This window comes from Rhinopithecus roxellana, chromosome 19 (assembly GCF_007565055.1).
Source record: "Rhinopithecus roxellana isolate Shanxi Qingling chromosome 19, ASM756505v1, whole genome shotgun sequence".
Lineage (NCBI taxonomy): Eukaryota > Metazoa > Chordata > Mammalia > Primates > Cercopithecidae > Rhinopithecus > Rhinopithecus roxellana.
Genome location: NC_044567.1, coordinates 9,757,732 through 9,901,910, shown reverse-complemented (window position 1 = coordinate 9,901,910; position 144,179 = coordinate 9,757,732).

The following is a 144,179-nucleotide window of genomic DNA, read 5'->3' as shown; positions in this document are numbered from 1 at the left end:
AAGGATAAAACTACCAGGTTTTCGAGGTTTACACATCCCACAGCTTTGTCGTTAAATGAAAAAAAAAAAAAATTTCCACACCCTGACTCCAAAGAAGTGGAAAAATTCTTAAGAAAAAACCCCATGTGTTTTGTCCTAGACCAATTGTGAAGACAATGTCAGAATGCTTACGTAACAGCCTAGAATGGATTGAGTAATTTAGAACAATTACCATAACCAGGGAAGTAGCACAGTTCCTTATACATTTTAAATACATTGTATCTATTAGACACACACACACACACACACACACACACACACACACACACACAATATGGTAGGCACTGGGAACCAAAGCAACGATCTTAATTGTTTTCAATTGTATTTATATTCTCAGAAGAACTATTTAAGCTACACGTAGAATTGTATTTTATAGAGAGGGGACTTTCCATTCACACAGTAGTAAATTGTAGGTCTGAGATCTGAATATACATTTGTCTACTCTTGTCAACAGAACCATCTTTAGAACAGGGCACACATGGCTTGCCTCAGTCCACTCTTATAGGAATCCCTACATTTCCTTTTGTACCACACCTTGGAATTCAGTATTCATACTGCCTTCCCTCAAAATATCAAAGTACCCCTTTGGGTCCGGGGATTAGCTGGTGGTTGATAGCGCCATCCTAGAGGGCTAAGTACCTCCAGCTCCTCTATAGATTTGATGCCATATGTTTGTCATTTCTTTGGGATGACCATGCCTTTCTTTTGAGGATTTTCTAGACTGTTGCTCCACAATACCAAGGGTATCTTCTGACATTTTCTACTGCTTTAGATCAATATGGTGACTATATGTTCTCATTCTTTATTGAGCTGTGCTAGACCAAGAATAGGAATTCCTTGTGCAAGTAGGACCAACTCTTCTCATTCTCCCATAGGCTCATAGTCTGTCCTATCTGCTGGTACAGGTATGTGGAAGGCAAGATGTTTTTTATATTGAAAGACATATTCTAAGAATGCTGTAAATACAGCCTAAGGAGTTTAAGACATATTTAGAAGATGTTCTATATTTACAGAGGGTCAAATTCACATGACAGAAATGAAATTATTGCTCACATGTTCCTGAATAGTCTGAGTAAGACGCACTTTTGTGGTCATCATGAACAAAATAGGATATCAAGTACTTTTCTGAGACAGGGTCTCACTCTGTCACCCAGGCTGGAGTGCAGTGGCACAATTATGGCTCACTGCAAACTCAGGCTCCTGGGATTATGTAATCCTCCCACCTTAGCCTTCCTAGTAGCACTTAGTAGCTACTTAGCTCCTTCCCAATGCACAGGTGTGCATTGCCTTGCCTGGCTAATTAAAAAAAAATTTTTTTTTGAGACAGAGTCTCTCTGTGTCTCCCAGGCTGGTATCAGACTCCTGAGCCTAAGTGATCCTCCTGTCTTGGCCTCCCACAGTGCTGAGATTACAGGCATGAGCCACCACACCTGGCCAGTAACAACTTTTGAGAGTCTGGAAACCTTCACAAGACTCCCAAAGAATGATGCAATGTCATGAGTAATATTGTGATTGACTTGAAATAAGTGGTATTAGGGAGCTGCAGAGGCAAGAAGGTCAATATTCTTTCAATATTAACACTTACAAAGAGCCATGGAATGATAAGTAATAAGAAAATTGCAACCTCTTTCTAGAGGTAGAAAATATGAAATTAGCCAAGAACAGCATATTTGGCAATAAAAATAAAACATGAAGAGTTGGTTCTTGAATTGAAATAGGAAGAGAGGGTACCTGGAGTCTAGGAAAAACCCCTACAACTCTTCATGGGACAATAAACAAATACATACCTACTTTTTCTCTGCCTATGATTCTAAATATGTACCAACAATCAGTACACTTCACATGGGTCCATTATTTTATAACATATTTTTAAATCAAATGTTTTATATAATCAAGCTCTCTGCAAAAAAAAATAACCTGCCTGGAGACAAGCATGCTTTACTGACCTGGTGGCAGCCCTGGTCTTTAACATACATCAAATGGATAAATGAAATAGCTATAATCCAATGTGTTAAGTGATATAGCCCTCCATAAGTATTGTAGAAAAAGTGCATAAATTGCTATGGAAAACTGAGAAATTTGGCTGTAGGGTCAGAGAGAGTGGGAAAAAAAGAGATGATGTTTGAGTGAATTTTCAAAATATTCATTGATATGATATAATTTCTTAAATAATATTTATTAATGGATTCTTGAAGTTTGAAAGAATGACAAAGGTGTGATGAAAAGGTGAAACTGGTATTTTCTTTGCAGAATATTGTCAAGGTATTCATTACATTGAAAATAAAAGAAATAACTGGGCTTAATATGGTTGGAATATTTTGATCCAAACTATACTGTGCATCAAAGGCAAAAATAAGTTGTGGTGGTCAAAACAAACTCAAAATAAGACAGTTCTGAATGTTTAAATGTATTTCCCTAAAGAAGATTAGTTGACCAAAAATAATTATCACTCTTTAAGAGGTGGCTTGGAATAAATAATCCATTGAGAGGGGAAAACAGTATCCTTTTGAGTTTATGACGTAAAAGGAAGATAAACCTTATTCGTGGCTCTAAATGGCATAGCATCAGCTTTTTAAAGCAAGGTTCCAAAGTAACCCATGGTAAAGAACAAAACTACTGCCTGGTAGCTAACAACTCTGAGTCTCAGTCCATATCATACAATCACATCTCAGTTTTCACACATATCAGATGTGAGACTATTGAAAATTACTTAATTACTTAATGCCTTATCTGTAAAATGGATATAGTAGTACCTATCTCCAATAATTGCTAAAAAATAAATTGATTAGTGTCTGTAAATTGTTTGGATCACTTTCTAACATATATACATGAATCATAAATGTCATTTATAATTTATCTTATTAACTCTGAAAACTGATCATCAAGCGAATTTGCTGGGTTGTAGAAGACCAGAAGTCATTAATACTATAGTTAATGTAAGCTGTTTAAGCCACATCCTTCATGTGGGGATGAATTCCAAGACTTCTATTATCTTCTGCAGCTGGGTCCCCAATGGGAGATGGTAGGTGGTAGAGTGGAGGGACTAAGCGTGCATGGGAAATTGTGTCATTACAATTTTGTCTTTTTATAGAGATTTCTCTTCTGTTAAAAATCCTCACACCATAAACAAAATCAAATTTAACTTCCAAAAATAAAATTCCACATGGATTTCAAGCTTAAATATAACAAGTTTAAAGAAGAAAATATGGTAAAGTACCTAAATGAAAACATTGACACAATGAAGAAAGTGAAAATGGAAGCCACAGTGTGGGAGCACATATGTCCATACATGGACAAGTGATTGATTCATATCCAGAATAAAAAATTCCTACTGATCAATAAGAAGAGGCAGAAAATCAATATGTATACACATACACACACATGCAATATGTATATATATATGTGCACACACATACATACATGTATATATATGTGAACAGGATCTTGTTCTGTCACCCAGGCTGTAGTGCTGTGCCTTGAACATGGCTTACTGCAGCCTTGACCTCCTGGGCTCCCACCTCAGCCTACTGAGTAGCTGGTACTACAGGCACATGCCACAACGCCCGACTAATGTTTTATAGAGATGGGGTTTCACCATGTCCAGGCTAGAAACAAATATTAATCAACAATATGACACTGAAAAATAATCCAGAAACAAAAGCATATGTTATGAGATTTTACTTATATAAACTTCAAAAAGGAAAAGAAAAAATAAAAGTGGAAAGCAAAGACAATCTAAGGTTTTTTGATGTAGGATAACGGTTACTGTTGTGGAAAGTATTCATCTGGCATGAGCATACCTGGAAAAGTCTCAGGTGTTGGTAATGGTCTATTATTTGGTTGATTACACAGCTTTGTCAACTCTGAACATTCATTTGACTTGATATATTTGATTTTTGTTTTTTTGTAGTAGGTTACAAATCAATAAAAGATTAATTTCTTCTTTTAGTTTTTGATGTTGAAAAGGGCTTTATTTGGTGGAACATCATGGATTGGATAGAGATAACAGGCAAAGATTGAAAATTACCAAATAGTGTTTTGCAAGGCAGGGCAAGCATTAGACATTTCAACAGATGAAGCCTCAGGAGCTAAATATGATGGTAGAAATGGTGAGCTCTGGGTGTAGCAGAGGTCCTGGAAAAAAGGGAGACTCAAGAAAAGTTTTGAACGAATTAATGAATGTCTAGAGGTGAGAAAAAGCATGATGTTTCCAAGAAGAACAAGTAGTTGTATGTACTGAGCTACTGAAAAGCGAATGATTGTTTAATTGTTACTTAAAACTAATTTATTCTAAAAATAACAAACAGATACTTTTTGTTACTGAAGAGCTGAAATGTAGAAATTCAATGGTTATAAAGGAATAAGCTATGATTTATAGTGTGATAACTTAAATTTTGAGCCAAAACTCAACCTTACCTTTGGAAGAGCCTAATCCAGAAAATTATTTTATATAAGAAAATCATATGTAAAAATTCAAAATTAAAATTTTTTTTTACAAACTTACTGTACCTAGGAAATCATCTCTGAAATATATTCTCAATTAACCCCAATAAAAATCTGTGGTGCCAGCTAATAGTTAATCCAACTTTAGAGGTCTCAGTTTATTTTGACAGTATGTTCAGGCTCACAGAGCTGGTTGGTAGCAGATACAGGAATGAAATTTAGATATAATATCCTAATATCCTATTTATGCTCTTCCCAATAAGTTCATGGTATAACATAAGAGGTCAAGTATTCATAAAATCAAGTTTTGTACATGAGTGGTTTTTCATAATCAAGGATTGAGGTGGCTTTAGTAACTATGACACAAAATTGAAAAGCCAAAAGAAAACAGAATACAATATATTAATTACTATGGTCATTATGTTATACTTGAAAAATGCTAAAACAGTGGATGTTAAGTGTTCCCACCAGAAAAACATTAACTATGTGTATTAACTAACTATATATTGTATATGCAAGTTAGCTAGATTTAGTCATTACACAATGTATATATATTTCAAAACATCATGTATGTGACAAATACATATAAATTTATTTATTAATTACAAAATAAAAAGAAAACAGCTATAGACATTTAATCGTATAAAAGCAAAAAAAGAAACTGCACAGCAGAAACATAGGAAGTAAGTTAAAACAGCAAACTGCTGAAAATACTTGTTGTATATATTACAAATAATATTTACAAAATTCTAATAGCTTTTAAAAATAGAAGGGAAAATTATCAACTACCTTAGAGAGAATGTGCTGGGAATCTTAACAAAACCTTCATAGAAGAAATGCAAATAGAACTTAAACATATAAAATATGCTAAACCTCACTTATAATAAGATAGATGCAAATTAATGCTTCACCGAGACAGATTTCTCCCATCTTAGATTAGCAAAAACTCAAAAGTTTGATAATTGACTTAGTTGACAAAGCTTAAGAAAATGAATTCTCTGATATTGCTGCTGGGAATGTAAGATGTTACTAGTCTTATGGAGGGGAATTGGCCATATATTAAAAAATTATATAGGCAAAATTATGCTAAGGCAATTTAATAAACCAATAGTTATAGTAACAAAATACTCAAAACATCCCAAATGCCCACCTATAGGGGACTCATTGAATAAACTATGAAATAATCATGAAATGCAATTACAAGAATATGAATCTAGAAAAATTAAATGAGATATCTCTGTGTACACTAAAGTAAATGATATTTACCATGTAAGGCTAAGTGAAAAAGTGAGATTGAGGTAAGTGTATGTAATATTTTGCCATTAAAAAATATAATGTAGACATATATATGTTTGTACTGTATGTTTGTGTGTGTGTAAAGAGATGATACAGAGATATTTATGTAAAACACTACAAAATAGTAAAGTTAAATGTAATACTAAAACAAACTTTTTATGTATAAGGAAAAAAACGCAATAGGGCAACCAGAACAGCTGTAGAAACCTAACTTCTTTCAATATGTATGTTGTTATATAGATCTTATTTGAAACTAGGTACATTTTACATAATTTCAAAACAGAATTAGCTTTTCACAAAATTCCTAAGAAGCAAAATCAAAAAGGTGAATGAATTGTGAATTAAGTTGATGTCATAATTATTATAGAGGAACAATTCCAAATGCTCATAAAACTCCATAATTTGACTGTATATATCAAATGAGGTATTTCACAAGTGATATATGCTGATAGGGACAAAAACAAGTGCAAGAAGTATTTTAAATTCTCAGGCATATTGTTGTGAGTGGTGTGATTTTTATTTTGAGACAATAGTGTGTACTTTATGGCTAAAAGAAATGAGTAATTCTGGCACTTTTAACAACTGTGATTTGGGGATGGAAGAAAGGAAATAAAGATGGAAGAGGTTAAGTAATAACCTTGGTATAGAATTTGAATGAGAAGTATCAATATAAATTTATGAAGCCTTTAAATGGAAATAAAAATGCATGTAACCTATCTTTATCCACTGAAAAGTCATAGGAATGATGACTGACCCAGTGACAATATTTAACCATATTTTTGTCTCCAACTTTCAATTAATGATAAAAGGAACCAGGAAAGCTTGGAAATATTTAACATTAGGTCTAAGGCAGAAAATGCAGGAGATGCACATGGAATATCTTTTGTCATATAGAAGGCAAGAAACCTTTCAAGTACTATTTTCTGTAAAGTTAAAAGTATATTGGCCGGGCGCGGTGGCTCAAGCCTGTAATCCCAGCACTTTGGGAGGCCGAGACGGGCGGATCACGAGGTCAGGAGATCGAGACCCTCCTGGCTAACACGGTGAAACCTCGTCTCTACTAAAAAATACAAAAAACTAGCCGGGCGAGGTGGCGGGCGCCTGTAGCCCCAGCTACTCGGGAGGCTGAGGCAGGAGAATGGCTTAAACCGGGAGGCGGAGCTTGCAGTGAGCTGAGATCCGGCCACTGCACTCCAGCCTGGGCGACAGAGCGAGACTCCGTCTCAAAAAAAAAAAAAAAAAAAAAAAAAAAAAAAAAAAAAGTATACAGGAGTAAATTACAGCTCCACTTGGCCAAAGCTGAGTCATTTCAATCACTGAAATTGATAACTGCACTAAACTGAAATATATAAACTGTGTTTAAATTATTGAGTAAACAATGATAGAAATAAAAGAAAAAATCTAAAAGGCACGTCTTTGGAGGATTCTAGGAAAGCGACTTATTTTGAAAATCAGTAAATAAAAGTAAAAAAACAAAATCAAAATGAAACTGTTTACCTTGATTTTCTATAAAATCCATAAGTGAAGTACCCATGATGTTGAAGAGTGGGGATTTTCTTAGAGAACTATTTGACTTAATAGATGATGAAAGCATGATTGTATCAGACAAGCACAGTTTTTCCTAGTGGAAAAGTAGAGCTAGGCAATGCTCACCAATGGCTGCTTGTATCATACAAAGAAGGGTCAGACATCATGTCCCTCCTAATGGAAGTATTTTTGAAAGAGAGAGAGAGAAAAAAGAGTTAACCCAGAGTCAACCCAAAATCCGATCAAGCCTTAAGTCTCAAGATCTAAATACCAACTTACAGGAAATGTAGAGAGCAAATAGAAATGTTAATCGACATCACAGTAATGCAATCAGCACAATCCAGTTTATGGAAAACTGTGGAACAAACTCTGTTTCATCAATAAATCAATTACAAATAAGATAAAAAGTTATGGAGGATGAACTCATAAATTAAAAGACACTTGAGAGATCTCAACTAATCATTATAAATAGATCTTCCTGAATTGTGTTTAAAATAAAGGGTGTGTGTGTGTGTGTGTGTGTGTGTGTGTGTGACAATTTAAAAATTTTGAATACTGACTGGGTCCTTGATGATATTAAGAAATTATGCTTATGTCAATGACAGTAAGTATGTTATCTACAGCAAGTTTTGTGATTATATTAATGAGAACCCTCACCTTGGAAAATATCTACAAATATATTTATGAGTGAAATTGATGTCTGCAAGTTGATGTTTCTGGATAAACATGATGTCTTGGGTTTGTCTAAAATATCTGGGATCAGAAGCGAATGGGAGTAGATACGAAACAAAATAGAGCATGAGTTAAAGTTACATAAGGGTTCACTGTACTAGTGCCTACCCTTTCATAAATATTTAAAATTTTCTACAATAAAAAGTTAAAATACATATATAGTTTTATTCTGGTAATATCTATAAATATTCAGTGGCATTTTCAGAGCACTGGTGTTTAAAGAGTCGTATCCCATAGAACATAAATCAAGCACTTGTCTATGAGATCTCTGGCAAAGTGACAGTGTACAGTTTCCAAGTTTCTTTCCATTTTTCCAAAATCATTTGCAGAAATGAAATAAGAGCTGTCTCAACCATTCTTCAACTTCATTTTACTATCATTGTCTTCCCAACTGTATTTTTGTTGATCTGACAAATTCTGTTTTATAAGGTAGGAGAATAATTTAATCTAAGGATCAAGCAGGAGCCAATGTGAGTGTCCATGATCTCAAATTAGAATGATGTACTTGTTTTTCCATCATGAAAAAAATAATAGATCAATACCAACATAAAAAATTTGTCTAAGTCGGTCCTGGCCTAGCCATGCCTTTTCTCTGTTAAGAAGTTTCTTTATGGATGATTCTTTAGGATAAAGCTGTGAGTTTGTAATAAGGATTAAATGAGTCAGCCACACATAAAAATTCACTCTATCAGATTATCTAGTAAACTCTAGCCTCAAATATGTCTTCTCTTACAAGAATTAAAGACTAGAGAGCTTGACATTTATTACTAGAATGATTGATTCTTTCGTGGAGATTTAAAAACACAATTCTTGCTCAGCTTTTTACTAATTTGGAAAGCTATATAGCTTCAGATATTGGGCCTTAAATCCAACATTTCAATACATAAGAAGTTACATTTAAAGAGACAGAACCATTGTGGAAAATAAATTTTTGCTGGGCTGGGTGTCTCACATGTGTAATTCCAACACTTTGGGAGGCCGAAGCAAGTGGATGACCTGAGGTCAGTAGTTCAAGACCAGTCTGGTCAACATGGTGAAACCCCATCTCTACTAAAAATACAAAAATTAGCTGGCGTGGTGGCACACACCTACAGTCCTAGCTACTCAGGAGGCTGAGGCAGGAGAATCGCTTGAACCCGGGAGGCAGAGGCTGCAGTGAGCTGAGATTGAGCCACTGCACTTCAGTCTGGGCAACAGAGTAAGACTCCGTCTCAAAAAAAAAAAAAAAAAAAAACACGAAACAAAAACAAAACACACACACACACACACACAACACACACACAAAAGAAAATAAGAAAGTAAATTTCTTCTTAAAAGTAGCCCTTTGATTTTTAACACATTTTGGCTTTAAGGGAAACAGAAAAGCATCTTGTGGGCCTTTCTTATTCATGCTGAGATTATCTGGAGGAATTACATATACAAGAAAATCTCCCTTCTTACAAAATTTGAGGGCTTTGGGGAAATCTCAAAAATCCCCTAAATTTTGAGAAGGACATATATGCAAAATAAGGAATGAAGCAACTTACCAAAGAACTAGTACTTTGTTAACTGGAAACAATAAGATCAAGTTTTGAGCTGCAATGTTTTCTTCACCATTTTACCCAATTTATTTCCCTATTTAGTTAAGGATTATATATATGTCAATCCTGTTTGTAATTTTCTTTAAAAATATCGAAGTTTTACTTTGACCATTCATTTAGAGCTAACTTGCTTTTCTTCTGTAAACATTTTCCAACATATTTGTACATGTATTAGGGTATATATAAAAATGAAAAAGAAATACAGTTATCTATCAGAATCCATAGGGGATTTGTTCCAGGATCACTCTCCACACCAAAATCTGAAGATTTGCAGGTCTCTTATATGAAATGGCATAGTATTTGCAGATAACCTACACATCTTCTTTAAGTCATGTTTAGATTAATTTGTAATACCTAATGCAATGCCTGCACATCACTTCATTCAGAAGGATTCAACAGCAAATTCAAGTTTTGTTTCTTGGAAATTGGACTTTCTTTCCTCCCAAATATTTATATCTCTGGTTGTTGAATCCAAGGATACAGAATCCACAGATATGGAGGGCAGACTGTATATCTCCACTGACATAACATAAGAAGCAGATAGAGTGATCTACCTCTATGAATTGAATAATGCAAACACGATTTTCAAAATGTAAGTACAGCTTATAACACTGGTGGTTACAAAGTTTAAAATCGAAATGGAAATAGCCTATCATGACTGTAGTCTTCAAAGTAAGAGTATATATGTGCGTGTAGAATTGCTTCTGCCTAATGTGAGTAAATTTGTCCTAATGTAGGTAGCAATCATGTGAATTACCAACTGATAATTCTCCAGAATTTGGGCATTCCATAAATTAGTTAAAAGTAATAAGATTATTAATTTTAATTTTAGTAGATCAAGGAAAAAAAAGGCCACGAAATTTTATTTTGTCATGTTTCTCAGCCTTTCAAAATTATCAGACCTAGGTTCTCAATAAAAGAATTTCACAGGCTGGGAGCAGTGGCTCATGCCTGTAATCCCAGCACTTTGAGAGTCCGAGGCGGGCAGATCAGGAGTTCGAGACCAGCCTGGCCAACATGGTGAAACTCCAACTCTACTAAAAATACAAAAATTGGCTGGGCGTGATGGCAGGTGCCTATAATCCCAGCCACTCAGGAAGCTGAGGCAGGAGAATCACTTGAACCCGGGAGGTGGAGGTTGTAGTGAGCCACGATCACGTCGTTGCACTCCAGCCTCCTGCACAAGAGCGGAAAGAAAAAAAAAAAAGAATTTCACAAGTGAAACTCAGTTGTGTAGTAAGAGATATTTCTATTTCAATTATTAGATATGTCACTTACAAAGTGAATGGGATTTTATATCATTAATCCCATTCATTACCACACTGCGTCTCAGCCTTTTTTTTTTTTTTTTTTTTTTTTTGAGGTGGAGTGTCAATCTGTTGCCCAGGCTAGAGTGCAATGGTGTGATCCAGGCTCACTGAAACCTTAGCCTCCCGGGTTCAAGCTTTCTCCTATCTCAGCCTCCCAAGTAGCTGGGATTACAGGCACATGCTACCATGCCCAGCTAATTTTTGTATTTTTAGTAGAGACAGGTTTCACCATGTTGGCCAGGCTGGTCTCGAACTCCTGACCTCAGGTGATCCTCCTACCTCTGCCTCCCAAAGTGCTGGAATTACAGGCGTGAGCCACTATGCCTGGCCCTGTCTCTGCCTTTTCTGATATGACTTTGCAGTTCCTCTCGCTAGAGGCAGAGATTACATCTCTGCTCACCAATGTTGAATCAATTGTGAGTAGGAGTGACAGTGGGCCAGCTTGGGTCCAAATTCCATAATTCATTGCAGGTCTGTACTCACCCCTTTTTCACTTCTTCTGTGCATGTAAGAACATGCACTGAATAATCTACAGGCCCCAAAGAAAGAGAGACACAAGAAGCTCCTGCAAAGCTATTCTTGGTTTGCAACTAAACTCAGCCAACTCCAACCAGTTCAGATGCAGTAAAGCCAAGTCTCAGTTGCATAAATAAAACAAAAACAAAATATAAGTATTATTTGAGATTTTTTTTGTTATGCAGCATTACAGTGGCAAATGCTGACTAATCCAGGCATTGGTTATAGAACTAAGACACTGTTATGAGATAAACCTGAAATATGTTACAGTGGCTGAGGACAGAGCAGGAGAGGAGAGAAACCACTATCTGATGCTGGGAAACACATTATCTATAAGTCTTGATTTCCCCTTTGGCAAAACTGAAAAAAAAAATAACTATTTCATAGATACAGTATAAATATTTAACGGGATAATGTATGTCAGCTGCTTAGCCAGTGCTTGGCACATACAAATTATACTCAGCAAATGCTAGTTTTAGACATTTTTATAATTGCTATGTGCAACATTCACAGACCTCTTTAGTTTGCATTCCAGGAATGACTTTAAACATCCTAAAAGCCGTTAAACAAAATGTAAAAAAGAAAGTAGCACTTTGCTCATCAACATATCTTATCAAATTATTCCAGCTCAGATCTCCTAATCTATTCATTTCCTTGACAACAATGCAAAAGGTTCTCTTAAGCTAACAACTTTGAAATTTTTAACTCAAACCAGTAAACATGCTGAAAGAGTATTAATATGAACCTACAGTAATCTTATCAAGTAGGTGTGATGTTTTATTTCTATTTTGATTATTCTTCCCAGTTGATGGGTGAGGAAACCAAGACGTAGAAAGCAAGGTAACTTCCTCCTAGTTAACGCTCCAGTAGGGGAAATGACCACAATTTGAAGCCAGGATCATCTGGTTACACAGCCCTTGCTCTTGCCCATTATGCTTTGCTGATGCTTCCTGGAGCACAGAGGTTCTATCTGATAGCACAACAGGTGATTACTGTCAGCAATAATTTAGTGTACATTTTTAAATAACTCAAAGAGTGGAATCAGAATGTTCCTAACACAAAAAAATATGAATAATGCTTGAGATGATGGATACCCCAATTCCTCTGATGTGATTTTCACACATCGTATGCCTGCATCACAACATCACATGCACCCCATGAATATATACACGTTATGTACCTCTAATAATTAAAAATGTTAAAAATAAATAATCTGGGGCAAGGCATGGTGGCTCACACCTGTAATCCCAGCGCTTTGGGAGGCTGAAGCAGGCGAATCACGAGGCCAGGAGTTCGAGATTAACCTGGCCAACAATTCACATGGTGAAACCCTGTCTCTACTAAAAATACAAAAAATTAACTGGGCATGCTGGCAGGCGCCTGTAATCCCAGCTACTTGGGAGGCTGAGGCAGGAGAATCACTTGAACCCGGGAGGCAGAGGTTGCAGTGAGCCGAGATCGTGCCACTGCAATCCAGCCCAGACGACAATGCGAGGCTCCATCACAAAAAAATAAATAAAAATAATAACTAAATAAGTAAATAAAATAATCTGGTTACATCTAGAAACTAACTGCAGAGCTTTGGAAATATGCCCATACCCTGGCCTATCCTCCATAGATTCTGACTTCATTGATCTGAATCAGGACCAGAGGTGTGTACTTTAAAAAAATAAAACAAAAAACCCAGGACACTCTGGAACATAGCTGTGATTGAAACATCCCACCTACAGGGATGAGACAGTGCCATATAGTGGGTAAGAGCTTGACTACAGCATTCACACTCCACCGATTTGAATCCCAGCTCTGCTACCTGGACATATTTTCTTCCTCATTTTCCACAACTGTAAAATGGAGATTATGACTGTATCTACCTCAGATAACTTAATATTTCTTAAGTGTTTGGAACAGAATCTGGATATAGTAACTGCTACATTGATGATTGTTAAATAAAAAGGCAGGCAATGGAAACAGAAATAACTCGACTTAAACGGACATAACTCCAGTTGTTGCTCTATGCCATATACTTCTCACCTCTAAAATGACACTCATTGAGGGTCTTCTTTATCACTCTCTTCCTCCTTTTTTATTTATTTTGTCTGAGTTTAATGTAATTTAATTTTAGCTACAGTTTTCTAACAAAAATGTGTAACACTAGTAGTAAGTCCTTTTCTAATATTTAAAATATACTGAGAAATTTGAATGCTGACCTTTGAAGGCTGAAAGAGCTCCTAGAAGTTTTAACTTGTAGAGTCATTCGTAAGTGGCTCACTTCATTCTCACCATTCAAAGACTAGAAATGCAGTCAAAATCAAACATTTTTTAGGGGGTTAGTTAACTCACACATGACTTTGTAAATACAAGAGACCAATATAGGGAGGATGTAGAACTTAGGATCCCTTGAATTTTAATCAACTCATTTCTAATCAACTCATTCAGAAAACAGCACAAAAACAGATTGTCACTGAAATACAATAATTCTGTTCTTCAGGGAAGGTTTGTATTGAGCTATATAGTTTTTTTTTTTTTCTTATAAAGGAAAATACAAGAACTGATATTATTCAGGTCTGGGAAACTTTCCAGCAAAAGTTGCTGAGACAGGATAATCGGTGATGGCTTTCATTTCTGTGGAGGTAGACAATTTCAGTTTTGAAAGTATCTGCAAATGTAAAGGGGAGCACATTATTTCCTAATTGGATTTGGAAGACTAAAAACTTTCTGACTCCATGCTCAGTGCTTTTCCCAGACAATCTATTTGGAAGGGTCCAATACAAATAAAGGTAATCAGTTAAGTCTTGTGTTTTACTGTATTTTTTTTTTTTTCAGGCATTATTTCCACAAGCTTTCAACATATTGTTTTGTTGTGGCCCAATTTCCTATTCTGCATCATATTGTTTTATAAATATTTATTCAGATTTTCTTTTCCCCAAGAAAGTACAACCTTCTTTAGGTTTATGTCTGTGTCTTTTTTAGATATAAATGAATGCATATGTAAGCTTCTGTGCTGTGTGGTGAGATAGCACATTTTTTTCTTCATAAAGATAAATTATTGTTAGGTAAAGCTTGAAGGTGGCTGAGAAGGGAATAGGCAAATGTCATGAGGAAATCAAGGGAAGAAGAATACAAACTCTTATCTGTTTTACCAGCAAGACTTTCTAAATGGACTCAGGTTTTTCTAACCAAGATCCATGCAAAGTCAGGGTAAACAACACTTCTGAGATAAATAATACTGCATGCCTGGAAGAGTTAGGGCTGTCAGGGCAGTCCCTACACTGAGATAAGTTGTTGATACAGAAGTAAATTTGAGAGAGCTACATTGAGGAGGAAGCAGACGCTGAACCCTCTGCTGCTCAACCAACTGGGATCCCTAGGGAACTGAGTGCGTATAAAGAAACATGATGCCTCCCAAGCCCCCCAGAAACCAAACTGGAATAAACCATTCTTAATCAAGTATAACACCAAGGAAGGTGTCATCCTGTCTTTCCCTTGAAGAACTACAGGGGAAAGATAATTATCTCCACTAACGGCAGTGAGAACAAGAGTATGACCAAGTTTGGCCACAATATATGATAGGAGGCTCTTACGTATTTGTGATCTGGTAAGTGCAGAAGATGTGAACAGTGACAATGCTTTGGTGTGCAGGGTTTAGCCCTGACACCAGGCTTTTGCACTACAGATTAGAAAGGGAAGAATTCTGGAGCAGCCATAATGTAGTAGCAAAAGTAGAGATCTCTTATATTCCCGTTTTCAAGGCACTGGTATTTTGTTTTTTTGTTATTTTTTATTTGTTTGTTTTTGTTTTTTGTTTCGTTTTGCTTTGAGATGGAGTCTTATTCTGTCGCCAGGCTGGAGTGCAGTGGCACGATCTGAGCTCGCTGCAACCTCCACCTCCTGGGTTCAAGCGATTTTCCTGCGTTAGCCTCCAGAGTAGCTGGTATTACAGGTGCCCACCACCATGCCTGGCTAATTTTTGTCTTTCTAGTAGAGACACCACGTTGGCCAGGCTGGTCTCGAACTCCTAACCTCAGGTGATCTGCCCAACTCGGCCTCCCAAAGTCTTGGGATTACAAGCATGAGCCACTGCGCCTGGCTGGCATTGTTATTTTGGACAAAATTAAGTATTTCAGTGTTACATTGCTGCAGATGCAAATAAAGAAGTGTTTTTGTTTTGTTTCTGTTGTCTTTTTTGCTTGTTTGTTTTTATTTCCAGACTTCCCTGGTGTCCCTGGCAGTACCAGGCTTCTTATCTTGGCAAAAACAGTATTCATGGATTCTGTAGAGAGCCCACTATAAGATGTAAGCTGCTAAGTCCATGGATATCAAGGGATATATCTGAGCTCCAGATGTATTGGCAATGAGACAGAATTCTAGAGCATCACAAAAAGATTCAATAGATATACTGACTCCCTACATACTCATATTTCTGGAGATACAAGTTGAATATTTTATGCAGAAAAAACTTGGCAATACCTTGCTTACTTTAAAATACTTAGTTGCTTAACGATCCTTTTAGTTCTGTGAATCAGATATTCATATAGAACATGGCAGGACCACTCAGGATCTTCTGCCTGGCCCAGTTAGCACCTCCATGCTAATCTTAGTTCTCTCCATTTTTCTAGCTAGTCCAAATTCCTGAATTTATTGTCTCGGACGTCTTTATCTTTCCAAATAATCCACCGATATCTAAACTCATTCCTCTTCTCTTTTTTTCCCTATTGTTTTTACTACTGTAAGACATCATTTTCAGATTAAATAACTAATTTTCCTAATATAACTAGGAAATTTGAGCTAATTATCTATTTTCAATCCAAAACATTACATGTGTTAATTCTATTTTTGAGTAAATCCTTCTCTAGCTCTTCCACAAAAATTCAGCACACTTTTTTGTTGTTTTATTAATGACTTTAGCTTTTAGAGCAGGTTTAGGTTCACAGAAAAATTGAGAGAAAGGTACAGAGATAGCCTACATATACTTTTCCTCTCACATGCATAGCCTCTCCCTTTATCAAATCTCCCACCAGAGTGGTACATTTGTTACAATCGATGAAGCTACACTGACATACCATTATTGCCCCAAGTCCATAGTTTACATTAGCATTCACTTTTAGTGCTGTACATTCTATGGGTTTGAAAAGTAGAAAATGACATACATCCATTATTGTAATATTACACAGAGTATTTTCACTCCCCTGGAAATTCTCAAGCATACATTTTTTTCTTTAATATTCTCATTACTCCTTGTATATGTTGTAATAATAGTACTTATGATATTATATTGTAATGCATATTTGTTTCCTATTAAATGTTTCTTAAAAGTACAAACTGTGTTTTTAATTTCAGTACTGACTGCATTTAACAAAAACAATCTATAGTGAAATTTTAATGAGTAGTCATTGAATAGTCATATTATTGAGAGTTTTTGGATACACTGTCATTCATCAATAATAGCTTCCCTTTCATATCATACTGACAATGTTAGCAGCCCAGAAGAGACGGCTAATGTTTTGAAGGCTAGTCAATAAAACTCTTCAAATTCCATAAACTGCCTTAGAGATTACCCAGATTACATGATATCTGATTCAAGGTACCTCCAGGTATTGGAGGATCACAAACATATATTTAATATAATCAAGGGGACCTTCCTTAAGAAAAAAAATTAATGCACATTTGGTGCAGAGTCTTCGAAGAAGCCCATGCCTATTCTTCATAGTCATTTTATTCTTTCTAGTATGTGTATAATTATCTTTAGTGAAAAAGACTGAAATGTATTTCCACAGATTTTACTGAGTTTCAGTATAAACATTAGTCATATAGGGAATAAAGGAGTATTTTGTTTTGAAAGGAAGGAGGAGTAAAACTACTACAAATATTATCCACTATTTTTATCTAAACTCCCTTATATGAAGACCTACTAGGAATTTTATTTTTCCTCAGAGCCCAGCCCAAGATACAGCCTGATTTTAATTTATAAACTCATCTGTCTCTTGCTAATCAAAACTGAGAACTTTATGACCCACTAAGTTTCTTCAGTTTTTAGCTATTAAGGAACTGGGACACACATAATAGATTTAACTGTCATAATTCTTAACAGCCTTGGTTTTCCGAATTTTATTTTTCTTCTCCTTCTTCCATTTTGATTACTTGGATTTTCATCTTTTATTCTTTTTTTACCAAAGTTTTTCCATCTTACTGCATCTATATTTATGTGTAAGATACCTCCGATCACCTGGTATAAATAAATAAGTAAACCCTGAATTATTCACCTAGGAACCTAGCAGTTGAAGAAGAGAACAGGTAGAGATGAAAAAGATAGGACTCTCTAGTGATGATAAATAAGGACAGAGCTATTGAACTTTCACACTTCCATTCCCTATCTGTATTCACTCAGCAAAAATCAGAAATACTTTTTTCTCCCTCTTGTAATGGGGAGACCTAGGGTCACTGTGTGAGGCAAGGGATAAGGTTAGCCTTCCTGGTGTGATTTTTGCAAGGTCAAGGCTAGCAGCAAAATGTATCTTAACAGGAGTTGCAAAGGAGCTGAAACTGGGTACACAGGAGGCTGAGAGTCCAAATGGGTTAGGAAGGGTTGGAGAGGTCACTTAGACAGAGAAGAATGTCCCAAGACAAAATAGAAGTCAGAAATGAGTATCTGAAACCAAAGATGTCAGAAGGAAAAAGTGAAAAGGAAAGTGTGAGGAACAGAGGAAGAGACGGTCTTGAACTGGCTGTAGTCATTGATACACACTCACTTTCTCATCTGTCTCCTGTGATACAGGGACAGCTTGACAATCTTTCCAGGACTAGTTTAAGGGCAGACTCAGGAGACAGTGTCCACATGGTTTTCAGAGTCCATAGTGGCATTGTGCCTAAGAGAAATTAATTTCAGTATTTACACAAACTCAGAAAAGCTTTGAGAATCAGTAATGGTTTAGGTTGTCAGAACATTATGTTGTTCAACTTCATCTGCTTCAGATGGCTTCTTTGATAAATTCAATTTACCTTCCTGGGCTGCATCAAGCTTACCTGGGCTTCTTGTGCATTAGGGAAATTATGTTTCCAGGAATTTCATACCTACCTTGTTGCTGCAATCATTTGGTCAGTATCCTCACCACAGAGACCGTGCCTAATCTTTAGTATCATGTTTAATTGTTAGGTAAAATTCCTATATGCCCAACATTTTATTTGTTGTATTTTATATAGTAGTTTAAGAGACCACACTGACATTTTCATTAATGACATGCAAGAATTCTGAAATAGAACTATCATATAGTACCCCCAATCCATTTTTTAAGATGAATAGTCTGAGACAGAGAGAGATTAAATGACTCATCTCTAGACATATAGCCTACAGATTCAGGACAAAGACTCTAGTTTTCTTATTATAAGTTGAAAGTTCTTTGTTTTATGTCACAGACATTTCAATAAAGTTGTTTTGACTGGAATACCTCGAAGTTCTGACCTTACCCACTGTGATGGTTAATAATGTCAACTTTCTTGGATTGAAGGATGCAAAGTATTGTTCCTGGGTGTGTCTGGGAGGGTGTTGCCAAAGAAGATTAGCATTTGAGTCAGTGGACTGGGAGAGGCAGACTCACCATCAATCTGGGTGGGCACAATCTAATCAGTTGCCAGCACCCCTAGAATAAAAGCAGGCAGAAGAACATGGAAGGATTAGACTGGCTGCATCTCCTGGTGTCCTCTTTGTCCTGAGCTGAATGCTTCCTGCCTCAAACACGCAACTCCAAGTTCTTCAGCTTTTGGACACTTGGACTCACACCAGTGATTTTCCAGAGGCTCTCAGCACTTCAGCCACAGACTGAACGCTGCACTGTTGGCTTCCCTACTTCTGAGGTTTTGGAACTCGGATTGACTTCCCTGCTCCTCAGCTTTCAGACAGCCTATTGTGGGACTTAACCTTGTGATTAGTGAGTCAATTCTTCTAATATACTCCCCTTCATATATTCATCTATCCTATTAGACCTGTCATGTTAGAGAACCCTGACTAATACACCCACTGCGAGCAAACAAAGCCCACTAGGGGATCCAGTGACATTACCCAATCATCTGTTCACTCAATCAGTCAAAATTAATTGAGCAATCTCTGTGTGCCGAGTACAGTATTAGATGCTAAAGGCTGGACTTACCTGCTAATTAGATGTCATGTCTGAAACAGGAGTGTAACTTATTGCCTTTAGGATAATGGCAGAAAAAGTCAAGTGGAAAAATCCAACCTTTGCATTCAAAATTCTACATAAAATCAAAGCATATGGTATGGTTGGTTCAGATATTAATGTCACTACGTTAACCCAGGCACCAAGTGAACAACACTTGAATGCACATGGCCAGGTCTGGAATCCCCCTGATGCCAGCAACATGGAAAAGAGAATTGGCTCAGAAGCCACAGGCATCTCCCCAACATCACTGTAGCTTCTGTCAGCCTTGGAGGTGGTGCCAATTCCGACTAGTCCCACAGCTGCCTCCGCCGGCTGTGCTTGTTTAAATGCTCACAGCTTTTGCTTTTGGAGAGGGTTTAGTAACAGGTGGAATTTAGGGATACCTAAAAGTTAAGTGGAGTATATCCAAATCCTTGACAGACTTAGTACATCTGATGCTAATCAGCAGACTGTTCATAAAACAATGATGAGAGTGGGTGACTTTGTCCTCTCTTCTCCTAGAGGGACTTCATGTTTTAGGGAAAAGGGAATGGGGTGTGAAACAAGGGGCAGTCAGATTCATGATCTGACTTTGCCACTACTCTGTGGCTTTGGGCATGATTTCTGAAATCTGATATTGATGTTCTTATTTGGGTAAATAATTATAAGCACACACACACAAGTTTGTGTTAAATGTTAAATTCATATGAATGTACATGATGTATAACTAAGTGGAATAAAAAAGTGAGTTGCTGATGAGTATGTATAAAATTTTTAAACTGGGGGGGATTGTGGGAATATGAGGAGATTGAGATAGAAAGTAATAGTGTGCTCTATATAATGGCATTAGGAAAAGTCTGGAAGCCTCCAGATCAAAGTAGGAGTGGTGTGGGATCGAAGGGACCATAGGCAGGGATTTTTGCTTTGTAATTTATAAGTATTTTGAATCATGATGGGATTGGAAGTGGAGTTTTATTTTACTCTGTGTGTATACATATGTGTGTGTTTTACGTAAAGAGAAGTAACAAATCCTACGCAGATAGCCTTTGTGAAGAGCCCAGATCACACTATATATTCTCTATGGATAACTTTATTTTTTCCTTTTCTTAAAGTTTTTTTTTTTTTTTTTTTTTTTAATGATGACATTGACATTTCTGCTTATTAACATCCTCTAAAAGAGATACCAAAAAACTATTGAGCAACCTTTGGAGTAGGCATTATGTAGGACCCAGGATTTTGAGGAACCAGAACACACTCCTAGGAAAGGTATTGGAGTTATTACCATTGTTTAAAATAATCCTTTCCTGGTTGTGTACTGAGGGAGCCTATTCACTTGTTCTCCCAGGAAGTCTCAGAGTAAAATGGAAAGAAGAAATAATTTGGAATCAAAATAGCTATGTTCTGGCCCTGGCTCTTCAACTGAACATTTGCAAATCATAGAACCTATGCATCCTAATATGCCTAATCAGAATAGTTGTTTGGTTTTTGTTTTTTCTATGTTGTTATGTAAAATTAATGAAATTCATAAAATTTAAATATTGCAAATGTAATTTGCTTTCTAACTTTATGTGGAAAGCTTTGCATATAGCAATAATATTGTTTTGTAATATTCTCTCTTCCACATCTATTTTTGTTAATTTGTAAGTTTCATATGTACAAGGTAGATAGATATGTTTATGAGGTACATGAGATACTTTGATGCAGGAATGCAATGTGTAATACATCAGGGTAAATGGAGTATCCATCACCTCAAGCATTTATCATTTCTTTGTACTACAAAGATTCCAATTATATTCTTGTAGTTATTTTTAAATGTACAATAAATTATTTTGACTGTAATTACCCTGTTGTGCTATCAAATATTAGATCTTATTCATTCTATCTAACCACATTTTTGAAACCATTAACCATTCCCACTTCCCCATACCCAACTAACCTTCCCAGACTCTGGTAACCATCATTCTACTCTTCATCTCCATGAATTAAACTGTTTTGAATTTTAGCTTTTACAAATGAGTAAGAACATGCAAAGTTTTTCTTCTGTGCCTAGCTTATTTCAGTTAATATAATGTCCTCCTGTTCTATGTGTGCTGTTGCAAATGACAGGATCTAATTATTTGAATGGCTGAATGGTACTCCATTGTGTACATGTGCCACATCTTCTTTATTTATTCATTTGTTGATGAACACACAAGTTGATTCTAAATCTTGGCTATTGTGAATAGTGCTGAAACAAGCATTGGAGCACAGATACCTCTTCAATACACTGATTTCCTCTTTTTTGGGTGTATGCCCAGCAGTGGGATTGTTAGATCATGTTGTAGTTCCATTGTTAATTTTCTGAGGAACATTCATACTGTTCTCCATAGTGGCTGTATTAACTCACATTCCCACCAACAGTGTATGAGGGCTTATGAGGGCTCTATTTTCTCCACATCCTTGCCAACATTTGTTATTGCCTGTCTTTTGTATAAAAGCCATTTTAACTTAAGTGAGATGACACCTCACTGTAGTTTTGATTTGCATTTCTCTGATGATCCATTATCTTGAGTACCTTTTCAAATATCTGTTTTCTATTTGTATATCTGTTGAACAATGTCTTTTCAGATATTCTGTGCATTTTTAATTGGATTTTTAGATTTTTTTCGTATTGAACTTGAGCCTTAATATATTCTTGTTATTAACCCTTTGTGAGAGAGAGAGTTTGCAAATATTTTCTCCTACTTTGTGGATTGTCACTTTACTCTGTCAATTGTTTTATTTGCTGAGTGGAAGCTTTTTAACTTGATGTAACACCATTTGTCTATTTTAGCTCTGATTGTCTGTGCTTATGGGGTATTACTATAAAAATATTCGCCCTGCCAAATGTCCTTGAGAGTATCCCCAATGTTTTCCTGTAGTAGTTTCATAATTTCTGGTCTTAGATTTAAGTTTTTAACTCATTTTGATTTGATTTTTGCATATGGTGAGAGATAGGGGTCTAGATTCATTCTTCTGCATGTGGATCTCCAGTTTTCTTAGCACCATTTATTGAAGAAACTGTCCTTTCCCAGAAGTTTGTTCCTGTCACTTTTGTCAAAAATAACTTTATTGTAGATGTATGAATTTATTTCTTGGTTCTCTATTCTGTTTCATTGGTGTATGTTCTTATGCCAGTACCATGCTGTTTTGTTTACTGTAGCTCTGAAGTATAACGTGAAAGTAACGGAATGTGATGCCTCCAGTTTTTTTTTTTTTTTTTTTTTTTCTCAGAATGGCTTTTGTTCTTCTGGGTCTTTTGTGATTTTATATAAATTTTGGAATTACTTTTTAAATTTCTTTAAGGAACATCATTGATATTTTGATAGGGATTGCACTGAATCTACCTATTGCTCTGGGTAGTATGGCCATTTTAACAATATTGATTATTCCAATCCATAAACATAAAATATCTTCCCATTATTTTGTATCATCTTCAATTTCTTGCATCAGTATTTCGTAGTTTTTATTGTAGAGATCTCTCACTTTTTGTAGTATGTTTTTTCCTAGGTATATTATTTGTAGCTATTGTAAATAGGATTATGTTCTTGATTTCTTTTTTGGATTATTCACTGTTGGTTACTGATTTTTGTATGTTAACATTTTATCTTATAATTTTACTGAATTTGTTTGTTATTTCTAATAGTTTTTGAGTAGAGTCCCTAGATTTTTCCAGATATAAGACCATATCATCCACAAACAAACATAATTTGACTTCTTCCTATCCAATTTGGAGTCCCTTTATTTCTTTCTCTTGTCTGACTGATCTAGGTAGAACCTCCAGTACTGTGTTCAGCAACAGTGGTGAAAGTAGGCATCCTTATCGTGTTCCAGATCTTAGAGGAAAGACTTTCAGTTTTTTTTTGTTTTTTTTTTTTTTTTGAGAGGGTGTCTTGCTCTGTTGCCCAGGCTGGAGTGCAGTGGCTTGACCTTGGCTCACTGCAAGCTCCGCCTCCCAGGTTCACACCATTCTCCTGCCTCAGCCTCCCAAGTAGCTGGGACTACAGGTGCCCATCACCACGCCCGGCTAATTTTTTTATATTTTTAGTAGACACAGGGTTTCACCGTGTTAGCCGGGATGGTCTCGATGTCCTGACCTCGTGATCTGCCCGTCTTGGCCTCCCAAAGTGCTGGGATTACAGGCGTGAGCCACCGCGCCCAGCCGGCTTTCAGTTTTTTTTACCACTTAATATAATACCAGCTGAGGGTCTGTTGTATATATGGCTTTTATTATGTTGAGGTATGTTTCCTATATAACCACTATTTTTAAGGTTTTTTTTTTTTTATCACAAAGGGATGTTGAATTTATCAAATGCTTTTTAGCATCAATTGAAATGATCATATAATTTTATACTTCATTCTACTGGTATGATGTATCACATTAATCAATTCGCATATGTTGACCTATACTTGCATTCCTGGGATAAATCTCACTTGGCCATGATAAATGATCTTTTAAATGTGTGGTTGAGTTCAGTTTGCCAGCATTTTGCTAAGGATTTTTGTATCAATGTCCATCAGGTTTAGTGACCTGTTTAATGTGCCTTTTTCTGGTTTTGGTACAGAGTAACACTGGCCTCGTACAATAAGTTCTAATGTATTTCCTCCTCCTCCATTTTTCAGAATAGTATGGGTAGGATTGGTATTCGTTACTCTTTCAATGTTTGGTAAAATTCTGCAGCAAAAAATCTGGCCCCTTGCTTTTCTTGGCTGGGAGACTTTTTGTTACAACTTTGATCTCATTAGTTGCTCTTGGTTTATTCAGGTTTTGTAGTTTTGTCATGGCTCAACCTTGGTAGTTTGTATGTGTCTAGAAACGTATCCATTTATTCTACATTTTCAAATTTATTTGCCTATAGTTGATCAGAACAGTTTCCAATGATCCTTTGAATTTCTGCTGTATCAGTTGTAATGTTTTCTTTTTCGTCTCTGATTTTATTAGTTTGAGTCTTCTATTTTACATAGTCTGGCTAAAGTTTTGTCAATTTTGTTTATCTTTTCAAAAAAAACAACTTTTCATTTTGTTGACGTTTTGTATTTTGTTAATTTAAATTTTATTTATTTATGCTCTGACTTTCATTATTTATTTTCTTTTACTAATTTTCAGTTTGGTTTGCTTTTGCATTTCCAGTTCTTTAAGATGTGTCATTAGGTTACACTAATTTGAACTTTTTCTACGTTTTGGATGTAGGTGCTTTTTGTCATACACTTTCCTCTTAGTACTGTTTTTGCTGTATTCCATAGGTTTTGGTATGTTGTGTTTCCAATATCATTTGTTTCAAAGATTTTAAAAAATTTCTTAATTTCCGTATTGACCCACTGGTCATTCAGGAGCATATCGTTTAATTTGTGTGGGTTTGTATAGTTTTCAAAATTCCTCTTGTTATTGATTTCTAGTTTTATCCCATTGTGGTCAGAGAAGATATTTGATATAATTTTAATGTTTTGAATTGCTTTAAGACTTGTTTTGTGGCCTAAAATAAGGATATCCTTGAGGATGGTCCATGTGCTGAAGAGAAGAATGTGCATTCTGCAGCCCTTGGTTGAAATGTTCTGTAAATATCTTCTAGGTCGATTTGGTATGTAGCGCAGACTAAGACAGATATGTCTTTTGATTTTCTCTCTGAATTATCTTTCCAATGATGAATGTAGGGTGCTGAAGGCTTCAGCTATCATTTTATCAAGGTCAAACACTCTCTTCATCTTTAATAATATTTGCTTTATATATCTGGGTAATCCAGTATTGGTTGCATATATAATTGTGATTGTTGTATCCTCTAGCTGAATTGATCCCTTTGTCATTATATAATGACCTTTTTATCTCTTTTAATATTTTTTCTTAAAATCTATTTTGTCTGATAGAAGTATATCTACCTCTGCCCTTTTCTGGTTTCCATTTGCTTGGAATATCTTCTTCCATCCTTTATTTTTAGTCTATATGTGTCTTTGTGTGTCTCTTAAAGGCAACAGATTATTGGACTTTATTGTTTTATCTACTGAGCCACTTTGTGTCTTTTAACTGGAGAGATTAATCCATTTACATTCAAACTTATTGCTCATAAAAAGGACTTACTCCTGCCATTTTTATGTGTTTTCTAGTAGTTTTGTGGTCTTCTCTTCCTTCCCTCTTTCCTTGCTTTCTTTTTTTTTTCCGAAAGCGATTTTCTCTGGTGGTATGTTTTAATATCTCACTTTTAGATTTTTGTGTCTCTGTTGTAGGTTTTTTTGTTTGAGGTTACTATAAGACTTGCAAACAATATCATATAACCCATTATTTTAAACTGATGACAACACTAATTGCAGAAAAAAACTAACAAAGAAGCAGAGAGAAAACTAATATCTCTATATTCTAACTTCATCCTCCCACTTTTTAACTCTTTGTTGTTTCTATTTATATCTTATTATAAAGTTTATGTCTTAAAAAGTTGGTGTAATTATAGTTTTTGATAGGTTCACAATTTAGTCTTTCTACTTAAGACATGAGTAGTTTACAAACTACAATTGCAGTTTTATAATATTCTGTTTTTCTGTGTACTTACTTTATCATTGAGCTTTGTTCCTTCACTTGATTTCTTATTGTTCGTTAATATATTTTTTTTTCTTTCTGATAAGAATTCCCTATAGCATTTCTTGTAGAACAGGTCTGGTGTTGATGAAATCCCTCAGCTTTTGTTTGTCTGGGAAAATGTTTATTTCTTTTTCATGTTTTAGGGGCATTTTCACAGGATATACTATCATCAGATAAAATGTTTTTTTTCTCTTTACATTTAAATATTTTACGCCACTCTCTTCAGGCCTGTAACATTTCCACTGAGAAGTCTGCTGCCAAATGTATTAAGCTCCTTTGTATGCTGTTTCTTTTCTGTTGCTGTTTTTAGTATTTTTATTGTTGTTGTTCTTGATCTTTGGAAGTTGATCACTATGTTTTTAGTCTTATTTATGTTAAATGTGCTTGTAGTTCTACAACCTTCTTGTACTTAATCATTAATATTTTTCTCCAGATTTGGAAAGTTCTTCAATATTATCCTTTGAATAAATTTTCAACCCAAATATCTCTCTCTACCTCCTCTGTAAGGTTAATAACTCTTAGATTAGCCCTTTTGAGTCACTCTGTAGATCTTGTAGGTGTGCTTCTTTGTTTTCCATTCTTTTTTCTTTTGTCTTTTCTACCTGTTTCAGAGCTTGTCTTCAATCTAACTTTTCTGCTTGAGTCATATCCTGAAGTCAGCAATCTTAGGAATCTACTTGGTGCTTTATTCTACTGTGGCTGAGCTGGCATCCAAGCCACAAGACAAAGTCTCTCCCACACTTTCCTCTTCTTTTTTCAAGCAGGAGGAATCTGCTTGTTTCCTCCTATTCATGGCCACCACCACCCAGGGCCCAGGGGACATATGGCCTGACTTCTGCTGATATTCATTCAAAGCCCAACGGCTCTAAAGTCAGCTTATGATGAATGCTGCCAGACTTGGAACATCCCCTTCAGGTAAGTTGGTTATCTTCTTTACTAACGTAAGTCCAGAAATTCTTTTTAGGGGCCAAATCCTATAAAGGGGACCAAATCTGAATCGAGGACCACAGGAGCTTGCTTAGTGCTCTATCTTACTGTGGCTGAGCTGGTACCCAAGCTGCAGCACAAAGTCCCCTTTACTTTTCTTTCTTCTTTTCTCAAGCAGAAGGAGGCTCTCTCCATGGCCACCATAGCTGGGAATGTGCTCTGCCATATCCCCAGTAATGAAACAGTGGTTGCCACCCATCGTAGACACGCAGTCCCGAAATATGTATGTATGGATGGAAAATTGTACATATCCAGGACATTTCTAGAAGGGAGATAGTCCTAAAAAAAACAGTAAGGGATTGGGCCTGGAGCTCCATATATCTATGTCTACTTTTCCTAAGTCTGGAGTCAGTGAAGGTAGAAGGACTTTATTATTTCGGCAACAGTTCCACAAATATTATACATCTGCTGTATTGTAGACATTGTCTGCCACTTTCCCACTATACTATGGTACTTTGTCAAACATGTTTAATCTTGGTGGTATTTATTTTAAGTACCATTATCAGATTCCCCCATGGAAGAATGTTGTTACTAATTTAGTAATTTACAGTACTAACCATTGCAATAAAGAGAATGCATTTAAACATGAGAAGTTTCTTATATAATTTGATGGGAAGAACTTTGAATTGTAGAATTTAATTTAGTCTCCTTAAGGTTTCCTTTCTTCCTAACCCTTAGAATGCGCAGACATTTTCCACATGTAGGCTAGGATGAGGTCCAAAGTTTTAAAGGAGTGATTTGTGCCAGAATAGAGGAAGCTCTGACTTAAGTCATTATATAACTGATAATCAGTCCTGGTTGATGCTTGCAATTCCTCAGTCACTAACTAAAACATGTGAGTAGTCAGACTCCTGGGAAACTCTTTATAATTTAGGGCATCTATTGTAATGGTTCTTCTGGTAGCTATTGAAGGCAGCAAAAGGCTTTCAACATCAGCCTGACATATAAAATTTGTGTTTAAGTTGATATTATAAAGAATGATATCATGTATGGCTTACCAGGTACAGTTAGGAGTTGATGTAAAATATGACACTAATGCCTTAAGTGACTATGGAGCTCCTTTGCAAAATTTTGTCTTCTTTCATCCATAGAAACAACTTAGTAGCCTGTATACATGTGTCAGAGCTCGCATTTCCTCAACCCTCACTTACAGGAAAGTTGAAACTCAGTGAAATGCAGCTTTTAGTCAAAGTGGCTATCCAAGGAATCATACAATTTCTTTTAAATTATCTCAGAGGAAATAAAATAGAGCTAGTTTAAATCCTGGCTCTGGGTTGCACAAATGTGCAACATGGGGTATGTGACTTCTACTCGCTACCTCAGTTTCCACATTTGTCATTAGAGTTTTATTGTGAAAGAATGAAGTGTATGTGCTCTGCTATGAGGATTCTAGTGTTTGAATCCTAGCTTTTCTGCATTCTGTGTAGCTATCAATATGCAACTCCTGTTCGGTCACCTATTGCATTTGCTTGCCAGGGCTGTTGTAACGAAATACCGGAGAGTGGGTGTGTAGTGAATTATTTTACATCCAGGGTCCAACTTACGATGGTTTGACTTATAATTTCTTTACCTTACAATGGTATAAAATGAAAACACATTCGGTAGAGTCCTGGACTTATGATGGGGTTATTTCCCAATAAATCCATCATATGTTGAAAATGTGACATAGCCCCATCCTAAATTGAGAAGCATCTATTATTTTATGTTACCTTGGAATCTATTTTAAACATGTTTCACGTTCTGATACCTGAGGCAGAGTTCAGTTGCCCTGCCCTTTACACTGTTTCTAATTCTACAGCTTCTCCCAGTTTCTTAATGTGCTGGGTCCAAAAAACCTACCTGTTTATGCCCAAATGAACACTTTGCATAGATTTCTAATCACCCTCTCCAATTGCTTTTTGTAAGTTTTACTACTGTAAAAGTTACCATTGTCTTATTATAATCATGTGATTACTTTTTAACTTCTCCCAGTAGGCTATGAGCTTCTGAAAGCAAGGGTCTGTTTCTCATTTATTTTTAAATCTATTTGCTAGTTAACAAATGTTTGGTTAGTGAGTGGACGAACAACAATTGAAACCAAGACTGTGCATTAAGGCCTCTTAATCATTATTTTGAATTTGAGAGATGGCTACATATGGGGTGATTAACAATTATGTAGAGCCTCACCTCTGCCTAATATTTCTAGTGATTCTATTTAAACTATGATGGCAATAACAGGTTTATGTGGAGTTTGATGTGCAGCAACAAAGAAAGTAGGAATGTTTTTCTTCATATTCAATCATTCTTCAATGTGAATCTGCCTAAATTACTGCATACTAGATATATCGTACTTTCTTTCAGATCAATTATAGTTTACTGTCTAAACCTCTGGCCAGAAACTCAGAGTTCATAGCAGGTTTGTCTTGTTTTTCTGAGTCTATAATAGCCATTGAGAAACAGAGAACTGGTATTATTTTCATGAATTCTGGGAAAGACAATACTATTGTGCAGTTTTCCACCTAAAATAATTTATTACAATATGAATTGGTAATATTCGTATTTGAAATATCCATTAAGGTGTCAGTCTATCCCCACTGGTAGTGGAGAGAGAATTACAATAAACACTTACAACAAATGGAAAACTGTCTTTAGTAAATGTATTCTATGTAGTTACCCAGACAGTTCTGAGAAAACAGAACATCAATTGTTCAAAACAAATATATGGTACCTAAAACGTTGGGAAATCTGTAAAGTTTTGGTCAGATGCAGCTAACAGTGTGGTAGCTGCTCTACAAGGAATGACCAAATTGGTCTATAGCATACTGGTAAATAATGTAGGAAGAATAATGACTTTAGTGAACTTGAATCACTCATTTGAACAACAGATCCTAGACTGCACAGATATAGATGATAAATATATCCTTGTAGTGGTTTTAACACTAACATCTCTTTAAGAAAATCTAAGGGCATTCCTCTCAGAAGATATTGTTAACTCAAAACCCTCAAGCTTTCATGTAATCAGAATTGAGTTATTATTGTGGTTGCCTCTCTCTGTCATTGGGTTTTTTTTGTTTTTGAAATTTCATAAATAGTGAAAGGGATTTCTCATCCTGCTATGGTTTCAATGTATATGCTCCCGTAAAATTTATATGTTGAAACTTAAGCCCTAAGGTGAGAGAAGGTAGACACTTTGGGAGGTTATTAGGTGATGAGGGCTCTGCTCTCATTAATGGGACTAATGCCCTTATAAAAGGGGACTTGGAGACTTGCCAAATCTTCCAGCTCCTTCTCCCAAGTGAGAATATCAGTATGGAACTATCTATGAACTATCTATGAGAAATGAACCTCACCAGACACCAAATTTGTCAGCACCTTAATCTGGGACTTCTGTTTCTAGAACTGTGAAAAATAAATTTTTATTGTTTATATATTACTCATTATAAGGCATTTTATTATAGCAGTATCCCAAAAAAAGTCCCCAAATCACAGGTATTAATAGTTCCCTGTGGAATTTTAGACCATTCTCTCCCTTGATCAATAATAGAATGATGTGACAAGCAAAAATGAGAATATAGTGCTGTTCATTTTGTAGTAAGACCTATATTGCCACTCCATGCTGGTTTTATAGGTTTTTTTTGCTATGTTTTTGGTAAGAAAAAAGTTATCTATTAGCTTTTGGAAGAAACAGTTTTAAAATCCTTATAAGCATCAATTTCTTCCTAGCTTGGAACTTTCCTTTAATTGTTAACAAAACTCATAGGTGCATTCTAATCAGGAGCTCAGCTATAAAGCTTTTATAACATCTCATCTTTACAACCTATTTAAAAAGATTAAATCAAATGATTTTTTTATTATTAAAAATACTTTTCATAGAAAAAAATAATTGACAAGAATATATATTGATGAGTACTGTGAAGAAGTTTAAAAATAGTTTCAGGTTTGAAAAGATTTAAATATCGGATCACTAAATATTGGTTACTATAGGCAAGTCCTCACGTAAACAGTAGGTGATCAAAGGAGAACTAGAGGCTACCCTTTGAGTTCGTTCCCCTCAATGCCCTCTCTCTCCCTCTCTTACCTCTATAACTAATATGGACAACAATCAAGACACTCCATGGGGGTTGAAATATCACCCCCATATATTTCTGTTAAAATATATACACAATACCTGTTAAGGTAAGGATATTGTTTACCTCATTTATTGCTAGTAATAGGAGTTATTTTGTTTTATTACTTACGTTTATAATTGAAAGCAATGGTAAGCAGTGGTAGAAAATAATCCTGATAGATCGAAAGCAATGTGGAAAAAAATGAAGCCTGAAACATTTTTAGAGAGCCAGATGGGAGAGGGTCCTCGGAGAAATCCAGCCAGCCTGTCCACTGTGGTGGAGCCTCAGGAAGTTCCTGCCATTTGCAGCATGGAGGAGCCTGGCCCCTCCTCTTCCTGTGTGGAACCTGGGATTCGATTAGCCTGGCGGGAAGCATTTGAGCCGAGGGACTCTGGCTTTGGATGAGTCCTTGTTTCCCCCCCTTTTTCCCTCTTTCCCCCCTTTTTTCCCTCTTTTCGCCCATTAAAACCCTTCTCTACTCACCCTTTAAACCATCTGTGAGTCTAAATTTTCGTGGCCGTGGGACGGACGAGAACCCGGTCTTTAGCTGAACTACGGAAAAGTCCTGAAACATTTTTGGCACGCAACTTGGGGGCTCCAGAAGTGGTGAGTGCGACGCAAACCAATTCTTTTTCATTCTTCCTTCTGAGCCTTTTCATCCTCATGGGCTTTTACTTCCTTTTTCAGGAGGGACTGGCAAGCAGCAGTTTCAGGCCGCTCTGGCTCCGCGTAGGGGCTGGGACGCACGGCCAAAGGGTTCTAGCCACCTAGTGCTGCTGCTGGAGCCTTCCCCGTTTCCAGCCGAGAGATTCAGTTCCGTAGGACAGCAATTAAACTTTCTCCCTGGTGGAGGAACCACTTACATAAGAATAAGAGGTTCGGCTGGGCGCGGTGGCTCAAGCCTGTAATCCCAGCACTTTGGGAGGCCGAGGCGGGTGGATCACGAGGTCAGGAGATCAAGACCATCCTGGCTAACATGGTGAAACCCTTTTCTTTCTAAAATACAAAAAACTAGCCAGGCGAGGTGGCGGGCGCCTGTAGTCCCAGCTACTCGGAGGCTGAGGCGGGAGAATGGCGTGAACCTGGGAGGCGGAGCTTGCAGTGAGCCGAGATCACGCCACTGCACTCCAGCCTGGGCGACACAGCAAGACTCCGTCTCAAAAAAAAAAAAAAAAAAAGAATAAGAGGTTCTTCCTCAGGCATTTTTAAACTGTAATTTTTTCCTTCCCCTTCACCTCTTCGGCAATTAATCTTTAAAGTTTTTTTTTTCTTTTATTTGAGACGGAGTCTTACTCTATCGCCGAGGCTGAAGTGCAGTGGCACCGTGTGGGTTCACTGCAACCTCCCTCTCCTGAGTCCAAGCAATTCTCCTGCCTCAGCCTCCGGAGTAGCTGGGATTACAGGTGTGCACCACCACACCCAGCTAATTTTTTTATATTTTTAGTAGACACGGGGTTTCACCATGTTGGCCAGGCTGATCTCGGACTCCTGACCTCAGGAGATGCACGTGCCTCGGCCTCCCAAAGTGCTGGGATTACAGGCATGAGCCACCATGCTCGGCGGTTTTTTTCCTTCTTTCATAAGAGTTTTACTAGGTTAGCCCCCGCCAGCCCCCCCCCCCCCCATATCACTATATTCTCTGCCAAGGTTTGGTTGTGAATTCAGGCTTCCATCTTGTTTTACATCCTTGGGACTTGGCCAGTAACTGCTTGGCAAGGCTTTGTTTAGCGACCCTACCTTAGGGGATGAGCCGTCTCAGGTTAGGTATCTGCAGGGGTTTCCTAACCCTGTCTCTTAAAGGGCCCCACGCAGCGACTGGGTTTTCTTCTGCCTGTCTGTGTGTGTTGTGCCTAATGTCTGTAAAAAGAGCTCTAATTAATTTGGTTTAAAGAAAGGCAATTGCTTGCCTCTAATATATTTCAAAGATAAAAGCTGTGGTACCTTTCAGTTCACATGACTTTAATCTTTGACAATATAAGCAGCCCTAAAGACTGTTGGTAAAATGCAGGTCAGATGCAGGGTTTGCTATGTGTTTTGAGGTTACAAACGGCTTTTTTGGGTTTTGAGAACTATTTGAGTTGCAAGCTTCACTCTCGGGAAGGCTAGGGGACCTATGGAACTAACCATGCCCTTGACTAAGAAGGCACTCCTTGGCTGCAGTTAGCAGACAATTAAAGCAATTTACCAAGTTTTACCTTAAAGTTAAAATTGCTAGGGGTTAATTGAAACTACTAGAAATATATTTACATGCAAGGAGTGTAAGAACAGTAAAGTGTGTGTGTGTGTGTGTGTATTTTGTAAAAAGTTATAAGAAGGCATGGAAATGTAAACTTTTGCCTAGTGTTAAAGGATTGTTTTGAGTTAAATTAGGAAAAAGATGAAGTTTTAGAGAAGTGGTGGAATAATTGTGGAAATTAATCTTGCAGAAGAGGTTCTCTATGTGAATATATTAACCAAATTCAAAAAGGAGTATTAGTTTTTCTTCTGTAAATTGAGCATTGAAATAAAAGCATAGCAAGGTGCTCTCTGGCAAAATTTGTAAAAGGTTATAGAAGGTTTTTACTTCTTTAGAATTTCTGAGTTATTGTTTTGGCAAAATAAATAACTGGAGGTAGTCTGGAATTCTATTTTGTAATACCAAGCGTTTTAAACCTTGAACATTTAAACAGCCTTCTCCAAATCAAAATTGTCTTCCCTGGCACCCGGCTTTTGGAATACTTCAGTGGGCCCCTGAAGTGTCCAGAAATAACAGGTAAACAGGATTAGTTGACATGTTTAGGTACATGGGATTGCCAAAATGATGCTCAATCTTATTTAGATTATATTTTGGTGAATAATGCTAATATATGTTCCAAAATTGTATGGGGCATCTAAAATTCTAATGTCTGAGTATGTGCTAGGAATCATAATTAAGGTTTTTATGTTAAGTTATTGTAAACCACAGAGATAACCAAACTTCTTTATCCGTTGTGTTTCTAACTGTAACTACGCTGGACATTTTGTTATTCACAGACAATTGTTGTCTTATTTAATCCTTTTCAAAGGATGGTTTATAATGAGCTATATAACTTTAACAGGTGCTCTCAAATACAGCCTTTTAACAACTTTAGAGATTGTAACATTGGAATAAAGGAAAATGTACAGGTCTCAGAGCTGAAATGTTCACGAATGTCAAGCAAAATGAGTCAACTAAATGGACTGAACACAGGAAGCTGAAGCAAATCTTTTTGGCTTTTGCTTGGAATATTGCTGATCCTTGTTTTGTTGTTCAGAGTCAAGGAAACTTATTTTGAACTATTTACGGCCTTTAATAATTGAGTAAGTTCTGCCCCCTATGATCAAAACTTGGAGCATGCTTGTTTCTCTCTGCCTGGTTCCCCTAAAATTTGGAAACTATCTGTGAGTATTCTCCTGGCAATATAGTTGTTTGCATCAGTACAATACGAATCCGTTTTTCTTTTTGCAACAGAACACAATTGGAGAAAGTGATTATTTTACCAAGGCTTTGACTAGAAGGGTATACTTCCCTTTAAGGAGTCAATCTTGACTTGCAGAGCCTATAAATGCCCCATGGGGGAAACTGGCCTCATACACTCATCTATGCAGTCCCTGTGCAGGGCTCCTGACCTGTGGTCTGTTAAAAAATGTCACTTTTTAACAAGTCTTGGAGCTCCCAGTTTTATCTTGGGACCTTAAGAGGAGAGAATCACCCAACTCACAGGTGTTTGAGGATACAAACCCATGGTTGGGCTCAGCTTTTAAAGGTCTTATCTGGCTGGGCAAGGTGGCTCTTGTCTGTAATCGCAGCACTTTCGCAGGCCGAGGCAGGTGGATCATGAGGTCAGGAGATATAGACGATCCTGGCCAACATGGTGAAACCTCATCTCTACTAAAAATACCAAAAAAAAAAAAAGAAAGAAAAAAAAAAAAAATTAGCTGGGCGTGGTGGCGCATGCCTATAATTCCAGTGACCTGGGAGGCTGAGGCAGGAGAATAGCTTAAACCAGGGAGCCGGAGGTTGCAGTGAGTCGAGATTGGGCCACTGGACTCCAGCCTGGCAATAGAGCGAGACTCCATCTCAAAAAGAAAAAAGGGTCTTATCTGAGATTCCTTGTGAAACAGCCTTCCATCAAAGCCAATCCAAAAGGCCTGTGTAGAAATAGTTATTCTTGCTTCACTTTATGCAGATAATCAGGCCGAGTATAAGACTGAAGTCTATTTTACAAACCACTCAGTCCTTATCATAATTTTTTTTTTTTTAGCAAAAATGGGGACTGGAGAGAGAGAAATTATGTTCCAAAACTTACCATACATTTGTCATTAAATCCTAAACTCATTAGTTGTTTTTAAGTTTTTGCCTACATTTTAAATTAACCTTACTTGCTCCTGTGAACCAACCATCAATCCCTGGCTGCAGCTTAGAAAGAACAAGAGGGATGGGTAATGTAGAAATCTGGATTAATATTCTAGTTCTGAGCAATCATCCTGCAAATCCTGCCAGGTGATGGAATAAATAGAGAATACATAGGGTGCCTGTTGTCCGGAGGTTTCCTTTTTGGGAAAGTAAGACCAAGGGAACTAACCAAAGCCAGCATCATGCAGCCAAATCCTAGCAACCATAACTGTTGCTACCAGTTATCTGGGTGTGTGACAATGACAGCCAGGTGGGAGGGCCTCCCTGGAAAAACCCCAAACGGCCTGTGCACTGGGGTGGAGCCACAGAAGTTCATGCCCATTGCAGTGGGGAAAAGTCGGGCCCCTCCTCTCCCTGTGTGGAACCTGGGATTCAAGCTGTGGGTGGGACACACTCTAGCAGAGACTTTGGCCTTGGGAGAGTCCCTGGTTCCCCCTTTTCTTCCTTTTCACCCAATAAAACCCTGTTTTACTATTCACATTGTTTGTGAGCCTGAATTTTCATGGCTGTGGGACAAAGAACCCCATCTTTAGCTGAACTAAGGAAAAGTCCTGCAACATTTTGTGTATGTAGGATGGCAGGGGATGATATTGCTGCTTGGGAGAGGGTCGTTGTCTGAAAGTGAGAGCTCAAACTTGATGGTAGGTTGGAAATAAATGTATTCTTTGTAAATGTATCTGCGGCTGTTTTGAAACCTCATAAGCTAGCATATTAGGTATTTTTATAGCAGAGAACTTAAAGATAGTATAATGTGCTCCCAGCTTAATAAGATTCTAACACTGTTGTTTGAATATATGATATCATCATGTTTAAAATGTAATATTCATTCCATTTATGCAATCTCTTTCCCCTGGTTGTTTGTGCTTTCCAAGATAATATAATAAGAAAATAAACAGCTCAAATGGTTTTTCCTTCACACTTTTATCAGTTTAGAGAAACAGGGTGACAATAAATTTTAAAAAAATCTAACATTTATAAAGGGCTAAACAGGGGCTAGGTAATTCAGATGTATATATATAATCTTGTTGCATTTCACAACTCTCCTTCAAGGTCAATATAATTATCTCCATCTTATAGATAAGAAAATGGAAACTTTGAGATGTTAAGTAAGTTTCTTGAAGTCATATAGCTTATAAGGGTAATATTAGATTGCCCAATTTCATAATCATGCTCTTTACCCTACACTGCATTTGGAGAACTTTAAAAATGTAGGGTCCTAAGAAGTCATTGACCTTATTTTCCCCAAGCAAATTTCTTAAATATCCAATGCCTGACAAATTACCCAAAGGATGTCTTTTTCACTCAGACAACAAAAGTGAAACAAAATGGTATCTCCTGACACCACCACCTTTATTAAAAGTTTTAGCATATGTCATTCCCGTAACATGACCTAGTTAATATGCTGTCTATGATGAATGCACAAGAACGTGAAACAAACAATTGGAATCAGTTTGTTAACTGCCCCCATGGGAGTGAAAGTTTGGAAGAGGAACTGCCATCTACACTAGGTAGAATAAAGGTCAGACCTACTTGGCAATCACCAAAACAGAATATTGGCAATAAGCCATTGCTTTTCAGAGACAGAAGCTGTCATTGTGAAAGATTTCTTTGCTTTATCGGTAAACTTGAGTCACTTCCTGTTCAAACAACTGTTCTATGTTGGTCTGGCCTGGATCCTCTGCAAGGGTATTATGAAAACTTGCAACTCTTGAAATATGATCTGAGAGTGCATTGTATAAATTATCCCATTATAACAGTGCTTCTGAAAGTCTACTGCATATAGGAATCACTTGGACATCTTGTTCAATTGATATTTTGCAGTCTTAAAAGGCTCCCAAGAGATGCCAATGATGCTAGATCCCATTTTGAGTGTGATGAATCAAGACTATTCTGCATACTTACCTGTGGTGGTTGCTTTAAAGTACTCGCAAAAATCTTCAAATAAAGCCAACTGATTTAGCATCAGTTTTTAAAAACAAAACTATTTTTCCAAAGCTATCTTAAAAGTACCCTTGCCCACTCGTGAGCCACCTGGTTTTTGTTCCTTATGACCTAATTCAACTTACCTTAGTTTAACCCAGCGTGCTTCCAATATTTTCATTTGTAGTCAATGTGTGCCTTTATTCTTTTTTGATAAGTTGCACTCTTGAGATATCACATACATATCACCTAACCATTAGTCTATAATCACTACTGCCATATCTTTCTCTAGAAAGAAGCCCATTCAGAAACTTACCGCTCTTATTTTTCTGGTCCATAGAAAGGATCTTTTCCCTGATTTCTCAGAGAACACAAAAAGAGTTAACAACAAAACAACAAAAACTTTATCTTTGTCTAAACACAAATTTAGCTGTGTCTAAAGCTCCAAAAATTGTATAAGAAGCTATTGAAAAATATGGGCAGCTGTCATAGTAGACTTAGAATGTAAGTAGGTTGCTATGCTTTAATATAAAACACACTGGATACAAAAAGTGAGTCTTGTCTACAATACCTGTCTATCTCTTCTGCTTAGACCATAAGCAGCCTGGAAGAAGAGACTGCATCATCTTCCTCTTAATCTCTAACACAGAGTCTGACAGATAGAAGAATGAAGGTAGTTAGTGTCCTCTTTCTTTTTGACTGAAAGATAAATAGACAGCATCCTAGTCTTAAATTTTGACTCACTGTCCTCATCTACAAAAGGAGCAATGTTAATCTGCACAAGCGCAATAGAGTTCTTACACAGTTTAGGAAAGATAATAGCTATTATAGTACTTCAAAAATTTAAAAGACTATACATATGCAAGTCAGTTTTAGTTAGATTTCTTACTGTCTTACTAGTTTCCTAAAAGATGAAGAGCTGAAGATAGAAAATAGATATATTGTTTTAGTTTAGGGAAGATCTCCCTTAGTGGGTAAAATCCTGTGAATTCAGCTTGTTATTTGAAATTAAAAATTTACAAATTATTGTTTTTTAAATTTAAGCCTTCACTCAGTGAAACTTTTGTTTTTCTTAGAGGAAATCCTCACATTGTGTTTTATCAGGAGAATGACCATATGCCACATTTTCATGGATAGTGTCACTTTATGCCTTTTGTCCTAGTATCCCATTTGGTTTATGTCACCACTTAATCTCAAAAGGGCTCTTATTTAGATGATAAGTTATATAATCATGCTAATCATTACAGGTATTTGTAACTTGGTGTGCAATAACTAGTGCTATCTTTTGCCTGGGCATGCAACTTCTGAATGAAGGGTTGGAAGCAAGGTAGAAAAGGATATTGCAATGGGGTACAGTGTAATGGGGTAGAAAGTGTGAGGTTTGTGTAAGCTAAAAAAAAAAAAATGAAGGAAATATAGGAATAGAAAGAAGAAAAAATGCTTTTAGCAAGGGACGTTTTGGATGAGTGAACAGTGTCGTGGCTTTCTTCAATTCTTAGCTAAGAGACCACTATGTTGTTAAGTGTTTAGGGCAGAAGGTGGCTATTTACTTGAGATTGGTGAATGGGGGTATTTATTTAGAAAGGTTGTGAAATCAATATGTCTTTGAGGTTTGTCATCAGAGTCGTTCAATTACTAACATACATAATTGCAGAATTAATCTGCTTCTGCAATTTGGAGAAGAGTCTAAACACAGAATGATTGATTTTAAAGAAATATAAAGTCAAAAGCATATGTCATTTTTTATTCCAGTAAATGAACCTCTAGTGTAAAAATCCAGGGCCCATTTATCCCAGCAAAGTGTAATGAAATACCTAAATGTACCCTTATGTATTTTTTTGAAGATGCTCTGCGTTTTGGAAGGAACAGAATACAAAATACTACATCATCACAAGTCTTCCACCTTAATGGAAATCAGACTTTTGTTGGTATTGGATAGATGGTGGGATCAGATTTTATATAGAAATTTGACAGCCTGCCTCATTTGTATTGCAGTCGGCTACAGGATATGTCACAAGAATTTATGAAAGTTTTCTGCCCTTTGAGAAAGTCTTTCTCTCTCTTTTTTCTTTTTTTTGAGACAGAGTTTCACTGTTGTCACCCAGGTTGGCATGCAATGGTACCATCTTGGCTCACTACAACCTCTGCCCCCCCCGGGTTCAAGTAATACTCCTGCCTTAGCCTCCCAAGTAGCTGGGAATACAGGCATGCGCCAGTAGGCCCAGCTATTTTTTTGTATTTTTATTAGAGATGGGGTTTCACCATGTTGGCCAGGCTGATCTAAAACTCCTGATCTCAGGTGATCTACCTGCCTTGGCCTCTCAAAGTGCTAGGATTACAAATGTGAGCCACCGTGCTCAGCTTCTTTCTCATATTTTAAATTTAATTTCAGTTTAATTTATCCAACCTAATATGCCATTGGTTGCCTAAATTCAAGTTCTGATTAAAACACTAGTCAGGTATGAGGTTCTTCCAGTAAGTGATGACTCTTGACAATTGAGTCAACTAAGGGTCGTTCCCTTCAGGAAAAAACATCCAGAATACAACAGATTCTCTTTGGGTTCAGAATATATCACTTTTTCTCCAAGGATATCGTGTCCTAGTTCTTGAAAGCAGGTCTAGCATAGCCTAGTGAGGATCTATTAATATGAGATTTTTGAATTAGAGAAGGAGCTTAATATTTTGTTTACAAAAATATATTTAAAATATTTTTAGGTTTAGAGGAGAGTTGTAAAGATAATTAGTAACATTCTGTTTCCCCTAATTTTTACATAATATAAAATCATGGTATATTTATTGATACTAAAAAATTAATGTAGATAGAATACCAATATCTACATGGAATTATTTATTTGAATTTTACCAGTTTTTTCACCATGCATTTTTTCTGTTCTATAATTTGATGTAGGATACCACACTGTATTTAGTTCCCATGGCTCCTCAGTCTCCTATAGTCTGTGATAGTTTCTTCGTCTTTCTTTTCTTGTCATGACCTTAATTCCTTTAAGAGTACTGGTCAGTTATTTTGCAAAGTGGCCCTCAATTTGGATTTGTTTAATGCTTTCTCATGTCTACACTGGGTTTACTGCTTTTGGGGAAGAATACCATGGAGGTCAAGAGCCCTTTCATCACATTATGAATCTGGTGTTAACAGGACTTTTTACTGATCATGTTAAATGTGACCAGTTGGCTAAGGTGATGTCTTCCAGGTTTCTTCACTTTAGAGTTGTGAGTTTTCTTCTCCTACTTCATTTGTTACAAATGAGTCACCAAATCCAGCTGACACCTTCATAAGTGGTTTTTGAACAAAAGATAAGAGTTATCATGTTGAGTTTGTGAGACAGTCACTGCCAAGGATGCCAAAGCTGTAGGACAGACTGGAATCTCTTTGAAAGAAAGATTAAAGACATTTTATTTATTTATTTTTTTGACCCAATCCCCATCTCACAAGTGTCTTGAGTCATATAAAGGTAAGGAAAACTACAAGCAAAAATTTAACAGTGTGTTCCTTCCTATGACTGTTATAAGACACTAGAGAATAAGCAGCTCTGCCTTGGTGGTAAGATTTTTAAGTATAATACAAAATAAAACACACACACACACACACAGACAAGAAAAAACTTTTTTTTTTCTATTTTACAGCAAATCTGTGCACAAACCAAAAAATCTAGCGCATCAATGCAGGCAGGAGGAACTTGCTGCATGTTAAGCACACTCCATGACCAGTGAGAGAGGCAGAAGTGCACGCTGGGTGCACAGCTTTCAAAGAAGGTCCGCTAGGTTGACATCATGATGGGAAGGAAAGTGAAAGGAATGAAAGAAAATAAACCCATAGGAATCATTACTTGGGAGGAAAAAGAAAGGAATGGAATAGAGGAAGTTAATTACTTAGGGGTTGGGGCTAAAACTTGCAGGCCCCTTAGGGTACCTAACTGTTTGAAACCTTTTAGATGGTTCCAACAGTACTGAGAAGAAACAAGTAAGGGAAGAGGGAGGTGGGTATGGCAGTAGCTGAAGTTCTGCATTATTAAGTAGGGACAAGAGACTCTAAATTAGTTATCCAATAAATGTGAGAAAAAATCATTTTTTGTATATTGTATTGTGTTCTTGTTAAAAACCAAGTTTATCACTTTGTCACACCTCTTTTTTTTTTTTTTTTTTTTATTAGGAAATCGTGACCTTCAAACTAGACATGTACTCGTAGGCTCAAGAAAGTTCAGAATTATCCTTGCAGTGAGCTTTTCTTTTTTTTTTTTTTCTTCCTGAGGGAATTTTAAAGCTCAAAACCTATTTTAAAACAAAAGCTGAAACTCTACCAGAATAATAATGCAAAACTATTTAATTAGAGACACATTTGGATGGGTTTTACTTTTCATTCAATAAGTCCAATGGCTCTTCAAATTTCACAATAGAAATGTAAAATGCCCTTCCTAGAAGCTTTGAATATTCATCCAAGATATTAGAATAATATCTCTGGATACCCAACACAAGAAGAGCAGAAAGAGTGTTTATATTGTATAATACATAAATAATAAGCCACTTAAAGCAAGGTGTATATTTTGGTTTGCTTACCTAGAAATAGAGAGAGATAGTTTTTCATCATCCACAGTTCTATACCTTATGCCCATTACTGCTTATAACTAAATTATTTCTACTTCAAACCAATGATTAGACTCAGGTGACATGGCCAACTCTGCTCACATAGTTAACTAAAAGCACACAAATGATGCTTGATAACATTTAAAATGCAGAACTGAGGCAGATGAAAGAAAGATAAATCCCTCAGGTACTTGAAATAAATAAAATCAGAATGATAGATAGGCTGATAAATTGAGGACTTATGAGATATTTAGACAAGGAAGAGATTCTAAGGATATAACTATGGATGAAATTTAGACAGGAAACTAGAACTTTTCTCCCTGCCTAAACCCGAAGCCCCACAATCTGTCTATCCTTATGAACTAAAAATCTCATCCAATCTCTCAGCAAAGGAAACAATTACAGAGCTTTTCTTTTGTGCGGACTTTGGGCAGGAAACTAAATATGAAAAGCCCAGGCATTCCATGTATGTAGGTATGGAGTCTTAATTTATACTACCTACAAGGTTTAAGAGCCCCAAACTAAGACATAAAATTTGGTAGTGCATTGAAATTCCTGAGATCCCTAACAAAAACCACTCTGTTTAAATGCTTTGGTAATTTAGGAAATAGGGAACTCATGGAGAATGAAAAGCCAAGTTGAACAAGGGTACACACACACAAATGGTTATAAACAAACTTGTGACAAGATGTCCACACATAAACCGAAAAAGCACGGAAACTGAGGGTAACTCAAAAAACTGAAAGTGGGACTTTCCGGCAAGATGGCCAAATAGGAACGAACAGCTCCCATCTGCAGCTCCCAGCGAGATCGACATAGAAGGCGGGTGATTTTCTGCATTTCCCACTGAGGTAACTGGTTTATCTCATTGGGATTGGACAGTGAGTTCAGCCCATGGAGGATGAGCTAAAGCAGAGTGGGGCGTTGCCTCACCCAGGAAGCACAAGGAGTGGGGGGATTTTCCTTTCCTAGCCAAGGGAAGCTGTGAGACACTGTACCAGGAGGAACGGTATACTCCTGCCCAGATATTGTGCTTTTCCCATGGTCTTTGCAATCAGCAGACCAGGAGATTCCCTCCGGTGCCTGGACTTGGTGGGTCCCACAACCACAGAGCCCAGCAAGCTAAGAGCCATTGGCTTGAAATTCTCGCTGCTATCAGCAGTCTCCGATCAACCTGGGATGCTCCAGTTTGGTTGGGGGAGGGGTGTCTGCTATTGCTGAGGCTTGAGTAGGTGGTTCTATGCTCACAGTGTAAACAGAGCAGCTGGGAAGTTCGAACTGGGTGGAACCCACCACAGCTCAACAAGGCTGACTGCCTCTCTAGGTTCCACCTCTGTGGGCAGGGCATCTCTGAACAAAAGGCAGCAGCCCCAGTCAGGGACTTTTAGATAAAACCCCCATCTCCCTGAGACAGAGCACCTGGGGGAAGGGACAGCTTTGGGAACAGCTTCAGCAGACTTAAATGTCCCTGCCTGACAGCTCTGAAGACAGCAGTGGTTGTTCCAGCATAGTGTTTGAGCTCTGATAATGGACAGACTGCATCCTGAAGTAGGTCCCTGATCCCCGTGTAGCCTGACTGGGAGACACCTCCCAGTAGGGGCTGACAGACACCATACTGGAGAGCTCTGGCTGGCATCTGATGGGAGCCCCTTTGGGACGAAGCTTCCAGAAGAAGGATCAGCAGCAATGTTTGCTGTTCTGCAGTGTCCGCTGGTGATACCCTGGCAAACAGGGTCTAGAGTGGACCTCCAGCAAACTCCAGCAGACCTGCAGCTGAGGGTCCTGACTGTTAGAAGAAAAACTAACAAACAGAAAGGAATAGCATCAACATCTACAAAAAGGATGTCCACACCAACACCCCATCCATAGGTCTCCAACATCAAAGACCAAAGGTGGATAAACACCACAAAGATGGGGAGAAATCAGTGCAGAAAGGCTGAAAATTCCAAATACCAGAATGCCTCTTCTTCTCCAAAGGATCACAACTCTTCACCAGCAAGGGAAAAAACTGGACGGAGAATGAGTTTGATGAATTGACAGAAGGAGGCTTCAGAAGGTGGGTAATAACAAACTCTTAGCTAAAGGAGCATATTCTAACCCATTGCAAGAAAGTTAAGAACCTTGAAAAAAGGTTAGACAAATTGCTATCTAGAATAACCAGTGTAGAGAAGAACATAAATGACCTGATGGAGCTGAAAAACACAGCATGAGAACTTCGTGAAGCATAAACAAGTTTCAGTAGCTGAATCATCAAGCGGAAGAAAGTATATCTGTGATTGGAGATCAACTTAATGAAATAAAGCAAGAAGACAAGGTTAGAGAAAAAAGAGTAAAAAGAAATGAACAAATCCTCCAAGAAACATGGGACTATGTGAAAAGACCAAATCTACATTTGATTAGTGTACCTGAACACGATGGGGAGAATGGAACCAAGTTGGAAAACACTCTTCAAGGTACTATCCAAGGGAACTTCCCCAACCTAGCAAGGCAGGCCAACATTCAAAATACAGAGAACACCACAAAGATATCCCTCAAGAAGAGCAACCCCAAGACACGTATTTATCAGATTCACAGAGGTTGAAATGAATGAAAATATGTTAAGGGCAGCCAGAGAGAAAGGTTGGGTTACCCACAAAGGGAAGCACATCAGACTAACAGCGGATCTCTTGGCAGAAACCCTACAAGCCCAAAGAGAGTGGGGACCAATATTCAACATTCTTGAAGAAAAGAATTTTCAATCCACAATTTCATATCCCGCCAAACTAAGCTTCATAAGTGAAAGATAAATAAAATCCTATACAGGCAAGCAAATACTAAAGATTTTGTTACCACCATGCCTGCCTGTTACAAGAGCTCCTGAAGGAAACACTAAACATTGAAAGGAACAACCAGTACCAATCACTGCAAAAATGCCAAACTGTAAAGACCATCAACACTATGAAGAAACCGCATCAACTGACAGGCAAAAAAAAAAAAAAAAAAACAGTTAGCATCATAATGACAGGATCAAATTCACACATTACAATATTAATCTTAAATGTAAATGGGCTGAATGCCCCAATTAAAAGACACCAACTGGCAAATTGGATAAAGCGTCAAGACCCATCAGTGTGCTGTATTCAGGAGACCCATCTCATGTGCAAAGACACACATAGCCTCAAAATAAAGGGATAGAGGAAGATTTACCAAGTAAATGGAAAGAAAAAAAAAAAAAGCAGGGTTGAAATCCCAGTCTCTGATAAAACAGACTTTAAACAAACAAAGATCAAAAGAGACAAAGGAAAGCATTACATAATGGTAACGGGATCAATGCAACAAGAAGAGCTAACTATCCTAAATATATATGCACCCAATACAGGAGCATCCAGATTCGTAAAGCAAGTTCTTAGAGACCTACAAAGAGACTCAGATTCACGCACTATAATAGTGGGAGACTTTAACACCCCACTGTCAGTATTAGACAAATCAACAAGACAGAAAATTAATAAGGGTATTCAGGACTTGAACTCAGATCTGGACCAAGCAGACCTAATAGACATCTACAGAACTCTCCACCCCAAATCAGTAGAATATACAGTCTTCTCAGCACCACATCACACTTACTCTAAAATTGACCACATAATTGGAAGTAAAACACTCCTCGGCAAATGTAAAAGAACAGAAATCACAACAAACTGTTTCTCAGACCACAGTGCAATCAAATTAGAACTCAGGATTAAGAAACTCACTCAAAACTGCACAACTACAAGGAAAGTGAACAACCTGCTCCTGAATAACTACTGGGTAAATAACAAAGTGAAGACAGAAATACAGATATTCTTTGAAACCAATGAGAACAAAGACACAATGTACCAGAATCTCTGGGACACATTTAAAGCAGTGTATAGAGGGAAATTTATTGCACTAAATGACCACAAGAGAAAGCTGGAAAGATCTAAAATTGACACCCTAACATCACAATTAAAAGAACTAGAGAAGCAAGAGCAAACAAATTCAAAAGCTACCAGAAGAAAATAAATAACTAAGATCAGAGCAGAACTGAACGAGATAGAAACAGAAAAACCCTTCAAAAAATCAATGAATCCAGGAGCTGGTTTTTTGAAAATATCAACAAAATAGACTGCTAGCAAGACTAATAAAGAAGAAAAGAAAGAAGAATCAAATAGATGCAATAAAAAATGATAAAGGGAATATCACCACCAATCCCACAGAAATACAAACTACCATCAGAGAATACTATAAACACATCTATGTAAATAAACTAGAAAATCCAGAAGAAATGGATAAATTCCTGGACACATACACCCTCCCAAGACTAAACCAGGAAGAAGTCAAATCTCTGAATACACCAATAACAGGTTCTGAAATTGAGGCAATAATTAATAACCTACCAACCAAAAAAAGTCCAGGACCAGACGAATTCACAGCCACATTCTACCAGAGGTACAAAGAGGAGCCGGTACCATTCCTTCTGAAACTATTCCAATAAATAGAAAAGGAGGGGATTCTCCCTGACTCATTTTATCAGGTTAGCATCATCCTGATACCAAAACCTGGCAGAGACACAAAAATACCCAGAAAATTTTAGGCCAATATCCCTGATGAACATTGATGCAAAAATCCTCAATAAAATAGTGGCAAACCGAATCCAGCAGCACATCAAAAAGCTTATCCACCACGATCAAATCGGCTTCATCCCTGGGATGCAAGGCTGGTTCAACATAAGTAAATCAATATATGTAATCCATCACATAAACAGAACCAATGACAAAAACCACGTGATTATCTCCGTAGATGCAGAAAAGGCCTTCGACAAAATTCAATAGCCCTTCATGCTAAAAACTCTCAATAAACTAGGTATTGATGGAACGTATCTCAAAATAATAAGAGCTATTTATGACAAAACCCACAGCCAATATCATACTGAATGGGCAAGAACTGGAAGCATTCCCTTTAAAAACCAGCACAAGAAAAGATGCCCTCTCTCACCACTCCTATTAAACGTTGTATTGGAAGTTCTGGCTAGGGCAATCAGGCAAGAGAAAGAAATAAAGGGTATTCAATTAGGAAAAGAGGAAGTCAAATTGTCTCTGTTTGAAGATGACATGATTGTATATTTAGAAAACTCCACTGTCTCAACCCAAAATCTTCTTAAGCTGATAAGCAAATTCAGCAGTCTCAGGATATAAAATCAATGTGCAAAAATCACAAGCATTCTTATACACCAATAACAGACAAACAGAGAGCCAAATCATGAGTGAACTCCTGTTCACAATTGCTATAAAGAGAATAAAATACCTAGGAATTCCACTTACAAGGGATGTGAAAGAACTACAAACCAGTACTCAAGGAAATAAAAGAGGAAACAAACAAATGGAAGCACATTCCATGCTCATGGATAGGAAGAATCAATATCATGAAAATGGCCATACTGCCCGAAGTAATTTATAGATTTAATGCTATCCCCATCAAGCTACTACTGGCTTCTTCACAGAATTGGAAAAAACTACTTTAAATTTCATATGGAACCAAAAAGGAGCCCACATAGCCAAGACAATCCAAAGCAAAAAGAACAAAGCCGGAGGCATCACGCTACCTGACCTCAAACTATACTACAAGGCTACAGTAACCAGAACAGCATGGTACTGGCACCAAAACAGATAGACCAAGGGACCAGAACACAGGCTTCAGAACTAACTAACTAACTAACTAACCACACATCTACAATCATCTGATCTTTGCCAAACCTGACACAAACATTCAATGGGGAAAGGATTCCCTATTTAATAAACAGTGCTGGGAAAACCAGCTAGTCATATGCAGAAACCTGAAACTGGATCCTTTTTTCACACTTTATGTAAAAATTAACTCCAGATGGATTAAAGACTTAAACGTAAGGCCTAAAACCATAAAAACCCTAGAAGAAAACCTAGGCAATACCATTCAGGACATAGGCATAGGCAAAGACTTCATGACTAAAATACCAAAAGCAACAGCAACAAAAGTCAAAATAGACAAATGGGATCTAATTAAACTAAAGAGCTTCTACACAGCAAAAGAAACTATCAGCAGAATGAACGAGCAACCTACAGAATGAGAGAAAATATTTGCAATCTATCCATCTGACAAAGGGCTAATATCCAGAATCTACAAAGAACTTAAACAAATTTACAAGAAAAAAACAACCCCATAAAAAATGGGCAAAGGATATGAACAGACACTTCTCAAAAGAAGACATTTATGCAGCCAACAAACATTTGAAAAGATGCTTATTATCACTGGTCGTTAGGGAAATGCAAATCAAAACCACAGTGAAATACCATCTCACACCAGTTAGAATGGCAATCATTAAAAGTCAGGAAAGAACAGATGCTGGAGAGGATGTGGAGAAATAGGAACGCTTTTATACTGTTGGTGGGAGTGTAAATTAGTTCAACCATTGTGGAAGACAGTGTGGTGACTACTCAAGGTTCTAGAACTAGAAACAGCATTTGACCCAGTGATCCCATTACTGGATATTTACCTGAAGGATTCTAAATCATTCTACTATAAAGACACGTGCAAACGTATGTTTATTGCAGCACTATTCTCAATAGCAAAGACTTGGAACCAACCCAGTTATCCATCAGTCATAGACTGGGTAAAGAAAATGTGGCACATATACACCATGTAATACTATATAGCCATAAAAAAAGGATGAGTTCACGTCCTTTGCAGGGACATGGATGAAACTGGAAACCATCATTCTCAGCAAAGAAACACAAGATGAGAAAACCAAACACCTCATGTTCTCACTCATAAGTGGGAGTTGAACAATGAGAACACATGGACACAGGGAGGAGAATATCTCACACTGGGGCCTGTCAGGAGTTGGAGGGCTGGGGCAGGGATAGCATTAGGAGAAATACCTAATGTAAATGACAAGTTGATGGGTGCAGCAAACCAACATGGCACGTGTATGCCTATGTAACAAACCTGCACGTTGTGCACATGTACCCCAGAATTTAAAGTATATTGATAATTTTTTTAAAAAGTCAAAAAACTACACAAAAAATGAAAGTGACTATACCACAAATATTCTTAAAATGTTGACACAGACATTTTGAAGGATTAGAAAGCAAATCAAAAGAATGGAGGGATATGTGTGCCCACATGTTTATTGCAACATTATTCATAATTGCTATCATATAGAATCAACCTATGTCTATTGATGGATGAATGAGTAAAGAAATTGTAATGTATATAATGGGACAGTATTAAGCCTTACAAAAGAAAATTCTGCCGTTCGAAACAACATGAATGATCCTGGGGGGTATGATGTTAGGTGAAATAAGCCAAACACAGAAATACTGCATGATCACAGTTATATGTGAAAGCTTGAAAAGCTAAACTCTGGATGTGGTGGCTCATGCTAAACTCCTCTGGGTGTGGTGGCTCATGCCTGTAATCCCAGTGCTTTGGGAAGTCTAAACTAGAGGATTACTTGTGGCCAGGAGTCCAAGACCAGCCTGGACCACATAATGAGACCCCTGTCTCTGAAAAAAATTAACTTGGTTGGGAGTGGTGGTGCATGCCTATAGACCCTGCTTCTCAGGGTCTGATGTGGGAGGACTGCTTGAGCCCAGGGGTTCAAGGCTGCAGTGAGCAATGGTTGTGCCACTGCTCTCCAGCCTGCAGCCTGGATGACAATGTGAGACCCTGACTCAAGAAAAAAAGAAGTTGAATTCAGAAGCAGAGAGTACAATGGTGGGTGCCAAAAGCTGGTGGGATGGGAGGGAGAAATGTAGAAATGTCGATGAAAGAGTACAAAATTTCAGTTAGACAGAATAATTTCTGGAGATCTGTGGTACTTGGTACCTAGAGTAAGTAAGTATGTTTACTTGAAAACTTATGAAAGTAGATACTGAATGTTCTCACGACAGAAAAAATAATAATTATGTGAGGTGTGAATATGTTAATTAGTTGGAGTTATTTTACAATGTATATGTATATCAAAACATCACACTCTACACTTCAAATATGTACAATTGTTGTCAATTATACCATAATTAAACTGAAGAAAAAAGAAAAGGATACTATGAAATAAGTGTACACAGATTTTAAACAGGAAAACACTGAATTTCTATACATAAGAACATAATCATTGAAATTTTTAAAAAATCGATAAGCAGATTAAACTGAACTGAACACCTACTTAGGGAATTATTGATTGAAATGAGAAAATTAGGAGAATAATACAAAAATAAATATATAATAGATATAAAAACATAAAAAAATTAAGGAACTTGGAAGATATTAAATAATGCAACATAATTTGAATTGAGTGTTATAAAAAATGTACATATTTTTGGCAGGAGATGTTATTTGAAGAGAAATTGTTTATGAATTTTCATCAAATGTAGAAAGACACCAAGTTCTAAGCAACATAAATTATACTAAACCCGCACCTGCAAACATTATGTAGTAATTGCACAGTGTCCCAGACCAAAAAAAAAAAAAAAAAAAAAAAACTCACTTAATTGATTATGAAAGCTCAAAGCAAAAATATTTTTAAACATAATATATCTTAAAATACCAGAAAAACATAAACAAGGTTCAAATATATCGTTAAAACACATGCTTGAGATTAAGAGTATCTGCTTTAATTTTACAACAAAATGAAATGAAATGTCCCTGTGACTCTTAGTTGATTAAAAGTTTGTCTCTGCCAGGCGCAGTGGCTCATGCCTATAATCCCAGCAGTTTGGGAGGCCGAGGTGGACGGATCACCTGCGGTCAGGAGTTCGAGACCAGCCTGAGCACTATGATGAAACCCCGTCTCTACTAAAAATACAAAAATTTGCCAGGCGTGGTGACATGTGCCTGTAATCCCAGCTACTCGGGAGGCTGAGACAGGAGAATTGGTTGAACCCCGGAGACAGAGGTTGCAGGGAACTGAGATCATACCATTGTGCTCCAGCCTGGGCAACAAAAATGAAACTCTGTCTCAAAAAAAAGAAAGAAAGAAAAAAAAAAAACGTTTATCTTCACCAAGGTAATGATTCAGAGCCTCTGTTGAAAGTGTGGAAGTCCTGCCTGCCCCATAGAGTTTCCTCAAACCAACAAGGTATGGAAAGGCCTAATTAGGCAGGACTCTGACCCTCTGTCATACCCATTTCAATTTAAGAAAGTGTTTAGTTATCAGTCTTACGTATTTTCTCTGCAAATTTTTCTTGGAAGAAAGTTTTAGGAAATTTTTAAAAAGTCTTTATAATGATGTTTTGTGCTGTTTCTCCATGTGAATGTTTTGTCCTCTTTCATTTAGTCAGACTTATATTTGCTTGATACGAGTAGGAAATGGTCAAAAATAACCATGGAAACAGCTACTAACTTTTACATTTCTTTCTGTTGAATCTTTATAATAATATAGGTAAGAATTGTGTGTGTGTAAATGGATTAGCAAAATTTGGGTCAGAGAGCTTGTGGAGTTCTCATCACTGGTAAGTGGTAGAGACAGATGGTGATACACTTTTGGACATCCGGCTGCATTAAATGGCAGTGTATAAATCTCATAGGCCAACTGTCCAGCAATGTTTTTCACTTTACAAACTGGTAAAATAGTTGAATTTCTACACTGAGAATACACTTGGCTAGATCAAGTCTTCCTCTTCAGTAAGTGGTGCTAACTTTCTATTTACTTATCCTATTGCCTACCCTAATAAGGAGCGGCTCATATATCTTTTAGCTATTTAGGTTTATTATGGATCTTTTCCTATAGATCCTCTATACACTTATGAGAAAGACCTTCTTATAAGGTAAAATGGTCTAGAGTCATGATTAATATGTCCTATTGAGGAACATTATTTTCTGAAGGGCTTGGAGAAGACTTTCCTTGAAATCTAATTTCAGAGAAATACATGTGCTGCCGCTGAAATATCTGGGCCTGAAGCAGACTGGCCAAAAATTTGTGGAAAAGGAGGTTTTCTGCAGGAGATGCTAGTGAAACCCTTCCAGTTTACAAGAGTATCATAACTATCATATGTTGAATGCCAGCCCTGGACCAAACACTCTTCTGAGCATTTTGAATACAGCATCACATTTAATGTTGTATCACTTTGATGTCTTATGAATTGTTAAGCCTGTTTTTCATCTCTGTGCATTCTTTTTTTTTTTAATTTTTTTTTTATTATACTTTAAGTTCTAGGGTACATGTGCATAACGTGCAGGTTTGTTACATATGTGTACTTGTGCCATGTTGGTGTGCTGCACCCATCAACTCGTCAGCACCCATCAATTCATCATTTATATCAGGTATAACTCCCAATGCAATCCCTCCCCCCTCCCCCCTCCCCATGATAGGCCCCGGTGTGTGATGTTCCCCTTCCCGAGTCCAAGTGATCTCATTGTTCAGTTCCCACCTATGAGTGAGAACATGCGGTGTTTGGTTTTCTCTTCTTGTGATAGTTTGCTAAGAATGATGGTTTCCAGCTGCATCCATGTCCCTACAAAGGATGCAAACTCATCCTTTTTTTATGGCTGCATAGTATTCCATGGTGTATATTTGCCACATTTTCTTAATCCAGTCTGTCACAGATGGACATTTGGGTTGATTCCAAGTCTTTGCTATTGTGAATAGTGCCGCAATAAACATACGTGTGCATGTGTCTTTATAGCAGCATGATTTATAATCCTTTGGGTATATACCCAGTAGTGGGATGGCTAGGTCATATGGTACATCTAGTTCTAGATCCTTGAGGAATTGCCATACTGTTTTCCATAATGGTTGAACTAGTTTACAATCCCACCAACAGTGTAAAAGTGTTCCTATTTCTCCACATCCTCTCCAACACCTGTTGTTTCCTGACTTTTTAATGATTGCCATTCTAACTGGTGTGAGATGGTATCTCATTGTGGTTTTGATTTGCATTTCTCTGATGGCGAGTGATGATGAGCATTTTTTCATGTGTCTGTTGGCTGTATGAATGTCTTCTTTTGAGAAATGTCTGTTCATATCCTTTCCCCACTTTTTGATGGGGTTGTTTGTTTTTTTTGTATATTAGTTTGAGTTCTTTGTAGATTCTGGATATTAGCCCTTTGTCAGATGAGTAGATTGCAAAAATTTTCTCCCATTCTGTAGGTTGCCTGTTCACTCTGATGGTAGTTTCTTTTGCTGTGCAGAAGCTCCTTAGTTTAATTAGATCCCATTTATCAATTTTTGCTTTTGCTGCTGTTGCTTTTGGTGTTTTAGACATGAAGTCCTTGCCCATGCCCATGTCCTGAATGGTATTACCTAGGTTTTCTTCTAGGGTTTTTATGGTATTAGGTCTAACATTTAAGTCTGTAATCCATCTTGAATTAGTCTTCATATAAGGAGTAAGGAAAGGATCCAGTTTCAGCTTTCTACTTATGGCTAGCCAATTTTCCCAGCACCATTTATTAAATAGGGTATCCTTTCCCCATTTCTTGTTTCTCTCAGGTTTGTCAAAGATCAGATGGCTGTAGATGTGCGGTATTATTTCTGAGGGCTCTGTTCTGTTCCATTGGTCTATAGCTCTGTTTTGGTACCAGTACCATGCTGTTTTGGTTACTGTAGCCTTGTAGTATAGTTTGAAGTCAGGTAGGGTGACGCCTCCAGCTTTGTCCTTTTGACTTAGGATTGTCTTGGCAATGCGGGCTCTTTTTTGGTTCCATATGAATTTTAAAGCAGTTTTTTCCAATTCTGTGAAGAAACTCATTGGTAGCTTGATGGGGATGGCATTGAATCTATAAATAACCTTGGGCAGTATGGCCATTTTCACGATATTGATTCTTCCTATCCCTGAGTATGGTATGTTCTTCCATTTGATTGTGTCCTCTTTTATTTCACTGAGCAGTGGTTTGTAGTTCTCCTTGAAGAGGTCCTTGACATCCCTTGTAAGTTGGATTCCTAGGTATTTTATTCTCTTTGAAGCAATTGTGAATGGAAGTTCATTCCTGATTTGGCTCTCTGTTTGTCTGTTACTGGTGTATAAGAATGCTTGTGATTTTTGCACATTAATTTTGTATCCTGAGACTTTGCTGAAGTTGCTTATCAGCTTAAGGAGATTTTGGGCTGAGACAATGGGGTTTTCTAAATATACAATCATGTCATCTGCAAACAGGGACAATTTGACTTCTTCTTTTCCTAACTGAATACCCTTGATTTCTTTCTGTTGCCTGATTGCCCTAGCCAGAACTTCCAACACTATGTTGAATAGGAGTGGTGAGAGAGGGCATCCCTGTCCTGTGGCAGTTTTCAAAGGGAATTTTTCCAGTTTTTGCCCATTCAGTATGATATTAGCTGTGGGTTTGTCATAAATAGCTCTTATTATTTTGAGGTACGTTCCATCAATACCGAATTTATTGAGCGTTTTTAGCATGAAGGGCTGTTGAATTTTGTCAAAAGCCTTTTCTGCATCTATTGAGATAATCATGTGGTTCTTGTCTTTGGGGCTGGCTTTAGCTCAGCGGTTACTTCGGAGTTCTTCAAACCACCTCTCTGTGCATTCTTTATCTAAGTGTTCCTGGCCTTCCCTTTATCTCAAGTGCTCATTCTTCTCCTACTTCTGGATTTTAAAAGCAGCATGCATGCTCCTCTTCTGGGGCACTTGTCACATTGTAGTATATTCAGTTGGGCAGAATGTGTTGCCTTTCTTCCTCCCTAGTCCGTATGTTCACTGGAGGACATCATCACATTTGGTTGATGATATTTTTGAATAATTAAAGGAGACCAAGTTGTAAGTGGCAATATGCGACATATCTTTTGTTTGTTTCATTTCTACAATATATTTCCAGGCACTATGCGTTCCCTCCTTTATTTCTGAGAATATAAGTAAAAAGACCCTCATGTTACTGATTAAGATGTTGAGGCTTAGAGAAATTAAACTGTTTGTCCCAGTTTACATAAATATACTCTCTTTGAATCAAAGTCTGTCTGAATCCTAAATCTTTTTTTATTCCACATTTCATGCTACTTAAATATTTCTTAATGAATTACATTTTGATTCACAAAGATATTAGGACTTTAATTCCAGTGTTTATTTTATTGTATCAGGTTTTCTTGTACTTGTGTGTTGATTATTTATAGCACAAGGTGGGATATACATATTAAGTAACCTTTGTAGACTGACGAGGTGCACTAAAATACAAGTTATTGCTCCAGAAATCTTGTTTGATAATTATGGCATCTATAGTAATGATCTGTTTTTTTCATATATTGCCCGATATTCCTTAGCTTCCTCTCATTACCTCTGGTCAATTGCTGTGAGTGGAAGTAAAGTATGTCCCATCTGTGTCAAACAATATTAAAGCAGTATGAGAATTCCACGTATGATCTCTCTTCCTTTGTCAGTCAACAACATTCCTCTTGGTGAAGCATCCATCAGCTCAGGTCCCTACACTATGTGGTGTAAACACTCTGCAGATTGAGTCACACATACAGCATGAATCAGAAATAAAGTTCACGTATGAAGTCACTGATATTTCAGGATTAATTGGTATGGCCAAACAAACTAGATTACTTATGGCTAAGACACTAGCAATTGTCAAATGGTAATTTGATACCTTTAAAAAGTGTAACAGTGTAAATATGTGTGAAAATATTTTGTGTCTCTTTCTAAAGAGTAAGACATTTTAGGCATCTACCTTTCTGCTTGTTTTATGCAATGAGTTTGGGCCATAACAGGTAACTGTGCCTTATTTTGCTTTCTGAACAGTTTAAACTAAAAGAATTGGTCAATGCATAGTGGCATTTGTTACTCAGATTAATGAAGAGAAGTTTTAATTATTAATGGTTTCAGGCCTCAAGCAAATTTTTCCCAGAGGAACATGGTTCAAAGATAATTTTGCCAAAGAGTTGCTGTTGATTCCGGAAGTCAGGGTCCAAGTTATGACTGCTGATGTCTATTAAGCAGTAGATATATGGACCTTGGTAGTATTTGGATATTTAATGGATTTGTACTGAATTTATCCAAATATAAATTTCAATAATATTTGTAACAGCCAATGGTATTTCTTTTCCTGTGACACATTATGTTTTTATTAGTTCAGTTTAACTCAATAAATAATATTAAATGAGCATCTGCTATATATTGGGAGTGTCACTATGGATTACATATAGTAAATTAATAATCCTCTGTTGCCATCTAAGAGTTTATAATCCAAAAGTACAGTGATATATATTAGAAAATAATTTCTAAACAATATGATATGCTTCACATGGAATATATATGAAAAACATTATTTAGACTATGTGAGGAGAGGGATAATATAAAGCTTTCTTAGAAAAATAGCACTTATGCTGTAAAAGATCAATAGGAATTAGAAAGTATGTCAGGAAGAAAAGGAATTTTAAATAGAACAGCACAAACAATAGCAGAGATATTCAGCATAATGTCCTATTCTGAATCTAAGAAACTCAATACTGTTGCAATATGACATTGAAGGCACAGATGTCAGAAGACAGGATTATAGAGGTCCCTTGTCATCCTGTAATCATAGGAAGCCCCTAAAAGATTTTATGAAGTAGTAACATGATCAAATTTATAGATTAGGTAGATCAAACTGGTGGCATGATGGAATAAAGTGTGCCTTCATTGGAGAAACTTTTTTCCTTTTCCACTTAAGAATGTTCTTAAGAATATAGTTTTGGGTGAAAAAAAACCTTCATGAAACACTAAAAAGTTATTTAATTCTCTTTCTTGAAATTCTCCCTTTGTATACACATTGCTCTCTTGACCTCAGTGAGCATCTTTATAAGAGTTATTTTTAATTCTCTGTCAGGTAAATCATATATCTTCACTTTATTAGTGTCAGTTTCTGGAGAGCTATTGTTTCCTTTGTTTGCAATATGTCTGCCTGAATCTTCATTTTCCTTGACTTTCTGTTCTAGTGTTTGCACATTAGACCAAGTAGGTACTTCTTTCAGTCTTCATAGACTGGATTTGTATAGGAGGAAACTCCCACTAATTATTCTAACCAGAGATTCTGGGGCTTCTCCCAATTCTTTTCCTCCCCAGGGAGAAGCAGGTACTTGTGTTTTTTTTGTTTTTTTGTTTTTTTTTTTGAGGCGGAGTCTCGCTCTGTCGCCTGTCGCCCAGGCTGGAGAGCAGTGGCGCGATCTCGGCTCACTGCAAGCTCCGCTTCCCGGGTTCCCGCCATTCTCCTGCCTCAGCCTCCTGAGTAGCTGGGACTACAGGCGCCCGCCACCTTGCCCGGCTAGTTTTTTGTATTTTTAGTAGAGATGGGGTTTCACCATGTTAGCCAGGATGGTCTCGATCTCCTGACCTTGTGATCCGCCCGTCTCGGCCTCCCAAAGTGCTGGGATTACAGGCTTGAGCCACCGCGCCCGGCCAGGTACTTGTGTTTTATGTTCATTTCCTCTGTACTAAGCAGGTGAGGGAGTGGGGTTTGGACTGTGGCATCTATCAGCCTATGTTCTCTATTCAGGTAGCTAGATTATGTGAGACTCATCAGAGCTTTAAAACTGATAAGCATAGTCTAGCTACTTTTGGGAAGCCCTGGAGAAGTTGTGATGCTGGATGCATGGGTCAAATTCTTCCCCACCTCAGGGGGAAGCTGAGAGCTATGATTATTTATCTGGTTACTCTATGTTGGCAGAGAAGAGGATGAGGGCATCTATCAAGCTGTTCTCCCCAGGATGTGTAGACCATACTGATTATATCAGAGCTCCAAGATTGGCAAGAAAAAAGTCAGTCCTCTGTGGAGGTCCCTTGGAAAAGTTGAATGCATTCCCCTTCCCCTCCCCTCACCTCTAGTGAAACTGGCCCGTTGGGACATCTCTTTCTAATCATATGGCACTGATCCAGGAGCAGGTCGTGAATCTTCCTACTAGCTTTGTTGAGTTTACTTTCACATTCTCCTCAGGTGAAGCAGTGTTTTGATTGATTTCTCATTTCTTTAATGTAAATTTTTGCATGAATTGTTGCTGATGGGATGTGTCTATAGGGATAAGAGGGGCATAGAGCTTCCTTCTCTGCCATCTTATTCATGGCCCATTTTATGACAAGATGATTTAAAAATTTATAGAAACCAAAATAGTTAAAGGTAGTTAAAATACATCTGAATAAAGAAGAAGGTGGAAAAATTTGCTTTACCAGGTATCAAGGCTATTATAAGATTGCAGCTATTAGGCAATAAGGCATTATTCAGAATTAAAGTACATAAATTTGCCAATATTATGTTAAGTGAAAATAAGATAATAAATGACCCAAAATTAAGACTTATGCACATATAGGCACTTGATATACAGCAAAAGTCATGGAGACAGTTGTGAAGGTCAGTCTTTAAAAAAAAATGCTACTGAACAATAAAGTATCTATATAAGAAAAAAATAAATTTGACCCATACCTCACACCACATCTAAAATTCAAACTATAGCAAATCAAATTGTGAAAGGATAAAAATTAAGCATCCAGAAGTTAATATAAAATAATATCTAATACCTTAGATTGAGAGGATACTATTAAATAGAATTAGAAAATACCCATATCAGAAGTAAAATATTGGTCAACTTGATTGTATTAAAAATGTTAAGTTTTAATTTTGAAAAAAAGTTGCCACTAGAAGACATAGCTGGTATTCCACAGAGTAATGGAAGCTATTTGTGCTAATATATCCACAAAAAATTGTTTCCAAGAATATGAAAGGATTCTCTGCTGATAATAAGGAAAAATACAACCTCATGGTTAAATAACTACATATTTGAAAAAGTCTTTCATAGAAGACGGTAAATGGCCAGTGAATATAACATTTCAAATTCCTCAGCAATGAGAATATTAGAAACAAAAGGCACAATGAAATATCACCATATACTTATCAGAAAAGCTAAAAGTAAGAAGAAAATAGCAGGTGTTGGTGAAGATATGGAGCAATGACAACCCCCTTACAATCCTGGAGGAAAGTATATATATATAGTTTTCTTTTTGAGACTGAGTTTCGCTCTATGGCCCAGGCTGGAGTGCAGTGGCACAATCTCCGCTCACTGCAACCTCCGCCTCCTGGGTTCAAGCAATTCTCTTGCCTCAGCCTCCCTAGTAGCTGGGATTATAGGTACCCACCACCACACCCAGCTAACTTTTGTATTTTTAGTAGAGACAAGGTTTTGCCATGTTGTCTAGGCTAGTCTCTAACTTCTGACCTCAGATGATCTGTCCACTTCAGCCTCCCAAAGTGCTGGGATTACAGGTGTGAGCCACCGTGCTTGGCAAGAGTATATTTATACCGTTTATTTGGAAAATCATTGTATACTATTTGCCAGTGTTGAATAAATACAAACTCACAGATCCAAAAGTCTCAATAAATTATTTAGTATCTACCTAATGAAAATGCATAACTAGGTGTACCACAAAACATGGATATAAGTATTTATGGGAGCTTTGTGCATAATATCTCCAAACTGGGATAACCCACATATTTTTCCACAATAGACTGTATATAAATTGTTCTATATTCATGTAACTGAATGCATATAGCAGTGCAAATGAACACAATGCAAGAATTTCACCAGAATTATGTAGGTAAAGAAGCCAGGCACAAAAGACTGTTGTAAAATTTAATGTACATAAAACATAAAAACAGGCATAATAATAGTGTTTAGAGAACCATACTTATGTGGTAAAACCAAATTAATGCAAGGAAACAATTAATGTAAAAATCAGGCCTGGGGCTGCCTTTGCAGGAAAGAAAAGGTTTAATGACAGGAGCATGAGAAAAGCTCCTGGGTCCTCGCACCATGCTGTATGATGGTAGACTTTGTGATAAATCACTGAACTGCACGTGTGTGTGTGTGTGTGTGTGTAATGAGGGGAAAAGTTTTAAAAAGACTGAGAGAATTACTGTAACTAAATATTAAATATTCTGTTCCCATGCTGTGTTATACTTTGTAAGAAAATTTGTTTCCAAAAGTTTTCATGTAATTTCTAATTATACTGACAAAGCTTAAAAATCAGTTATATGAGAAACCTGATTTATTTCTACCATGTAAGTTAGAGTACAAGGGTTAATGCATCAGGAAGTAGTTACTGATTTATATTCCAAGCTGTTGTCCCTGATTATTTTTATATCATTGAGCAAATTACCACCTTCCTGAGCCTCACTTTTCTCTTTGGTCAAATGAAGTTGTATGGCAGGATAACCACTTAAGTTCTTCTTGTCCCTAATAATCTATAAGTTGATTGGTATATATCAAGGGTCAGCAGACAGAGTTCCAAGAAAATCAGAATTTTAGGTTTTGCAGACCATATTGTCTCTGTGTCATCGACTCAACTCAGCCATTGTACAATGAAAGCTGCTATAGACAGTTCATCAACTAATGAGCATGGCTGTGCTCCAATAATATTTTATTACCAAACCAAGCTATGCTCTGGATTTGGCCCTTAGGCAGTAGTTGGCCTGTTCCTGGAATGTACTGACATTATTATTGGTCTTCTGTGAAGATTTGGGTCAAAATTGGGTATGGACATAAAGTTGAATACAGTGAACAATTAAAATGCACTCACAAACGATGCTAACTCTTGTGCTTATTAAGAACCTGGATTGGCCAGGTGTGGTGGCTCACACCTCTAATCCTAGTACTCTGGGAGACTGAGGCAGGCGTATCACTTGAGGTCAGGCGTTCAAAATTAGCCTGGTCAACATGATGAAACCCTGTCTCTACTAAAAATAAAAAAAATTAAAAAAAATAGCTGAGCGTGGTGGTGGGTGCCTGTAATCCCAGCTACTTGGGAGGCTGGGGAAGGAGATTTGTTTGAACCCAGGAAGTGGAGGTTGCAATGAACTGAGATCGGGTTGCTGCACTCAGCCTGGGTGACAGAGCGAGACTCCGTCTCAATAAAAAAAAAAAAAAAAAAAAAAAAAAAAAAAAAAAGAACGTGGATTGTCAGGCGCGGCAGCTCAAGGCTGTATGTAATCCCAGCACTTTGGGAGGCCAAAGCGGGTCACTTGAGCCCAGGAGTTTGAGACCAGCCTGGGCAACATGGTGAAACCCCATCTCTACAAAAAATATAAAAAGCTAGCCAGGCACGGAGATGCATGCCTGTAGTCCCAGCTACTTTGGAGGCTGAGGTGTGAGGGTCACCTGAGCCCATGAGTTTGAGGCTTTACTTACTTGTCATGCCACTGCACTTCAGCCTGGACAACAGAGTGACACTGTTACCCCCTCAAAAAGAAAAGAAAAGAAAAGAACCTGGATTTATTTTACTTGCCCATTTATGCCAAAATCTTTTGTCAATAGCCTTGCTGTTGAGGTTTTTGGGCTCTTATTTTGATTCATTTGATTGAGATTATGTTAACATATAGGGAAGTGATGGCATAGAGCATAGAGAAATTGGAAACACGGTCTTTATTTTATGCTATACATTCAGTTACATACATATAATGCCTACATTTAAGCATCCAAAGTCAAATAGAAGTTGAATAATCATCTGTAAAAATCAAATCAGTGCATGCAACCCACAGGGATGAATCAGATTTCCCAAATTAGTTTCCCTCAAAAACAAGTTTTATGTTTTGACAATTTAAAATTGATTATGGAAGGTACTTCAATTTAAGGACATTATGTCATTTTGGTTTTTATTTTCTTGTCTTTTCTACACCTGTTTCTTTCTGGCTTTTGCATTACAGACTGTCTAAGAAACTACCATAACTAAATGGTTTTAGAGTAGTCTGTGAGAATTTTCCACATAAGGAAACTGAACAGAGGTACTAACATTTCTGCTTAGAGTTTATAATTTCTCAGGACTCAATATTAAATATAGAGGAAACATAAACACATACTATATAGGCATAACTGAACACCAGTCTGTAGCATTACTTCCTATATTATTATTTAATTATAATGTTAATCTTTATATTTCTTTGGGTATTCAAACAAGCCACTGTACATCAAGGTTGTAGGAAACAATTAGTAATCTTTATTCAGTAATTTGGATCTAAGCATTAAAAGACAAATATAGTATAATCTCAATGGTAAAAGTCAGTACATATATTTCAAGTAGTGAATGAGATATAAATTCTCATTGAGACATCTACAGTTTATCCAATTGTTTTACACTTTACAAATCCAATTCTCATTAAGAGTATGTTACAGATTATGTACATAAGGATATTTAGATTATAATTACTAAACAATTTTCACACACATCACCACTGGCATTTGAAAAGTTTCTCCCAAAATCTAGGATGATTATTTTGAAAGACTTACTTGTTAGGTAATGCAGCCCTCCTTGTAAAGATTCAGGATGTTTAGTTTTATGGCATTCAGTAAGCAGGCCCATTAGTCTATGTGCTTCCCTGCAATACTCACTTATTCTGTCATACATAATTTATACTGTTGTTAAGTATTTATTGACTGATATTCCTTCTTGCTATTGAAGATTTATAGCACTAACACTCAGGAGTTGAGCATCCTCAGAGTAATAGTAAAGAATAAAGTTAATGCACTAGAAAATTTTACAAGAAATATACATCATTTCTGCACAATCAGTGTTTGGAGGATTCTTCTTTTATGAAGTCTCATCTTATAAGATTCTCTTTGAAGACAGTTTCACACAAAGACTCATTTTCAGAAGTTACATTTTTGATAAAAGATGAGATACTATACATGTTACTCACCTCCCTTATCTTTGCTTTCCTTTGATTAGATTTTTATTTCCTTGTGACCATTTTTATCCAGACTTTGTCAGTCCTCACTCCTCAGTCGTGGCCCAAAGGGCTTACAGTTAGCTTTGCTAAATATTTTGGTGGAGTCCTATCACAAAGGAAATTGGGAACAAGTGCAAACAAAGTGTGTGTATCACAAGGAGACATTGTTTTGCTACACTATGTATGGACCTGGAAACTATGACTTTAAGTTAAACAATGTGTGACAAAACCAAGTTTATAATAAGCTCATTGATATAAACAAGAGCTAAGGTCCTATGGCATATATTTAAGATGGACAAAAGATTAATAAAAACAAGTAAGATAATTATTTACCCAGTTATTTAAGTTAAAGACCACAAGTATCCAGAACATATTCCAGCAGCTCAGGGTTTAAGGTGGGAACTTATCCTGTGGAGTTCCAAGTGGAGTGAGAGGGATGACACAAATGTACGGGAAGAAAAAATAGAAATACATAAATATATACATATATATATACACACATATTATGAATATATATGTGTATATATAAGTATCTATATTTCATTCCATAATAGGTACTATTTGTATATTTTATAATGCACCTAGTTTGGTAGGTTAATATGCATCTATATCATTTATAAATATATGCGTATATATGTTAGAGATGCCTGCTGAAAAAAAATGTAATAGTATTAATGTATCCAAAAGTCTTTGAGATTGCTGCTATGGATGTTACTCTGTTCCACCCCCAAGTTGCCTCCATAGTCACAAATACACTGAACAATTTGGAATTTTGTCAGTCATTTTACAAAGACTTATTTCATAAACATTTGTAAAACGTTTTCTTACAAAGAATGTTTTACTGGCTCCACAGTATGGACGTCAGGATGTGTTCTCATGTGCACTCCAGTGGTTTTTCTCAAACTCCCTCTCCAATGTACTTCACGAAGCCTTAGTGGTACCCATGATAGCATCACATCATGAGGCATCAGCTTACTCTGGCAGGTCACTTTACTTTGATTCTCTCAGGAATTCCAGCTTATCTCTTTTTTTTTCTTTTTCTTTTTTTCTAGTTACATTTGAAATGTTATTCTTTTTTTTTTTTTTTTATACTTTAAGTTCTAGGGTACATGGGCATAACGTGCAGGTTTGTTACATATGTATACTTGTGCCATGTTGGTGTGCTGCACCCATCAACTCGTCAGCACCCATCAATTCATTATTTATATCATGTATAACTCCCAATGCAATCCCTGCCCCCACCCCCATGAGAGGCCCCAGTGTGTGATGTTCCCCTTCCCGAGTCCAAGTGATCTCATTGTTCAATTCCCACCTGTGAGTGAGAACATGTGGTGTTTGGTTTTCAGTTCTTGTGACAGTTTGCTAAGAATGATGGTTTCCAGCTGCATCCATGTCCCTACAAAGGACGCAAACTCCTCCTTTTTTATGGCTGCATAGTATTCCATGGTGTATATGTGCCACATTTTCTTAATCCAGTCTGTCACAGATGGACATTTGGGTTGATTCCAAGTCTTTGCTATTGTGAATAGTGCCGCAATAAACATACGTGTGCATGTGTCTTTGTAGTAGAATAATTTATAATCCTTTGGGTATATACCCAGTAGTGGGATGGCTGGGTCATATGGTACATCTAGTTCTAGATCCTTGAGGAATTGCCATACTGTTTTCCATAATGGTTGAACTAGTTTACAATCCCACCAACAGTGTAAAAGTGTTCCTATTTCTCCACATCCTCTCCAACACCTGTTGTTTCCTGACTTTTTAATGATTGCCGTTCTAACTGGTGTGAGATGGTATCTCATTGTGGTTTTGATTTGCATTTCTCTGATGGCGAGTGATGATGAGCATTTTTTCATGTGTCTGTTGGCTGTATGAATGTCTTCTTTTGAGAAATGTCTGTTCATATCCTTTGCCCACTTTTTGATGGGATTGTTTGTTTTTTTCTTGTATATTTGTTTGAGTTCTTTGTAGATTCTGGATATTAGCCCTTTGTCAGATGAGTAGATTGCAAAAATTTTCTCCCATTCTGTAGGTTGCCTGTTCACTCTGATGGTAGTTTCTTTTGCTGTGCAGAAGCTCTTCAGTTTAATTAGATCCCATTTGTCAATTTTGGCTTTTGCTGCCATTGCTTTTGGTGTTTTAGACATGAAGTCCTTGCCCATGCCTATGTCCTGAATGGTACTACCTAGGTTTTCTTCTAGGGTTTTTATGGTATTAGGTCTAATATTTAAGTCTCTAATCCATCTTGAATTAATCTTCATATAAGGAGTAAGGAAAGGATCCAGTTTCAGCTTTCTACTTATGGCTAGCCAATTTTCCCAGCACCATTTATTAAATAGGGAATCCTTTCCCCATTTCTTGTTTCTCTCAGGTTTGTCAAAGATCAGATGGCTGTAGATGTGTGGTATTATTTCTGAGGACTCTGTTCTGCTCCATTGGTCTATATCTCTGTTTTTGTACCAGTACCATGCTGTTTTGGTTACTGTAGCCTTGTAGTATAGTTTGAAGTCAGGTAGCGTGACGCCTCCAGCTTTGTCCTTTTGACTTAGGATTGTCTTGGCAATGCGGGCTCTTTTTTGGTTACATATGATCTTTAAAGCAGTTTTTTCCAATTCTGTGAAGAAACTCATTGGTAGCTTGATGGGGATGGCATTGAATCTATAAATAACCTTGGGCAGTATGGCCATTTTCACGATATTGATTCTTCCCATCCATGAGTATGGTATGTTCTTCCATTTGATTGTGTCCTCTTTTATTTCACTGAGCAGTGGTTTGTAGTTCTCCTTGAAGAGGTCCTTTACATCCCTTGTAAGTTGGATTCCTGGGTATTTTATTCTCTTTGAAGCAATTGTGAATGGAAGTTCATTCCTGATTTGGTTCTCTGTTTGTCTGTTACTGGTGTATACGAATGCTTGTGATTTTTGCACATTAATTTTGTATCCTGAGACTTTGCTGAAGTTGCTTATCAGTTTAAGGAGATTTTGGGCTGAGACAATGGGGTTTTCTAAATATACAATCATGTCATCTGCAAACAGGGACAATTTGACTTCTTCTTTTCCTAACTGAATACCCTTGATTTCTTTCTGTTGCCTGATTGCCCTAGCCAGAACTTCCAACACTATGTTGAATAGGAGTGGTGAGAGAGGGCATCCCTGTCTTGTGCCAGTTTTCAAAGGGAATTTTTCCAGTTTTTGCCCATTCAGTATGATATTAGCTATGGGTTTGTCATAAATAGCTCTTATTATTTTGAGGTACATTCCATCAATACCGAATTTATTGAGCGTTTTTAGCATGAAGGGCTGTTGAATTTTGTCAAAAGCCTTTTCTGCATCTATTGAGATAATCATGTGGTTCTTGTCTTTGGTTCTGTTTATATGCTGGATTATGTTTATTGATTTGCGAATGTTGAACCAGCCTTGCATCCCAGGGATGAAGCCCACTTGGTCATGGTGGATAAGCTTTTGGATGTGCTGCTGAATCCAGTTTGCCAGTATTTTAATTGAGGATTTTTGCATCGATGTTCATCAGGGATATTGGTCTAAAATTCTCTTTTTTTGTTGTGTCTCTGCCAGGCTTTGGTATCAGGATGATGTTGGCCTCATAAAATGAGTTAGGGAGGATTCCCTCTTTTTCTATTGATTGGAATAGTTTCAGAAGGAATGGTACCAGCTCCTCCTTGTACCTCTGGTAGAATTCAGCAGTGAATTCATCTGGTCCTGGCCTTTTTTTGGTGGGTAGGCTATTAATTATTGCCTCAATTTCAGAGCCTGCTATTGGTCTATTCAGGGATTCAACTTCTTCCTGGTTTAGTCTTGGGAGAGTGTAAGTGTCCAGGAAATTATCCATTTCTTCTAGATTTTCTAGTTTATTTGCGTAGACGTGTTTATAGTATTCTCTGATGGTAGTTTGTATTTCTGTGGGGTCGGTGGTGATATCCCCTTTATCATTTTTTATTGCATCTATTTGATTCCTCTCTCTTTTCTTCTTTATTAGTCTTGCTAGTGGTTTGTCAATTTTGTTGCTCTTTTCAAAAAACCAACTCCTGGATTCATTGATTTTTTGGAGGGTTTTTGTGTCTCTATCTCCTTCAGTTCTGCTCTGATCTTAGTTATTTCTTGCCTTCTGCTAGCTTTTGGATGTGTTTGCTCTTGCCTCTCCAGTTCTTTTAATTGTGATGTTAGAGTGTCGATTTTAGATCTTTCCTGCTTTCTCTTGTGGGCATTTAGTGCTATAAATTTCCCTCTACACACTGCTTTAAATGTGTCCCAGAGATTCTGGTATGTTGTATCTTTGTTCTCATTGGTTTCAAAGAACGTCTTTATTTCTGCCTTCATTTCGTTATGTACCCAGTATTCGTTCAGGATCAGGTTGTTCAGTTTCCATGTAGTTGAGCGGTTTTGATCGAGTTTCTTAGTCCTGAGTTCTAGTTTGATTGCACTGTGGTCTGAGAGACAGTTTGCTATAATTTCTGTTCTTTTACATTTGCTGAGGAGTGCTTTACTTCCAATTATGTGGTCAATTTTGGAATAAGTGCGATGTGGTGCTGAGAAGAATGTATATTCTGTTGATTTGGGGTGGAGAGTTCTATAGATGTCTATTAGGTCTGCTTGGTGCAGAGATGAGTTCAATTCCTGGCTATCCTTGTTAACTTTCTGTCTCGTTGATCTGTCTAATGTTGACAGTGGAGTGTTGAAGTCTCCCATTATTATTGTATGGGAGTCTAAGTCTCTTTGTAAGTCTCTAAGGACTTGCTTTATGAATCTGGGTGCTCCTGTATTGGGTGCATATATATTTAGGAGAGTTAGCTCTTCCTGTTGAATTGATCCCTTTACCATTATGTAATGGCCTTCTTTGTCTCTTTTGATCTTTGACGGTTTAAAGTCTGTTTTATCAGAGACTAGTATTGCAACCCCTGCTTTTTTTTGTTCTCCATTTGCTCGGTAGATCTTCCTCCATCCCTTTATTTTGAGCCTATGTATTTCTCTGCATGTGAGATGGGTCTCCTAAATACAGCAGACTGATGGGTCTTGACTCTTTATCCAGTTTGCCAGTCTGTGTCTTTTAATTGGAGCATTTAGTCCATTTACATTTAAGGTTAATATTGTTATGTGTGGACTTGATCCTGCCATTATGATATTAACTGGTTATTTTGCTCGTTAGTTGATGCAGTTTCTTCCTAGCCTCAATGGTCTTTACATTTTGGCATGTTTTTGCAATGGCTGGTACCGGTTGTTCCTTTCCATGTTTAGGGCTTCCTTCAGGGTCTCTTGTAAGGCAGGCCTGGTGGTGACAAAATCTCTAAGCATTTGCTTATCTGTAAAGGATTTTATTTCTCCTTCACTTATGAAACTTAGTTTGGCTGGATATGAAATTCTGGGTTTAAAATTCTTTTCTTTAAGAACGTTTAATATTGGCCCCCACTCTCTTCTGGCTTGTAGAGTTTCTGCCGAGAGATCTGCTGTTAGTCTGATGGGCTTCCCTTTGTGGGTAACCTGACCTTTCTCTCTGCCTGCCCTTAAGATTTTTTCCTTCATTTCAACTTTGGTGAATCTGGCAATTATGTGTCTTGGAGTTGCTCTTCTCGAGGATTATCTCTGTGGCGTTCTCTGTATTTCCTGAATTTGAATGTTGGCCTGCCCTACTAGGTTGGGGAAGTTCTCCTGTATGATATCCTGAAGAGTGTTTTCCAACTTGGTTCCATTTTCCCCCTCACTTTCAGGCACCCCAATCAGACGTAGATTTGGTCTTTTTACATAATCCCATACTTCTTGCAGGCTTTGTTCATTTCTTTTTCTTCTTTTTTCTTTTGGTTTCTCTTCTCGCTTCATTTCATTTATTTGATCCTCAATCGCTGATACTCTTTCTTCCAGTTGATCGAGTCGGTTACTGAAGCTTGTGCATTTGTCACGTATTTCTCGTGTCATGGTTTTCATCTCTGTCATTTTGTTTATGACCTTCTCTGCATTAATTAGTCTAGCAGTCAATTCTTCCACTCTTTTTTCAAGATTTTTAGTTTCTTTGCGCTGGGTATGTAATTCCTCCTTTAGCTCTGAGAAGTTTGATGGACTGAAGCCCTCTTCTCTCATCTCGTCAAAGTCATTCTCTGACCAGCTTTGATCCGTTGCTGGCGATGGGCTGCGCTCCTTTGCAGGGGGAGATGCGCTCTTATTTTTTAAATTTCCAGCTTTTCTGCCCTGCTTTTTCCCCATCTTTGTGGCTTTATCTGTCTCTGGTCTTTGATGATGGTGATGTACTGATGGGGTTTTGGTATAGGTGTCCTTCCGGTTTGATAGTTTTCCTTCTGACAGTCAGGTCCCTCGGCTATAGGTCTAGTGGAGATTGCTTGAGGTCCACTCCAGACCCTGTTTGCCTGGGTATCAGCAGCAGAGGTTGCGGAAGATAGAATATTGCTGAACAGCGAGTGTACCTGTCTGATTCTTACTTTGGAAGCTTCCTCTCAGGGGTGTACTCCACCCCGTGAGGTGTGGGGTGTCAGACTGCCCCTGGTGGGGGATGTCTCCCAGTTAGGCTACTCAGGGGTCAGGGACCCACTTGAGCAGGCAGTCTGTCCCTTCTCAGATCTCAGCCTCTGTGTTGGGAGATCCACTGCTCTCTTCAAAGCTGTCAGACAGAGTCGTTTGTGTCTGCAGAGGTTCTGCTGCTTTTTTGTTGTTGTTTTTTTATCTGTGCCCTGCCCCCAGAGGTGGAGTCTACAGAGACAGGCAGGTTTCCTTGAGCTGCTGTGAGCTCCACCCAGTTCGAGCTTCCCAGCGGCTTTGTTTACCTACTTAAGCCTCAGCAATGGCGGGCGCCCCTCCCCCAGCCTCGCTGCTGCAATTTCGGTTAGATCGCAGACTGCTGTGCTAGCAATGAGGGAGGCTCCGTGGGCGTGGGACCCTCCCGGCCAGGTGTGGGATACATTCTCCTGGTGTGCCCGTTTGCTTAAAGCGCAGTATTGGGGTGGGAGTTACCCGATTTTCCAGGTGTTGTGTGTCTCAGTTCCCCTGGCTAGGAAAAGGGATTCCCTTCCCCCTTGTGCTTCCCAGGTGAGGCGATGCCTCACCCTGCTTCAGCTCTCGCTGGTCGGGCTGCAGCAGCTGACCAGCACCCATTGTCTGGCACTCCCTAGTGAGATGACCCCAGTACCTCAGTTGAAAATGCAGAAATCACCGGTCTTCTGTGTCACTTGTGCTGGGAGTTGGAGACTGGAGCTGTTCCTCTTCGGCCATCTTGCTCCATCCCCTCTGAAATGTCGCTTATCTCTTATTTTCTCCCACACTCATTCAACCTAGTATGTTCTTCGTTACTGACTTAGGAACAGAGTTGTAAGACCTTTCTTCTGCCCAAACTTACATTACACACATACCACCATCCCTGTTATGTTTCTTTGCTTCCTAACACTGAGCATCCTCTTATTCTAATTGTTATCAGTACACTTAAAGTAATATTTATATGTGTCCATGGTTCAGAGGACACAGTTAATGTCCTATATTTTCCAGTGTTTCCCACAGAGCCTTATCACTGTCCAGCAGAGAAGACAATGAACCATGGATAGGATAGTTGCAAAAATTACTGAAAAAAAAAGGAAGCCAGGGAAGTGCAATAAGAAAAATCGTAGTACAGGCCCAAATAGAAAGCCCAGTGGAAAACACAGGCAGTAACGTAACTGATTTCTCAGCTTGTGTGTAATGGATGCTTCAGATAATAATTAAAAAAAAGATTTTAGAATCCCTCACTTCTACTTGACAGTTATCCTATTAACTGCTACAGGGAAGAAGGACATGGGTGGCATAGATATACAACAATATCAGAATGTCGCACAACCTGTGGTCTGTTAATGTGCCTGTGACTGAGAGGTCTTTGCTATGACAGCAGTGTTGCCATCACCCTTCCAAACAAAGACTGTCCCCTGGGAACTCCCATCAACTCCTAGTGCTCTGATGCTGAGGTCCTCCAAAGGGCTGACTTGCCTCAAATCAACTTGGCCACTGCTGACTTGGCGACAGCATGTACAGATTTCTGAGGAGAGGGGTTAAAATGGGGTTCCGTTCTATATTTTGTTGGGAATGGTAGCTGTTCCCAGCTGCTCTTCCTCTCAAAGAATAGGAAAGCACAATCCACTTGATAAAGAGAATAGTTTTCTGCTTTGCCTCTAAACAGACCAGATACGACTCAGGGCTCTTTGTCACGGGTTCTTCATTTGCCACCATTATTCATGAACAAATTCTAATTTAGAAGTATACAACCACCTAAGGTTATATTTAAATTTTAGTTACATCATAGGTGAGTGGTTTCCCATGAAATTTCTATCAACATATATTGGGTTTATGGTGATGGAAAGTTTTCCCAGCAGTAGAAACAAAAGTCACACAAAGCTAATGAGCTGTGTAAACACATGCAGGCACATACTCATTACACATACAATGTAGACAGCAACTATTTCAAAGGATAAGTCGCTAGGAATAAATACATATGTAGAATTGGTATCACTCACACTTTACCAACAAATTCATTCATGAAAGATTTTGAAAGTATTTGAATGGAAAAGAAAAGTGTGATTCCATTTTGCCTGGTAATATAGCAATTGCTGGTGGAGAAAGTAAGCACATCACCTGAGTAGAGAAAGGAAGCATTCAGCAATCTGTCAAGTTGAGCATAAAGTTTGTAAATCCTCTTTCTGTTGGAGCTAAATTTGGAAAATGAAATTCTGTAGCTATTCCCTCACACCCACTGATTTGAAAATAGACAATAAATGCAAGAATTTTTGACAAGTGAGTCTCTGCTGGTTATTTATTTTTGTGATTCCATTATAAAAACATGACTAGTTAAAATATTTAAAAATACAATATACAAATGTAGATAATCCATGATCCATTTTATAGGTAGTATTTAAAGAATGCTTAATTTGTTTTGGACAGTATTCTAAATGTCTTGTATGTGTTAATTCATTTATGAAAACAATAATCCTAAAATTGATATTACCCCCATTTTACAAAGTTGAGAAAGCTGAGGAAAAGTGACTTCATGTACCTTACTCAAGTATAAACACTATGAGTCAGAGATCAGATATATTGACTCATTTAGATTCCATTTCCCATTCCATAACTATTGTTTTGCTTCCTATCCTTCCATCTTCCTTCAAAGATGTATATTATTAATATGTTGACTTGGTAGATCTTTCTTATCAGCATTTTCTTATTATAAATTATAATTCACTATATATAATCCTTTTAAACTTTATTTTGTAAGTGTTCTGAAAGTTACTACATGGCTTTTGTAAATATTTCAATTATTGTATTATACTCAAATGACTGGACGAGTCAATGAATTCAACTATTGCCATTTCTTGGAAGAAGGAGTTGTCTTTGAGCTTTTACAATTAAAAAGTAATGTTGCTACAATAAGCATAATGTTTGGCATAAATATTTTTCTTCTTTTCCATTTATTTCATCAGGAAACATTCTCAGACTGAGAATTGCCAGATCAAAGTATGAATATTTGTTTCAATTACATGCTGCCAAAATGTTTATTTCAAAGTAGTTGTCCTAATGTATACTTTCACAATCTGTTGACATTTTCTTTTGTTACTGGTATTATTGGATATCAAGGAAAATATACACTGTTCCATACAATGTCTTTAATAATTATTGAGGGTAACACTGATTATTATTCAAAAGACTAGAGATGGCTAGGCTTTCTGTGAATGTCTTTTGAAATTTTTCATACTCCTGAATGATCAACATGGTGCTAAATAAAAAGTAGAGTTGCCTTTAAATGAAACACAGAACAAATAAATTATAATTCTACTATTTAACAATCTTGACTGTTTGTTAATTGTTTTTCCTAAAAGCAAGCGTTCGCAATTTTTACAGAAATGTGTTCTTATTTTTTAAATTGTCCTCAGTGTAGCTGGTTCCTTTTTGAGTATTACATCACATATATTATTGACCCACTGATATTTTTCCAATGTTTCCTCTTTCCAGATGTTCATTAGTCCTTATGGAATTTGATATGTGACTAGATGTTGTCTTTACCAAAGGAAAGTTTTGATCTCTAATATTAAATTACTTGAAACATGCATCACAGCAGAACATATATTAGAGAAGAAAAGGCTAAAAAGAGATGTTTACCTCCAGAGGAACCCTCCTAAGTATTTACTTGGGTACGGATCAGTGCATGCATCTGAGGAAACCTCTTAAGACGTGGGAAATAACTACTTGAAAGGATTAGAGCAAACAGTGTCTAAAGCTCACATAGAGCTCAGCGGGTGCCCATTTCCAATGAGCAGAGTATTAAGAAAGGCCTTTCTCCTGTTCTGGGATAAAATTAATCCTCCACTAAATAGGGCTCTGGCCCCATTTAGCAAAGCTTAAGAAGAAAGGAAAGGATTAAACTACTTTCAAGAATAGTTTTAGGAACATGCAAATATGCAACAGCTGATTATGTAAAATATACAGTGTCTGCCATAAGATTAAAAAAATGAACAAATGCATGCAATGAAGCAGTAAAACAGAACCTATAAGGAGAATTAGCCAATCACTACTGACAAATGACAGAATTAAAAGACATGAATATTTATAGTTGTTTTAGCAATATGTAATATGTCCAAAAAGCTAGAAGAAAGACTAAAAAAATTTAGTAGAAATATAGAAGATATGAAAAAGACCCCAAGCAAAATTATAGAGACAAAATCAAGAATCTCTGAGATAAAAAAATATTGTGTATGAGATCAATGACAGATCAGATATTGCAGAAGAAAAGATTAGTGAACTTGAAGACATACCAACAGACGCTATCTAAAATTGAACAGCAAGAGAAAAACATTTTGAAAACATAGAACATCTTTGAATGGTAAGCCAAATTCAAAAAGCCAAATGTATATGAAATTTCCATCTGGCATTATGTTTCTTTTCTTTGCAGAAGTTCATGAATATACTTTGCAGAGAATTTCTGTTGGTAACAGTTTACCTTTGTATATACAAAAGCATCACTATTTTGTCTTTTAAAATAAATATAGTTTTAAAAATGTTATATTTTCTTTTATCGTGCATTATTTCTTCTTTATTGAATTATGTGTCATCATACTTATTTTGTTACTCTGTAGGTAATGTGTCTTTTTCTTTCTGGCTACTTTTAAGATTTTCCCTTTTATCAGCTTTTAATCAATTTTAATATGATGTGAATTGGCATCATTTTTATCATGTTTATTTCTCTTGGTCTTTCTCTTGCTTCTTCAGTTTGGAGTTTCATAGTTTTATAAAATTTAAGATATTTTTAGATAACTTTATAAAACATATTACCAGATCTCCCTCTGATGCTTCTTTTTGGAAACTGCAATTAAACACATACTTGGCTTGTGGATGTTGGTCCATATCAACAATCATAGTAAATATAAATGATTTCAATTTTCCAGCTAAAAGAGATCATCAGATAGGATTTTACAAAAAAGCAAGACCCAACTATATAATGCTTAATAAACAGTTTATATGTGAAAACATTGGTTTGTTTTAAAAAATGAAAAAAATGAGCTGGTGCGGTGGCTCACATGTGTAATCCCAGAACTTTGGGAGGCCGAGGTGGGCGGATCACAAGGTCAGGAGATTGAGACCATCCTGGCTAACATGGTGAAACCCCGTCCCTACTAAAAATACAAGAAATTAGCCACGCGTGGTGGCGGACGCCTGTAATCCCAGCTACTTGGGAGGCCGAGGCAGGAGAATGGCGGGAACCCGGGAGGCTGAGCTTGCAGTGAGACGAGGTCGTGCCACTGCACTCCAGCCTGGGTGACAGAGTGAGACTCCATCTCAAAAAAAAAAAAAAAAAAAAAAAAAAGAAAAACATGTATGCTAAGATTAATCAATAAAAACTGAAGTAGCTATATTAATATTAGACACAGCATACTTCAGTACCAGAAATGTTATTAGAAATAAAAAGGTTAGTTAATAAAGAATAAAGTGCTCAATGCATCAGGAGGACACAATCATTGTAAACACTAATGCAGTTAATTATTGAACTTCAGACTATTTGAAGCAAAAAAATGAGAAAGTTGCAAGGGGAAATAAAATTCAAAATTATTATCAAATATTTTAGCATTGCTTTCTCAATAATTGATAAATAAGCAAGAGAAAATAGTAAGGGTAAGAAAGAATTGAACCACACTATCAACACCAAGTTGACTTCAGAGACTTAATGGACCACTCTATCCCAAACATAAAAATACACATTTAATTGTACCTGTAATATTTACCAAGGACAGATGTTAGCACACTTTTTCTGCAAAAAGCAATTAGTGTTTTAAGCTTTTCAGGCCTTTGTAGTTTCTGTCACATGTTCTTTGTTTGTTTTTGCAATCCTTTAAAAATGTAAAAATCACTCTTAGCTTATCAGCCACACAAAAAGAAGCCCAAGGCCATATTTGCCCTTCAGGTCATAGTTTGCCAACCTGTGTTCTGTGACATCAAATGCACCTTAAAAAATATAAAAAACATTCAGCTTACAAAGTATGATCTCTGACATGGTAGAATTTAATTTGAAATCACAAGCAAAAAGATATTTTGAAAACACCCAAATAATTGGAAACCAAAAAAAAAAAAAAAAAGAGAGAGAGAGGAAAAAAACTTTCACAAGACTTATGAGTCAAGAAACTAAACAAAGGGGAAATTAGAACATATTCTGAACTGAAGAAAAACGGAGGAAAAAGCCCATATTTTCAAAATCTGTGGGATGTAACTATAGCCATGTTTATTAGACAATTTATAAACATAAATGCCTAATAAAAAAAGGTCTGAAATTAATGACTTCAGTTTTTTCTCCTTAACAACTAGAAAGTGAGAATAAATACAAGACCAAAAGAAGCATAAGAATTTGGGGCAAAAGCTTGCCGTGGAAACAAATGAAACAGAAAAGAGAAAAAAGAAAAAAAAATCAGTGAATCAAAGTTAATTATTTGATGATATCAACAAAATTGGCAAAATTCTAGAGCCAGATCTATCAGAAAAAAATAAGAAAGAAAGTATAAGTTAGCTACTGTAGGAACTTGAAATGAGACTTTATAGATTTAAAGACGTTAATAGGATAACAATATGAATAATGTGCTAATAAAATTGACAATTTAGGCAAAACGAGCATGCATTGCAGTGCATAAACTACCAAAGTAAATGACACTTTGCTCGAATAGAATTAGATAGCTTTAATAACCCTATATCTGTTAAATAAGTTACTTTTGTAGTGAAAAAAATAAAAAAAAAATCTAATAACAAAATAAAACACCAGACCAAGATGATTCCAATGGTGAATTCTACCAGACATTTCAGGAAAATACTATACAAATTTTAAACAAACTCTTCCAGAAAATGTGTGATTAAGGAATATTTGCAAACTAATGTTATCAGGATAGTTTTACACTATTAGAAAAATTGGACAAAGACATGTTATGAAAAGAAAACTATAAATGACTATCTTCATGAACACATACAGAAATTCTTAAGAAAATTTTAGCAAAGTGAATCCAACAACATATGAAAGAATAGAATACCAGGACCAAGTGGAATTTATTGAAGGAGTGATGCATAACTTAGTTTATTATTTGAAAGTTAATCCATAATATTAACAAACTAAATGAAATAGACACATGATAATCTCAATAGATGCAGAAAATATATTTGACAAATTCTAATATCCATTCCTGACAAAAATTCATAGAAAACTAGAAATAGAATGATATTTCTCAACTTACAAAAACATTCAAAGAAAGCCTGTAGGTAACATCATGTTTAAAAATGAAAGCCTCTTTTAAATGATAATTGTTTTCCCCCTTAAATCAAGAACAAGGCAAGGATGTCCACTCTCACCAACTCTATTCAATAGTGTATTACAAGTGCTAGTCAGTGCAATCAAGCATGAAAACAAAATTAACTGCATCCATATTGAAAATAAATAATTAAAAGAATAAATAATTTGGTCTCTATTCACAAGTACATGATGATTTATACAGAAAATTCAGTGGAATCTACAGAAAAGCTGGTAATGAAAGTTTAGCAGAATTTCAGAATACAAGGTCAATATGTAAAATCAATTATGCTTCTATATACTAATGGTGGGCAATCAGACATTGATATGTAATTGATATTCATTAAAAGAATTAAAATATATGAAATATTTGAGTTAAATCTGGCAAAACAAAACTTTTAGATGGAAAAACGATAAAACATTGCTAAGGGAAATTTTTACAAAATATCTTAGTAAAGACGGACATATAATTTTCATCAGTCAGATAATTCGATATTATTCAGGTATCTTTGATACGACTCCAAAGCATGATCTATTAAATAAAGTATTGGTAAATCAGACTTCATCAAAATTAATAACTTTTGATATTTCAAAGACTCTTAAGATAATGGAAATAAATACAAGCCCTAGACTTGGAGAAAATATTTGTTAATCACATATTTGATAATGGATATGTATTATGAATATATAATACACTCTCAAAATTTACAATAATAAGAAAACAGACAACCAATACCCTGGAAGATATATGGATGGCAAATAAGCACATGAAAATATTCTTAACATTATTAATTATAAGTGACATGCAAATTAAAACTATGATGAGATATTACCACTGATCTATAAAAATAGCAATAATTTAAATATGTGACCATACCAACTATTAATGAAGATGTAGAGTAACTGGAACTCTTCATGCATTGGTGCTGAGAATGTGAAAAAATCAACAACTTTGGAAAATAATGTGGCAGTTTTCTAAAAAGTTAAATATAAACCTACCATAAGATCTAACTATTCTACTCCTTGGTGTTAGTACTAAGTAAAATGAAAGTATGTGCTTATATACAGACTCATACACAAATGTGTTCAGTAGTTTTACTTGTGATAGCAAAAATTGAAAACAACTCAACTTTTCATCAACAGATAAATTTGAAAACACATTATGATATATGCATACAATAAATTCCACTCTACAATAAAAAAGAATACATTTGGTACATTCTGCTACACGAATGAGTCTCAGAAGAATTATTCTGAGAAAATATTTCAGATTTAAAAAATAGTATCACACTACATGAACAATTTCATGTATTTAAATTCTACAAGGAGACACAAAGCAGTAGTGTGATTGTTGGGAGAAGAGGGAGGTATTACAAAGGGACACATGAAAACTTTTTGGAGTGGTGCATATATATAATGTATTGATTATGGTGATTATGATGAATATGTATGTACATTGAAACTTACCAAAGTATATATTTTCAGCGTGCAGTTTATTGTATGTCAGTTATACCTCAACAAAACTGTTAAAATTATTTTGTATTGTGACAACTATTAAACATTAATTATGGCATTCCCTTAACCTCTCGCTAAATTTTAATGGCTTTAGGTAATAATAGTACACACTTTTCAGTTTCATACATATCATTAAAGAAGAAAACAAATGAGTATAAAACAAATTAATGTATCTTTTGACCCAGAAAGTTTAGAAACCTGATGGAAATCAAGGCAAGTTTTTTTTTTTTTTTTTTCTAACTTTTATTTTAGGTTTGGGGGTACCTGTGAAGGTTTGTTACATAGGTAAACATGTGTCATGGGGTTTTTTTGTACATGTTATTTCATCACTCAGGTGTTAAGCCCAGTACCTGATAATTATCTTTTCTGCTCTTTTTCCTCCTCCCACCCTCCACACTCAAGTACACCCCAGTGTCTATTGTTTCATTCTTTGTGTTCATAAGTTCTTATTATTTAACTCCCACTTATAAGTGAGAACATGTGGTATTTGGTTTTCTGTCCTGTGTTTGTTTGCTAAGGATAACAGCTTCTAGCTCCATCCATGTTCTCACAAAAGATGTGATCTTGTTCTTATTTATGGCTGCCTGGTACTCCGTGGTGTATATTTACCACATTTTCTTTATCCAATCTGTCATTGACAGGCAACAAATGGATGTAGATTGAATTACTTTGGTGAATAAACTAGGAAATACCATAACAACTAGTCTTCTGCACATGCCAACGTCTTAACATCTCTATTTGAAAGGAAGAAGCAAAGATTAAACTGATTCCTTAACATCAATGTATAATCCTAATGAGAAAGACATGCGTATTTTGTACATCACATAGAAGGAGATGAGTGGGAGACTAAGAAATAGATTCAATAAAGATCATAGCCCAAACTACATTTAAGTCATCAGAAAATATGTTTACATATTTTTGCTAGTTTCATTTCTTCTTCATTTTTCACAGGTACAGACCAGTACATGTTCATAAACAGGAAGTGCAACTATCAGTTTCATTTATGTATATCTTATTTAATGTTCATGTCAAGAATAATCATGTCAGGAAGGACTCTTCATTTCATCAAACAATAAATATTTCAATATTATATGTTAATAAGTAAGGCCTTGAGCTAAGTATGTGGGGGATAAATAAAAGGGTATCACCTCTGCCTTCCTGGAACTTACAATCTAATTGAGAGGATGAGAATAATTATAGCGCAGTAAATTATTGGTGTTCAAGAGTGAAGAAAAGTTCTAGAAATGGGTAAAATGACAAAAGTTAATATGCCCTCTTTTAGAACTTAGGTAATCAGATACTGGAAGAAAGCATTGAGAGTTTCATTTTTACTTTATATACTTGTTCATAATTAACACAGAGCACACTTGTATATTTATAAGTTATCTTGGAAAAACAGAATCCGTTCCCTCTGATATTAGAATAAATATCAAAACCCTCAGCATTGCTTTCAGGCCCTTTGCAATCTGACCTCTGCCTTCCCTGAGGGTTCTTCCTTGTCTTATCACAGCACTCTGTTATTTCCTTTGCAGCAATTATTAAAACTTAGAGTGACTTTAAATCTATTTATCTATCAATGTATGAATATTCCCCATTATTCTTTGGTCATCATTTGTTTTGCAAGTACTTATCACAGTGCAGGGAATTGACAAATACTTGTTTAATGAATGAGTTGCTAGCCACAAAACTATTAAATTCCTATAGACAAACTTCACAGAAATGTCTGTTAATTCTGAAAATATCTATAAAATTGTATCAAGGGACATAAATAATATTTTCATCAATAAGCATTCTATAATATTGGATAGAAACATGCAGTATTTTAAAGATGGCATATCTCTTCAAATAAATGGACAATTCGAATAAAATCACAATCAACATCCCAAGTGGACCTTTAAACCTCAGATTTAGTTTTTATGTAGTTGATTTGGATGAACTAACTGGTGAAAATTATTAAATCCTTTGATACAGAGAAATTATAAGGTAGGGGGAGCAGTTGCTTCCTTTTTAAGATACTTGGTCATATTACAAAAAAAAAATCAAAAGTAAAATTTAGGTGTTAGAAAAATAGAGTGATGAATATACCAGAAAAAGAAAAAAAAAACTTCAAATTTTACCTAATAATAGTAACATTTCATAGCTACCATATGTATTATGCATTTTCTCAGTTACAAATATGGAAATATGTGAGATATAACAATTTCCATCTCACACACGTTATTTCTGACTGAATTTCAAAATAATTATTAATTATAAAATATTTATAAATTGAGCACTAACATATTTCAGTATTTTTCCACTTAATCTGAGTATCATTCATGTGTGTATGTGTATAATAGTAAAGAAGAGTTTTTAAAATTTGAAGCAAGGGAGAAAACGATATATTAGTACATAAAAAATTATGTCGTCAAAAGCCAAAAAAAAAAAAGGAAAAGAAAATAGATGGAAAAAATACTTGCGGTATAATGGTCATCAGGAAGCATTAATCCTATATGGCAGAGTTCCTGAAACCAACATAAACAATTAAACATACCTATTAAAAAAAAATATAAAAATGAACGGAAATTTTCAAAAAAGAAGTAAAAAATGGCCCACAAAATACATGAGTATACACAGAAATATATATACATATATATGAATCAAACTCAATGTCAAGTAAATATAAAGTGTTATAACATTAGGTAATATTTCTCAGCTGTTACCTTTTCAAAAGTGATATATTTTTAATGAAAATAACTAAGGCTGGTTAGGAAATTTCAGCTGACCAGGAAGGCATTATGAATCTGATAACATGAGTCATAATTTTACACTGTCAGTCCTCCATATCTGCCGGTTTGGCATCTTCTGATTCAACCAACTGCAGATCAAAATTTTCCTGAAAAACACACACACACACACACACACACACACACACACACACACACACACACACACAATAAGGAATAGCTATAGGAACAAAAAATACAAACAAAAATACAGTATAACATGACTTATGTAGTATTTACATTGTATTAAGTATTATAAGTAATCTAGAGATAGTTTAAAGTATACGGAGGATGTACATAAATTATATGCAAATGAGCCATTTTATATAAGGGACTAAAGCATCCATGGAATTTGGTATCCCAGGGTCACTCCTGGAGCTAATACTCTGCCTACGCCCAAGGATTGCACTTACACCGTTTTGAAGAATAATTACTCTTCTAACATTCTTATAGAAAGTTATTTATCACAGTATTAATTTAATACAACATTGAAAACCACCAAGTGACTAACAATAAAGAATTGGTTAAGTTGCATTACTCATATAATATATTCATAGTCAGATATTAGAAATAACTCTTTAGATGAATATGTAATAAAAGGAAAAATTCTCAATTGTTATTGATTTAACAAACTACAAAGTGGCATAGAATATACTCTCAGGTTTTTGAAAAGTTATTTGAAGACATTATAAAAATTCAAACAATGCCTATTTCCAGCTAGTGTTTTGGGTGAACTTCATGCAATTTTGTGTTTTTTCTTTATTATGCAAATTTATACAATAAACTTTTATTAATTTTATGAACATTATAGAACCTATAAAAGCTATTTTCTTAATAAAAATATTTGCATAGCATTTTTCTTGCTTGCTTTTTGTTTGTTACCCGGGGATTGTAGTAGATGGTGTGTTTTTAATTTTATGTAATAAAATTCACATGCCCTAGGGTATTTCATTTTATGATTTTCACCCATGGGGCCATTATTTCCTTGTTAAGTGTCTTCATGTAGAAAAACAGTCAGCATATATACTGAGAAATGCCTTCCCTAAATAAACAGAATAACATTGAAAGTAGCTACTGGGCAGAAAGTCTCTCTTCAGGAATTCTGCTGTTAGGTCTCTAGGTTCCCATTCAAAGATGTGGTGTAACAATTTCACAGTTGGAATCCAAATAGTATTAATAGGCATTCTGTGTTTCCCCAAAGGGGCCAGCATAACTTCTTTTCACGGTAAGGTCTGTATGGCATAGGAAGAAAAGTATGAAAAAAAAGAAGAATCCACGATTACTGTGCCTGGCTGCTGCTTGACTGCTGGCTATGCTAATGAGCAACCTGCTACTGCAGGCAAGCCGATGGAACTCTCTCAATCCGTTTTCTCCTCTGAAAATGTATGAGCATATTGATTCTTAATTTGCATAATTTTGTGATGATTAAAATTAAAATGTTGAAAGCACCAGGCTTCCTATTATGTTTTATCATAGTGGGGTCTTATGATATGGGGTCGTTCAGCAAGGCTGAAACTATAAAACTACGTATTGTTTCTAGCAATGGCACAGCAAAGTACTGTGGTCCAGCAACATACTAAATATGGGTATGTAAATTCACAAGACTGTTTTCCTCTTGTGCCATATGGATACAATCTCATGCCATTAAAGCCATTTGCAGATGACATTAAAGATGAGACTATGATTTTACTTTACAGTTTAATATATCTCCTGAGATTCTTCTCAATTAGCCATCACATTAGTAGTTTAGACATTTGTAAATATGTTTACTAAACAAATTAGAGAGTGGCATAAAATAGCATTACCCCAGGCAAAACCTCTGATTGATATTACCATCCTGCTGATTTTCTCTTATTTAACTCAATAGCTTTTGGTTTGTATAGTGTTAGTCTTTGTGATGGGAAATGAAATTTTAAAAACAGGGTGACAAACCTTTCAGGAAACAAATATCTGTATCTATCTATCTATCTATCTAGTTCTTTTTTTTTTTAGATGGAGTTTCACCCTTGTCACCTAGGCTGGAGTGCAATGGTGTGATCTCAGCTCACTGCAACCTCTGCCTCCCAGGTTTAAGCTATTCTCCTGTCTCAAGCCTCCCGAGTAGCTGCAATTATAGGCGTGTGCCACCATGCCTGGCTAATTTTTTTTTTATATCTTTAGTAGAGACGGGATTTCACCATGCTGGCCAGGCTGGTCTCAAACTCCTGACCTCATGATCTGCTTGCCTCAGCCTCCCAAAGTGTAGGGATTACAGGCATGAGCCACCGCGCCCAGCCCTATCTATCTACCTACCTACCTACCTACCTACCTACCTACCTACCTACCTATCTACCATCTATTTGCAAATGAATAGATTGGCATAAAATTTCAACAAAATATACATTAGTTTCTACATATTCCATCTACTGTCAGTTCTGAGCTTAGCAGTCTGCATAGTTGGCAAAAGTGTATTACCACTTGTAGACCATAAGCTATCAAACACACAGCTCTTCTTGAAGTTGGTGAGTGTGAGTTTGTTTGATATGGCCTTATAGAAATGTTCATACTGTTCTGCTTGCAGTTAGAATATGCGTAAGTGTGGCAGCCAACTAGTCCATGAATATTGACAGGGAGGGCTACGTATCAGTTCTCACCATCAGAATGGGAAACAAAATGTCCTTATATGTTTATGTATGCAAAGCAATCTATGACTCTGTGACAGACACCTGGATCCAATCATTCTTATGAACAGACACTTCTCAAAAGAAGACATTTATGCAGCCAACAGACACATGAAAAAATGCTCATCATCCCTCGTCATCAGAGAAATGCAAATCAAAACCACATTGAGATACCATCTCACACCAGTTAGAATGATGATCATTAAAAAGGCAGTAAACAACAGATGCTGGAGAGGATGTGGAGAAATAGAAACACTTTTACACTGTTGGTGGGACTGTAAACTAATTCAACCATTGTAGAAGACAGTGTGGCAATTCCTCAAGGATCTAGAACTAGAAATACCATTTGACCCAGCGATCCCCTTACAGGGTATATACCCAAAGGATTATAAATCATGCTACTATAAAGACACATGCACACGTATGTTTACTGCAGCACTATTCACAATAGCAAAGACTTGGAACCAACCCAAATGTCCATCAGTGATAGACTGGATTAAGAAAATGTGGCACATATATACCATGGAATACTATGCAGCCATCAAAATGGATGAGTTCATGTCCTTTGCGAGGACATGGATGAAGCTGGAAACCATCATTCTGAGCAAATTATCACAAGGACAGAAAACCAAACACTGCATGTTCTCATTCATAGGTGGGAATTGAACAATGAGAACACTTGGTCACAGGGTGGGGAACATCACACACTGCGGCCTATCGGGCAGTGGGGGACTGGAGGAGGGATAGCATTAGGAGAAATACCTAATGTAAACGACAAGTTAATGGGTTCAGTGAACCAACATGGCACATGTATACCTATGTAACAAACCTGCACATTGTGTACCTGTACCCTAGAACTTAAAGTATATATAAGAAAAAAGATCGCTTCCAGTCATTCGCTTATTTCATCCACTTATTCATTCCTTCACAATGATTATCCCCTATTAAATGCAAGACACTACACTGGTGCTTTCTTTGTAACATAGCATAAGGAATTAACTACCCTTTCTAAAACACAACTGTGTCTTTGTTTACTTAAGCTTGTGCCTAATGACCCCAGCATTTTGTGAAATGGATTTTTGTTTACCCTAATCACAACTGTATTTGCTTGGATGAGAAGAAAAAAGCAAGAAAGAGCATGTTTAAAAATATAAGAAACAATTTCCTGTAATTCTTCTACCCAAGGGTCGTGTGCATACAGACATGCACGCACACACACACACACATGCATATTTCTAATATCAGTAAACTTTTTAATACTTTTTATCAGCTATTTGGTACTAAACCTGAATAAAGATGCCATGAGAACAGTTTTCATAATCTTGGCTATAGTTACTCTTTCTAAGGAATCCTCTCAAACTCTCCATGCTCCCTCTGATCTGAAGGACAGCTGATTCAGACCTATCACACAAGCTACAACACTGTTAGGAGGTATTCAGAATGGCTAAGATTGAAAAAAATCTGGTGCGCGAATATGTGAACAAGGGTGACCTAACCTCGCATATCTTGCAAACCTGGAACTGGTCCTTGTGAATTTTTCAATCCTTTTTCCTTCTTTTCCTCAAGTTTATTTAGGGTAAAAACAAGAGACTATATTATGGATCCCAATACTGAGAAATGGAAGATAATGAAGGCAAGGAAAGAATCAATGATTATCGGGGCTGCCAGCTGACATCCTTGTCACCTGTAAGTGAATCTGATCCCATCCCTTGTGTCTTTTCAAAGCCTTGCATCATTTGAAGGATCACAGAGTCTCCGTTAAACTTGTAGCTGCCATTGTGTTTTTGGTATAGGTAAAACTGACTACTAAGTCACATGCTTTTCTTTTTCACCGTTATTCGCAATTTTAACAGCTAATATGAAATGCCAAACCTCCACTAATTGAAAATTGATTTTGGAATCAATTAAACAGCCAACTCAGTTAAGAAGAACACAGAGAAGTTTTATCAGTGGCTCTGTTCCCAGTGGAAGTCTCTGTTAAGTTTCTCTGGCTGAGGACTCAGTATTAATTCACAACTCTCTTGCAATCCAAAGAAGAACAATTTGCATGTTTAGCTATTGAGCATGGAGGGATAATTTTACTATGAGGACTCTAATTCTAGGGTTACCACAAAGTAAGATAAATGAGGACTCTAATTCCAGGGTTACCACAAGGTAAGATAAATTATACCTTTGGAAAGATAATGTAAATTGTATTTACTTAAGTTATGACCAAAGAAAAATACTTACGTGTGGCTTATTTTTTCCATCCCTAACCCTACGAATTTTAATGATTCTTGGATGTCAGACTAGATGCTTCAAATAACAGTTTTTTTTAAACTTTCATTCTAGGTTCTGGGGTATATGAGAGGGTTTGTTATATATGTAAATTTCACATTACAGGGGTTTGGTATACAGACTATTTTGTCAGCAAGGTAATAAGTATTGTACCTGATAGGTAGGTTTGTTTGTTTGCTTGTTTGTTTGTTTTTTGAGACAGAGTCTCACTCTATTGCCCAGGCTGGAGTACAATGTGATCTCGGCTCACAGCAACCTCCACCTCCCAGGTTCAAGTGATTCTCCTGCCTCAGCCTCCCAAGTAGCTGGTACTACAGGCGCATGCCACAATGCTCGGCTAATTCTCGTGTTTTTAGTAGAGACAGGGTTTCACCATTTTGGCCAGGCTGGTCTTGAACTCCTGACCTCAAATGATCTGCCTGCCTCAGTTTTTCAAAGTGCTGGGATTATAGGCGTGAGCCACTGTGCCTGGCCCAGATAAGTAGCTTTCGATCCTCACCTTCCTCCCTCCATCTACTCTCAAGTAAGCCCTAGTGTCTAGTATTGCCTTCTTTGTATTCATATGTACTCAGTGTTTAGCTCTTACTTATAAATAAGAACATGCGTTATTTGGTTTTCTGTTCCTATGTTAGTTTGCTTAGGATAATGGCCTCTAGCTCCAACCATGTTGCTGCAAATAACAAGGTCTCTATTTTTGTGACTGCATAGTATTCCATGGTGTATATGTACCACATTTTCTTAATCCAGTATACTGTTGATGGGCATTTAGGTTGATTCCATGTTTTTACTACTCTGAATAGCTCTATGATGAACATATGTGTGCATGTGCCTTTATGGTAGAATGTTTTATATTCCTTGGAATATACATGCAATTATGGGATTGCTAGGTTGAATGGTAATTCTGCTTTGAGTTCTTTGAGAAATTGCCAAACTGCTGCCCACAATGGCTGAACTAATTTGAATTCCCAGCAGCAGTGTATAAGCATTCCCTTTTCTCTGCAACCTCACCAGCATCTATTATTTTTTGACTTTGTAGTGATAGCCATTCTGACTGGTGTGAGATGGTGTTTCATTGTGGTTTTGATTTGCATTTATCTAGTGATTAGTGATGAGCATTTTTTTTCATGTGACTATCAGCCACGTGTGTGTTTTCTTTTAAAAAGTGGCTGTTCATGTCCTTTGCCCATTTTTTAACAGGGTTTGGTTTTTGCTTTTTTTTTTTTTTTGAGACGGAGTCTCGCTCTGTTGCCCAGGCTGGAGTGCAGTGGCGCCATCTCGGCTCACTGCAAGCTCCGCCTCCCTGCAAGCTCCGCTTCCCGGGTTTACGCCATTCTCCTGCCTCAGCCTCCCGAGTACCTGGGACTACAGGCGCCCGCCATCAGGCCCGGCTAGTGTTTTGTATTTTTAGTAAAGACCGGATTTCACCGTGGTCTCCATCTCCTGACCTCCTGATCTGCCCGCCTCGGCCTCCCAAAGTGCTGGGATTACAGGCGTGAGCCACTGCGCCCAGTCAGTTTTTGCTTCTTGATTTGTTTATGCTCCTTATAGATTCCGAGTATTGGACCTTTGTTGGATGCATAGTTTGCAAATATTTTCTCCCATTATGTAGGTTGTCTGTTTACTCTGTTCATAGATTCTTTTGCTGTATGGAAGCTCTTTAGTTTAATTAGGTCTCATTTGTCAATTTGTTTGTTGTGGCAATTGCTCTCAGCATCTTTGTTATGAAATCCTTGCCAGGTCCCTTGTCCAGAATAGTATTTCCTAGGTTATCTTCCGGGTTTTAATAGTTTTAGGTTTTACATTTAAGTCTTTAATCTAATTGCGGTTGCATTTTGTGTATGGTGTAAGAAGTGGGTCCAGTTTCAATCTTGTGCACATCACCTAACAATCTTAAGACGTGGGCTTGATCATGCTAATGTAATAGATGTGGAAGATGTAATAAAACATTTGACTAGGTCTCAAATCTGGAAGAGTTTATCTCCTTCTGGTACACTAGGCTGTAACTTCTAATTACACTACTTAACTCTTTGTTGAGAATTCACTGTTGCCATACTCTGAACTGTTTTATGTGCATTATCTCATTTAATGTTCTCATAAGCCCTATGGTGTAATTACAATTATTCCTCATTATTTTCTAGATGATAAACCTGAGCCTTAGGAAATAAAATTAATATACCTAAGGTCTCACAGCTAGTGAAAAAGAGAGCAAGATCTTTTAACCAGTCTTTGACTGCATCTTTTATTCTCATCTACTAGACTATGCCATTGTCACCATTGCCACTACTTGATCTGTACTTGCAAATAGAGTTTATATAGATTGTTATTAATAATAGAATGGGCATGTGGACACTGAGAAGCAATAAGGAGGTTAAGTGGATGATAGTGCATGAGTATTGAGATTCAGCCTTGAGAAAAGTGAATCAAATTCCCCAGAGTGCTGAGGCTCCTACCTGTCTGGTAGGGTGGAGAGACATGTGGTTAAAGGGGTAAGCTGAACAAGGGCCTGAATTTTCCAGCGAGTTCTATTCTGTAACAAGGGCCTGAATTTTCCAGCGAGTTCTATTCTGTTTCCTCATGTTGTTTATTTGGGGGCTGTCAAAGATGTACAGCACTTTATGCAGCAGAGAGGAATTAAAGCAGACCTTGCCTGTGCACATACTTGCAAAACAAAAAAACAAAATTTCTCCCTTTAGTCCAACCTTTTAAATATGTCAGTGAAGTCTTAGCAGAGCTTTTCCAATGACAGTATCCTAGATGCTTGGGGTCATGGCATTACTTTTACATTAGGGAGACAGAAGCTGCAATCTAAACAAACTAAACAAGTCTGCTAGTGCTTGCCTCTTCAACTAGCCAGGTAGTAGGGTATTTGAGAGTTTAGATAGCCATGCATGTTGTATAGGCAGGAAGCAGACAAATGTCAGTAGTACTACGGGTGGGCTGAAAATGTTGACTTAATAAATTCAGAAAATCTCCTTTGAAATTTTCTAATATCCTTAAATATGGATCATTCCTCTCCCAACCCCCAATGGCTGAATCACCATCTAACACAGAGTAGAAAAGTGATAAATAATGCCCCCAAAATATACGTTTCTCTTGATATACCTGATAGTTTGTGATGAAATAATATAAAGTAGTGAGGGAGAAGCCTCGTCTTTTTGGGGTTTCCTATTTAAGGAAATGAGGTTATGGCCTACAATGTTTGCTTAAGGGCTTACGAGGACCAAGAGCCTATTTGGAAAGAAAAGACAATGGTGGCAGGGTTTTTGGAAATATCATATATTAAATACATGTAACTCTGACAATACTAACTTCTTTAAAATTTTGTTTATTTCAGTACCTTTTGGAATACTGTTTTGTTGCATGGGTGAATTGTATAGTGGTGAAGTCTGAGATTTTAGTGCAACTATCACTGATGTAATAATGTACATTATAACCTAATATGCAGTTTCTTATCCCTTGTTCCTCATACTCACCCTCTCCCTTCTGGGTCTTCATAGTCTTTTGTTTTTGGTTTTGTTTTTGTTTTTTTTGAGATGGAGTTCCACTCTTGTTGCCCAGGCTGGAGTGCAATGGTGCAATCTTGGCTCCCTGCAACCTCTGCCTCCAGGGTTCAAGTGATTCTCCTGCCTCAGCCTCCTGAGTAGCTGGGATTACAGGTGCCAGCCACCACGCCCAGCTAAGTTTTTGTATTTTTAGTAGAGACAGTATTTCACCATGTTGGCCAGGCTGGTCTCGAACTCCTAGCCTCAAGTAATCTGCCTTCAAAAGTACTGGAAAATGGTTTGGAGATAGCTTACAGAACTAAAAGTAGATCTACCATTTGATTCAGTAATCCTGCTACTGAGTATCTACCCAGTAGTATCTACCCAGTAGATACTCAGTATCTACTGAGGGATCTCAGCCTCTAAAAGTACTGGGATTACAAGCATGAGCCACCACACACAACCTTCTGTAGTCTTTTATATCACTCTGTATGCCTTTGTGTACCCATAGCTTAGCTACCACTTATAAGTGAGAACATACGATATTTGGTTTTCCATTCGTGAGTTACTTCACTTAGAATTATAGCCTCCAGCTCTATCCAAGTTGCTGCAAAAGACATTATTTCATTGTAATTTACAGCTGAGTAGTACTCCATGTTGTATATGTACCTCATATTCTTTATCCACTCGTTGGTCGATGAGCACTTAGGTTGATTCTGAATCTTCCAGTGAGTTCTATTCTGCCATTGTGAATTGTGCTTTGCACCACCTTCATACATGCAGGTATGGTTTGATGTAATGACTTCTTTTCTTTTGGGTACTCAGTAGCGGGATTGCTGAATCAAATGGTAGATCTACTTTTAGTTCTGTAAGCTATCTCCAAACCATTTTCCAAAGAAGTTGCACTAATTTACATTCCCATCAGGAATGTGTAAGTGTCCTCTTTTCACCACATCCAGGCCACCATCTATTGTTTTTTGACTTGCTAATAATGGCCCTTCTTGCAGGAGTAAGATGGTGTCTCAATGCAGTTTTAATTTGCATTTCCCAGTGATGTTGAGCCATTGTTTCATACGTCTGTTTGCCATTTGGATATCTTCTTTTGAGAAATGTCTGTTCATGTCATTTGCCCACTTTTGAGTGGGATTATTTGTTTTCTTCTTGCTGATTTGTTTGAGTTCCTTGTGGATTCTGGATATCAGTCCTTGATTGGATGCATATTTTACAGATATTTTCTTCCGCCCTGTGGGTTGTCAGTTTACTGTGATGATTATTACTTTTGCTCTACAGAAGCTTTTTTGGTGTAATTATGTTTCATTTATTTATTTTCATTTTTGTTACATTTGATTTTGGGGCCTTAGTCATTAATTTTTGCATAGGCTAACGTTCGGAAGAGTTTTTCTAGGTTATCCTCTAGAATTTTTATGGTTTCAGGTTTTAGAATAAGTATTTGACCAATCTCCAGTTGATTTTTGTATAAGGTGAGAGATGGAGATCCAGTTTCATTCTTCTACATGTGGCTAGCTGGTTTTCCCGGCACCATTTATTAAATAGGGTGTTCTTTCCCCAGTTTGTGTTTTTGTATGCTTTGTCAAAGGTAGGTTAGTCTTAAGTATTTGGTTTTATTTCTGTGTTCTCTATTCTATTCCATTGGTCTTTGTGCCTACTTTATACCAGTGCCACGCTGTTTTGAAACTATAGCCTTATGGTATAATTTAAAGTCTGGTAATCCAGATTTGTTCTTTTGGCTTAGGATTGCTTTGGGTATTTGGGCTCTTTTTTTTGGTTCCCTATGAATTTTAGGATTTTTTTTTAATTCTGTAAAAAATGATGTTGGTATTTTGATAGTAATTGCATTGAATCTATAGATTGCTTTGGGCAACCTGGTCATTTTCATGATATTGATTCTTCTAGTCCATGAGCATGGGATGTGTTTCTGTTTATGTCACTTACGATTTCTTTTAGCAGTGTTTCGTAGTTCTTCTTGTTGAGATATTTCACTTCCTTGGTTAAGTATAATCTGAGGGTTTTTGTTGTTGTTGTTGTTGTTGTTGTTGTTGTTGTTGTTTTTGTAGCTATTGTAAAAGGGACTGAGTTCTTAATTTGATTATCAGCTTTGTGGTTGTTGGTGTATAGCCATACTACTAATTTGTGTACATTGGTTTTATAACCTGACACTTTACTGAATCTAGGTGTCTTTATCAAATCTAGGTGTCTTTTGGAGAAGTCCTTGGGATTTCCTAGGCATACGATCATATCATCTGCACACAGCCATACTTTGACCTCCTTTTTTCCAATTTGGATGTCCTTTATTTGTTTTTCTTGCCTGATTGTTCTGGCTGGGACTTCAGTACTACGCTGAATTGAACTGGTGGAATTAGGCATCATTGTCTTGTTTCTGTTCTCAGGGGGAATGCCTTCAACTTTTCCCCATTCAGTGTGATGCTGGCTGTGGCTTTATCACATATGGCTTTTATTATTTTGAGATAAGTTCCCTCTATGCCTAGTTTATTGAGTGTTTTTATCATAAAGGGATGCTGGATTTCATTGAATGCTTTTTCTTCATCTATTGAAATGATTATACAGTTTTGTTTATAATTCTTGTTATGTGCTGCATCACATTTACTGACTTGAGTGTGATAAAACATTCCTGAATTCCTGGGATGAAACCCTTTTGATTATAGTGTATTATAATCATTTTGGTGTGCTATGGGATTGAGTTAGGTGGTATTTTGTTGAGGATTTTTGCATTTATGTTCATCAGGGATATTGGTCTGTTGTTTTCTTTTTTTTAAAACATTCTTTCCTGATTTTGGTAACAGGGTGATAATGGTTTCATAGAATAAGTTAGGGAGGATTCTGTTTTGCTCAGTCTTTTGGAATAATGTCAGGATAATTGGCACCAATTCTTCATTCAAAATCTGGAAGCATCAGCTATGAATCCCTCTATCACTGGGCTTTTTTGTTGGCATTTTTAAAATTACTAACTCAGTCTCATTGCTTGTTGTTAGCGTGTTCAGAGTATCTATTTCTTCCTGATTTAATCTAGGAGGGTTGTATGTTTCCAGAAATTTACCTGTTTCCTCTAGATTTTCTAGTTTGTGTGCACTGAGGTGCTCATAGTAGTATCAAATGATCTTTTTATGTCTGTAATGTCAGTTATAATGTCTCCAGTTTCATTTCTAATTGTCCTCTCTCTTCTTGTCTTGGCTGATACAACTCATGGTCTATCAATTTTGCATGTCTTTTCCAAGAACCAGCTATTTGTTTCGTTCATGTTTTGTATTTTTTGTATCAATTCCATTTAGCTTTGCTCTGATCGTCATCATTTCTTGTATTCCTCTAGCTTTAGGTTTAGTTTGTTCTTGTTTCTTTAGTTCCTTGTAGTGTAACATTAGGTTATCAGTTTATAATCCTTCATACTTTCTGATGTAAGCACTTAGTGCTATAAACTTTCCTCTTAGCACTGCTTTTGTTGTATCTCTGAGGTTTGGATAACTTGTGTCAATGCTATCACTCATTGAAAAGGAATATTGTAATTTCCATCTTGATTTCATTATTATCCCCAAAATCATTCAGGAGCAGATTGCTTAATTTCCATACATTTGTATAGTTTTAGAAGTTCCTTTTATAGTTAATTTCTAATTTTATTGCATTGTGGTCTGAGAAGATACTTGATATAATTTCAATTTTTAAAAAATGTATATGAACTTGTTTTCTGGCTTATCATATGGTCTATCTTGGAGAATGTTCCATTTGCTGATGAGAAGAATGTGTATTCTGCAGTTCTTGGGTGGAATGTTCTGTAGATACCCTTTAGGTTCATTTTTTCTGGATTGTAGTTTAAGTCCATGTTTTCTTTGTTGACTTTCTGTCTTGATGATCTCCTAGTGCTGTCAGTGGAGTATTGAAGCACCCCACTATTATTGTGTTGGTATCTATCTCATTTTTTGGGATCTATTAGTAAATGTTTTATGAATCTGGGAGCTCCAGTGCTAGATGCATATACATTTATGATTGTAACATCATCTTCTTTCTGGATTGATCCTTGTTATATAATGACTGTTGTTTCAAAGTGACTAGCTATTCCTGCTCACTTTTGGTTTCCATTTGTGTGGAATATCTTTTTCCACTCCTTTACTTGAGTTTATTTGAATCCAGAGCAGAGATATTTGATTTTTTATCCATTCTGACAGTCTGTGTCTTTTAAGTGGAGTATTTAGGCCATTTACAATCAATATTTAGACTTTAGGTACTGTTCCAGTCATCATGTTGTTACCGAAATACTTTGTTTTTTACACTGTGTTATGGTTTTATAGGCCCTGTAAGTTTTACTCTTTCAAGAGGTTCTATTCTGGTGCAAGTCAACCTTTTGTTTCAGGATTTATAACTCTTTTCAGCATTTCTGGGAGAGCTGGTAGTGTCTGGTAGCAAAAAATTCCATTAGCATTTTTTTCTCTGAAAATGACTTTATTTCTCCTTCATTTGTGAAACGTATTTTTGCTGAATACAGAATTCTTGGCTGACAGTTACTTTGTTTAAGGAAGCTAAAGATAGGACTCCAGTCTCTTCTGGCTTATAATTCTGGAGAGAAGTGTGCTGTTAGTCTCATAGATTTTTCTTCATAAGTTACCTTGTCCTTCTGTCTTATTGCTCTCAGAATTCTTTCCTTAATGTTGGCTTTAGATAGCCTGATGACTATATGACTTGGTGAAGTCCCTTTCATGCAAATCTCCCAGAAGTCTTTGAGTTTCTTGTATTTGGATATCTAAATTTCTAGCAAGGCAAGGAAAAGTTTCCTCAATCATTCCCCCAAATAAGTTTTTCAAACTTTTTACTTTCTCTTCTCCCTCAGGAACAGCCAGTTATTCTTAGGTCTGGCCATTTTACGTAATCCCATATTTCTTGGAGACTTAGTTAATTTCTTTTTCCTTTTTTTTTTTGAGACAGAGTCTCACACTATCACCTGGACTGGAGTGCAATGGCACAATCTCTGCTCACTGCAACCTCCGCCTCCTGGGTTCAAGTGATTCTTCTGCCTTGGCCTCCCAAGTAGCTGGAATTACGGGTACCTGCCACCACACCCGGCTACATTTATTTGTGTTTTTAGTAGAGATAGGGTTTCACTATGTTGGCCAAGCTGGTCGTGAACTCCTGACCTCATGATCCGCCTGCCTCAGCCTCCCAGATTGCTGGGATTCCAGGCATGAGCCACCATGTCTGGCCAGTTAATGTCTTTTATTCTTTTATTCTTTTTTTTTTTTTTTTTTTTTTTGTATCATTGGGTTAATATGAAATCCTTGTCTTCGAGTTCTGAAATTCTTTCTTCAAGAATTTGAAGAAAGTCATAGATTCTATGAGTTTCCTTGCTCATAGATAGCCTTAGTGTGGTGACTTTCTCAAATGCCAGTTGTACTAGTAATGAACTGGTCACATGAACAGACTCAGGACCTCCTAGTTAGCCTCAAGCAAAGACGATAGCTGAGGTCATGTATCAGCTGTAGTAGTAGCAGTGGGATTAGTGCTTGCCTTATGTTACCCAGTGGAGGCACTAGTTTTTCAGGCGATGGATGGGGATGTAGAGCTTCCAAAAATTTCCATCCTTTGTGTTAAGCTACTAAGGTGGTTGGAGTGGCAAAGCCAGGTGGATGCTGAGTCAGGCAGGTCTGAACTCTGGCTCTACACTTGCAAGGCAACCAGAAGACCCTTTTGGGATCTGTGTGTGGGGGTAGGCTGTTTTCTGGCCACTGTGATAGTTTTCCTGGAAGGAGTATAACTGCTTCTGCTGCACCGAGTTTGTGCAGGGGGTGTGGAGTAGCAGGTGGCAGTAAGCCTCACCCAGCTTTAGTTCACTTGGCAAGGCAGGTCTCTCACCCACAGTGTTTTCTAGTAGCAGTTAGCTAAATTTTAGGCAGTCTACTCTCATCTGCCCTCAGAACTCAAAAGTGCCCCAGGCCATAAGCCTTCCTCTTGGAGACAGGAACCTCAGTTTTCAGGCTATGCCCCTCCCCTTCTACCTGCAAAGCTGGGCACCTAGTTCCTGTGCCTGTGGCTGTAGCACACTTCCTGCTTGCATGCTGGTTCTGGTCAAGGAAGTTTTTTCTCACTTGAGATAATATCCTGAATTTCAGTGGGAGCTTCTTTCAGCCTACCACCGCTGCCTCAGTTAGTTGGCAAACATCACGAGGTCCCGTGTGACATAAAGTCAGGAATGAGTTCCGTTGGCTCACACTGGAGACTGCAAATGTGTGCAAGGCTCTTCTGTCTGCTGCTCCTACCTTTTTTTTTTTTTTTTGACGGAGTCTTGCTTTCTCACCTAGGCTGGAGTGCAGTGGCGCAACCTTGGCTCACTGCAACCTCTGCCTCCTGCGTTCAAGTGATTCTTCTGCCTCAGCTTCCTAAGTAGCTGGGACTACAGGCTGCGTGCCACCATGCCTAGCTAATTTTTTTTATTTTTAATAGAGACTGTGTTTCACTGTATTGGCCAGACTGGACTCAAACTCCTGACCTCGTGATCCGCCTACCTCGGCCTCCCAAAGTGCTGGGATTACAGGCATGAGCCACCACGCCCGGCCACTGCTCCTACTTTTTATATTCTCCATGACTCCCTATATCAGTCCCAGTGCTGGGTAGGGTTAAGGCCTTCCCCCGTGGGCTGGATTACCAGGTTCCCCAGTGGGGATGTTATAATGTATCGTGGAGGCAGTCTCTTCCACTCTCACACTCTGGGGACCTAAAGTTTTTCACTTGGCTCACAGTATAGACTGCAGCCTGCCATGTCTTTCAAAGGGCCTGTGGTTTCTTTCCGTTTTCCTGTTAAGTTCTTGCATTGCTTCCTGGAAAAAAGTTCACAGTGTGAATCTCTACTCAGTATTTTGTCTTTTCACGTGGGACAGGCATACTGGAAAAAAATAAATAAATAAGAAATGATAATGCGAACTTATGACAGATTACGTCCTCATACCACAACCACAGCCAGGTTGGTCTGGTCCAGATGCACCAGAGCACAAACGAATGATTAAGTTTTGACATACTTTACACTTATTCATTGAGCATTATCAAACATCGCTAACTGAAATTATTCACCTGAAGGAGTGGTTGCATGAAACTCGCCTGCCTATTGCCACAGATGAGATCCTTTCAAGTTTTTGTTGGGCATTCCTTGCTTGTCCAAGAGAGTGCAGATTGCCATGTGAGTGCAAAGAAATATACTTGGTAAGCTGTTTTGATTCTGTTGGTGCCCTTATGTTGAATGTTGATAATAGCAAAATATGTGTTCAGGTACCTCTTTCCTCTTTTTTTTTTCTTATGAGATGGAGTCTTGCTCTGTCGCCAGGCTGTGTGTTCAGGTACATCTTGAACAAAAAGACTTGACCCTTGATCAAAGCCTTAAAAAACAACAGAATACTCAGTGACCTCAAGGGGAGGAAATAATAAACACTGATTTCAAAGTACTAGAAATTAAAGCAATAACAAGTATTTATTGTGTACGGTATTTCTGCCGGACACAATGCTAACGTTTTTAGTGCATTCATTCAATTAATCTCACAACAGTACAATAAGCTAGGAAGTATCATTGCATTCAGGAACAGGAGGCTTAGAAAGGTGATGTTAACTTGTGTAGTCACACAGCCAGTAAGTAGCAGAGTCAAGATTAAACCCAGGTGTTCCAGCTCAAGAGTTCACAATCTTAAACAATACATTAATTTGAATCTATTTTCATCTTTGGGGCAAAAGACTTAGAGAGAGAGAAATGTTGTATTAGTTCTAAGACACCATATCCCGACTCAGTGAAAAGATGCTTGAAAATAATCTGTAATCAAAGGACTTTGATGAAACTAAGTCAGCTTTACATGGACAGAAATTATTACTAATTATTATTTCTGAGTCATATTCTAAGGGATTTTATTTATAAAGTGCCAAAGAACTATGTTAACATGTTGATTGCCCTGTGAGAGGGAATAAAAGCCAGTGTATTTTTGAACTTTTAAATGTCCTTTTCAGAGGCAAATTAAAGTCATACATATAGAGCAACTGAACAAGACATCCGTTTACTAGGTACATAATGTCAGGGAAATTGCTTAACCTTCCTGAAACCTATTTCCTCATCAACACACACACACACACACACACACCCTCCTGTTCCACTGTTTAACAACATTATAAGGTTAGCATAAATGTCTCTGAAGGGGAATTCTGCTGCTGGCAATGGTAGAATGAGTACTTTGAAGAGACCTGCCCACTGAAATCAACGAGAAAATTTGAATTTTAACAACCTGCTAAAAGACATCAGGGCACTAATAAGCTGACGAGGAATGACTGGATGAAGATACTGGAGACAAGAAAACGCAGAAAAATGAGCTCAACATTTGGGGTCACTTTTCCCTAGGTAAATGCACATTTTGGAAGAGGCAGCCAAGCAACTCAGAAGTTGAAATTTTTTGAACAGACTCATGAGGACCAGAAGATAAAAACTGGGGCTAAGATCCCCTGTGACTTTGGGCTAAGGACCCTAAAGTTTACATGCCAGGAGTAAAGGCGAGTCAAAGCAAAATTGGCCTTTCTAGGAACTGAATTTTAGATTGGATACAGGATGTCTGGGACTGCTAGTGCACCAAGGGCAGGGGTTATGATTGGAAGAAGATTCAGCAAAGTTTCTGGCGTGAGGAAACACCGTAATTCTTGGTCTGGGACAGTGTTTGAAAGAGTTATGGACTTCATGGATCATTCATTGATTCATGCACTGATGATTTGTATGCTTCTCTCCACTGGTTTTGTATTTCAGTAAAAGCATCTTTAAAACATTTATTTTCTGGGCCAAAAAATATAACCCTCCGAAATATTTTCTAGTGTTTTGGAGGCTTATATATTCTTTCTGTGGTATCCTTGGGATCTTTGTCGGTAGTATATATCTCATACATCTCATATATCTCCAATACTAAATTTTTAAATAAACAAATAATAAATAAAATTATAAGACTATCTCTTGAAAATCCAGTGCTGTATAATACTGCTCTGAGCATTATTATTATTCCCCAGTGTTTTTATAATGTGCAACCAGACCACTTACTGATGACAAAGTAAAAAGAGAAGAACAAAGATTGTATCCAGTTCTGCTAGATATGAAGGAAGGAAGGGAAGAAGGAAGGGAGGAAGGCAGGGAGGGAGGAAGGGAGGAAAATAAAATCACTGAAAAATAGATCCCTGGAGCACTGACACCACTCTAGTTCCAGGAAAATGCCCACGTATCAGCATCTTCATTTCCAAAGACTTCTAAATGATCTGGGTCCCTTTTAAATGGCTACATCATGTGTTCATACCCAATTGTTCAGGAATCTCATTGAGTATATTCATTAAGATGAAAAACTCTTACCAAGGTTTCTGGAATACAACGTCATACATGTATTTTTCTTTTAAAAGTGTCTTTCTCATTGTTGTTTAAATAGCCACAGTAGAGACAGGAACAACCTAATTTCCTAGAAGAATTTAATGTGAGGTAGAAAAGAAATGCCAGCTGCCCCTACCATTCAAAAGAGCCAGATGACAATACTTCCTTCTCTTGTCCTCGCTTCTAAGATTTTATCAATTTTACTGAACTGAAACTTCAATGTCTTTAGCCCATAACTCTGTACTTTCTGAAAGTAACATTCTTGAATGCTTTGAACGTGGCGTTTGGAAACCAAATAGTTAAGTACAAATGCCAGTTCTCCCAGTTATTCCACTTTGAGACATTAGGCAAGCCATATCATCAAGGTTCACTTTTCCATCCTGTTAAATAGATACAATAACATTGACTTCTTAGGTTAGTTTTAATGCATGAACAACACACAGTACAGGGCCTGGAACATAAAAAGTCTCAGCAAATGCTTTTCCTGTCTATTTCTTTCTAATTTTACTTATTTTTGCAAGAGACTTATGTGCTTAACAGTGGCTGTTCTGCCACATCCCAAAGCAACCAGTTGATTTGGTCAATACAGGTTTTGAATTACACTGAGGTCATTCCTTATGTAACTTTTGGATCAAATAGAATACTTCGTGTTTTGGCGTGGTGGCTAGGTGGGCTGCGTAGTGACCATGATGGAATTAACATTTCCCTCAGCCTGACTAAACATTAGACAGGCTTGTTCCTGACTCTAAGCTCCTGGCCTTCCTTTCCTTAGAACATTTGCTTTAGCAAACTTGCAATTATAAATCATTCCCCTGCCCCTTGAGATGCAGATCATTTTAGAAAGCTCCTTGCTGGCTTTACAATATAGGAATGTGTTTCTCAAGGATTTGGGAAATATCTCCTTAAAATGCAATCATCACAAAAGGTAATGCCCCTATCTTCCAGTTTCTTTGGAAAGGTAGGAGCCTATGTTGCTCCGACTTGTAAACTACCTCCTGCCATGAAGACAAAGAGTTTACTTTTCTTTGGGTAACACCAATTAGCATACACAGATTGCCTTTGATTCTCCTACAGAGCTAGGTATCCAGATATGACCTGTGTTTGCTCCCCTATTGCTGGCAACAGCATCAAAATGAAATCAACTTCTATCTGTTCATTTTGTCCAGTATGATTTTTTTGTTTAACACTGATATATATATATATATATATATATATATATATATATATGTGTGTGTGTGTGTGTGTGTGTATGTGTATATATAGAGAGTACATAATTGATATTTGTCGTGAATGAATAGATCCCTATAATGATTTATTTATATCTGTATATCTGTAAACTTATCAGAGTTCCTGACACAGAAAGACTATAAAACATAATATTCGAGGAAGAGCAAAAGGCATAAATAACCCAATAGGTTATTGATTCAATGGATCAGTTCGTTAATGGATTAATCAAGAAATTTTAAGTAAATTCAGAGAATTTGCAGATAGTGTGTCTTTCCATCATGAATTAGAATCAATCTCTCTATTTCCTTTTATTCACTTCCCATGCACTTATTCTCGAGGTCATATGCAAAGGGTGTTTTAAAATAAACAAACATAAATAGGACACTGACAACCCAAGTGAAACACATATTTTAAATAGATATTAATAACAGGCTATTCAGTGTATGGCTCACTAAGTATTCAGCACCTTAAGCAGGATCTGTTCTGTTATTTTTGACAGCAGTGTAAAATTTTTCCCTTCCTATACTTTTTATGGAAGTGCTGATCTTCATCCTAAAGAAGAGTTTAGTTCTGCTTACTAAGCACAGGTATCATCAGCCACCTTTGATATGTCTGTTTGGCCAATTGCTTTCAGCTGTAGCACTGTCATAAATATCTTCCACATACTTTTCTCCCTAGGAATCCATGTATTAATAGTGAGTGAGTTACATCTGTTCCATCTGTGACATCAGATTCATTTTTTTCGTAACAGGAATCTATCTACCAACAGACTGTGAAACAATCAGTCTTAATATATTTTTTTTTTAATATGAGTCTCAGTTAAATTCTTCACTAAGCAGGCAGGGCTGTCTTTATTATCTGTGGGATGTTGTTGCTTTTAAGAGAGAGATAGAAATCAATGCCTGTTTGTTCAATAACAGGGCAGAAGAGAAGAGAACATGTTTGCAAACAGCAGGTGAGGCTTTCAATTTGGAAAGCAATCAGAGTATCAGTTGTCTGCCTTCAAGAGCAGAGCTCATAGATATATACCAATACAGGGGAGGAGATCCAAACACAGCTCTTCTTTATTTTGAGATTTAGGCATTTACAATGAAATTCCTGGCCCTCCTTCTTACATTCTAATTCTGAAAGCTTATGCATTGACGGTCAACTTTGATTGTTAGCAGTCAGCCTCGTTTTCTTGCTTGCTTCTGGATATATCTTAGGACAAAATTATGAATTTACTTTAAAATAAATAAATATGATTTCAAAATATATGCATATACTGGCTATCAACAACAAAAGCATAGTTAGCATTTACAGAATTCCTGTGGTTTGGCAGACATTGTAGAAGGCACTGAGGATACAGAGATGTTTTGTTCTTGAGGGAGGCCAGTGGTGCCTTCTCAGAAATTAAACTTCGACAGAAATTATAACACCGAAAGAATATAACTGTATATTAAATGTCAGGAATACCATACTTTCCTAATATATGAACATAAGCTTATTTGTTAAAGTAATGCATATGAAAACAAAAATAGGCTAAACTGTATTTAGCACAATATTGACTTTTTATTAGACACCCATGCATCATATATGTACCATGGGAGCCATGAATTAACTTGGTGAAGAGAACAGTGAAGGTCTGCTGTATTTCCTGAAGTCCTTCATAAATACAAGAAAATATCTGGTTGGGCTCAGAATAAAATGTGTGAATTAGACATTGATTTTCTTCCTGTAACAGTTTGAGAACATTATTTTCAACACTATTTGCCAAAGGCAGCCTCTGGTTTCCTCTGCTAAAAAAGATGCAACCTTGTGATTTGAACCCGGAAACTCTGAGATTGATTCTGTTATTTCTGCATATTGAACAAATCCTAGCACAGCACACTCTATATGTGCATGTCTGGTAAATATTTGTCAATGAGATTTATTCTGAAAACAACTCCCCTATTTCTGTGTACTTACAGTATTATATAGTGACCACTTTCAAATATAAATGGGTTATAAATATTCTGTTCAGTAAGTAAACATAACACAAATACACAAACCCTTTTTCCCAGTCAGGTTATGACACAAACTAAATGCAAATTGAATGCAAACAGCATTAAGTAAATGCTGTAAAATAGAGGCATTTTCATCTTAAGATAGTTTTTTATGCTTGCAGATCAACTTTGTTGGGACAAGAAAGAAGCAGATATTCTTTTTTTTTTTTTTTTTTTTTTTTATTATACTTTAAGTTCTAGGGTACATGTGCATAACGTGCAGGTTTGTTACATATGTATACTTATGCCATGTTGGTGTGCTGCACCCATCAACTCGTCAGCACCCATCAATTCATCATTTATATCTTGTATAACTCCCCAATGCAAGCCCTCCCTCCTCCCCCCTCCCCCCTCCCCATGATAGGCCCCTGTGCGTGATGTTCCCCTTCCCGAGTCCAAGTGATCTCATTGTTCAGTTCCCACCTATGAGTGAGAACATGCGGTGTTTGGTTTTCTGTTCTTGTGATAGTTTGCTAAGAATGATGGTTTCCAGCTGCATCCATGTCCCTACAAAGGACGCAAACTCATCCTTTTTTATGGCTGCATAGTATTCCATGGTGTATATGTGCCACATTTTCTTAATCCAGTCTGTCACAGATGGACATTTGGGTTGATTCCAAGTCTTTGCTATTGTGAATAGTGCCGCAATAAACATACGTGTACATGTGTCTTTGTAGTAGAATAATTTATAATCCTTTGGGTATATACCCAGTAGTGGGATGGCTGGGTCATATGGTACATCTAGTTCTAGATCCTTGAGGAATTGCCATACTGTTTTCCATAATGGTTGAACTAGCTTACAATCCCACCAACAGTGTAAAAGTGTTCCTATTTCTCCACATCCTCTCCAACACCTGTTGTTTCCTGACTTCTTAATGATTGCCATTCTAACTGGTGTGAGATGGTATCTCATTGTGGTTTTGATTTGCATTTCTCTGATGGCGAGTGATGATGAGCATTTTTTCATGTGTCTGTTGGCTGTATGAATATCTTCTTTTGAGAAATGTCTGTTCATATCCTTTCCCCACTTTTTGATGGGGTTGTTTGTTTTTTTCTCGTATATTTGTTTGAGTTCTTTGTAGATTCTGGATATTAGCCCTTTGTCAGATGAGTAGGTTGCAAAAATTTTCTCCCATTCTGTAGGTTGCCTGTTCACTCTGATGGTAGTTTCTTTTGCTGTGCAAAAGCTCTTTAGTTTAATTAGATCCCATTTGTCAATTTTTGCTTTTGCTGCCGTTGCTTTTGGTGTTTTAGACATGAAGTCCTTACCCATGCCTATGTCCTGAATGGTACTACCTAGATTTTCTTCTACGGTTTTTATGGTATTAGGTCTAACATTTAAGTCTCTAATCCATCTTGAATTAATCTTCGTATAAGGGGTAAGGAAAGGATCCAGTTTCAGCTTTCTACTTATGGCTAGCCAATTTTCCCAGCACCATTTATTAAATAGGGAATCCTTTCCCCATTTCTTGTTTCTCTCAGGTTTGTCAAAGATCAGATGGCTGTAGATGTGTGGTATTATTTCTGAGGACTCTGTTCTGTTCCATTGATCTATATCTCTGTTTTGGTACCAGTACCATGCTGTTTTGGTTACTGTAGCCTTGTAGTATAGTTTGAAGTCAGGTAGCGTGACGCCTCCAGCTTTATTCTTTTGACTTAGCATTGTCTTGGCAATGCGGGCTCTTTTTTGGTTCCATATGAACTTTAAAGCAGTTTTTTCCAATTCTGTGAAGAAACTCATTGGTAGCTTGATGGGGATGGCATTGAATCTATAAATAACCTTGGGGAGTATGGCCATTTTCACGATATTGATTCTTCCTATCCATGAGCATGGTATGTTCTTCCATTTGTTTGTGTCCTCTTTTATTTCACTGAGCAGTGGTTTGTAGTTCTCCTTGAAGAGGTCCTTTACATCCCTTGTAAGCTGGATTCCTAGGTATTTTATTCTCTTTGAAGCAATTGTGAATGGAAGTTCATTCCTGATTTGGCTCTCTGCTTGTCTGTTACTGGTGTATAAGAATGCTTGTGATTTTTGCACATTAATTTTGTATCCTGAGACTTTGCTGAAGTTGCTTATCAGCTTAAGGAGATTTTGGGCTGAGACAATGGGGTTTTCTAAATATACAATCATGTCATCTGCAAACAGGGACAATTTGACTTCTTCTTTTCCTAACTGGATACCCTTGATTTCTTTCTCTTGCCTGATTGCCCTAGCCAGAACTTCCAACACTATGTTGAACAGGAGTGGTGAGAGAGGGCATCCCTGTCTTGTGCCAGTTTTCAAAGGGAATTTTTCCAGTTTTTGCCCATTCAGTATGATATTAGCTGTGGGTTTGTCATAAATAGCTCTTATTATTTTGAGGTACGTTCCATCAATACCGAATTTATTGAGCGTTTTTAGCATGAAGGGCTGTTGAATTTTGTCAAAAGCCTTTTCTGCATCTATTGAGACAATCATGTGGTTCTTGTCTTTGGTTCTGTTTATATGCTGGATTACGTTTATTGATTTGCGAATGTTGAACCAGCCTTGCATCCCAGGGATGAAGCCCACTTGATCATGGTGGATAAGCTTTTTGATGTGCTGCTGAATCCGGTTTGCCAGTATTTTATTGAGAATTTTTGCATCAATGTTCATCAGGGATATTGGTCTAAAATTCTCTTTTTTTGATGTGTCTCTGCCAGGCTTTGGTATCAGGATGATGTTGGCCTCATAAAATGAGTTAGGGAGGATTCCCTCTTTTTCTATTGATTGGAATAGTTTCAGAAGGAATGGTACCAGCTCCTCCTTGTACCTCTGGTAGAATTCAGCTGTGAATCCATCTGGTCCTGGACTTTTTTTGGTGGGTAGGCTGTTAATTGTTGCCTCAATTTCAGAGCCTACTATTGGTCTATTCAGGGATTCAACTTCTTCCTGGTTTAGCCTTGGGAGAGTGTAAGTGTCCAGGAATTTATCCATTTCTTCTAGATTTTCTAGTTGATTTGCGTAGAGGCGTTTATAGTATTCTCTGATGGTAGTTTGTATTTCTGTGGGGTCAGTGGTGATATCCCCTTTATCATTTTTTATTGCATCTATTTGATTCCTCTCTCTTTTCTTCTTTATTAGCCTTGCTAGCGGTCTGTCAATTTTGTTGATCTTTTCAAAAAACCAACTCCTGGATTCATTGATTTTTTGGAGGGTTTTTTGTGTCTCTATCTCCTTCAGTTCGGCTCTGATCTTAGTTATTTCTTGCCTTCTGCTAGCTTTTGAATGTGTTTGCTCTTGCCTCTCTAGTTCTTTTAATTGTGATGTTAGAGTGTCAATTTTAGATCTTTCCTGTTTTCTCTTGTGGGCATTTAGTGCTATAAATTTCCCTCTACACACTGCTTTAAATGTGTCCCAGAGATTCTGGTATGTTGTATCTTTGTTCTCATTGGTTTCAAAGAACATCTTTATTTCCGCTTTCATTTCGTTATGTACCCAGTAGTCATTCAGGAGCAGGTTGTTCAGTTTCCATGTAGTTGAGCGGTTTTGATTGAGTTTCTTAGTCCTGAGTTCTAGTTTGATTGCACTGTGGTCTGAGAGACAGTTTGTTATAATTTCTGTTCTTTTACATTTGCTGAGGAGTGCTTTACTTCCAATTATGTGGTCAATTTTGGAATAAGTGCGATGTGGTGCTGAGAAGAATGTATATTCTGTTGATTTGGGGTGGAGAGTTCTATAGATGTCTATTAGGTCCGCTTGGTGCAGAGATGAGTTCAATTCCTGGATATCCTTGTTAACTTTCTGTCTCGTTGATCTGTCTAATGTTGACAGCGGAGTGTTGAAGTCTCCCATTATTATTGTATGGGAGTCTAAGTCTCTTTGTAAGTCTCTAAGGACTTGCTTTATGAATCTGGGTGCTCCTGTATTGGGTGCATATATATTTAGGAGAGTTAGCTCTTCCTGTTGAATTGATCCCTTTACCATTATGTAATGGCCTTCTTTGTCTCTTTTGATCTTTGATGGTTTAAAGTCTGTTTTATCAGAGACAAGGATTGCAACCCCTGCTTTTTTTTGTTCTCCATTTGCTTGGTAGATCTTCCTCCATCCCTTTATTTTGAGCCTATGTATGTCTCTGCATGTGAGATGGGTCTCCTGAATACAGCAGACTGATGGGTCTTGACTCTTTATCCAGTTTGCCAGTCTGTGTCTTTTAATTGGAGCATTTAGTCCATTAACATTTAAGGTTAATATTGTTATGTGTGAACTTGATCCTGCCATTATGATATTAACTGGTTATTTTGCTCGTTAGTTGATACAGTTTCTTCCTAGCCTCGATGGTCTTTACATTTTGGCATGTTTTTGCGATGGCTGGTACCGGTTGTTCGTTTCCATGTTTAGGGCTTCCTTCAGGGTCTCTTGTAAGGCAGGCCTGGTGGTGACAAAATCTCTAAGCATTTGCTTATCTGTAAAGGATTTTATTTCTCCTTCACTTATGAAACTTAGTTTGGCTGGATATGAAATTCTAGGTTTAAAATTCTTTTCTTTAAGAACGTTGAATATTGGCCCCCACTCTCTTCTGGCTTGTAGGGTTTCTGCCGAGAGATCTGCTGTTATTCTGATGGGCTTCCCTTTGTGGGTTACCCGACCTTTCTCTCTGGCTGCCCTTAAGATTTTTTCCTTCATTTCAACTTTGGTGAATCTGGCAATGATGTGTCTTGGAGTTGCTCTTCTGGAGGAGTATCTTTGTGGCGTTCTCTGTATTTCCTGAATTTGAATGTTGTCCTGCCCTACTAGGTTGGGGAAGTTCTCCTGGATGATATCCTGAAGAGTGTTTTCCAACTTGGTTCCATTTTCCCCCTCACTTTCAGGCACCCCAATCAGACGTAGATTTGGTCTTTTTACGTAATCCCATACTTCTTGCAGGCTTTGCTCATTTCTTTTTCTTCTTTTTTCTTTTGGTTTCTCTTCTCGCTTCATTTCATTCATTTGATCTTCAATCGCTGATACTCTTTCTTCCAGTTGATCGAGTCGGTTACTGAAGCTTGTGCATTTGTCACGTATTTCTCGTGTCATGGTTTTCATCTCTGTCATTTCGTTTATGATCTTCTCTGCATTAATTAGTCTAGCTGTCAATTCTTCCACTCTTTTTTCAAGATTTTTAGTTTCTTTGCGCTGGGTATGTAATTCCTCCTTTAGCTCTGAGAAGTTTGATGGACTGAAGCCTTCTTCTCTCCTCTCGTCCAAGTCATTCTCTGACCAGCTTTGACCCGTTGCTGGCGATGGGCTGCGCTCCTTCGCAGGGGGAGATGCGCTCTTATTTTTTGAATTTCCAGCTTTTCTGCCCTGAAGAAGCAGATATTCTTTAAATGAGTTACAGATGTAGTGGTAATAGTGGTTCACTGCTGCCTATGTATGTTGATTCCTGGACTAAGCATTTGGGGTTAGTTATTACTGTGTATTGACTGCTGATTGGAGGCCTGTATCCCATCCTGGGGGATAGCACATCAACTTCACATAGTGTTGTCTCCAAAATGGCACCCCAGTTGATCCTTTGACAGATAGTCTGCTATTTTATCAAGCTAGTATTTTCTGGATAATAAGGTAGATGGGAAGACCCATTATTTCTATGAGCATGAATTTTTTTGCTCCTCTTCCATTGCCATTGAATGAGTGGTCATCGGAACTGTAGTCAATGAATAATGCCTCTGCAATCCACAAATGTTAGTTGTATGCTATAAGCAAAGAAGATAAGTCTGTACCTGACGGTCAGATGTCTATTCCTGTGATGACAAATCACTGTCCTACGCATGATAAAAAGGAATAGTACCAATCTAGTGCTTAACATTGGCCTTCACTTTTCTTATTTTTTAGTAATGACCTTATTTAATCAGTTACTAAGTCCAATAATGTCCACAATATTTTCTCCAAAACATATTATCTCTTTTTCTGCTTGCTCTCTTTCTTTCTCTTTATTTGTTTTTCATTTTCTTCTTTTATTTCTCTCACTTCTGTATTGCTGGAATTTGTGTTAAATCAGGCATATATAATTTTTTTTCTTTAAAAAGTCGCAACAACTATCTGTCTTTTAAAATGTACTTTTAAACCAACCACAACAACAAATCAATGTACAAGTAATACCTTAGCTAACTCAGTAGAAGGCGGCAAAAAGTAAGACATTTTAGTGGCCTAGATTATACCTTTATTCTTTTATTTATTTCCAGAAAACTCCATGCTGTCATGAGTTTTATGCTAGCACAATCAAACAGATCATAGACTTTTTAAAATTTATGTTCAAAATTTTCCTTACAGGCAGTTAAATTATTTGGAGTTTACAAAAAGGATACCCCTAACATCTTAGGGATATATCAGGTACTCTTTCCAACCAGAAGGATGCTGTTTAGTATGCTAAATTATTAAATTATTTATAATAAGAGTTATTGGATCTTCTCATAATATCTAACTCAGTCTGCAATGGAAACTTAAAATAGTAGAATAAATTGATTCACCATGTACACAAATGATGTGTTTGATATAGCTAATTTCTCCTTGAGGCAACTTGAAGGCATCTCTTATCTCTGTTTTAAGCTAGGTAAACTTTGATCAAAATCTGATATATCTATTTCTAGTTATATGTAAAAATGATAGTGATTTCAACAATTATAAATATTCCTCCTTTTTTTTTTTTTTTTTTTGTTTGAGACGAAGTCTCACTCTGTCATCCTGCTGGATTGCAGGGGCGCAATCTCGGCTCACTGCAGCCTCCATCTCCCAGGTTCAAGCATATAAATGCCCATTTTATGGAATATTAATTTTTAAAAGAAATCACAGTTATAGTAACTGACAACTAACATAGAAATTCAAATAGTATTTTATTAGTGCACAAAAGGCATCAGAAGAGATGATGTAATGAAAACAATTTTTATCAGTACACTACTATTATGGGTTAATTATGTCCTGCTGAAATTCATATGTTGAAGTTCTAACCCTCAGTACCTCAGAATGTGACTTTATTCACAACTGTGATCATTACAGATAAAATTAGTTAAGCTGTGGTCATAATACCACAGCGTGGGGCCCTATAATAGTGTGATACAATGAAACATATATGTTTTGGACTTTGTTGAGAGCTCCCGATTCATAGCAACTAAAGTCTGTGTGATTTCCTAAATGATTATTGCAATAGAACTGTCTTTTAAAATAATATTTGGTCCTGTGTCCTCGGTTCCTGAAACCTCTCTGCAGCAGCGCAAGAGAGGAAAAAGTGAAAAAAGTATCTTGCTTTATTCATAACAAGTACCTGTCAACCACACCTGACTTTATGTGACTGAAGTGGTTTTTTTGAAAGCCTCTACATAACCACAGGATGGAGGGCTTGTTGCCAGGGGAATAAGCACATAATTACAAGGTTGGAACTTTCAGCTCCATCTCTGACATTTGGGGAGGGGCGAAGAGCTGAATGCTGAGTTGATCACCAGTTGCCAATGATTTAGTCAGTCATGCCCACATAATATTAAGTCTCTATAAAAACTCAAAAGGACAAGGTTCAGAGAGGTTGGTGAACAAGAAAACAGCCATGTGCTTCTGTGTTTAGAATCTTCTGGACCTGGCCCTGGCCCTATATATCTCTTCATCTGGCTGTTCATTGTATCCTTTACATCAATCTGTGGAATATGATGCTGTCTCAAGATAGATATTATCAGAATTGGACTAAGTTGTAGGATACTCAGGTAATGTCCACAGAGAACTAGAAAATTGCTTGTTGCGGTGAAACCCCCACACTAAGAAAAACGTGGGTTTTGTTTGTTTGTTTGTTTTGTTTTGTTTTTGAGATGAAGTTTCGCCCTTGTCACCCACGCTGGAGTGCAGTGGTGCAATCTCAGCTCACTGCAACCTCCGCCTCCTGGGTTCAAGCGACTCTCCTGCCTCAGCCTCCTAAGCAGCTGGGATTACAGGTGCCGGCCACCACGCCCGGCTAATTTTTTGTATTTTCAGTAGAGATGAGGTTTCGCCAGGTTGGGCAGGCTGGTTTTGAACTCTTGAACTCAGGTGATCCACCTTCTTCGGCCTCCCAAAGTGCTGGGATTACAGACATGAGCCTCTGTGCCTAGCCTGTTTGTTTGTTTGTTTGTTTGTTTGTTTGTTTGTTTTTCATGGCTCCTAATCCAGTATGATAGTGTCCTTATTTTTAAAAATGGGAAATTTGGGCAGAGGTGTACACACAGGAAGAACACCACGTGAAAAAATGGAGCTATACTACCACAAGTCAAAGAACGTTCAAAAGCTGGAAGATAGGCCTGGAACAGGTCTTTCCCTAGTACCTTCAGAGGGAGCATGACCCTGCTTGTAACTCAATCTCAGACTTCTGGATTCCAGAAATGTGAGACAGTAATTTCTCTTCTGTAACCCACTCAGTGTGGGGTACTTTGTGGTCCTAAAGAAACTAATATTACTACTAAAAGAAGTTGGCAGTGATATACGGTTATCTTGTGATAGACATTCAGTTGTTTCATTATCAGTCATGAGCAGCTTACCTAAGAGGAAAGGAGAGAATAATGTGGAGAAAAAAAAAAAAAAGGTGAGCAAACTAGCCATTTCCCTAAGAAGGTTCATAGGAAGAGTATTATTTCACTTTGTCAAGGTTTCTAGTAAGACCCCAGTAACTGATTTCCCTAAGAAACAGTGTCATGAAGGAGCCATCAGGTAGAAACAATTAAGGACCAAAATGCCACCTTCATCTGTAGATCAGTAGCCATCACCGTGTCAGATCTAGGACATTCCCCTAATAAATAATTTGCACATCTCACATGAATGTAAGAGATGTGAATATTCAAATAGTTGAATTGTTAAAAAGTCTACCTGTGTAAGTCTCATCATTCTTATTAAGAAACCACTGGTGGCCGGATGCGGTGGCCCATGCCTATAATCCCAGCACTTTGGGAAGCTGAGGTGGGTGGATCATTAGGTCAGGAGATTGAGACCATCCTGGCTGAGATGGTGAAACCCCCTCTCTACTAAAAATACAAAAAATTAGCCAGGTGTGGTGGCGGGCGCCTGTAGTCCCAGCTACTCGGGAGGCTGAGGCAGGAGAATTGCTTGAACCCAGGAGGCAGAGGTTGCAGTGAGCTGAGATTGCATCACTGCATTCCAACCTGGGCGACAGAGCGAGACTCTGTCTCAAAAATAAAAAATAAAAATAAAAATAAAATAAAAAGAAAAGAAACCACTGGTTTCTCTTGTTGCCTCTGGTGGGACTCCAATCCTGCAGGTTTATTAGCAAAATGATAATCAGACTGCAGATAACATAAACCTACAAAGATTTTCAGTCATGCTTTATGGATTCTCACAACAAAATCAACATGAAAATATGAACACAATCTTGGGACAATATGAAAATATACAAATATCTCCTATTTCTTTTCTTTTTTTTTGAGATGGAGTTTCACTCTTGTTGCTCAGGCTGGAGTGCAATGGTGCAATCTTGGCTCACTGCACCCTCTGCCTCTCGGGTTTAAGCGATTCTCTTGCCTCAGCCTCCTGAGTAGCTGGGATTACAGGCGTGCACCACCACACTGGCTAATTTTGTATTTTTAGTAGAGATGGGGTTTCACCATGTTAGTCAGGCTAGTCTCAAACTCCTCACCTCAGGTGATCTGCCTGCCTTGGCCTCCCAAAGTGCTGGGATTACAGGTGTGAGCCACTGCACCCAGCCTTATAGCTTCTATTTCTATATATGTATGACAAATATAAAAATTAAAAATTTATAGGCATTTGAGAAAAAAACAGTGCTTTAGGAAAAGATGTGTTTGTCTTGTGGTTTCTGAATCTGCTGGCATATTGCCCTGTGCACCTGAGAGTATTTGTGTTCTATTTTTAAAACAAGAGTTTATTCATATTTTATAGAGAATATAAATTGTATCTGTGAATTAATGCAAAGCATAACACTGTATAATTGTTTTGGTAAATTATCCTTAGCATTATGCTTTTTGCCTACATAAAAGGACAATACAAGAAGGAATTATATAGATTGGCTGTTATTCTAGGCAGGAAAGATATGACACATTTCAAAGGGTTAATGGACAAGAGCCTGAGTGAAGAATTATTAATAGAGGGTTAGGAGTCCCCACCAAAAAGTGGGTGAAGGATATGAACAGACACTTCTCAAAAGAAGACATTTATGCTGCCAACAGACACATTAAAAAATGCTCAGCATCACTGGCCATCAGAGATATCCAAATCAAAGCCACAATGAGATACCATCTCACACCAGTTAGAATGGCGATCATTGAAAAGGCAGGAAACAACAGATGTTGGAGAGGATGTGGAGGAATAGGAACCTTTTGCACTGTTGGTGGGACTGTAAACTAGTTCAACCATTGTAGAAGACAGTGTGGCAGTTCCTCAAGGATCTAGAACTAGAAATAGCATTTGACCCAGCCATCCTATTACTGGGTATATACCCAAAGGATAAATCATGCTGCTATAAAGACACATGCACATGTACATTTATTGCGGCACTATTCACAATAGCAAAGACTTGGAACCAACCCAAATGTCCATCAATGATAGACTGGATTAAGAAAATGTGGCACATATACACCATGGAATAATACTATGCAGCCATAAAAAAGGATGAGTTCATATCCTTTGTAGGGACATGGATGAAGTTGGAAACCATCATTCTGAGCAAACCATTGCAAGAACAGAAAACCAAACACTGCATGTTCTCACTCATAGGTGGGAATTGAACAATGAGAACACTTGGACACAGGAACGGGAACATCACACACCCTGGCCTGTCATGGGGTTGGGGGAGTGGGGAGGGATAGCATTAGGAGATATACCTAATGTAAATGATGAGTTAATGCATGCAGCACACCAACATGGCACATGTATACATATGTAACAAACCTACACGTTGTGCACATGTACCCTAGAAAACAAACAAACTAACTAACAAAAACACATGAAAGCTTCTATGAAAAAAAAAAAGGAGAACCAACAAAGGATAGCATTGTATCATCTGGACCTGAAAAAACAAAAGCAAGAATAGTCTTACCACAACTGTGTAAAAGTTGTGGCTGTGGTAGAGCCTCCATTCACCAGGAGGTCTTGTCTAAAGGAGAAGAATATAGCCACTGCTGAAGCCAGGCCTGGCAGGGTGGGAGAAATGGGAATAAACATCCTACACTGTCTCTTCTGTCTTTGGTCTTCTGTTGGTTTCTCTCAGAGTGCAAGAGAGTCCAAAGAAGGCTACTCTCCAAAGGCACAGAGTGGGCAGAGAAGAGTGGGGAATGGATACAGTGTCACAGGATCTCTGGGGCGCTGACTTTTCAGGCTGGAAACCTCTGTGGCCATGGCGCCTTTGCCCAAGTTCTTGTCTTGTGTCCAGGAAGAATGAGGTACGCAGACAAGTGAAGGGTGAAGAAGACTTGTATTTAGTGTTAGAACAGCTCAGAGGAGTGGGTAGCTCCTCTCTGCTGGCAGGTCATCTCTGCCGCTCTCAGCAGAGATAGTACTCTTCCTCTCTGCAGTTGATTGTCCTGTCCCATTGTCTCTCTGCCCTCTTCATCTTCTTGCCATCCTGTACCCTGCTCGGGCTGAGCCAAGGGCTTTATGGACCTCAGAGGGGAGGAAGTACATGCTGATTGGTCCATGAGTGGCCCCGGGCTGGCAGGAAGAGGCACTAGGAGTTCCCACTCCCGTTTGTGGGACTGGCAGCCCAGCGTCCAGCCTTCAGGCCCTCCTGGCCTGAGGGTGGGGCCTTACTGGGGACCCCACCCCCTTCCACCCAGGAATCAGTCTGCCTCCAGCTAACATTCATGGCCTCAGGGCTCCATCCCAACCCTGGCTCTGAGATCAGAGCAGACATCAAAGCAGAGAGAGAACAGACACCCATGAGCCTGCAGAGATTGCAGTGGGAGGGAGGTGTCCTTCCTTGGGCCCCCACAGAGATGCCCGGGTCCTATCCCCTGGGAGGGTTGCCATGGCTACTCCTGAGCTCCCACGCTGCCAACTCGGAAGGGTCAGGGCTCCCACTTGTCACCAGATCCTGCCTGCTTCCTGGAGCGAGAGGCCCAGGTCTGCAGCTACAGGTGCCATAGCTGCACCCGAGAGGGCAGATCCTGCCTATCCCTGGCTCTCCTAGGAGCACAGGGAGGCTCGGATCTACAGCTGCAGTTTGAGTGGCTGTAGACTTGCCCAGCAGGGCAGGGTTCCTGCCCACTTTGTAGAGCAGGAGGCCAGGGTCTGCAGCTGCGATTTGGGTGACTGCAGCGGCACCTGGGGAGCTTCTGTCCCAAATCAAAAGAGGCAGGGCTTCCACAGGCTTCATGAAGTGTGCAGCCGCAGCCATGCTGCAGCTGACATGATGGCAGCAGCCACTGCCACAAAAAGTGCTGTTGCAAATACTCCTTATGGCAGTGCTACAGTATCATCTTTATGAGGTATCACTGGGAGGAACTTTCCGTAAATCTCATGACCAGGCATAACTCTGCTTATCATGTATTTCTCTTTACTAGTAACTGCGAGCTAGTTAACTATTTATATTTCCTCTTTGGTTTGGCTTATAGGCAACTTAACAGAAACTGTATGTCCTATGTCTAACACACTTTAAAGGCCTCAAATTGCTACAAGCCTTGTCCTTGGCTTTTGTTTCTAATTACCTTGCTTTTAATTTTCCCATCATTTGTAAGTTGATTTGATATATTGTGTGTATTGTGTAAGCCATCTGAAATCCTATTTTGAAATAAGGTAGTTGTATTAGTCAGGGTTCTCTAGATGGACAGAACTAATAGGATAGATAGATAGATAGATAGATAGATAGATAGATAGATAGATAGATATAAGGTGAGTTTATTAAGCATTAACTCACATGATCACGAGGTCCCACAATAGGCCGTCTGCAAGCTGAGGAGCAAGGAGAGCCAGACAGAGTCTGAACACTGAAGGACTTGGAGTCTGATGTTCAAGGTCAAGAAGCATCCAGCACTGGAGAAAGATGTAGGCTTGGAGGCTAGGCCAGTCTGGTCTTTTCACATTTTTCTGCCTGCTTTATATTCTAGCCATGCTGGCAGCAGATTAGATCGTGCCCACCCATGTTAAGGGTGGGTCAGCCTTTATCAACCCACTGACTTTAATGTGACACTTTTTGGCGACAACCTCACAGACACACCCAGGATCAATACTTTGCATCCTTCAATCTAATCAAGTTGACATTCAGTATTAACCATCACAGTAGTGTACTAGTCTCTCCATGCTACCATAACAAAATACCATAGACTATTAACCCTGGCCCCTCTCCCTCAAAAATTACTCAACTCCCCATGTTGTTTAAATTAATTACCACCACCAACTCATTATAATCTAAAACTCATAAAATTAACCCTACCTCCATTGCTAATCCAACCAAAAGACTACCCAAGACCTCAAACCCTGAGACCCATGCTTCAGGATATTCTTCTGAAATCCTGAATTTCAGTGATATTCACTGAATCTAAGTGGCTTAGACAACAGACATTTATTTTCTCACAATTCTGGAAGTTGAAAGTCTGCTATCATGGTTGGGTTCTGGCGAGAGCTCTCTTCCTGGCTTTCAGGTGGCTGCTTTCTGGATGTGTCCTCATGTAATAAAGAAAGGGTCAGGAGGATAGGGGAAAAGCTCTATAGTATCTTCTTAAAAGGGCACTAATCCAGTCATGAGGACCCGATATTCATGACTTCATCCAACCCTAATTATCTCCCAGAAGCCACAGCTTCAAATACTACTGCATTGAGTGCTGAGGCTGCAACATACGAATTTTGAAGGGACATAAGCATTTAATCCATAATATGTAGTATATAGAAAAATAGAACCACATAATTTTGGATGTTTAGATCCTATTCGATGACCTTGAGGATTTGATTATGGTATAGGATGGATTCAGCCAACTGGCTTCACTTTTGAGAGATTGTAGGGGGCTGACTCTTGGCTGTCAACTCCTGGACTATGTGCATTAACTCTGGGGGACTTGTTTTGGGCTTTGAAGTTTACCTATGTAACCTGCTCATATACCCCTGAACTTAAAAGAAAAGTTAATATATATATATTATAATGTGAATAATATGTATATAATATATATTATACATATTATAATTATACACATATACATATTTATACATATATATTTATGCATATATATTTATATGTTTAATTCCTTTCTATATATTATATATAATATATATGTTTAATTATATATAATATATAATACATATATAAATACATATAATATGTATAATATGTATATGTTAACTTTTTTATGTTTTTCTATCTGCTTTATATTCTAGCTATGCTGGCAGCTGATTAGATGGTGGCCACCAAGATTAAGGTGGGAACCATATATATATATACTTATATATATATGTGTGTATATATATCTACATATATGCTATGATATATACATATATGTATGTATGATATACACATATATACATATATGATATATATATATACACAATTAGGAAATGCAGGATGCTTTGAAGCAAGGCAGTGACAGGATGAATTATAAATTATAACAACATAATCAGAGTTTTATTTGATATATTTAAAATAGAATGTTTTAACTCTTACATAAATGAGAGTTAATTTTATGGAAGCTGTCAGTAGATCTCAAAGACTATTTTTAAAAGATTAAAATATTCTAAAGGAAAAAATGTGTTTTTTCCCATAATTTTTAATTTAACAAAAATAATAGTAAAAATGTACTTGAAGCAAAAGTAATTTAGATGAGAAATAAGGAACCCATTCTTTACCATGAAGGAAATTCTTATGAGAGAAACTGAAAATAGCAAAGACCAAATTAAATATTGTGAAATTCCTAGAGAAACGCAAAGAATTATATTCTTAGAATTGTTTTCGCAGCTGGATTATTTTAATTATTTTTAATAACTTTATCTGGAAAAATAATATGTGAATATAGTATTCTTGCACACTATTAATTTGTAAATCTTGCGGGATATGCTTCTGATAGAATAGACCCAGTACCTTCTCTGAATTGGGAGTAACATCTTACTTTAGAAAGGAGAAGTCTGCTAGCCCCTGCTGAAATGTAGGTGATGGTGAATTTAGGGTTTCCTATCTCACTGACTATTACTACATGTAAATATCACAATCGTCATGAAAAAGTAAGAGTTCAGAGACCAGGAGAAGATATTTCATATACAATTGTCAACTAATTTAGGATTCTGTTAACCCCAAAGATGGGTCTTATAAAGAAAAACAAAAACAAAAGCAAAAGAAAATCTGCTTTCTTGTTATGCTAGAGAACTCATTCACTCTGAAAGGCAAGTAGCCCAGTAGAAATTCCTATGAATGATTGCATCTTCATTTATAATATAATTTTAAAACTTACTCTAGTTATATTTAAATCATAAACTTCCCTGTTGCATATGTATATGTGTGTACCATGCAAGGAGATTTTTATATTTTATATGATTAGGGGATTTCTTTTAAACCTAGAAAAACCAAAAAAGATGTGATTTGGGGGATTTCTAATACTTCAAACTCTGTAACAATAAAAAATCTTTCCTACGAGCTAGGCAATTTAAGATTTAGTAAAATAAATATTATAGTACACTCTAATGACAATCAGTAATCATCATATCTGTGCTGCTCAGTTTTCTTCAAAATGTGTTTGCTCTGAGTGAAGAAAACAAAAACAAAACTAAAGTAAGATATATATTAGGTATGACATAATCAAAGAGAAACACCCAAAACTACTCTTGCTGCAAGAGTCTCTAACAGTGTTACTCTAGAAATCTCAAGATTCTCATCTTCCTGGATATGGACTGAAAATCGATTTTAAATTCTCATTCGAAGCCAAATATATTTCTTTCCACCAGAAGAGACCTAAACATTAATACAGAGAATTGTCAAAATCAGGGAAATCTACAGAATTAGATATTACTATATCTGATTTGTGGAAAAGACTTTTGCAAGAAGTGGTGCCTAAAATGAAGCTAATCTTTGTTAGCCTGTTACTATTGATGCAAATTTCAGATTATTCTCTTCTTAGCATGTTTTTATTTCTTTTTCTTAATAAGCTTTAAATAATATATGTTAACTTTTACATTTTAGATAAACATCGCTTATTTATTCATGTACCTGTTAATTTCATAGGTATTATTTGGTAACCTACCATGCAAAGGTAATCAAGAGGTATTAATGTAAAAATAGATGAATCAATGGAACATATGAATCCAGAGATGCAAACACACAGAAGCAGTCAATTGACTTTTAATAAAGGCACTAAAGCAATTCAACAGAGGAAGTTTTCAACATATGGTACTGAAATAACTGAATGAACATGTAGATTATAAAACTAACTAAACCAAAGATGAACAAAATCGACTTTGACCTCTATCTCACACCATACACACACATACACCAAAAATAATTTAAGATGGTTTTGAAACCTAAATGTAAAGTTTCTGGAAGGAAGGAGAGAACAGTCTCTTCTTGACATTAGAGTAAGCAAAATTTCTTGAAGTAGAAAAAGCAGTAACCATAAATGAAAAAAAAAAATCCTCATCAAAATTAAAATCAAGTTCTGCTCTCCCGATGATCATTTAAAAAATGAAAAGGCAAGTCACAAACTAGGGGAAAATATTTGCTATACATGTATTTGACAAAAAAGTATGCAGAATATTCAAAGAACTCCTACAAATCAATATTAAAGACACACCTCAAGAAAAAAATAGTTCCATAGATAGTTCAAAAAAGAAGATACGGGAATGACCAAAACTGCATAAAACAGTGTACACTGTTATTAGTCATCAATGAAATGAAAAGTAAAACCACCAAAAGATAGTACGTTGAACCCATATAAATAGTAAAAAAAAAACCTGTTAATATCAAACATTGCAGAACATATGAAGCACCTAAAACTGTAGTCCATCATTGATGAGAGTGTCAAATATTGCAACCCTTTCAAAAACTGTTTGACAGTTTTTCTTTTCATAAAATAAATATATGCCTATACTATGACTAACTTTTTCTATTTAAATGCATTTACCCAGAAAAGGTTATAATGTATATTTCTAAAAAGATTTGTATAGAAACGTCCTAAGATATTCATACACAATGAGCAAAACCTGGAAATAACTGAAATGCTCTTAAACAGGGGAATGAATAAACACATAGTGGCAAAATGTGGTTTAATAGAATACTTCTCAGCAGTAAAAGGAACAAACCACCGAAACATACAGCAGTGTGAAAAAATTTCAAAAATGTAATATTGAGTCAAAAAAGTCTTACCCCAAATAGTACATACTATCTAATTCCATTCCTGAGAAATTTTAGAAAAGGCAAAACAAATTTATGATGCTAGAAATCAGATAGTGAATGCTCTGGCCAGGCTGGAGGGGAGATTGAGTAGAGGAGCAATAATGAAATTTCTAAGATTATGGCAATATTGTAACTTATAATTGAGGTGGTGGTTAGAATAGAGTCTACATTTAAAAGTTAGTGAACTCCACACTGAAGATATACAAATTGTATCATATATAAGTTCAGTGAAATATACTGGAAATAAAAATTGAAGGAAATGATACCAATACATGGTGAGAACCTTGAATACACATATATAAAGCTAAATTGCTCATCTATCTGCCCAGACCCTCAGGCTCCTATGTACTTTACGTAATATATGATAGTAATTTTTGTCATCAATTAGCCATTATTGGAGGTCACTGTCTTTCAATTATTTCCAACAAACACATACTAAGTAATTACTCCTTGAAAGACACTGAAGGATACTGAAGAATTTCTACAAAGATTTAAGGTTTCATATCATCAGGTAACTTATTTAATAGGTTTGGAAGACTCCAAAGGGAACTATTTCAAAGACAATTGAAAAAAAATTAAAATATTAGCTAGAACAGGTGACAGTGTCACAATCTCCTCGTACTTATTATAGTGTCTAAGATACAGGGTAGGAGAGATAATAAATAAGATCTTACTTTAGGACATAATTAGTAAGCAAAAAATATAGCTAAAACTGAGTTTTATTTGGTTCTTTAGTATATCAGCCTGCCCAAAATTCATTGGTTATGGTATCTTAAGACAGGTGTAAGGCAGGAGAATAATACAATAAATCTGTGCCCTTGAGGCTGTGTGCGTGTGTGTGTGTGTGTGTGGTGTGTGTGTGTGTGTGTGTTTTGGTTTGTTTTTTGTTGTTGTTGTTGTTTTTTTTTTTTTTTTGGTCATAAGTGGATAAGTAGATTCTGGGAAAGTGGAATTGAACTTTCTAGGTGACTTTCTAGGCAAACGTTTTAGGTAAATGGGAATTTACTTGTTTTCCTTTGGTGGACCTTGATCTGTTATATGCTTTCTAGATAGTAATACAAAACAATGCATATAGAAAACAATGCGTATAGAAAAGTTTAGTGGTTAAGAGCACTTTGAATCCTGACTGCCACTTGACAGCTGTGATGAAGTCATTTAATTTCATCTTTGCCTTAGCTTCTCATCTAAAATTGAGAAGATAATTATAGTAACTATATCATAAGGTGTTTCTGAGGATGAAATATGTTCTCCATATAAAACGTTTAGAAATTTTCTGGGACATTAAATTTCAATAAATGCTGATTATTTTCATTAAAATAGTTTTAAGTCCTTTATCGATTTCCTGGCACTTGGTGACAACTTACTATGTATTACATACAGAAATATTCATTATTTTTAATTTCCTTAACCTCAGCACTGTCTATCATGTCTGGCTCAACAAATATGTGTTCAATGAATGAGTAAACACACATCAAAAGAGAGATCAAAACTGTCAAGTGGACTGACTTTTTTCAAAGCAAACCAACACCTTTCAAAACAAACTCTGGAGTTATAATTAATGATCTACAAATGACAAATAGAGCTAAGTGAAATAAAAATAGACAGCTGGGTTGTAAGAAAGAGGGAAAAGTTCTCATGCAAAATGGACTGAATCGATCAGACGAGATAATGGAATAGGGAGGCCTTTTTAAAAGCAAAATCAATACTCTGATTGGAGAAAGACTATCACTCATTTTAAAGTGAGAAAAGGACACAAGGAATGACCTAGAACATATATGACAGTGTTAGAAAACAAATTGTGACTTTTCAAGGAAAGAAAATAACAGTGATGGACTTGTAGCATAATGGCTTCCCTAAAATTTAGAACAAAACAGCATGAGGAAGTAACAGAATGCTGAAAAAGCTTTAAAAGGCACAAATGGGAATGGCAGGGATGCAAGAGCAAGGCATGGTGAGTGAGGTTTGTTTGATGCCAGATTACCCAGGTTTTTATTGATCTTGACACTGTCAATCAATATGTTTTCTATGTTTGCCAACCAATTCCTGCAAACCATGTGGTGCATGTGCGTGAACACACACACACATACACACACGCACACACACCCTTGAAAAGAACATGAAACCCAGCTTCTTGAAGGCAGAAACCACTGTATTGACAACAGGACAGTGAGACGAGCAGCAAGCTGCTTCCATTGTCGACATCAGCTGTTTTGATGTTGATTAGGAGACTTATCCTATTTTATTTACTGAAATTGTAAGAATTTATGAAATAGGAAAATTAACACTTGCCTTGACTCCCCTGCTTCAAGATTCTAAGATGATGGACAGGATCATGGATGAGATCATGGATGTTGTAAAAATACCATGTAATGCATTCTGGGAAACTAGACAATCAGGGCAAGCAAAAAAGAAAAAAAACACAAATGATCTTTATTAGGCACTTCTCTTTCAACCAGGAAGTGTGCTAAATGATGGGCATGCATTAACATTTTAGCACAATGCCTGTATATTTACTCACCTACTATAAATGTTATTTTGTAACTGATTGGTGTCTTTTCTCTTTAAAGTATGTCATAAACTTTCAAAGTATTTTCAGAAACATGAAATGTTATGCAAACGTAAGAAACCTTGAGTGTTACTGAATGAAAACACAGAATTTCCTCAGAATTGTGAGATTTGAGGGCAGAAAGCTCTGCCTTGAGTGCTGATTCTGTCACTTAATGGCAACATGGCTGGCATAAAAGTGCCCAGTGTATTTAACCTCAAAGATATTGTTTCTTTTTTTGATAAAACAGGGCTACCAATGTCACCTAAAGTAATTACTAGAAATATAAATATTATAAAATTCTGTCTCAGTACCTCACTCATGAATTTTTCATGTATGTCTACGCAGATTATAGGCAAGTATTTCTCCATACTGTTTTCCTAAAGATTCCTATCACAGATTTTTTTTAGAATTTCTATATTTTTAAAATTTTTACTGTTTTGCATCATGTCCTCAGGGGAGAAGGCACCAGAGAAGGTAGAGAGAGTAGGGGAAAGTAAAGAGGATGAGTAAGAAAACAGTGAATCCTGGCTATCCAAGGCACACATAGCTGCCTAGTCTATAGTTAAAATATGTAAGCTTTTATATCTGGGGAGCTATGAGCACTGAAATGGTTGCCAGGTATTATACTTTCCATTAATGCAATATTTACCATTAATAACATTTCTTGTGGCTAAATGATATTTCATATATATTAGCCATTTCTCCCATTCCTTCTACTTCTCCCATTCCTATTCCTTTTCAAAAGATGGTCTGTTCTAATGAGAACACGTGGACACAGGAAGGGAAACATTACACACCAGGGCCTGTCAGGGGCTGGGGGGGCAAGGGGAAGGAGAGCATTAAAACAAATACCTAACGGATGCAGGTCTTAAAAGCTAGATGATGGGTTGATAGGTGCAGCAAACCACCATGGCACATGTATACCTATGTAACAAACCTGCACGTTCTGCACATGTATCCCAGAACTTAAAGTAAAAACAAACAAACAAAAACAGTTGGTCTCTTCTGTGACTACTTGCTTGGAAAAGAAGTGACAACATGAACCAAAAAAAAAAAAAAAAATGCCTTTCTCAAATGTGTTTTGTGCCTCTACTTTCCTGTCGCGTTTTTCGAACTATTTGCTCTCTCTTTATGGGCTTAGGACTTTTATAATTCATCATTGATCTTTTAGTATCTTAGATAATTAAATTAGCTATGTTTAATTGGAAGTTAATGGTATTGATTTCTAGTTTCAAAGGCCTAATTAAACTTCAACTTTTCTCTTATAATTACCGTTTTTTATGACGATGATTTTTTTTAATTCAGCAGGCACTCAAAGTAGAACCTGACATTAAATAGTAGTTTCTTGTTTGCGAAAGAGCAACTTTATTACAGCTTCACCTCCCCATCACCTGCCCCTTGCAACACACAGTTTTAGAACAAGAGACTCAGAAAAGTTGGAGGGAAACAAAAACTGAGGGAAATGAGTATGTGGTGGTTCGCTCTTGGGTAGTTTGATTAGCAGCAGTGACACAAGAGGTCAAAAGAACCATGGCTGAAGGCAAATATGTGTGGACAGTAGAGCACTCTGATATAAACACTGTCCTGGAGCTTGAGTTTGTTCTGCCATGACTTGCTATTAGCTTGTATCTGCTAAATTAAGAGTATCTGTGATGGAGATTTGATAGTCATAGATGTTGTGATGATTAATTTTGCATCAACTTGACAGGGTCAAAGGATGCCCACACAGTAATTTCTGAGTGTGTTTGTGGAGCTGCTTTTGGGAGAGATTAGTATTTGAATAGTAGACTGAGTAAAGAACTTGTTACCTTCATCCATACCAGTGGAAACCATCAATCCACTCAGGGCCCAGTCCACTCACAAAAGGCTATCTTGGATAGAACAAAAAGGGCAAATTCACTCTTTATGTGTGGGCTGGGACATCATTTTCTTCTGTCCTCAGATATCAGCACTTCTGGCTTTCAGGCCTAGGGACTCAGGTCCAGACTTCCACCATTGGCTACCCTGATTCTCTGGCCTTAGGGCTTGTCCTGAATATACACCACTGGCTTTTCTGAGTTCTCCAACTTGCAAATGACAGTTTGTGGGACTCCGTGGCCTTCACAATCACCTCAGCCAATCAATTCCTATACTAAATTATCTACTTATATATACATATATGTGCATGTGTGTATACATGTATTCTGTGTATGTATATGTATATGTACATGTCTATGTATACACACATGCAGCAAGATGGCAAGTCCCAGAGAAAGAGTACATTTAAAGTATTATGTTATGGTAGTAATAAATGATGAGTTAAAAAAATAACCACGGAGACCTAATGAGATCACAGGTCTCATTCTTCTTCTTTTTTTTTTTTTTTCTTAATGCAGGGAGCGTCCTATTTATTATGCTCAGACATCCCAAGAATAGAATCCTTAGGATGGTTTGACAAGGGAAGTATTATCTTAAAAAGTAAGGTGCAGAGGTCAAGAGAAACTTATTGTGATAGTGTATTATTCTACACTAAAGGGTGGGAAGTCCCCCTCCACTTGAAAGGAAAGCGGAAGAGGCAAAGATTAATGAGTCAAAGCTAATTAAAGGAGTAATTGCTTCTGGGGATGTGCCCTAGGTAGGGAGGTAGCTGTTCTGGAAGCTAAAGATATCATAGCTTGATCAAATAAAATTGCACAAATGAAAAGTAAGTAGAACAGTAAAATGCTAAACATATTAAAATACACTCTGTTTATTAGAAAAATAAATTGTATTCTGCAGTTCAATAAAAACCTAGTTAAGGTTGATTTTGTCTGAGCTTCACTGTTGTTGTAACTATTGTTACTTACTAATTATTCTCTGGGGTCCAGAAATGTCTTTACAGCTTGGGGCATCTGAGATCCTAAATTTCCTAGAGAGTAGTAATTGGACACAGAGTTTTAAAAATTTTTGAAAATGTCCAAAATGCTAATGGAAATTTTACGTTTATTCAAGATCAGGCTGTACGGACTAATTAACACACTGGGTTTCTTTGCTTTGGAATAGAATTATAGCTATTCGCTGCGGGAAAACAGTCCACTTTAGATATTTGCATTATAGGACTTCTATTAATAAAGAGTAGAAACAAATAAAATATTCCCTAAACAATGCAGTTTGGCAGTCAAGATTTTTCTAAACATGTAATCCATTCATGAGTAGGAATAACAAAGGGAATATTTGCTAATGACAATAGCTCTAAAATTTTTTAAAGCTTGTTCAAATTTTATGTAACTCAAATATTTCCATCTACTTGCAGTAGCTTCTATTTATTTCATGCTATAAAGACTTTGCCTTGTACTGTTTACAAGAGTAACATTTCAATAAAAGATAATTAAATAGTGAATATATTTGATTAAGCAAATTTTATCAAGGTAATTATTTTGTTAATGTATAAGTGAAGTTTTATTTCTAAATTATTTGGACTGCTTTGCTTGACTCAAATAATTTTACTATATGTAGTTTGTGCCTTACAGTTCTGTAAATAAGTTAATGAGCTCAGAAGACAGATTAACAAACTTAAAGTTACCAAGCACAGTGATATATTGTCAATTCCTAACAAATTATACAGAAATTTCCACTGATTTTCTTTTATTTTTATGTATGTATTTGTTTTAGAGACGGATCTCACTCTGTCACCCAAGCTGGAGTGCAGTGGTGCAGCCATAACTCAGTGCAGCCTAGAACTTCTGGGTTCAAGCGATTCTTCCACCACAGCCTCACAAAGCACTGGGATTACAGGCCCGAGCCACCATACCCGACCTAATTTTCTTTTGGATATAACCTGATTAAAGTTCTTTGTAGTTGTTCTTCTACTCCTTCCAGAAACTGAACACACACAGTGATCATAAAACCCTGTCTTTAGCACAAACCTCAAACTGAGGCTTTGCATTCTATCAATGTCTTAAAAATAAAGTTAGAGGCCGGGCGCGGTGGCTCAAGCCTGTAATCCCAGGACTTTGGGAGGCCGAGGCGGGTGGATCACGAGGTCAGGAGATCGAGACCCTCCTGGCTAACACGGTGAAACCCCGTCTCTACTAAAAATACAAAAAACTAGCCGGGCGAGGTGGCGGGCGCCTGTAATCCCAGCTACTCGGAGGCTGAGGCGGGAGAATGGCGGGAACCCGGGAGGCGGAGCTTGCAGTGAGCCGAGATGGCGCCACTGCACTCCAGCCTGGGCGACAGAGCGAGACTCCGTCTCAAAAAAAAAAATAAATAAATAAAATAAAATAAAATAAAATAAAGTTAGAATAACCAGTATAAGGTACTAAGCACTAAGGAAAACAGAAAAAGCAACAACAATTATACCATAGACAACTAAGTTTTATAAAAATCATTTTAAAGTTTTTTCAGGATGCAGTGTCTCCCTGTTTGTTTCTTTGCCCTTAGTGGAAACACTTTTATTCTGATCTTGCCATTCCCCCTGCTCCAGATTTGAGGTATTTACCTGCCATGTTACTTCATCTGGCCTGTGACTCTTAATTAGAAGGTTCATTAACAGATGATTAATTTGATCAACATTGATTCATCCTCTGTTACTTCATTAGGTTTACCTGCCAGGCCACTGAGATTTGTTTTCTGCTATCTTGGTATTTACCTGTAAAGCTTCTAGTCTCCAGTTTCCAAAAGAGCTTTGTGAGTCTTCCCAGCACTTCATTTTCCTGTGTTCTTTTTCTCAGCTGAGAGAGCTGATGGAGTTTTCATTGCACTTTTTTTTTCTTTGCAACGAAACATCACCAACTTCACACTGAGATCTTTGTTTTTAATTTGCAGTACCTCTACCAAAGGGGAAGTGTTTTTCCCACATCATTTCTTTTCCGGGGAGGACAAGTTTCATTTTGTTTAACCATAATCTTTTGGTGCAAGTTTCTCCAGTGGCCTTGTGTCGAGGAGGATAAACAATTCAGAAAGCATGCATACCTTAGAACTTACAGCTCAGTTTTGGGCTCACAATATGGTCTTTTAGAGCAAGTGCTAAATTGATAAAAATTCAACTTTCCAATCATCAAAACAATAATCAATATTCCCCAATGAAAAAGAATCTGAGCCATCAAGTGAGACATTAAGAAAAATTCTGCCTACTTTTTAAAATCTTTTTGCAAAAATCTCTGCTATTGAACTATTTTGTTGAGGAGAATTGTTGATGTAGATTCCTTTATGCTTCAGCTTTCCAGTCCTGTAATTATGAGAATTTTTCTTTTTATTTTATGTTTTATGAAGCGTGACAGATTTGCTATGACGATCAGAGAAAATAAACGTAAATACAAGATTCTAATCTTAGGAGAATTACCAACAAGGAAATAGGGGAGGGAGTATGAAGCTCATAGTTTTGTAAACAAAAGTGTTAAAAAAGAACAGGGTAAGATCCTTTCCAGATGTTGGACAGATCTTGGATTTCCAGATCTAGAAGACGATGAAAAACATTCTACAGATGGAACAATGATAGACACTCAAAACAGTATAAAACCTTATGTGTTATAACAGGGATACAAAGATGAGTAAAAAGGGATAAAAGACAGATTATGCAGAAAAGTAGAGATACAGGAGAAGGAAAGAACTATGTTTAATCGACCAAAAAAAGGAAATCTAGACCATTTCATGTTCATTCTCTGTGAATCAACTCTAGATCAGAGCCTAAGATATTATCTTTGAAATAAATGAGACTTACACTTCCCCATGTTTTACTAGAAAAAAATCAGTTTCAGTTTATTTTATGTACTTAAAAACCATAGATTTGGGGGGCTTTGCAAGTTTTAGCAATTGCTTAATAAGTTCCCTAGCCTATACAAATTCAATATACAGTATTTCTGGAGAGTATTAAGTATGATAATTACGCTGCCCTTATATTCTCCTTTAATGTTTGCAATAACCAAAGGAAAATTAATGCAAGAGAAGACATATAGATAATACTTTTCTTCATAAGACACCCGTCTCTAAGAGATTCTGCCGACTAGCTATAAATTACTGTACCCATTTAAATTGTTATAAAAATAAAAACTAGTAGGTAGCAAATAGAGGTTGTACAACACAGACTGCATTGCAGAAATAAATAGCTTCTTACAATGGGGGAAATCTCGTTTAGAAAAAATAATTGCAAACTATTTTTTTCTCTTTATTTGATACAGCAATGTTGTCATGACCTTCATCCACACTGGGAGTTTGGTAATATTTTCATTTATATCTTCTCTCTATAGGGATAAATGATTCTAACCTTGAAATCTCAGTTTCTATGTGAAAAATAACTTTAGGAATACTTCAACACTTACCCTTGTAGCAGCAAATGTTTCAATATGAATATAAAAGAGCATTTCCTGTCAAAAACAGCAATACTTAACTTGAACCCAGAATACAAGAGCCCTGGGCACATACAGTTAACTGTCCATTCATGGAAGTAGATTAAATATACCATTGCTGAAATTAAAACACACTAAGGGCCCCCCAAAGAACCTGTGTAGAGTGGTCAGTTATATTATTCAATAATGCTCTGATTATACATATTTCTTACTACATTTTAGCTAACCTGAAACAACTTGGAATTTCTACAACTGTTAACTACCAATTGTAGGCATTTGTTGATTCAACAATAACCTTTGACACACTTATCATCAATATAAGTGTATCAGTGATATAATATCATCAATTTTAATTTAAAATAACTTAAAAACATCCAATATATCTACTTCTACATTTATTACACCAATATTCATTGAAAAATTCTTATTTGCCAGGCACTGTCCTAGGCCTAGAAAATGTAAAAATAAATTATACCTTGTATCTTTTGCTCTTAAAAACTCACATTCAATGCTTAGACACTGTTGGTGAGAATGTAAATTAGTTCAGCCACTGTAGAAAGTCATTTGGAGAATTCACACAGAACTTAAAATAGAATTACCCATTCACAATAGAAAAGACATGGAATCAACATAGATACCCATCAGTGATGGATTAGATAAAGAAAATGGGATATATGCACTACATTGTAATATTCAGTCACAAAAAATGATAAAATCATGCCCTTTGCAACTACAGATATGCAGCTGGAGGCCACTATCCTCAGCAAATTAGTGCAGGAACAGAAACCAAATACTACATGTTCTCACTTATAAGTTGGAGCTAAACATTGAGTATTTATGCACATAAAGTTGGCAACAATAGAAACAGAGGACACTAGACACTGGTGGGAGAAAGGAGCAAGGGCTGCCAAACTACTGGGTACTATGTTCAGTAGCTGGATGAAGGAATCAATCAAACCCCAAACCTGAGCATCACACAATATACCCAGGAAACAAACCTGAAAGCATATCCCCTGAATCCAAAATAAAGGGTGAAATTAGTTTTTAAAAAGCCAAAAATCCCCTCACATTCATGTAAGGAAATCAAAATTGCAAAAATAAATTGTAATTCAATGCAGCAAATCTTCCATGAAAGCATATTGTTAGGACTATACTTTAGTGTGTGTGTGTGTGTGTGTGTGTGTGTAGTGACATCGCATAAACACACTTTCTTAACTTGAGTCACCTCCAAGGCAGACTCTGAGCAGGGATTTGGTTTCAAGTAACTTATCAAAGAAGTGAGCATAGGGAAATCCTTTGAAGGATTGACTTTGTATAGGAACTATCTTTAGTGAATTCCAGGGTAGAAATAAAGCAATGGTTCTCAAACTTTAAGCTGCCTCAGAATTACTTGGTGGGTTTGCTATAGCAAGATGGCCAGCTCCACATCCAGAGTTTCAGATTCAGTAGGTGCGCTATCGAGTTTACATTTTTGTAAATTCCTACCTGATGCTGATGTTGCTAGTCTAAAGACCATATTTTGAGAATCAATGACCTAGTAACTGTGAGCAGAGCACAATAGTATAAGCCACATGCATATATATTTAAACATTTTTGAAGCCTTTATTCTTACCCAACATTACAATTTTCTCATGCAGTCAACCATTGTTTTATCAGCAGTTGTCTTACATGAATGTTGGCTCGTTATAAATCTGGACAGCCTTGCCCTATCACTATTTGTAAACCAGGTGACTAAATCTAAGTGATTGATTACAAAATCCTTGAATGGTACAATGCATTTTTGTATTTTATTTTTTCTGGGATGGGTATAGCTAAAACTAAATGTCTATCTCTTATTTGAAAGAAATAGAGTACAAAGGTTACATTTTTTTGCACTAAAATTTTTCTCTTGGATAATTCATGTGAAATAGCTTTCAGCTGCTTATCTAGATCAGCATGTGTGAGGAGCGAAAGTGTGTGTGCCTGGGTTTTAATGATATGTGCATGTATCACAGGAATAACTACTTTCTGTTTCTAAATATTTGATAAAATTCTTCCAAGCATGAAATCAGAATTTTCTGTGCACAGAGCAATATATTTCTGTGGGGTTCATGGAACTGGAATAACAACATAAGCCTCGTAAAACAGTTTGATAAAAAAAAAAAACAAAAAAAAAAACAAAAAAAAAAAAACAAAAAAACAAAGCTATATCTCTGCCTTACTGCTTTTGAATAAAAAACATTTTGTGGATAAATCTTTTTACTCTGGTTCTTGCCTATGTCTACACTATAGGTAAGAAAGCCATTTCTGGAGGGACGTATTTAAAACAAAATTAATGTTTGCACTTACGTGGGAAGCACAGTAACAAAGAAATGTATTTAACTGCAGGATGCTAGTTGTTTCTATAGAATACACATGCAATTTTGTATTCTGAGTACACATTTAAATCCATATTATAAGGGCACTTTATTTTCCAAAGACACTGAGTGAAATAATGTAAACTGACTGAATAGAGATGAAACTCTATTCCTGCATATACGCAGGGCCTTTGCAGTCATCCGACTCAGGAAAGCTAAGTAGATCATATCAGCTGCATAGTATGTTTATTCTAATATATTGATTTTTAAAAGGTAAGGGTCTGAAATCATATGTACCCCTTTTCACTGAATATTTCATTATCTCAGTAAAATTTATTTGGGAACAACATGTAGAAAATAAAACATTTGAACAAGAATTCCCTAACTCTAAATGGTAACATATGTTATTCCTTAAAGACCACAGGCTAAGCAACTAAGGAGTAAAATAAGTCATTTTTCTTATGATTAGAGGGATTCAATTTAAGTGCCTAGCCTAACAATATAATTAAATACTTTTTTAGGGACAACATATACATGTGAAATAAAACCTGTATTTTTCTTTTTTATGTTACCTTAAGTTCTGAGATACATGTGCTGAACGTGCAGGTTTGTTTCATAGGTATACTTTTGCCATAGCGGTTTGCTGCACCTGTCAACCCGTCATCTAGGTTTTAAGCTCTGCATACATTAGGTATTTGTCCTAATGCTCTCCCTCTGCTTTTCCTCCAACCCCTGACAGGCCTCAGTGTGTGATGTTCCCCTTCCTGTGTGCATGTGTTCTCATTGTTCAGCTCCCACTTATGAGTGAGAACATGCGGTGTTTGAAAACCTGCATTTTTCTTTCTTTTCTTTTTCCTGAAGCTCCAGTTATTTTAGTACTCTTCTTTTCAATGATTTGCCATTTTCCAATTCAACCCCATGCTTCGAACCCAGTGTTCCTTAAGAGACAACTTTGTGATTTTCCATCCCATCTCTGGGTTTAATGGGATTCAACTTAAGCCAGGTTTTTCAAAAGTCTGGTATATCGATAACTTCATTGATCCTTCATTTAATATTGAAAACTGATAGTCAAAGATGAGGGGAAAAACGTTGCAGAACTTAAGAGTTAACACATAGGTTCATTCAACAATAACCAGCCCCCTGCTTTGCCCAAATTGCTGTAGAGCTCTTCAGCATGTGTTACCTTATTTGATCCAGATAGCACCACTCCGAAGTTGTTGTTATCACCACATAGTATATTCATTAATGTGTTCATGGCTTTCCAAACTGTCCCCTCTTTCTGGAACACTCTCTTTTCACACGTCTCTCTCCCACTGTCAGCCCTTTAGGTCTGACCAAAGGCAACTCTAATTACAAAGCCCATTGCAAACTTCCCCTTTTAAATAAAACATGCTTAACTTTTCTGCTTCCCATTATAAAGTATTCCCTACTCTCTATGCTCAGTGAACATTGTTATAGGTTCAATTATCTATTTTTGCACTTATTGCTCTGAGTACAGTTCAAAATGTACATACAAAAATCTATAAACTACTGGGAAAATGTTAAAAATTGTATCTATTTCTTATTAGCTAACAAGGTACTGAAGTTTCCATGACTGTCCTCTCCCTTGTAATTCAGTTCTGGTCAGTTCATGCAATATATATTGAGTACCTACTGTTTTGCCAGGAATTGCGATAAACTTCAAGATGCAAATATAGATGAATATTGAGAATTTAGGGTAGATGTAACAGAAATATTTGCAGCCTATATTAATATGACAAAAATATGGTGGAGTTTTCCTGGGCAAGAAGTGTTATATATCCTGACACAAAAAAAAGAGGATGGAGTCAAGATTGAAAGAGGAAGGGCCTTTATCAGTTCTAGGTATGGGGAGTGATACGGTTTGGCTCTGTGTCCCCACCCAAATCTCATCTAGAATTGTAATCCCCAGGTGTAGAGGGAGGGACCTGGTGAGAAGTGACTGGAACATAGCGGTAGTTTCCCCCATGCTGTTCTCATGATAGTGAGTTCTCACGAGGTCTGGTTGTTTGGTAAGTGTCTGGTGCTTTCCCCTTCTCTCTCTCTCTTTCCTGCTGCCATGTAAGACGTGCCTTGCTTCCCCTTCACCTTCTGCCATGATTGTAAGTTTCCTGAGGCCTCCCAAGCCATGCAGAACTGTGAGTCAATTAAACCTCTTTTGTTTATAAATTACCCAATCTCAGGTGGCATCTTTATAGCAGTGTGAGAAGGGACTAATACAGGGAGGCATAGGGAGATAAAAGGGGTTACTCCTAGTAGAGTGTATGACTGAGCTAGGGCAACCTCATGAATCCACAAAAGGTGTGTGTGCACCTGTGCATGTATAGAAGTGCACATGTGTGCACATATGTGTGTGCCTGTGCATATGTGTGTGTGTCTATAAAAAGAGTTGTATGCTGAGGTTTCATGGAGATTCTATAGCTGAAGATAAACATTGCCCATTGATACACTGTTGCTTTGTCACTGAAAAAACAATAGTCCTAGGCCCCTGAAATACTCTTATCCAGTGGACAGAGCAGATAGCCAGCGTGCCAGGTTTCAGGAGCAATGGCCATCTGAGGCTAGTTCAGTCCAGTGTGCAATGGTCAGGAACAAAGGCACTGGGTAGCCAGACCACCTGTGTACCATACAGTAGGGTTAAATGTATTTTAAGACAATTGTGTGGTATAATTCTTCCTTGTTCCATTTTATATTGTTATTTACTCATGATAAGAGTAATGGAGTCCAATAATTTGGACTGAATAAGCACCTTACAGCTTAGGTGGTAGGAAGTCTTACGATAACTAAAATCAGGATAAGAGTCATTTACTTTGAACAGGGAAGAAAGTTCAAATTCATTGGTTTTAAACTGGGAAAAGCCACCTCTCAATTCTGTCCAGAGGATTTCTATTGTTGCAGTATTTTGTCTTTCCATTTTTCTACAATAAGGGGGGATCAAACATTGCAAAAATAGAGAAAATGACATGAAATTATAGTAAAATAGCAGGAGAAGAGAAGCAGTAGAGGACAACACATGTGTGGACCAGGGCTAGGTGGGGTAATATTACTACTATTAGTTTTTAAGATTTTGAAGAAAGAGGTACCTGGGAAGCTTCACAAATGGAGCTAATAATAATTGCAAAAAGAATAAAAATGTTAAATGAGGACCGCATATTCTCTTTACTGTGCTTGAGAAACACAAATAATTTCTTTTTCAAATGTATGTTTTAATGTTGGACTATTGTTCTTCAAAGCCAGCAGTGCTTTCAACATCAACAGTATGGGTATGGTTTCAATAAAATTGTATTTTTATTTTCTTTCCTCAGATGTTCCATATTGAATTCATAACATTACATACCCACCTTGCCAATGTGAACAAAAATTTCACAGTAGAATCCAGAGACTTCCCAAAGAGGCCTCTATGAAGAGAATGGGGCAACTGGCAGTGGTTTTGTTTGGTAATCCAAATCAGAAAACTAAATATAATTATGGTATTAATGAAAGAATATTCAGTGGTCAGGATATTTATGGTTGCTTTGACAAAACTGTAAGAGTGTGTTTATCATGTAAACCTAAAAGAGATAAAAGAGATGGATGGAAAGAAAGATAACAGAAAGTTTATCTTGTTCTGTCTTCTTCTAAGGCTACCTTATGAACCTATAATTTAAATAGTTGAATATGAAATAAAAAGTTAATATACATTTATGTTTCATGGTATCTGGGGTTTATTATTATTACTGTTATTACTTTTTTTGAGACAGAATCTCACTGTGTCACCCAGGCTGGGGTACAATGATGTGATCTTGGTTCACTGCAACCTCTGCCTACTGGGTTCAAGCGATTCTTCTGCCTCAGCCTCCTGAGTAGCTGGGACTACAGGCGCCTGCCACCACGTCCAGCTATTTTTTTCTTTTTGTATTTTTAGTAGAGACGGGGTTTCACCATGTTGGCCAGGCTGGTCTCGAACTCCTGACCTCAGGTGATCTGCCCGCCTCAGCCTCCCAAAGTGTTGGGATTACAGGCACGAGGCACTGTGCCTGGATGGTTTATCAATTTTTTAAACAATTCTTTAATTCATGCTCAGTTTGATTTCTAGAAATATTTATGCATGTTTGTTTCTTTAATTTTTTTTATTGCTTAAGGTCAGAAATATTATTTTATATACCTGTCTCCCTAATGCATATCACCATGCCTAACATTGCAATCATTTGGAAATATGATTGGCTTATATGTGAATGAATAAGTGAATAAACACTGGTTCAATGTATTTTTTAAGGAAGTGTATGGCAGCACCTAGGTAGATTTTTAAGTGGCCCTTGTGCAGACTGCAACCTCTTGGTCTTAGAGATTCAAAACAACTGTGGGTGACCATGAAAGAAATACTTTTCTATTTAATATTGTTGAAAGATTTTGGAATTTACCTTGTCCAACAATACTAGCTCATATATTACATGACTGATGCCTGAAATTATAAGTCTGTGATTCAACAAAGAGAATTCTCCAAATTGCCTTTGGTAACTCACAAGTGGTACCTGAACAATGAGATGTCAGGGACATGAAGGCTCACTCCCATCTGACTGTAGGAGCCATAACTAAACTGAGCTTCTCATAAGACCAATGATTTGCAGGCCCAGAGGTCTTGAATTTGGAATGGCTTTACTATTAATAGACCATTCTTGCAGAAACTGGCATCTAAATACAAACTGCCAGTGTCCAAGTAGAGAGACTTTTATTTTTCACTGACAAAGTTGCCTTCATGCTTGTTTCAATGAGAGAGAAATATAGAAGCAGAGTTTCTTCCTTCTCTGGTCTTTTACCCACAGCATGGTGTACTCTGGCCCTAGAATTTCTCTCCAGTTATGCAGGGGTATATAGGAACTCTCTGCCTTTTCTTTTTGTCAGTGCTGGCTTTATAAAGTTCCCCCAATAAATCCAATTCCCTGTGCCACATTTTGTGACACTGTGTAATATGCACCGATATTTTATGTCCTCTTGCAAGATAGATGGTAACATCAAACAGCCCATCTTGCATGATAAAGGTATTCCTTAGATACAAGCATTGCCATTGTACTTTCCATTGGACAGGACAGGTGGAGGGGATAGGTAGAGAATTACATTTTAAAATACAAATCCTTCTAGGAGAAGGTGCTACCTTACTCTGAGTGAGACTTTCAAGAAATTATTTTAATCCAGGAAAAGGCATATGCAGACATTCAGAAAGTGATAGCTAATCACTGTTATCTAATAAGATCTTTACAATAATACTTCATGGTAGCTAGCTCCAACTCAGAGAAGATAAATAAATTAATTAGTGCCATAATATTAAGATTTTAACTTGAACCCATCTGGCTTTGACTTTGATTTCACTACTTGTTAATGGATAGCACTTAAACAGTCATTATACAAATAATAATAAATTGTTCCTGAAGAATCAGGGTTATTTTCCTCTTGAGAGCATTGTTTGTCTATTATCTTAATTAGATGTTTATTAGTATTATGTTAAAATTTATACTTGTAAAATTATGCATAAATCCTCAGGTGGATTTAAAGTATTTTTCTAAGATTTTGGCCAGGGATCTAAAATGGGATAGCAGATAGAATATACTCTTGGAAGTCAGAAAGATGTTTTCCAGTTATTTCTCAAGCCTTTTTACAAGTTTGGAGACCTTGAGCAGTGCAAGTTTTTAACCATTCTCATGCACATTTTTCTGATAATGTCACCATATTCACGAACCCTATATTAGTTATGACAGGCTAGACCACCATGAATTCATTTAAATTTGCACACACATCCTCTGGGAATATTTTTAAAATAGAGATTATGATTCAGGAGCTCTTAGGAGGAGCTTGAGATTCTCCATTTCGAACACACTTCCAGTTGATGCTGATGGTGGTGGATTTTTTTAAACTAAATTTTGTAACAAAGGCTAGAGTTTGTTATCCTCAGCGCTATTGACATTTTGAGCCAGATGATTCTTTATGGGTGGTTGTCCTGTGCATTGTAATGTGAGTAGCTTCCCTGGCACAGTTTTTGACATATAATGGGCATTACATGAATATCTTTTTCTTTACTTTCACTCCATATTTTACTATGACTTGGCAGTGGCCAAATAATTTAAACTGATAGTCACCTTTCACCTTCCAGATGAAAATATTATCTGGAATGGGAGTCAGCAAAATAATACCCAGAGGCCACGTGTAGTCTATCACCTATTTTTTACATAAAGTTTTCTTCAAGCACTTTCACAGCCATTCATTTACCAATTTTCTATAGCTCCCTTTGCACGACAACAGCAGAGTTGAGTAGCTCCAGCAGAGAGTTTTTAGACCACAAAATCTAAAATACTTACTACCTGGTCCTTAATAGAAAAAGTTTGTCAAACCCGATTCTTGAAATAAAAATCCTGGATTTTTAACTCTTCCAAGTTATAAAAACAGTTGTACAGGAGTTTTCTGTGTATAATTTAATATACTAAACAATTTCCTTTGGGTTATTTCCCAAAACAGTGGCTGGATCCTTTCTGTTTTTCGAATAAAGTGTTGGTCTCCACAAATCAGGCATTATGCAACCTCTTTAGAAGCAGTGGAAACATGAGCAAACCCCAGATGCCAGACAGCATTGGATAAGTTTCCTTTTTAAAAGCCTTTTTTCCAAGCACAGAGAATTTGCATGCCTAATTATAACCGACAAAAGTCAATCACAGGAGGAAAAAAAGTGTATCCGCCATGGCCCTTAAGTTACTTAACCTAGTGTATTTATGTTGATGCTTGGTGATTTGCATGCACGCAAGGTCTCATAAGTCTTATAGGAGCCAGATTGTTTTTAAAAGCAAACTCAGAGCATATTTTTTTTTTTTTTTTTTTTTTTTTTTTTTTTTTTTTGTGGACGCCATATAGGAAGGGAGTTTTTTGAGTGGAGATGAAGAATGTTTTCTTATGTAAGGTTTTTTATGTGAAATTATTAAGTTGCATTTGGCTGCCACTTGCAGAGCAAATATGGAATGGGTAGCTTTAGGTGCAATTTATGTGGGACTTCTGTAGATGTAATCAATGCAGGTGATCTTTATTATAACTGCTTCATACACTCCTGATTTTTTTGTTTGTTTGTTTTTTCTTTTTTCTGAGACAGAATCTCGCTGTGTTGCCCAGGCTGGAGTGCAGTAGCAAGAACTCGTCTCACTGCAACCTCCGCCTCCCAGGTTCAAGCGATTCTCCTGTCTCAGCCTCCCCAGTAGCTGGGATTAGAGGCATGCACCACCACATCTGGCTAATTTTTGTACTTTTAGTAGAGATGAGGTTTCACTATGTTGGCCAGGCTGTTCTCAAACTCCTGACCTCAAGTGATCTGCCCACCTTGACCTTCCAAAGTGCTGGGGGATTAGAGGTGTGAACCACTGTGCCCGGCCAAACTGCTTCATACACTCTTATGCTTCCTCTGAAGCAATATCTGTATTAGGATAGACTAAAGCAGAGCTTGTAAATCTCAGCATTGTTGACATTTTGGACCAGATAATTATTTGCTGTGGAGTCTGAACTGTTCATTGTAAGATGCTTGGCAACATCCCCTAGCTTTATTCATTATATATCAGTAGGAACCCCCTTCCCAATTGTGACGATCATAGCTGTCTCTAGACATTGCCAGATACCCTCTGAGAATAAAACCATCCTTACTTGAGAACCACTGGGATATATTATGCCACAAAAAGAAATAATTTCACAATCTCGATGGTTTAACTCCCCAAGCAATTATTCCTGGTTCACATAAATTACATTGTGCAGCTTTCCAGGGAAATTGTCTTCTGTGTGATGGTTCAGTATTCTGAGATACTTTGATTTTATGGCACTTTATCCCATACTTCCTGTTTCTTCACAGAAAGTAAAAGGAGAGTGTAGATGAATAAAGCTCTTAAATATTTATGCCCATAAATGACATAGTCCACTTCTATTCATGTGTCATTGATTGGAGCAATTCATATGGCCATGCCTACCTGGCAGGAAGTAAGATTTCCCTCCAGGAAGACTGAGAGATACATTGTTGAGCAGGGTTATGTCTAGTACACTATTATCTGTTCCTCATTCACATCTCCAGTGAACTTTTGCTGCTACTGAGACCTACATCATTGTCAAAGGTAGAGAGGTAGGATGGTATCATGGTTGAAAGCATAGGTTCTGGAATCGAAGTATGTGGAGCCGACCTCTAGAGGCACAGCTGTGATCTTAGATGAATGGGGTAATCTCATTGTGCATAATTTTCCTCATCTATAAAACATCTAATAGAATCGCCTACCTTGTAGGGATGTTGCAAGAAATAAATGTGTTAGCATTTGTAAAGCCCTAAGAAAATTACTTGATATATAATAAGAACATTGTACATATGTTTAAAGTAAATAAAAATAAATAATAGATATGAAGAGAATAATTGTATATATTTCATATAAAAAAGCACGAATAGGCTGGAATAAGGACTCACATGATACATATTCAGAGGAAGCTCTTGGTACTCAAATATAACACTACCATGTCTGTACATTAGAAATATATTGTAGAAATTTAAAATATCCAGAAATGCATGCTTTCCAATATAACTTGCAGTTGCTTACCTAGTTCAGGAAAATAAATCAATAAATGTGACAAAATGTTTGAAAGTATATTTTAAAAGTTCAACCTAGGCAAAATGAGATAGCAATATACTCAGCAAAATACTTGCTGTCTATTCATCAAAGCCCAGTTAAAACTGTTTAATGTTAACTATAAATGAAAATGTATCTTCTCTTGCTTATTATTTTCAGTGGAAAGCACATCGGTAGAAATGTGTTTATTATTAGAACTTTATTGGACTGTTTCCCATACAAAAGTATTCAATACCATATAAACTATTAAAATGTCATGAAAGTACTAAGTACCTAACTGTTCAATCTTTAGTGGCGTTTGTTCAGCATTTTCTTTCATGTAAATTCTTTAATGTTCTTTGACCATTCAAAGAGAGTGCCACCCCTCACTCTCACCATTTTATCACTTGGGACTGGACACCACTTGGGACTAGGCTGCAGGGCCACTGCTATAAAAAACAGCTGCATCAGACTTTTCTCTTATGGTGATTGTATATCCTTTAGAAGACATCTGAGAAACTGTTTCCACTCTGAGTGTATAAAAAATAAAGAAAACATTGTTTCTTCCATATGGCCAGTAAATGTTATTTGATTTATTAAATTTCACAGATGTTGCAACTACTTTGTAACTCTTAAACCATCAACATGCTTAGATATTGGCTTTTATTGTATTCATTATGTTGTCTTTATGTCTCCCTTTCAACATAATTCTTGTCAAGTCATGCTGATCTTCTTGATTTCTTCTTGTCCCTTGTCTCCTTGATATTGTTATAGTCACAGAAACCTTCAGGTGAACAAATTCCCTGTCGTCACTCAACTTCCAAAAGTTTTGTTAACATCAGTCTTCCTGAGCTGAAAAGAGACAGACACTCAAGAAAAGTAAATATTATCTCCTCTCATTATATCATGTTTTTCAAACTGTGTATCAAGTAACACCTGTGTTAATCATGTGATAAGCTTGTTAATAATGTATATTCTCAGATTCAGCACAGACGTGGTAAAATACCTGGGATGAAGCCAGAAATCTGTATTATTAGCAAACTCTTCAGCTGATTTCTGCACACACCACATCACTATAGCCAAATTATTTTAAGAAGCTGTATTTTAATAGGATTATGATATTTCTATATTTAAAATTCATTTGTAGAATAAGAAATATGAGCAAAATGAGTGGAAGTATTTGTCCTTATGCATAGAAAATCATTATTACATTTCATTTCAGAATTGCATATATATGTCTTTGATAATGACTGGTCAAAGTTTGGGTCATGATTTGACTTACTCATTTTTCTTTTTACCAGGGTTAGAAATATGATCAGTAGAAAAACATCAGATGGATATGCTTAGAGAAAGGAATAGTAGTTGTGCTTCTGTGATTGTGTACATGGAGTTTTTAGTATATTTCCCACTTCCCTGTGGCTTTATCTTCACAAAAATTTCAGAAACGTTTCTAAATAATAGATTATAAGCTCTTGTAGAGCAGAGGCAGTGCTTCCTTCCGTCTGTAAAATATCCTGGTGCGAGGAGATGTCCTGCATTCTCATTAAAAATTAATGATGATAAGCAAACTCTTCTAAACAGTCCTACTCCAGATCATTGTTTCCAGAATTTCCTCTTAAGATTATCATCTATGTTCCGTTTATATATCAGTGTAATTGGCAAAGACAAAGACAGTGATAATCTCAATTGTATATTTGGTATTGTAATGGAGACTCATATCTCTTTTAATAGTTGAGGTCCCTGGTTTTGGCATAAATACTTTAAATATAAATAATCAGGCTGCGTGTGGTGGCTCACCCCTCTAATCCCAGCACTTTGGGAGGCCCAGGTGGGAGGACTGCTTGAGCTTGGGAGTTCGAGATCAGCCTGGGAAACATGGTGAAAACACGTCTCTACAAAAAATACAAAAATCAGCCTGTCGTTAAAGGCTCTTGCCTGTAGTTCCAGCTACTTGGGAGACTGAGGCTAGATAATAGCTTGAGCCTGGGAAGCAGAGGTTGCAGTGAGCTGAGAGTACACCACTGCACTCTAGCCTAGGCAATAGAGTGCCTTTTTGAGTGTCTCAAAAAAGAAAAAAAATAAAGAATCAATAGTTTCAAGATCAGCTTAACAAAGTAGATTTGAACAAAGGTATATTAGCCAGGGTTCTCCAAAGACACTGAACCAATAGCATACTGACAGATAGATAAGAAGGGATTTATTAGGGGAATTGGCTCACATTATTATGGAGCTGAGAAGTCCCACAACAGCCCTTTTGCAAGCTGGAGATACTGGAATGCCAGTAGCATGGCTTAGTTCAAGTCTGAAGACCTGAAGTTATGGTACAGGGTGAGGTGGAGAGTTGACTGGTGTAAGTCCTGAGGTCCAAAAACCTAAGAGTCTGGAGTTCTGATATTGAAGGACAGGAAAAGGAAGTGTATCCTAGCTCCAGGGGAAAGCTAAACCAACTTGCCTTTCCTCTGTTTTTGTTCTCTTGGGGCCTACAGCCAATTGGATGGTGCCTGCTCATTGAGGTCAGATCTCCCTCACTTAGCTCAGAACCATAGGCCAGTCTCCTCTGGAAACACTCTCACAGATACACCCAAAACTAATGCTTTATCAGTTCTCTAAGCATTCCTTAATCTGGTCAGGTTGATTCCTAATATTAATCATCACAAAAGATAGAAGGTTAGGACTTTTCCCTGTATTACAAATGTTTCCACAATCAATTTGCCTTTATGTTAACATAACAATCACAACCCATAAAAGCAGTGATGGCATTATTACAAGTAGGAGAATGAGACTCTAAATGAAATCCATCCTCACACATTGAAGGAATTTGTCCTTGGAAATCTTTTTTGGTTTGTTTCTCCTTGCAGGTTCAGTTTGTTGTAGTATACAACCTCAATCCATTAGCTTTCTGAAAATCCTCTGAGGGGTCTAGGGACCACTAACATCTTTACACAAAGGATTTTATTTAGATCTTCTCAGGCTTTCACCGATAATCAATATGAATATATCAAATGTATCCTAAAATCACTTAATCATAGGTATCAAATATGAAGAGGTGAAGGATCAGACTGTTTCACAGAAAATTCAAAAATGTCCCAAGACAAAATAAAATGTAGGTTAGACCTATGTTGATTCTATCAATACATGAGAAAATGTACAGTGTCAGAGATGTTTTTCCCCCCAAGAAGCTTGATCTAAGTATTGTCTTAATGAGCAGACCTAGATTACCCCCAACTCCATAAAAGTTATCATTTAATATTTGGTAGCATCTACCAAAATATACAAGTATGATTTATAACAGTGACTGGCACATAATGAGAGCCTGTCAATGTTATCTTGCTAGCATTGCTGTCATTATTGTCAAAGATCTGCCTTTCAAAAATAAAAAGAACCATAGCACTTTTAAAGCAAAATTAACATCCATCGATCTAAATATGAAACATAATTTACTTAATTTCCAATTGATTATCTTCCATTTAAACACACACACACACACACACACACACACACACAGACACACACAATTTGAATCAGCTCTCAAAAAAGTAGAATAAGCGATTGTCTATGGGACGCAATTGAGATATCAGTTAAGATTTTTTGTATCTAAATATGTCACTATGGCTAGCTGTAAGTTTAAAATTTTCATCTTTACTTTCATTAAAGACTCGTAACCAAATATCCTCCATTAAAATTCAAGTATACTAGGAAGAATGTATGATGTATTCTTAGCAAATGGCCCATTGAAAGACACTAATATCTTTGGCAATCTGCTTAACTACCATGCTTCTTCTTTTTGTATATCTTTACTGTTCCTACCGTGGTTCGGTCCTTCATCTTTTCTTCCCGGGATGTCTGTAGTGGTCTTTTCTGTCTCTGTGCTGCCAGTCTTTATTTTCACTACACTCATATCTATATTTCTGCTACATGATCTCCACTGCTTAAAACTGGTTCTGTTTCCCTAAAGTCTTTAGTAAGAAGTCCCAGCTTCTTGATACAATTTTGAGAACACCTTTTATAAATCTGATCCATACCCAACTCTGTAGCCACACTGCTCAATCCATCCCTACCCACCAGCCACACGGACCACGTGCACACAGACACACATTTTGTATCCTAGGAAGTCATTAAAACTTTATGCTAAGTGCTCTGTGTGCTTTTTCATGTCTCCATGCCATGTCTCATGCCATTTTCTATGCCTAGAAGCCTCTATTTTTTCTCATTTATTTGTTAAATGTTACTTGTCTTTTGCCACTTAACAAGCACCACTGGAAAAATTGTGCTGGCTTCAGGGTGAATTAGGTGTCTCTTATTAATAAGTCTTTAGGGACCTTTGATGCCTCTAGTATAATATTTATCACATCACAGTAAAAGGTTTGGCAACCGTGTGTCTCTTCCACTAGATTATAGGTTTTACAAAGGTGAGAAATAAGTGTTGTTGTGTTGGTGTCTCCAGAGGTTAGCATAATGCCTCTCAAATAATAGAAACTCAGTGAATGCTTGCCAAATGAGTGAATATAAAAGTGTTTGATTCTTAGGGGATGAGAAATTGGGAAGGAGGAGGGATGTTATGATGACACAGCTGAATCTGCAAAGGCAGTGTCCTTTATTTCTCCCCAGAGCAATTTAGTTACTGTGATAAATGTTTCCTGGTGCTTCTGGGCCTCACATTTATGCTGACTATCAGATCAAGGCACTTGAATCATACATAAATTTGCAATCTACCTCTCTTTCAAACCTTTCTTTTCTGTTTAAATAGTACGATAGGTACTAAAACGTTTAGAGTTGCCATGTGCTCCTTTTACGTAAAGATAATTATGAATATCAGAAGAATGAATATCATATGATGAGTTTTCTAACTAGCATTTCTGAAGTTGTTTTCTGTGGAACAATAGCTGCAATGTTATTATTACTACAGTTAAAAAAGGAAAATGGTGAGGTATTCTATCAAGTACATTTGAATAGTATTTACTTCAACACAAACTTGTTACTTTACTACAGTATTATATGGTTATTGCTGTACTACCCTGTGACTCAACAATTAAGTATAATGATAAGCAATGATTTAAAAATTTATTCAATCGTAGAACATGTTTTGGTGGTTTGTTTTTATTCTAGAAGGATCTGGTAATCGGAGATTCTG